At 39.0% G+C, this 140198-nt stretch overlaps 6 protein-coding genes and 1 long non-coding RNA gene across 16 annotated transcripts; 4 read left to right on the top strand and 3 right to left on the bottom strand.

The window, feature by feature from the left end:
* The first annotated feature begins 19266 nt into the window (after window positions 1-19266).
* Window positions 19267-33763, top strand: runx1 (RUNX family transcription factor 1). 3 transcript variants are annotated; one of them, XM_086067831.1, is made up of 9 exons: window positions 19267-19406; window positions 19520-19656; window positions 23680-23819; window positions 23902-24012; window positions 25970-26126; window positions 27109-27213; window positions 28909-29154; window positions 30638-30784; window positions 31572-33763. In XM_086067831.1, the coding sequence occupies exons 2-9, from the start codon at window positions 19569-19571 to the stop codon at window positions 32105-32107; spliced, it is 1530 nt and encodes a 509-aa protein (XP_085923957.1). In that variant the 5' UTR covers window positions 19267-19406; window positions 19520-19568; the 3' UTR covers window positions 32108-33763. The 3 variants fall into 3 exon arrangements, with proteins under 3 accessions (XP_085923957.1, XP_085923956.1, XP_085923958.1); XM_086067830.1 differs by having other exon boundaries at window positions 19346-19656; XM_086067832.1 differs by lacking the exons at window positions 19267-19406; window positions 19520-19656 and adding an exon at window positions 22442-22792.
* Window positions 33764-34594: 831 nt separating this feature from the next.
* On the top strand, window positions 34595-40998 carry donson (DNA replication fork stabilization factor DONSON). Of its 3 annotated transcripts, none has more exons than XM_086068255.1 (12): window positions 34595-35134; window positions 35416-35490; window positions 36413-36613; window positions 36680-36858; window positions 37520-37595; window positions 37843-37945; window positions 38008-38095; window positions 38701-38853; window positions 39309-39507; window positions 39886-39955; window positions 40036-40166; window positions 40250-40998. In XM_086068255.1, the coding sequence occupies exons 1-12, from the start codon at window positions 34724-34726 to the stop codon at window positions 40388-40390; spliced, it is 1827 nt and encodes a 608-aa protein (XP_085924381.1). In that variant the 5' UTR covers window positions 34595-34723; the 3' UTR covers window positions 40391-40998. The 3 variants fall into 3 exon arrangements, with proteins under 3 accessions (XP_085924381.1, XP_085924382.1, XP_085924380.1); XM_086068256.1 differs by having other exon boundaries at window positions 35413-35490; window positions 38704-38853; XM_086068254.1 differs by having other exon boundaries at window positions 35413-35490.
* A 14-nt stretch (window positions 40999-41012) lies between these two features.
* On the bottom strand, window positions 41013-50236 carry stk24b (serine/threonine kinase 24b (STE20 homolog, yeast)). The gene is made up of 11 exons (XM_086068257.1): window positions 49593-50236; window positions 48936-49166; window positions 48766-48822; window positions 48401-48509; window positions 47841-47998; window positions 45923-46108; window positions 45695-45843; window positions 44902-45025; window positions 44103-44171; window positions 43884-44020; window positions 41013-43814 (listed from the first exon to the last, which is right to left on the bottom strand). Exons 1-11 carry the CDS (start codon window positions 49626-49628, stop codon window positions 43781-43783), a joined length of 1290 nt encoding a protein of 429 aa, XP_085924383.1. The 5' UTR covers window positions 49629-50236; the 3' UTR covers window positions 41013-43780.
* A 525-nt stretch (window positions 50237-50761) lies between these two features.
* Window positions 50762-82662, top strand: LOC147179908 (sodium-driven chloride bicarbonate exchanger-like). 5 transcript variants are annotated; one of them, XM_086068253.1, is made up of 27 exons: window positions 50762-51199; window positions 55182-55211; window positions 65454-65535; window positions 67753-67896; window positions 67990-68131; window positions 68618-68778; window positions 69029-69217; window positions 69529-69617; window positions 70610-70767; window positions 70861-70948; window positions 71196-71342; window positions 72500-72600; window positions 73134-73308; window positions 74097-74230; window positions 74321-74566; window positions 74989-75094; window positions 75669-75830; window positions 75924-76037; window positions 76438-76599; window positions 76679-76823; window positions 76908-76930; window positions 77010-77078; window positions 77900-78073; window positions 78178-78300; window positions 78419-78483; window positions 78607-78711; window positions 81467-82662. In XM_086068253.1, exons 1-27 carry the CDS (start codon window positions 51152-51154, stop codon window positions 81540-81542), a joined length of 3258 nt encoding a protein of 1085 aa, XP_085924379.1. In that variant the 5' UTR covers window positions 50762-51151; the 3' UTR covers window positions 81543-82662. The 5 variants fall into 5 exon arrangements, with proteins under 5 accessions (XP_085924379.1, XP_085924374.1, XP_085924375.1 ...); XM_086068251.1 differs by adding an exon at window positions 79193-79230 and having other exon boundaries at window positions 50776-51199; window positions 76679-76930; XM_086068248.1 differs by having other exon boundaries at window positions 50772-51199; window positions 76679-76930.
* A 2243-nt stretch (window positions 82663-84905) lies between these two features.
* LOC147179906 (uncharacterized) lies at window positions 84906-91621 on the bottom strand. Its single transcript, XM_086068258.1, has 7 exons — window positions 91416-91621; window positions 87998-88177; window positions 87810-87907; window positions 87610-87738; window positions 85957-86073; window positions 85048-85195; window positions 84906-84983 (listed from the first exon to the last, which is right to left on the bottom strand). The coding sequence occupies exons 3-7, from the start codon at window positions 87896-87898 to the stop codon at window positions 84981-84983; spliced, it is 486 nt and encodes a 161-aa protein (XP_085924384.1). The 5' UTR covers window positions 87899-87907; window positions 87998-88177; window positions 91416-91621; the 3' UTR covers window positions 84906-84980.
* Window positions 85879-88117, top strand: LOC147179907 (uncharacterized). Its single transcript, XR_015094055.1, has 3 exons — window positions 85879-86018; window positions 87633-87939; window positions 88014-88117. It is a non-coding gene; the product is annotated as an uncharacterized LOC147179907 (long non-coding RNA).
* A 612-nt stretch (window positions 91622-92233) lies between the features above and the next one.
* LOC147179905 (dipeptidyl peptidase 4-like) lies at window positions 92234-102797 on the bottom strand. 2 transcript variants are annotated; one of them, XM_086068510.1, is made up of 27 exons: window positions 102678-102797; window positions 101969-102109; window positions 101148-101235; window positions 100093-100191; window positions 99890-99981; window positions 99550-99624; window positions 99406-99458; window positions 99260-99332; window positions 98993-99113; window positions 98573-98727; window positions 98396-98493; window positions 98188-98317; window positions 96818-96856; window positions 96636-96734; window positions 96475-96545; window positions 96041-96094; window positions 95854-95966; window positions 95722-95769; window positions 95544-95642; window positions 95358-95427; window positions 95071-95265; window positions 94943-94997; window positions 94764-94863; window positions 93779-93837; window positions 93635-93707; window positions 93184-93257; window positions 92234-93119 (listed from the first exon to the last, which is right to left on the bottom strand). In XM_086068510.1, exons 2-27 carry the CDS (start codon window positions 102074-102076, stop codon window positions 93027-93029), a joined length of 2334 nt encoding a protein of 777 aa, XP_085924636.1. In that variant the 5' UTR covers window positions 102077-102109; window positions 102678-102797; the 3' UTR covers window positions 92234-93026. The 2 variants fall into 2 exon arrangements, with proteins under 2 accessions (XP_085924636.1, XP_085924637.1); XM_086068511.1 differs by lacking the exons at window positions 101969-102109; window positions 102678-102797 and adding an exon at window positions 101319-101422.
* Window positions 102798-140198: the final 37401 nt, after the last annotated feature.

Raw genomic sequence — 140198 nt, 5'->3', positions numbered from 1 at the left:
TATATTATAGAAACCCCACAAAGCTTCTTATTTTGGAACAGAACATCTACAGACAGGTAGATAATGTATCACAGACAAGAAACAAAGTGCATCTATTTCTTATCGTCATGAATTGAAACCTTGGTGGCACCAAATGTGAGATCAATGGGCCGAGACCAATAAGGTGAGTCCATTCAGGAGTCGGCATGGGAGCATATAATGTTGCATATTGGAACCACTGGACAGAACCTCAGCCGACGCGCGTGTGTGTGTCTGGTCAATATATTTGATTGTTTCTGAAGCTATATCAGAGGGCAAAAAAAAAAAAAGACAAGGAGTTGTAACGGCAATTTTTGTTGACCTCCAAGGCTGTGTCATGAAATTGCTGTGCCTCACATTTACAATGGGGGAAAAAACTAGAGCTGCGAGCAGGTATAAAGGGCCCTCCAACCCTGGCCACATTGGGTTACTTGCACGTTGGGGAGGGATATTGTCACATAGGTCACACACCCTCTAAAATATGCCACGCCTTATGTGTGTGCAAAATTTCATTAGTAATCATTAAAATATGACCTCTGTAAAAGGCCAAAAACGCATTGCGCAATTCCTCACACACACACAAAAAAAGGCAAACTTCCTGTTAGGTTTAGCAAAATACAAAATACTTTTTTTTTGTAGGTCTTAGGCTGATAAACATGCCTCCCAATTTTCACAATTGTAAAGTTTTGATTTTGAAGATTGTCACACCCAAAGGTGAACCGTACAAACTTTGTGGATTAGTGGAGAGAAATCTGATTCTTTATGGAGGAGAAGAAGCAGAAGAAGTTCTACAAAAAAAAAAAAGAGATTCAACTCCTTTTTTTCAGTCTCTGAAATGTATTAAAGTTAAAAAGTACAAATAATGTTTCAATGTCAATCTGTTAGTAGCAATGATGGCACTGAAGGGTTAGCGCACGTCAACGCTAGCTAGCAATGGCTTTGATGATTATGCTATCAAAACAATTTAATGTGTTCCCAAAGCTTTGCTAACAACAAGAACCGGCTAATAAAAATGCTTAGAGCGCAGAACATTAAATGTTGTTCAGAGAACTAGCAAGCTGGCTTAGCTTTTATACTATCAAAATGTGTGCCTGTAGCTTCGCTAACAACTTCCAGAGCACAACATTTTGTGGCTAACTGTTTGAAGTTAGTTTGAATTACATGCTTTCAAAACAACGTGGTGCTGATAACTTTGCAAACTTTGTGAACTGACTGACAAAAAGATGCCAAATTAGTTAGTGGTAACACCGGAAGCTGGTAATTTTCTGGTAAGCACACGACACAAAAAAAAAAAAATCTCCAAAATAAGGCCATTGAAGGGGCATATCTTGATTTTTCTGAATCCGTTGCATCATTGTGAATGCTGCCTGGTTCATATTCATCCATGCCGCTGCTCACTCGCTTTGTGGATATCATTTGAAATCAGCACTTTTGGCTGCTCTGCCATTTTCCATTCAAATGAGCAGAAAGAATACATATTAACTCATTCACTGCCATTGACGGATATAGACGTCAAAAATTATTTTGAACTATTTTTTACTATTAGTTTAACATTTTTTAGTTTAACATTTTTTTCCACTTTTGTTAACAAGAGTATGAAAACCTAGAAAAAAATATTGCACATTTAGAACAGATATGAGTTAACTATTGAAGAATTGAAAAATTTAATCACCTGACGCGATAAAAAAAAAGAGAAAAGATTATTAAAAATTAGGGGTGTCAGGCGATTAATTTTTTTTATCGTAACTAATCGCATGACTTCACTAGTTAACTCACAATTAATCACAAATTTTATATCTGTTCTAAATGTACAATAAAAACAATTCTAGGTTTTTATACTCTTGTTAACAAAATTGGAGAAAAAAAATTATTGACGTCTATAGTTGTCAATGGCAGGGAATGAGTTAAAATTATGTATTTTTTTTTACATGGAAAACGGCACCTCGCTTTTTCAAAATCCATTTGAAATAAATAGAGACACATTCACAAGTCTGCTTTCCTCTGTTGTGTGCAATCAGAGCCATCCAAAAATATGATATCGCGGCCATCTGCCGCTCTGTTCAGCTTGCCTTACCTTTAATTACATACGCGCGCTGGCAATAATGGGGCCGTTCGAGGAGGCATAGCGATCTTGTGTCAGAAAACAGCCCACAATTTACACGCCGATTGCATAGTTTGCACGTGCGTGTGCACTTAATAATTAGTTGAAAGTGCGGCGAGTGGCAGATGCAAAGGGGCTGGTCCACGCTTAACTTGAAGCATTAAGCTGACCACAAATGTGCGCTGCTTTGTTGTTTCGAAAACAGGTGTGGGGGTCATTTGATCGGACTTTGCCGTTTAGAGTTCGCTAGTTAGTAAATGGACAGACATTTACAACCGGAACAACTCCAGCAAAGGTTACAAAAAAGACCAAACAAAATGGCTCTAGCATGTATTTTGGATCTCTCAGCAATGTTATTAATAGTTAGAGTACAAAAGGGTTTTGTTTTTTCTTCTTTTGTGACCGTGCATGATGAGTGTGTGTTTGCGTGAGTGCATGTTTTACCCGAGGCTATTTGTGACATTAACAACGTTACACTACACTTCAATCAGATCGCCATTTAGCCATAACATGGCTGAAGACCATAAAAAAAAAGTCATTACAATCTTACCACAGAGTGGCTCTGAGTGGACAATACAGTACATTGTGTTTTGTTGCTCTACACTAATTACCTGTGAAATTTCCAGGGGGCCATAAAACTGCGACAGACACGCTCGCTGAAAGTGTTTTATCACATCAAGATGTTCCTTTAAATTTAGTCTTTAGGTCATAATTATAGACGTCGTAACCCTAAACGCAGGATCGTCAGTAGCGTTAAGTCGTCGTTAGCTTCAGGAGGCGCACATGTGCCGGGGTAATAAAATTGGATTGTATCTCCATCATTGTGGGACAGTTGGGAGGAAGTTGTCACATATGTGCAAATATTGCACTTTTAAGCAAGTCACTCTGTGAAAAATGTCATGCAAGTTAAAGTCAAGTCATTACTTGGGTAAATTGCTATCGGTGAGTTAAATCATATTGCAGTGTTGTTGACCAATGTAGTTTGCATGTAACCATGAAAAAAAATTCTTGAATCCAAATATAATCATCTTTGGTATTCCTTCCATCATACTTTCATAACGAGGTGGTTCCTGTACTTTATATCAGTTACTTTATTTATATTATTTTTATATTTTTATTATAGTTACCGGTATTGCACAATTTACACCAAAAAATACTGTTTAATTTAATTTAATTTAATTTAATTATGTCCCAAAACAGGAATTATACTGATGAAAGGACTAATTCTTATCTTCAATTTAAATGAGATTATGATAAACCATTGTGGTATGACTTTTTATCGATTGCCACCCATGAGACAAACGTAAGCGTGAATTTTGTGACTGGCACACGGACGGGTTATCATCGTTTTGGAATTGTCATTTTAGTTTGTTTTTAAGTGTAGTTAGTTTTAATTAGTTTTCAGGGTGGTTGCAAGTTCGTTTTGATTAGTTTGAGTTATTAAACAAAGTCAAGTATCAGTTTTCGTTTTTTTTTTAAAGTGTATTACTTGTGCACAATATTTAATAAACACTATGATAAAATGAAAACCGTAACGCATTTCTTACCTAGCCTTGCATTTCGGCTGAGTTAAATGAATAAGCAGGCGAGGCGAACCATTGGAGCCAAAAGTCAAGCATGCAAGTTTGTCGCCGAGGAGCGACGTCATCTGAAAGTGATTTTCTATCAGCTGTTGCTGAATGACATCACTTCTGTGGGACACACTTTTAAACGTTCTTATTTCATTTAATACATAAAATCACATATAATATCATCCCCTAAGGCTCATTCATTAAATTAATATTGGTACCAAAGACTAAAACGAAGGACATTTAGTTTGTTTTGTAAACATAAAATGTAGTTTCAGTTAGTTTTCGTTTTTTTTAAAAGCAATTTCGTTTTTATTTTATTTCGTTAACGAAGTATTTTTTTTTTTTTTCATTTTAGTTTTAGTTTTTTTTCGTTAAGTCAAATAATCTTGCTGCTCGGTGTTAAAAACTGCTGCATCTTCTTCTCTACCGGAGCAAGTCTAGTTTACCGTGTTTGGGGATTTGACTGCGTTTTTACGTTTTTTTGCTAGATGAATAGCAACTTTCATGGACGACAGGAGGACTGCTATTTGAGGATTTGGCTTTATTTTAAAAATAATTTTGAAACTGGTTGAAAACCTTCTCACCACTTTACCATTTTTGTGCATACCAAGGTTGCATCTTTGTGTTCACCGGTGCCATCGGTCATCAACTGAAGTTCCTTGGACACTCTGAGAGGAGCAATTGAATGGGAAATGATGATTTGCTAATCAAAAGTGGCCTACTCCAAACAATTAGCCCTCTCGCTTTTGAAATGTTTGGATAGGCTCAGACTCCCACGCGTAAATGAGGATAAGTGCTAGGGGTGTGCCAAAAAATCGATTCTCATAAGAATCGCGATTCTCATTTAGTACGATTCAGAATCGATTTTAAATGTCCCCAAATCGATTTTATTTAAATTATTTCATACTGTCTTGCCATTGTCTGTGTGTGCCTTTATTTGGAGCGCTGTTCATTGTTCATGTTGTACCCGATTTGGCCACTGAGGGGCAGTGTGGTTCCACGCGGTCTTATACACTGTTAAGTTGTAGCCACATTAGAGAGTAGAAGGAAAAAGTCACGAGCAAGTTATTCCAATAAAAGTAGTTTTTTTTCAGTGTGGAGACATTCTTTTGAGTGATAAAAGTGTCGCGAGTAGCGCGCTAATTAGCATTAGCGAGTCAGACTGGAGTAGATCATTACAATTCCTTGCACATCTATAGATTGAAGCAAAAATCATTGTCAATCAAATCATTTGGAATCAAATATTGTTCCTAATCGAAAATCGATTCTGAATCAAATCGCAGGCCCAAAAATCGGAATTGAATCGAATCGAATCGTGAGACATTCAAAGATTCCCACCCCTAATAAGTGCTATGGAAAATTGATAGAAGGAAAAAACAACTGTAGGTAGGTAACTTTAGCATTCATGTTGATGTTTAAAATAAATGGCAATATCACACTGTAAGCTCATTAATTTTTTTTATTTCCTTATTAGATTGTAATTGTAAACCACACAGTCCTAATCACAAGCTCCACCTTGTTCAGACAAATGTCACTCATACGCCAAGATGACAAAAATGAGGTTTCTGGCCAGTAGCTTATTGCTAACACTAAATAGCATCGATATTGCGGAGTTATAAACAATTTGCATCATTCATAAGACATAAAAAATAATGTCATGGCAGGCTAATGAGGTGTGTTTACTGTATCTGTTCTTTGCTGTCTCTGTCAGTTAATTTGGGTTGTCAGTAAATGAAATAATTGGTCCCATGAGGTTTTCAAGAGTGTGGAATTCGTTGTGCAGTTGCTCTGTGTTGCCCTTGGCCTCGCTTGACTTTTTGTTACGGGCTGGTATGCCTTACAACTTCTTCAAATACTTCACATCCGTTGCTTTAAAACAACATGTTTAATTGTTTGCTATTAAGCAGAGGTAAACAATTGGGTTGTCGTTTTTATTTTTTCAGATTTTGAACTTTTTTAATGATGTTGATCAAAATGATATAACTGAGCAGAACTGGAAAAATAAATAAATAAATGGGGCGTCAGTAATCTTCAACTGGATGTGGCATCAAGCAGCTTGAAGGCTTGAGTTGAATTGAATTCCACTTAAAATATAAAACATAAAGTTAGCATGTGATTCATTGGTGACGCACGATGTCGAAATGACGAGATGAAGGCGAAAAAAGTTTTGTCACTCCTCGGTTGATCTCCTCGATACCTCGACGGGAGGTTGCAAGTAAAGAAATGAGACAACCTTTACGATGGGCTGCCCGGTCAAAGAAAGTCCGACGTTGCAGAACGTGACTCAGTTCTGATTTTACTGGAAAACTGCCCAAAGACAGCGTTAATGTTTTACTTTTGTTTGTTGATTCATTCTGTTGTATTTTAGCAGCTGCGAGGAACACACACAGAGTGACTTGGCACTCACAACTGTGAGCCGTATTGGGTCAGATTCGGTTTGATGTCGTGGGAGCTCAGTGGGGGGTGTTGGGGGGGGGGGCGATGGGCTGCCGAGGATGACGAGAGATGAGGGTGCTGGGTAAGAGTTGCTTTGCGAAATGTTCTTTTTCTTACCTACAGTATTACTTTGAAAACCGTCACGGCACGTTTTTATTAATTTGAAAGAAATGAAGTCAATTTCATTCATTCATTTCGAGGTAACTTTCTATGAATTATTATTGAATTCTTCTATAGTTGTTGTATGACCTCAGTTACCGTGACCGTGAAGTGATCTTGTGTCTCGAGCGGGCACTCCTTCGGCCTTGTATGTCTGACTCCATCCAGGAAGTTGCAGCTGGGGGTCATGTTTTGTCTGGGAGGGGTCAATACTCAGCCTTCTCCCACTGAGCGCTCCCAGAACACACGCAGTAGGAAGTCCACTGGGCCGAGTTCTTCCAGTGTCTCCACTTTCTATCCGCCGTCCGCCCAATCGAATCGATTCACTGCATTTAGAAATACCAATAGAGGTTTAATCATTTCCTTTTTAAGATTGTAAGTCAAAATGTGGACTTTTAAACATATCACTTTTTTTGCTGTCGACTGAAAATGACATCACAGGTGCTCAGAGCTCAGGTAATGACCAATCACAACTGTTTTCTAGGTTTAGTCATGTATTTGGTATTAATTGCACATGAAAAATAATGAAATTATCAAGTTACTTATAGACTAAATATTTTTTCCCCGCTGAAAATGGGTCAAGTGTCCCATGAAAAGTTCCCCTCTTGGCCACCTGGGGGCGGTATAAGAGACATGCAGGGGTGTATTTCACAAAGCAGGTTTAGTGAGAACCCTCGGTCAAGAAACTGCGTTTTCTGTTTCAAAAAGGAGGTAACTGAAACCAGAGAAAAATAATTAACTCTAGCCCGTTTCATAAAAAGATGTCATTTAAGCAACATGAATCAAACTTGGTCGGTGGCAGGTTTTTCACAATGAACCTCGAGGTTTTCTCTGTCCCCGCCTCCTTTTAACCACACACGACATTTCATTTCCTCATTCATGAATTCCGCTGCGGCGAGTTTTTGCGTAAATACGCCTATAGTCTATAACGTCCACTTTTGTCACGAACATGACGTCCTTTTTTACAACGACCCTAATGATGAAGGTGCCGCATGATTGCGCAGGGAATTAAATATTCGTCGCGAGATTGTTATCAGATCGCGCATAGATATGCTGGACAGTTATCTTTTTGGAGCGGTACCGTTTCACATCACAGTCCGTCATCTACATCATACACAGCTTAATCCGTCCTTACATTTGCAACATTACCGGCGCCGTAGTCATGCGCTCACATCACAGCATATATTTTTTCTTATAACCGTTTGAATAATGTTTTTATATTTCATCTTAAGTCAAGTGCGCTTCTCCCCCGCAGGATTGCACGTCAATGAAATGAATTAATGAGCTACAATTCAACAGGTTTCCCCTGTATTATTATTGTGATGGCAAAGGACTACATTTAAATGTACGCATTAACCCGAGCAGCAACCTTCTCCCACGCCGCCTCCCTCTACGAGATGCACTTTTTCCCCCCTAAATGTTCATGTTCAAATTCACCATATGATCGCATTTTCAGTTGAGAGGGGTAAAAAAAACTATAAAAAAAAAAAAACGGACGCAGCCTCCCCGTTGCCATGGTGACTCGACGAATCGGGGCTTCCGTGATGTGGACTTTTTAGTGTAGTGGCAATGCCAGGTGAACCTACTCTGATTGATATAACTACCTCCAATCAGCTGTTGGGTTAGGATAGTGGATCTTTTATACATCCATTGAGAAATGCATTATGGAAAATGAAATACAATAAGAGCACATATTTTGCACATATGCACACATTTGTCCATACATATGTAAAATGCCATTTTTGTCTTTTTTTTTTTGTCAATTATTTTTGTCACTATATTTCATTCCATATTTTAACTCACTGCCATTGACTGCTATAGATGTCAAAAATTCATTTGACCTATTTCTATTAGTTAAAAAAAAAAATCTACTTTTGCTAACAAGAGTATGAAAACCTGGGGGAAAAAAATTGTAAATTTAGAACAGATATAAAATTTGTGATTAATCGTTAGTTAACTAGTGAAGTCATGTGATTAATTACAATTAAAAATTTGAATCGCCTGACGGGCCTAATTTAAAAATATATATATATTAAAAATAAGGGGTGTTTAATCGTAATTAATAGGGGTGTGAATTGCCTAGTACCTGGCGATTCGATTCGTATCATGATTCATAGGTCACGATTCAATACCGATTAATCCCGATACAAATCTATAAATTAATTATTGTGATTTTTTTAAAACTAAAATTTAGAAAATACAAATCAGTAAACTTGTACATGTACACTATAAGATTTGTATGAAAATGTATTTATTGATCTGAAAATTCAGGCTTATAACTGAGCCACTGCATTTAACAAGCAGGTTGCAGTCTGTTTCATGTTTGAACAGCACTGAAATAAAATATTAAGGCTTAATGTTCCATTAATATAACGTTCTTCCATGCTTAATGTGTAAATCCTAACCCTAAGAAAGACGTTTTGTTGAATATTCCCATAAAAAAGAGATGTTTAAAAATCGATTCGGCCGCATATCGAATCGATTCGAAAATTGCGCGCTGTAATATCGCGATATATTGCCGAATCGATTTTTTCTAACACCCCTAGTAATTAAGCTCATGATAATTTTATATCTGTTATAAATGTGCAATAAAATAATTCTAGGTTTTCATAAAAAATGAAATGAAATGAATTTTTTTTTTAAACTAATAGAAATAGTTCACATGCATTTATGACGTCTATAGTCGTCAATGGCAGTGAATGAGTTAAAATTCCTCCTTTCTCTCTTTTCCTCAGTTCCCATTCCATCAATCTTAAATGTTTTGATGGGAACAAAACCACCAATGTGGCATGTTATTGTTTTGGATTTTGTATCTGCCCTCATATATCAAGCTACGTTCATTCTTGCTTTCTTACATTTCTGTCTTGAATTTACACCTCTTGCCACATCATGTGGAGTGCTGCAGCACAATCTGTTTCCACTGGCCGACATTGTTTGCCGTTCCCGACCTCGTCACACGCAGCTTATCGTGGTTATCTGGAGGCTGCACTTGTGTTGTTTGTGTGTGCGTGTTTGTCAGGTAACGACGAGAGAGGAAACTCAACAGGTCTGTTTGTGGCTGATTTTAAGACGAGGTGATGCAAACTTTGCAGTTTAGCACCCCATAATTCAACTTTAAGGCAGCCCTAAGTTGTTTTGCCCGCAGGCTCTGCCCACGGTCGTCAAGTGTTGCAGACTTTTCGACACTAAGGTATTTTCCCCCCCTGCTAGTCTTGCATTTCGTCAATTGCCTGCAATGTGACACATGTAACTGACCTATAGGACTTGATTGATTGATTTTGGATATTATTTGTTTGTTTTTGAGCAGATCAAATTAATATATTATGTTCCAAAAAGCCAAACATAGCACAATACATTATGGCAAACAATCAGAAAATGATCATGGCAAAAAAAAAAAAAAAAAAAACGGACACAAGTATCAAGTCAACATGACTTATTCAAGAAGAGAACTTATTACTTCTTGAAGAACATATATAAGCACCCAATGTATGTGCGTTAATAGAGAAAGCAAATAGTGATGGCAGAAGGAAATGAGTTGGATTTAGGAAAAAATATGTGGACGTGTATTGAAATATTATATGTACTCGACAAAAATATTAACACAACACTTTTGCTTTTGCTCCCATTTTTCATGAGATGAACTCAAAGATCTAAAACTTCTTCCACACAATATCACCATTTCTCTCAAATATTGTTCACAAACCAGTCTAAATTTGTAATAGTGAGCACTTCTCCTTTGCCGAGATAATCCAACCCACCTCACAGGTGTGCCATATCAAGATGCTTATCAGACACCATGATTAGTGCACAGGTGTGCCTTAGACTGCTCACAATAAAAGGCCACTCTGAAAGGTGCAGTTTTGTTACATTTTCTGGGTTTTCTGTACTGACTGCTTTTCTGAGTCTGATGACCATGTTTTTTTGTTTTGTTTTTTGTTTTTGTTTTGTTCACCTTTGCCTTGCCTTCTTTCTTTTTCTTCGTGTCTTAGTTCGGCTCCCTTCTTGTTTCTAGTCTTTCTTTAGATTCATTTGCCCCTCCCCCATATTCGATTTATTAATCCTTCAATCAGGATACACCATTTTTGACAGATTACAACAAATTAAATGAAGTAATGCAATAAACACTGAAAAAGGTTTAAGACTCATTTTATATTGTCCTTATGAGGATAAGTCAGACATCTTAAATACATTTCCTACAGTAAATTGTATCTATCTTTAATTGTGGTACTTAACAATGAACAGAAGTTTGTAAGACTCTGAACACACATTTTGGTGCCAAGAAAGTTTCAATGTTTTTAGAGTATTTTGATGTTGCTGAATCCAAAAAGGCCATTGTTTTTTCTGAACTGACTCTCTAGTTTTGGAGATATTTCATATTTTTGTTATAAAAAAAATAGCTGTGAAACTGGTATTGTCTTCATACCACAACTTTGATGAGGATGTCTTTTCAAGCATGTCCATACAATTTTTGTTTCTTTTTTGATACGATATTGTGAACGAAAGCAATTATTATCACAGAGGACTTTTTGTATGTAAATCATGTTCCATGTAAAAATGCAGGAAATTGGGCAATATTAGCTGCAAACAAACAGTGACACCAAAGCACAAACGCTACTTTTAGGAACGATCAAAGTACATTTTGTAAACTTTCAAAGCTGTCAACATTGTCAATCAATGAATTATCAAAAATATTGATATCAACAAAACTAGAGACAATCCAAAGAAACGGATTTCATTTTCAGACATAACAGCCTAAAATAACCTAGAAACCATTCAAATATGTTATAAAAAAAATACAAATATTGATGGGCAGTGTTGGCATTCTTAAAAGGAATCTTTCATAAAATGTCAAATGGGTGGCTTTGCATTCAAATTGCATTCAAATAAAAATATGGATCTGTATGCCAAGTTCCTATTCACATTGTTTTTCTGTCAATATGGAGGCTTAAAAACGTTTAAAGACGTAGCCAATGAATCATCACATTTATAAGCCCCGCCTCTGCAATTTTCATGGCGTCATCAAGTGACTGGACAAGACCGCATGAGTTGACTTTTGACCTGCTTAACCCAAGTAATGACTTAAATCAATTTGCTGAAAATTTAGTGGTAACCGCTTGACTTGCTTGATTTCTGCCACAGTAAGTTGGGACTTGCTTGGAACTTGAAAGTTAATACTTGAAACTTACTTATAATATGACTTTTCATTGGAGTATTACCCCCTTTATAATTATTATTATTATTTGTTTTATAGCGATAGTATATACTGGACAATGTGGAGCAAGGATTGTCGTGTACGTTAGCACTGTTTCTGAAAAAAAAAAGACACCGTTGACGTACACGTTTCGCTGCACTGGAACTTGCGTCAAAGTTTTGTAGCGCAGACAGAAGAAACCGCCAACAGCGAACAGCCATTTGACGATCGATGAAGTCTGCGAACATCCTAAGCGCTGTGGATGTTTCCAGCGTCTCCTAACCACACGGGGTCCCTTCGACCCTTAATGGGCGAGATGGCGGCTTTGTGTTTGTCAAAGTCTGGCTTGGACGGCTGTACCGTGCGAGGCGAGGCGAGGCGAGGTCCCATCAGTGTTGCGGTTAACAAAGAAGTCATGCAAAGAGTCGCCTCACCCTTTTCCACACCCACCCTGCCTGCCGTGCGCCCCATTTGTCCCCACTTTGTGGTTAAAAAAAAAATGGTTGTCTTGATGTGGATGCGTACGTATGTGGCCGCCACCCATTAGCATCCTTCTATTCTTGTAAATTCCACACATTGACTGCGCCTTCTGATTTATTCATTGGCTCGTTTGGGATTCGATGCGAACGCGTGTGTGGTGGCTTTCAAAGTGTCTGATTGGCTAATTTTGACGGGCTCTTCCACTTTAATGATTCACTTGTGTTGCAGGGAGTCTTCGGGGGTACTTAGCATGCAAACGACCAATCATATACTGCCAACATGCTGTAACTAATGCTAATGCTGTAACTAATGCTTGCGGGTATGAATTGATAATGTGATGTTAATGGTTATTGAATTAACACCTGAAAAAGCCTGCTTGCTACATATGGAGACTTTTCTTTTTTTTCTTTTTTTTATATGTGAGGGTAGAATTATGACAACTTTGGGAACGCCATGATTACAAGCCCCGAAAAGTTACAAGGTTTTACTTCAATGAGTAGAAAAGACCGTCAATTGGTTGGTCGGTTGGTTGGGCTATCAGTGACTTGGTGGGAGATTGGGTGGTACACTTGGTTGGATGTCTGAGTTGGATGGCTGGTTGGTCGATCAATCATTTGGAAGGTTGGTGGGTACTGGGTCTGTCTGTCTGTTGTCTGCATGGGTAGGACACTTGGTTGGTCAGATAGATGACTGGTCGGTTGGACGGATGGACAGCCATTATAAGCTACAAGACAAGATGGACGTTATCAACCAGTCAGTCAGTCAGTCAGTCAGTCAGTCAATCGTTCAGACAGATGAACGGCTGGCCTGTCTGTTGGTTAGTTGGCCAGTAAAGCAGACATGAATTACTAATAATATCAAACACAAGAAAAATATTAAACATAGCAGCTATACAAATCTGCGATCTCTAAGGTCAGGAATAAGTTGCATGGCGATCAGTAGGGCTGTGAACGAAAACAAATTGATTAGCAAGCCGGCTGTTAAAAACTAACTCGGAATCAGTATTGTCATATTTGAGTCAACATATGTCGGGTGAAAAGCCCCCTGCCTTTGAGCCCTGGTAACCAGGAATGGGTTTGTGCATGCACGGCCACATTTAGCCAGCTATTGATCGTTAAATTCGAGTGTGAAGCAGTCAATGAAGCCCAGCTAGGCAGTTTATCAACACCTTTGTTACTTCACTGCTGGCCCCGTCAGAGCAGCACATGAAGGGAGTTTGGCCGCTTGCATGAGACAAAAATATCTAAGTTAGCTTAGCGCTAGCTAGAAGCTATAGTTCGACACGAGCGTCTGGATTTAAAATGGGTCCAAAATGATAAGCGGTACAGAGAATGGATGGCTGGATGTCAGAAGGACACACTGCGTTCTGCTGCTCGACAGCTTACAGCGAGCGATCCTGCAACTTAACGTAAGTTATTGAAAACTAAAAAGGAAAACCTTTCAGTAGGTAACTTGACGTGGCTCTATTACCGTTCGTGCATCGGTGTTATGTTTTCAAATAAGTGAAGATGAAGCTTGGTAACAGTACTGATTTCGCACAACCCCCAAAAAAAAAATTCTGACAAAAACGAAACAAAAACTAAAATAGAAGCCATTCATTGAGACGATGACGATAACTAAAATTGCTTGACAGATTTGTCAATGACTGAAAGGAAAACAAAAGTGATGGAAATTCACAAAATCCAATCAGAAGAAGGAATGAAACGCACGCGGGTGGGAGAAAAGAACCATCTCTTCAAACATGTTTACATTCATTGTGCAGCTGCAAGATTAATCACAGGCAATAATGCACTTTTTTTTTTTTTTTTTTAGGTGAAAGCTAAGTTTTAATATGGCATAGTATTGTCAGGTCAACGTGTTTCATTGGAACAAAGATGAATAAAGACACCGTTGTGTTAAATGTGTCTTGCATGCTAAACTACAGTTACAAATATTTGTGTTATAACTTCCTGTATAAAAGTTGAAATATATGCTCAAGGAAAAGACTGACTAAATTGTCAATTTGGTCGACTAAAATTGGATTCAAACTAAAATACAATCACATGACTTAGTTATGACTGAAACTTTAATTAATAATTATGCCACTGCTTGGTAAAGCGCTTTGGACAATATACTGTATGCCTTAGATAAAGCACTAAAAAGGTGCCATTATAATCAAATTGGATTATTTATTTATTTTTTGGGGCCGATGACGTGTTTTACGGCAAAAGTAAAATGAGTAAACCATTTGAATGTATTCAGGATTTGGCGGATAAATGGTAAACAAATAGTGAGCCAATTTGGGATACGAGTCCGAGCCCTCGTGATCAGTGTCAAAATCCAAGGAAAAACAGCAAAGAAGTCTTTTGTGTTCACGATCATCATTGGTGACCTAAAAACGTAGCCACGCTTTCAGATGTTCCGTTCAAAATTGCTGATTTGAGCGCAAGGTGATTCCAACTTGGCTCCCTCAACTTTAGCTCGTCCGAATTGAGAGACAGCGAGCGAGAGCGTCCATGTGTGCACGCTGGAGACTTTCTCGGCCTAATGCACCCGCTCAGCTATTCAAACTGCACTAAAGACTGCCGGAGGCTCCTCAGTCTTCCCGCCTGCATCTCCGGGGCCTTTCTCGCTCTGGCCCGGCGTCACTCGACACGTGCGCTCTCGCTTTTGACTCCCCCTGTCCCTCCCCATCTTACTCCCACCTTCAAGCCTTCGAAGCCATGTCGGCTCTGTCCATGTGAAGCGGCACAGCCGCTGTTCACTCTTCTCTCTCCTTCATTTCTTGTGTCAGAAAATCAATCGTTAGTTTAGCAAGAATTAGCCGCTCGTCTGGCTAAATAATTCAATATGCGCACGACTCACAAAGGATGAAGACTGTTTTTGCATTTTTCAACGCTATAAACAGGCTGATATGATGAAGTGGGAGGGGAATGTATGATGCAGATCTTAGGCATTTTAAAAGAAGAAAATGTCTTGCTTTTGTGCATGTATTGCGTTTTTCTTGTGGTAAAACTAAAAAAAGGAATAACACAGGCGCAGTAGCCGTTTTCACACTGGCTTCCTTCTTATAGTCGTATCAGCAAACTGGGATTCCAGACCGACCGCACAAAAAGCACGACGTTCTTTTTCCAAACAATATGAGCTGCTGCATCTTGGCACATTGAGATAACGAGATGTGTGGCGTCAACACCAAGGGAATCTCCCGTGTTAAGCTTTACAATCTGCACATATTATTAGCAGAGGTGAGAGTAGATCAAATAAGTAGTCTCAAGTCTTAACCTTCGAGTTTCGAGCCAGTCTCAATGTCCTGTGGTGAAACTCAAGCACGCCGTGTCAAGCCATCTTGCTCTCTCTGCCACGTATACCCACACATCTCGACTTGCGTTAGTTAGCATTATTGACACGTTCATACAGTATTCACATCATCTTTCCATGGTCCCAAAACAGTTTCCGTACTATCTGTTACCTTGTCTTCTCATTTTTATCACATGACTGACATGAAGCTTAGTGAGCAACTATTAGTCAGCCAAACTGTCATGGGAATGTGGTTTACCCGTCTTTCTTAAAACGATAGATTTTGCAAGGACGGATGAAGTTGGATGTCATAGTTCTAATGTCTAAAATGTAAATATTGTCATAATCTAATAATTTTAATAATTAAATACCTGTTTTTAGTTCTTATGGGGGACATTTTGTCAATTGCTGTTGGTTGGCTCAGGTGACAACCAAACATGGCTCACCTGCTTTCTGAACGTGAGCCTTGAGCAACTGTGATGTCATTTTCAGTTAACAGCAATTGGCCAAATAACAATCCCCCACCCCTGCGATTGGCTGACAACCAGTTCAGGGTGTACCCCGTCTACTGCCCGAAGCCAGCTGGGATAGGCTCCAGCGCCCCCGCGACCCTTGTGAGGACCAGCGGTTAAGAAAATGGATGGATGGACAATCCCCCACCCACCATAAGATAGATAAAACCGGGTGGATTTTTCTGCTTAGACCTCAAGCCTGTGAATTTTTGCTTCAACCCTTTCAGACAACTTCCATGAAATCGGCTACCTATTAAGAATTAACCAGTGATTTAGCAAATTACTGGTTTAGTCCCATTAATTCCCACAGTTTCCAAATTTTAAAATTCCTGAAATTTTGCAACTGTAGCTATGAGTAAATTTGGTGTTAAGATAAGAAACACCCCCAAAATCATTTTTATGTTAGCTACAGTATCTTTAAAAGTAAAATTGTCATTTTCCTGCTACATTGGACAATCATTTTGCTTTAATTAAATAATATATTACTCATTTGTGACTTATTTCTTGTTTTTCAACTTCATTTGTTTGCTGTGTGTTTGTGAGTCACTTGCTAGTCCTGCTAAATGATATGTCAGAAAATCAATTAATTACTTTGAAGCGGCAGTTAACTGCATGCGCACAATACACCCCATGAATTATAGAAAAGATGTGTGAGTCTGTGTAGTTTACAGTTTGTGTGTGAACCGACTGGCCTGTTAATAAGCGACACCTTTGATGCTCATCTCTGATGAAAGCATTTGAAGGCTGCGTCGATCCAGTACACGAATCAACAGCAAACCACTTTGCTCCGCGCCTTCAAAATAAAAGTCCGCTTTTGGTTATTTGTCTTCACCGCCAACCTCACTAGCCACACCACAGCTTCCTGATCAATCCCTTGTTCGGGTGGCCAAGTTGTGTTGAGCTTTTTGTGACCGTCGCTCACCAATATTGATCCGGGACCCGCCATTGTCACTGCCCTCAGGCTGGTGCAGTTAAGGGGGACACATGGCTGATGGCTTTTTATGTGCATTCAAGAAAAATCCATTCATCCGTCTTCCATACAGCTTGTCCTCATTAAGGGTCAACTGGAGCTATCCCAGATGATAACAGGCGAAAGGTATACACTCTAAAAACAGTTGGGTCAAAATTAACCCAAATTGGATCAAAGAGGGACTGACCCAAGTTTTTAAAATTGATTTTGCTAACCCAAAAAGTTGGGTCAAATAAATAATCCACACAAAGCAACCCAAAAGATTGGTTTGATTTCTGGGTTATTAAATTAATTTAACCTAACTTTGGTGCTAAATACCTCAGAAAGTAGGGTGGGTTCATTTTTGACCTAATTCATTTGGGTTATTCAACTTAGCCAAAAGGTTGGGTCAAATGAATAACCCAAAATAGGGATTTGTTGGTTATTCATTTGACCCAACTTTATGGGCTAAATACCTAAAAAAGTCAGGTTGGTTCATTTTTTACCCTATTCAACTTTATGGGCTAAATAGCCCAGAAAGTTGGGTCAAATAAATAACACAACATCCAATTTTAGGGTGGTTTTGTGGGCTATTGATTTAATTTGACCCACCCAATAACTACAAAAAGGGTTGGGCCGGGTTGGTCCATTATTGACCCAATTTGGGTTATTTTTGACCCAACTGTTTTTAGAGTGTAGTGTACACCCTGGATTGGTCACAAGTCACCCAGAGGGCACCTAGAGACAAACAACCGACACTCAAATTCACACCATCACCAGGTGAGATATTGCCATATCGATTAACGTCCAAGTCATCAGGGCAAAGTGTTCCTTCAGCACCATGGACAGCACCGCATGAACACATAGCTGACATTCATGATTCGGTGCTGAGTTAATGTGGTCTCCCTGTGCTTGCATGAACTCATAAGTACCAATCCCAAAGCCCAAAACTCGTACAGTATGTTAGCTTTACTAAGAGTCTAAATTTTCAATCGGACACATCATCACTTCCACCACCACTTCTGCGTTCTGTTACATAACAACCAATCAAACACATTTTTGATACGGAAATGTTGGTTTTCTGAAAAGTATGTTCATCCAGAAGCAAGACTTCCACACCAGGAAGGAGCTTCGAGTGATTAGAGTGTCATACCAGCAGTTAACAGTATTGAATCATTTCACAATATGTTTTAAGATACAGATTTTTTTTCTCCACAAGCTGTAAGTCATAATCATTACAATTAAAATTATTCTCCAAAAAGTTTTTTTTTTTTTACACCAAGAGCCATCTAAAAAAAAAAAAAAATGTTTTTAATGTCTCTCTAAATACCACCATAAGTACCAACATTATAATACAGTGAACATATAGACTCACTCCACGTGAGTCTATATGTTCACCAAAAACAAGGCATAGGTTTCTTCCCATAAGAATAAATGTACTCAAACAGTGGTTCTCAACCTTTTTTATTGATGTAAATATTTACTGTGAAATATTTTTTTCAGCCAAGTACCCCCTGATGCAGCGCAATGGATTTTTTGTTGAAAAACAGAAAATACTTAAAATAAAGTGCCATCATTGTCTGATTTATTCAACTTTGAATCTTCTTTTTTTTTGGGGGGGGGGGGGGGGGGTGGTGATCTTCATTTGTTTAGTGGTCTCTCTTGAACTTTTTGGAAATAAAGAGATTTAACTAAGAAAAATAAAAATAAATGATAAATATTTGCATACATTAAATTTATCAACACAAACTGACCTCCTTTTGGGTCATAGCAAAGATCTGTTCTCAAAATGAAATCACTAACTTAATTTTAAATAAAGTTTTGAAATGATTGACAGGTTTTACTACGTGGCATATAACAGGTTTGGTATCGGGAGAATCAGATCTTTTAGGACAATGAAATTGAATAGCCTACTGAATATAACATTCGTTTTATGAACTTATATTTTTCTGAACTATTTACATAATTTAATAATTATTTAATATTATTTAGGGATTTTTGTATGGATACTATACTTTTGAAACTTATTTTAAAATCTCACATACCCCCATTTGAGAACCACTGTACTAAAACAAACATTAAACATTACGCATGCTGTAGTTAGAACATTTGATTCTGTGATTCTTTCACATACAACTAGAGGGAGTTTTTTAATTCAAAATTTAAATAATACATTAAAAAAAATTCCGCCATGTCCTATCATTTATTGAATGTAACTTTCTGTCATTGAATGGTTGGTGCAACAATGTTCTCGCTGTACTCTAGTTGTATCAAAATAGTGGACCAAAAACGTCAGCTGGACGCCAAACAAGAAATTAACAAAAACAACAACAACAAACACAAAAATAGTATTTCATACTGCTTCTTTAATATCAGATGTTTTTGCTGTTAGCGTTTGTCAGCATCCTCAGTTTGAAAGTGGAACGTCCAAATAGGATGTAAATGAAAGGGAAGGGCTTGGAGGATTTGGGAGTGACCCCAAAAAAATGAAGAATACGGCACTGAGTGGCAAGTAAAAATGAAATTAGCAGCTGCGAAAGCGCCTGAGGGCAAAGTGGACTCGCGTCCCCTGTGGCTACGAGCTTTAGAGGCGAGGATGAATTCAGCTTGACTGGCTGCTCTTCTTCCTTCACATTTTGATGTGTTTTTTTTTTTTAATGCTTGAGGGGGAAGGATGAAGATGTGAATGAGAGTATAAAAACTGCTGATGAAGGTGAGTGACTTCTTCTTCTTCGGGGTCTCCATAAGTTTTGATGAATCTGATCCTGTTTGTTTGATTTCAAATATTCGTTGCGGGGTTTGTCGTAATTTGTCGTTTTCATTGAGCTTGGGTTGGAAATTGGACGAGTAGCCGTCGCCCGCCGAGGATCCCAGCATGAACCCGGGAGCTTTTCCTGGTTCCGGTCCGCTGTCCTTGGCCATGTTCTTGATGAGGAAGGGCCGATCAGGCAGCGAACTCTTTGGTAAAGCCACAACTTCTCTCATTGTCATTCTTGTCATCTGATTTTCACATGCTCATGCTGACAATTTGCACTTTGACCTTTTCAAGTACTATAAAGCCTTCAATTATTTCATATTAGGTCATGCAAGCAGGCCAGTGCTTGTTTATGATGAATAAGTAAAATTATTTTTTTTGTGCCTATTTTAAGAATCAATGACAGATGTAAGGAAATCAGTTTGGGTGGGCGGGGGGTTGTTTAAGGAGCAGGAAATTTGTGTCTTGGACATAAATGAAACAACTTCAAATATGATATATACAGTATACATATACGTACCGAAAAGAGAATTTCAGAAAAATCCTGTAAGAAATGGGAAAAAAATTGTCATCATGGCAACTTTCAGCACCTTTCTAAATTGTGTTTTGTGTTGGATTAAAAGGTGATACAATTAGGATGGGACGAGAATGTATCTGATCAATCCGTTCAGAACTGCATTGCAGACTGTTTTCATAATCCTACAAGTCGGTGGACAAAATAGTCTTTGTGACAGTTTTGCAGACAAAATATGTTCATTCCATTTAACTAGTATCAGGAGTTATACTATTGATTTTTATGATTCATTTCAAAGATATATAAAGATGACGTTATCATTTTATTATTATCTTTTTATTTTTATTTGTTTAAAGTAAATTGTGCTGTTATCAAGACAGTGGAATATAAATATTTCCGAGGGCAAATCACATCCCGTTCAGCTCTGGGCCAGACAAGAAAAGAGGCATTTACATTTTTTATCATTCCCCTTTGGCCAGAGGGGCAGACTGGCGTTTTCTCAAAACTCTTCCGACAGCAGCTGTAAGGCAATAAAGTGTTGACTTCACTGAAATCATACACTCAAAAGTTTGCCGGCCCAAACATATAATATTAAGTACTGTCAGTAATCTTTTTTCTTTTTCTTTTTTCTTATTTTTTTAGATTATTTTCATTTTGCATTTGTGTATTTTATTAGGAACATCTTCCAGTTTAACTGAACATTTAATGTATAGTATATTACGGTGAGTTAGAATGATCTAATAACGATAATCATTTATTCATATTAATCAAATCAGCATATACCAGTCAATGTCTGTCTGTGCATCGCAACAAGAAACACATTAAAAGTTCGTGTCTGTTGAAAAGGATTTTCCGACTATATCCATCTTCACTGGCCACTAAAATGTAAGTCGAATGTGTCAGAATTGCCCAATATAAATGTGCAGATGAGGAAAACATCACAATCTGTAAATACATTTTGTACAAAATATTGACTTGAACACATCTATATGCTTTCAACCCCTCACTGTCCCCTATTGGCCGTAAACCGGTACTGACCTGCTTTACCTGCAGGTGAGAGGTGTTGGGTGAATATAAAAAGAAAGATTTACTCTCACCTTGCCTTGTGATATTCGAACTTTTCACCACACGTGTATCATTGCAGACCAATGACAGGATGTCTTTTTTGATCAACGTGAGCAGTAAGACAATGTCGGTCAGGGATCTTGTGTTGGTTCATCACAAGATGGCACGAGTTGACTTTTGGAAGATGTGAAATTTGAATATTTCTGTCGGTGCTTGCATGGACAGGCCAGATTTGTCACACTGTTCATATTGCTAGCTTTTTTTGCAAGCTTTATATGACACTTTATTGGGAGCACCACAAAAAGGTGATATGACATGAGGAAGTAATTTTGGTATAAAAAATACAGAAGTGCTGACGCTGAACAGAAAAAAAAAACATATTTTTAGCCTAAATGTAATGTTGAAAATATGTGACAAAAATACCGAATTATGCAGATTAGAGCAATACAATGACCATTGTTAAATCCAGTGAGATTGTTGAGGATTTTAACACATTTCCTGAAGGAACAATTGAAGTTGCAATGGTGAATTTTGGTTGAGTAATTTGGAAAATTTAGCTAAATATGTTACATGTCTCTTCATTTGGGAATTTTGGTATGAAAATGTTGTAGAATTCTGAAAAAGTTAAGTTATTGGAATGCAGAAATAGATGTAGATGTCCGTATACATGTCCTGATTGGGCTGATTATTGTAAAGTTTGAATGGCTTGAATTAGTTGAGGAATATGAAATAATTAGGTATATGGTGAAATGTCACCATTCATTTTGGATTTTTTTCTTGGAAAATTTGCAATATTTGGGAATTGGGGAAAAATAAAAACTGGCTCTGTAAATAACCGGAATACACTGAACCATTTGGAGATGGAACAGTTTGAATCGATGGAGAAATGTGAAAATGCCAGGGAAAATGTTTTACTCCTTAAAGTTTCTTTCCCCCTTTGGAAAATGTACAACACTGAAAATATTAGAATTTTGGGAAATGTGGGGAAATAACTGCAGATAAAATACTTTCCAATAAATCATGAATGACGATGATGATTTTGAAGTTTGGAAACACAGCAATGCAAAACGATGAGTTAGATGAAAAAAAAAAGAAGTTGCCCGGATGATCTCAATGAGCTTTTTCTTTCTTTTCTTTTCTTTATTTTTTTAAAGAAGGAAACAGTGTCGTTTCCTTGATGCTTTTCAGCATTTTACGCAATCATAATTGGAGTCTTTTGCCCCAAACCAAAGCCAGCCCCCCCACTCCCCATCTTTGCGGACGGACCGTAAGCTGATTGGCCCCTTCCACCAGTCGGCCAATCATCTTTGCTTTTAGCAGATCAGCAACCAATCAGCTGACAGCAGGGAGTAACCGCCGCACTTGCCCGGATGAGACACAAGCGTGGGGTGTTCCGGGTAAAAATTCTGTGGCTGCGAGCGTCAATGGTCACTTACGGAGAAGGCGCACACACACGCACGAGTGTGTCGGTTGCTAATATGACCACGTTTCCGCGTTGAAACAAGCTTGGCGTGCCTTGTTTGCGCTCCACTGCAGGAACCCTGACGTCGTTTCGAAGATTGTGGCAACTTTTTTTTTTTTTTTTTTTTAATCAAACGCGCAGCGGAGGGGGAACAAACTAAAGGAAGTTATTGTTGAAGACGACACCGGTTGTAACGGACTTCCATCATTCAGAAGACAGAAAAGGGGAAAAGAGGAGGCTTGTCTGGACGTTTATTGAGTGAAAGAGTCGCACAAATGGTCTTCCTTTGGGACGCCAAATACGGTACACCAGTCATTATCTTCATTGATTATTATTTCTATTATTAGATTAGGTCGAAGAAAAATTTACTCACTCTGAGACTGACCATTTTGCATTTCGAGTTGACCATTTTTGACAAATAGGTAAATTGGAGGACATGCATCAAATTTAACACAAAAGAAAACACGTCTAGTCCATACAAACTAATAATAAGACGAATAATTATTATTATTATTATTATAATGGGTAGTCAAAGCATTATTATTGGGGGTGGGGGGGCGTGTTACTAATTATTTGAGGGTTGAAGGGGTAAAAAATTTGCAAATTATACAAATTCTATTTTGACATATTATTTAACTCGGGATTACCTGTCTGATGACAGCAATGTTGGTACTAAATCTGAACTGTATTTGCTTTGCTAAACTGACGTACTATTTTTATGATAGATAGATAGATAGATAGAAGAAAGTATGTATTTATTATTTTAATAATAATAATAATAGTAATAATAATAATAATAAACATCAAATTACACCCACAATACTAAACCTATTGCAACTGTCAATCAAAATTTAGCATTATTAGCTTTGCATATGAAGGACGTTTTGATGCCGATAGCTTCTACTAGTTATCTTTAAACGGCCTGTGTGCCTAATATTGTGGTCGGGGAGTTTGTAATGTGTGCCAAGTTTGAACAAGCATGACACACAACAGTGAACAGTAATTTTAGGTCTGAAACACGAGCACCAACATGACTTTCTTTTAAATGTAAAATTGCTTCAAACGTTTTAATTCAAAAAAATCTCATTATTTATGTTTATGTTCTATTGTCTGTATGTTTCTTGTTTGTGTTTCCAGCTATTCCTAATTATTTAGGAGCATAAGTAGTGATTTATTAATATTTCTTCCAGACCCCTGCCCTGGCCGGCGCTACACTCCCCCGTCCACTACCCTCGCCTCGGGGGGAAAGATGGTCGAGGCCCTGGGTGCCCAGGAAGCGGGAGGCGGAGCATCCCTGGTGGGCAAGTTGCGCATGGCCGACCGTGACATGGTAGGCTGAATGCCAGTGGTTTGTTGTTAATGTTTTTGTTGTGTTTTAAAAAAAACTCAATAGTTGATCATTTATTTCGCAGGTGCTGTCAGATCATCCCGGTGAGCTGGTGAAGACAGATAGTCCCAACTTCCTGTGTTCGGTGCTGCCCACACACTGGAGGTGCAACAAAACACTGCCTATTGCTTTTAAGGTCAGAAATCCTAAGTCCTTTTTTTGTCCCATTTGAATGCTGCTTGTAAGAAGACCTTAGATAGAATTCATTTTAATTTTAAAAACAGGTTTGGTCACACAAAAAATGCTGATGTTATCTCTGTTATTAAAAGTGAAAACACTTGTGAATTTAAACCACTGTCCACTGACACAGCAGTGTGCTGCGACAAATCCTCAGATGTGAAATCATCCGATTTCACTTCATTGATTCCAAAAGTTTATTTACCACAAATACTGTAATGGATCTTTTGTTGTTTGTCTATGCCAGCGACATATAGTGACAGGCAGAACAATTATAATCTCTTCCAGTAGATGGCAGAAGACACAATTAACCTGTTTATCCACCTGTTTCCATTCTTACACCAAAATAAAAGATACATATATATATATATATATATATATATATATATATATATTCAGTAAAAAAAAATTATTTATATATATATTCTACAAAAACAACTGCCATGCTAACAAACACACATTTGTACGAGCTACATTTTAAGCAGTACAGTACAGCTGTATATTTTCATGCCTTAATGATCTCGTTACATCCTGTTGACGCTTTTGCGCGTCTTTCCTGCACTTTCAGGCAAAAATGCATTTGTGGCAAAAGTGGCTTTTAGCCGCAGACCCGACTCATTTAGTGGGTTTGTTGCATTAGCTCGCTCGCGGGCGCTCACGCTTGCGAACATGCTTGTGCCTGCTGTGTGATGCATTCTAATGAAGTGCCATTTAGCTCTTCCTGATAACAGATTATTTTTATGGTGCATGAATGTTTTTTTCTGACTGCTGCAAACAAATTGTATGTATGTGTATGTGTATGTAAAGCTATACTAAGTAATTATATATTGTTTTCATATGCTATATTTATTTTTGGAAAAACTGCTACAACATAGCTTTCTATTAAAGGTAATAATAATAAGGCAAAGACTTTAGGATTTGTCATGATTCTGGGTTGGCCCGCAGTCCTGTAACCCACTTGAAAAAAAATCCACCACTGCACTGAGCAGCCGCAGAGTTACATCTCCACATTCAGAGCCAAATCACGAGTAATCTGTATTTGACTGGTAGTCTTTGAAGGAGGGTTTACTTCATCAGGATGAATGTGTGATATTTTTCACAAATCGGACCTTGACAACAGAAAGTGAAACAAACATTCGTGATTTACCCGTTTTTTTCTTCAGAATATGAATTCTTTTTGCTTATCAAGGTGTGAAAAATTGAAATTGTGTTACAGTTTTAGGTTCCAGTATTTTTTTTCTCACATCTTTGCAATATAGAATATGAAATTTACATTTTTTATTCATTCATAGTATATATATATATATATTACGGGTGTCAGGCGATTAATTGTTTTAACCATAATTAATTACTTTATTTTTTAATTTTATATCTGTTCTAAATGTACAGTAAAATGTACAATACGTTTTCATACTCTTGTTAACATAAAAGTGGAAAAAATGTTAAATAGAAATACGGCTGCATATTTTAGTTATTGATTCAGTAATTTCATAATAAATCATAACATTTAGTTTAAATTAAAAAGATGTACTGTACTGTAAAATCAAGTGTGATATTGATTTTTTTCTAGGTCATTCATCTGCCAGTAGATGGCATAATTGCATTTGTAGGATGGTGATAGCTCAGTGCATTTTTCTTTTCATATTAAGAGCTATCTAATCTTTAACATGAAGTAACTTTTTTTAAATTGTTATGTATAACTTGACCTCAGTCTCCACAAATATATGCATTATTATTACATTTATTACTGCAAAATTTACTGTAACTCAGAATTAACGCACTCATTTTGCAGGTCTTATATGGCCCTCAAGCCGTAGATTGGACCCCCAATTTAAACACATTAAACAAGACTGATTTATCACATTCCCCAATCCTCTGTTATTAATTGATGATTTTTTGGGGGGGGTCATGATCAGGTGGTTGCCCTTGGCGAGGTCCCCGATGGCACCATGGTGACTGTGATGGCAGGCAACGACGAGAACTACTCGGCAGAGCTCCGGAACGCCACGGCTGCTATTAAAAACCAAGTAGCCCGATTCAATGACCTGCGCTTCGTGGGTCGCAGCGGCAGGGGTATGCTCTTGCTCACTTGTGCAAAACACCTCTTTTGTGCACAAATACACATCACACTGACATATCCATACACAGGGGAAAGTGCAAGTGAATAAAAATCAGGATTCAAAACAACTTCCTGGTACAACATTTACCTACCACAAGATGATGGAACATTTTGCCAATACATATATGGTATACATATCTATAGCCTACGGAGGACATACACTCTTGCCTATATACAGTCATAATGTAATATAAATTACCCAGCTAATATTAATTTATGTTTAAAATAGATGACATAAAGCAGTTGTTGCGGGGCTTCTTCTGGAGTTGAGAGATTTATTTGACTTTTACATTTACTACATATTTTTGCTTAAAGGAAGGCAACTGGCAATTAGTTTGAATGAACACACTTACAAATTTGTAAATGCCTCTGATGACGTTAGGATGATGAAAGAAAGATCAACTTGGTCATCGTTAGTCAGAGATTCCTGCTTTGCAGAAGTTGTTTCAGATATCCTGATTGGTAATAGTGTCAAGACCTTGCCTTGTTGAACGTAGAGACAATTACTATTTATTCTTTATTCGCTTAAATAATTTCTAACACTTTTCAGCTGCTCTTTTCATCAGCTAGTGAACGTTATCACTGTTCTACTGTAGCTAAATAAGATAACCAAAATACATAACTGTCGGTACGATGCAATGCACTAATAAAGTACAGCTATATCAATTCCAAATATATATTTTTGTATTATGATATATCTTTTTTTTTTAATCCATAAAAGGATGTTTTTATGTTGTACAAACATTTTGTTTGCATAAAACGAACTGATGTGATTTTTGCTGCGTGGTATAGCCCACTTTTTTTTTTAATCTTTTCTAGATGGATACAAATATTTTAGTAAAAGAGTTGTGTGGGTTTTAACAATCCTACAATACTTGAGAGGTTTTTCCAGTTTGCTTTATATATCATCTCTTGTTCTGTCTCCATTTGTCTCAGGCAAGAGTTTCACCCTGACCATCACAGTGTCCACAAACCCCTCTCAGGTGGCGACATACCAGAGAGCCATCAAAATCACAGTGGACGGTCCCAGAGAGCCACGTCGTGAGTAACAAATCAAATATCGTCAGGGCTCTTTGAATTATCCATTTCTTTTGGAACGCGCCATTTTCAAGCGCTCATTTGACCTTCGAATGACCGCATTTTGCAGCATCAATTCTAGTTGAATTCAGTTTAAGTTAAAACATTTTATTATTATTTTTAATTTTGTGTGTGTGGCTAAGTTATAAACTTTGAATCCTTGCTTCTGATTACGCATAAGTGAGTCACCAATGCAAAAGTCAACTTCCTCTATCACTTCAGCTCTGCTGGCCTCTCACACATAACAACATACAAGCTCACATGCATATGCAGCCAAGCCCTGCCGTTCAATACCAGTTCACTTTTTTTTTGCGCACTCAATAAAAAAAAATATTTTTAAGCTTTATGTTTGTTGCTAATATTTGAAATGATATTTAAGTGTTTCATGATGATCAATTGTGGAATATTTACAGTTTAAACTATTAACTCATTCACTGCCATTGACGGTTATAGAGGTCAAAAATTAATTTGAACTATTACTAAAAGTTTAAAAAAATTTCCACTTTTGTTACCAAGAGTATGGCAACCTAGAATTGTTTTTATTGTGCTATTAGAACAGATATACAATGTGTGATTAATCGTGAGTTAACTATTGAAGTCATGCAATTAATTACAATTTAAAAATGTAATCGCCTGACGCGACTTATAGATTATTAAAAATTTGGGGCGTCAGGCGGTCAAATTTAATTAATTAATTAATCGCATGGCATCACTAGTTAAGTCACAATTAATAGAACATTTTATATCTGTTCTAAATGTACAACAAAAAATATAGGTTTCATACTCTTGTTAACAAAAGTAGAAAAAATGTAAAACTAATAGAAATAGTTCAAATGAATTTTTGACGTCTATAGCCGTCAATGGCAGTGAATGAGTTAATATATGCAATTATAATCATTTTAGGGCCATCAATTACTCATGCTTTTTCGCTAATAGCTGGAGTATACTGTAATTGCAGTGTTAGCCCTCCTACTCACGACTCACAACCAATTAATTGACCAATTTGTTGATTTTTTTTGGCAGAACCCATTCTCTATTATTCACAGAAAAAAATGGTCTATTCGCTGTTTTGGGGCTCTTTCTGAAACACCCTAAGATGCCAGAAGATGGCGCCAAAGCACTGTCAAGTAGACAAGTAGTTTTTTAGGAGCCATGTTGAAATGAGGGCTTTGGCCTGTCTACTAGTAAAGTAGTGTTTTGGCGCCATCTTCTGGCATCTATGGACAGTTCTTGTCGGGAAGGAGATTAATTACGCCCTCTTTTTCACTATTCACGGTTGGCCAGTCGATTAAAAAAAGTAGTGATTCGGCGCTATCTTGTGGTATGCATAAGCAAATTTAAAACCTTTAACAGCACGGATTTGCATATAAGGAAACGACTTTGGCCTTTGTCTAATAAAAAAAAGTGCTTTGGCGCCATCTTGTGTCATCTATTTAGGCAATTATAAACCTTTATGGGGAGGGGCGTCAATTGCTCACACTTATTCACAATTTGTGGCAGGGCTATAGAATAGCGGGGGATTACTGTACACACACGCACAAACAGACCCATTAGGAGCTTTGAAGTGTAACCAACACCACAGACGCATGCATAACCACGCACGCACACACACAAAGCCAGATCCTGTATATTAAGCTCAGTAATGAAATCCTCTCTTAGGTCATCGGCAGAAGATGGATGACATCAAGCCCGGGTCGTTGGCCTTTTCCGAGAGACTCACAGAGCTGGAGCAGCTGAGGCGGAGCTCCATGAGAGTGACTCCCCCACACCACCACCATCCTCATACTCATCCTCACCACCACCATCATCATCATCATCATCAGTCATCCGGTTGTAACACGCGTCAGTCGACAGCGTTGCACTCGGCCACCTTCTCCAGCCCGGCGCACACCCAGATGGCAAATGGTAAGAACTACAACGACAGATTTGGAATGAGCTTGACTCAAAATAGGCATCAGTAATGTCCACGTTTTCTCTTTGTAAAGTTCTCTGTCACATCAAGAGATTTATGGATTTTGAAGGGCTTCTATTGCAAAAATCTAAAGTATAGCTGCTTTTGTCAGCAAAGTTAATGAAATAATTGTGTTAATCACAACAAAAACAGGTAGGGCTCAAATGCATGACACACACAAAAATGCATCTTTGTTGTAAGCTCGTTCCTCGTTACTGTTTGTGTTTGTGTGTCATCGCGGAACCTCACTGGGGCAATAAACGATGGTATCGTTTCCTCTTATTTGCCTGGTAGTGACGCTGAAAGCGTCAAAGCAAAAGTAAACGAACTTACGTATACAATATGCGTTGTCCAACAAAAAGGGAACACATTCATTGTTGTGTAAATCCAAGCCAGTCACAATTCAGCCTTCCCTGTTTGGAAGTCATCAATCAATTAAAGAGATTTCTCACAATAAATGAACTGCAAACATACAGTCAATATCAATATGAAACACTTCACATTTTCCAATATCAATTCCACATCATTCCCGGGAAATCGTCCCATCACTTTTTAGACCTGGCCAACGAGCTACTCATTTGGTTCTTGGGGGCTAACATGTGCCCGCAAAGCACCAAGACCCCCATCCCCCCCCAGACACACACACACACACACTATACAATATTAATAGTTAAATGTGTTCAGGTAAAAAAAGGACTGCCTTTATTTTAGATTATATTAAATAAAAATGTATTTATGTTGAAGTGAAGTCTAAAAAGATATTTTTTTTAATATATAAAAAAGTGACATTCAGAAAGACTTTTTATATAAAAACAATTATGTTAAGTCAAAAAAGCTGTCTTTATTATTGTTTGATAAAAAAAATAAAATAAAAAAAACATATATCCTAAAAATTACTATTAAAAATTCACTTCCAATAAATTATTGGAAAAAACTGTTGTCATTTTTATGCCAAACAGTTGTTGGCGTCTGTTAAAAGTAACAAATAAAGTAGCTTAACTCGTAATCTAACTTAGTTACTTTTCAAATCCGTTAATCAGTAAAGTAACTAAGTTACGTTTTAAATCAAGTAATCAGGAAGTAAGTTAGTTTTAAAAAAACGTAATCAGTTAAGTAACTAAGTTACTTTAAACAGGACATAATCAGTAAAGTAACTAAATAACTTTTAAAATCAAGCAATCAGTAATTTAGCTAGGTTACTTTTTCAAGGTAACCGTGGCAACACTGCATACATCAGAATGAGACGTGAGCGTTGACACCCAAACATTCCTCTGTGACAATACACGGGACGATAAGCTACGACCCGTCCGAAAATGATCATTCGGCGTTCAACTTCAACAGCCAGTTCGCATCTCAGTTCGCGTCACCACATATATGCGAACAGCCCTAGTGGCATGTAATTCATGATTATTTTTTTTCATTCTGTCCTTCTCTTAGAAGGGCGACAGATGCAGTCATCTCCATCATGGTCCTACGACCAATCCTATCCCTATCTTGGACAGATAACAACACCTAGCATCCACTCGACCAATCCCCTTTCACCAAGTCGCTCATCGCTAGGCGACCTGTCCTCACGTCTTACAGGTAACAAGCACGTTCTAGAGACATTCAGTGATGACTAGCGCCATCTACTGCTGAACTAATAAGTCATTCATAAAAAAAAAAAAAGACTATTTATGTCAATAGTATGCAAAAAAAATATGTCTTCTGTCTTTTTTAAATATAATCGTAGGTCTAGTAATCACTAATTATATGACATGGCTGTAGTCTCACCTTACTAGAGCTGCCATGTTTCGCCGCCATCTTCCTGCTATGGATGCCCAAAAGGACAACTTCGCGACTGTGGTTAGCCCGAGTGGTATTGCATCGAGTGTTGGACCCAATGGGTTGACCGCCGCTTACCTTCCACAGCTGGGGCCTGCAGGTGGTCGTCACTATGTCCCGTGATTTGGGCCCGTCACTTGTCACTTTGCTCTCGCGAGCTTTTCCTAGCTTTTTTTTTTTACTAGCTCCTCCCGCTAGCCCTCTTGTTAGCCACTCCATCTTATGGCTTTAACTAACTCCCGCTCTTGTTAGCTGCTCCGGCTAATTCCGGCTCGCTCGGTCTGTTGTCGTCGCTCGCCAGGCTTCACAACGGTTGCTAAGTCGCCGTCGCTCGCCGAGATGCTCGTTTGCTCACGCTAAATAAGACTTGCTGGTAGGCTTGCGAAATGTGGTCTCTCTGAGCCACCGTAGTGTGCGTGCTCCTGCGTACTTTTAATGCTATTCTTTGACCACTAGATGGTGCTAGGGATCCCTGAATGTCCCTTTTGAATATCATGCTAACATTAAAACAACAAAATTATAAGCTTTGAACTTTGTACTCATTCAGGTCCCGACCTGACCGCATTTGGTGACCCAAGGATGACCTTGGAACGATCTTTCACCTCCGTCCCCTCCCTGCCAGACACCCGCTTCTCAGACCCACGCGTGCATTACCCCCCCTCGGCCGCCGCCTTCACCTACACGCCCCCGCACAATCCCGTCTCCAACGGCACCCTCGGCATCACCATGGCGACGGCCATGGCCACCACACCTGCCGGGAGGTATCACACATACCTGCCGCCTCCATACCCGACAAATGCGTCGCACCAAGGCCAAAACAGGCCCTTCCAGTCCACCTCCTCGCCGTATCATGTGTACTACTCCACGGCTGCGGGTTCGTACCAGTTCTCCATGATGGCCGGGGGAGGCGGCGGTGACGCTCGTTCCCCGCCGAGAATCCTACCACCTTGCACGAACGCCTCGACAGGCTCCCCACTCCTGCACCCGTCTTTACCCAATCAGAATGAGGGGGTTGCTGTGGAGGTGGAATCCAGCCATAGTAGCTCCCCGGCAAATGCGGAGGCTGTCTGGCGACCTTACTGACGGGAATCAACATTTTTATCAAATTTGGTGTGACTGCACAATCATCATTAGATTTTGACGGTTGTGTGAGGAAAGGTCAACAGGTGTACTGATGTTCAGGACTGTCTGATCAAAGGTGTCTGAGGTCAAAGGTCAAATGTGTACATTTTTATTTGTCATCTGATCTTCAAGTGGATTATATTACTACAGTGGTACATTGACCACAGAGTGAACCAGGCTCATAAATCAGATCACTCAAGTCTCAAATCAAATATCCCCCTTAAAATGCATGGAAATGGCATTAATTCATTCCAAAGCATGTAACGCACGGTGGCTGGTCAGCCATGGACGGAGCTGCCGGATAGCAAAAAAAATTAAATAAAAATAGAGCAAAAAAATGGACTGGAAGTCCACAGGTAACTTACTTTATGAATAGGAGAAAAGGTAGGCTTCTTGGTGCTACCACGCATCACAATCAAGCATACAAGTCCACAGCATCAAACGATTTTTTTTTTATCAGATTAATTACATATTAAAATTGTGATTAATCATGATTAATCACTTAATTAAAAAGGCTTTTTAATCAACATTTTTTGCCCGCCAAATTTAAAAAACACCTGTTATGTGTTAATTCCTTCGGCATTTAATGTTATAAGGACGTCGTCAACATTTTTGGATCCACTGCACGCTCTCATCCTTCTCTTTTTCTAATCATTTAATTACTTGCTTACTTTAAAATGAAAAATAAATTACCCCAGTTGTTTGACATGAACAAATATTCTGAATGTCATACGCAAGCATTTATTAGATGCTTTACTTTAAATCATGTAGTTATGTTTATTGCTCAAACACAACCTGTGCTACCTTTAACATAACCATCTGCTGTCAAACTAAAGGATAATCTGCAGTCAAGATTAATAGTGTGATTCATCTGCGTTAATAAATAATTAATGCTGTATTTTTTTGTGATTAATCAATGCGTTAACACTTGGTGGTTCAAAGTTTTAAGTTATAATACAATGGACGTCATCTTTTCCTTTGCAGTCACTCACATTGTTATCCAAGGTTAGAAAATAGAAATTCGACGAAATACCTGCACAAACAGAGGGAAACGATCTCGTTCCCCTACCGGTTGAGTAGCACCTGCGGCCAAAGCCAAATTGTTGCAGCTTTTACTTTCTGCACTAAGATTTGATACTTCTGCAAAAAATGGCGAATGTGAACACAAAACACAAACTACCTGTATGTCGACATTCACAACTGGTGGCTAGATGTGAATTTAACTGCTGACATCTAGTTGGCCGTCAGTCACATTTTTCCTCGCGACACAAAAACGGACCAAGCAACAGCTCGGATCTCAGAAAACACGCAAGTTGGGGCACTTGTGGGACGGTCAAGGTACCACTGTATTATTATTTTGTGGAACATAGTTGGGCACAGCTGCCTCATAGTTCCGGGGTCGGGGTTCAAATCTCGTCTCAGGCCTTATTGTGTGAGTTTGCACGTTCTCCACATGCTTGTGTGGGTTTTCTCCAGATGTCCTCCCACATTCCAAAAACATCCATGTTGAGTTCATTTGAAACTCAAAATTGTGCATAGCTCACCTAAATAAATAAAAAAACAGATGTTTTCTTACCAATAATGCTATCTTGTAAGTTCTGTATCCAATTCACATGTAAATACCTGGAAATAAAAGCTGAAATGTTAATTTGTTGACTCATATCATCACATTCTTAAGAGTGTAATTGTTTTAATTAAAAATAATGACATATTTTGACCAAAAAAAAGTAGTTAGTTAAAAAGATCATGCCCTCAAATCAAATTGTTAATTGGTTCATTTTTTTCGTGTTATTTTAGAAATATTTTGGCGCCATATCTTGACGTCAAATCCAAACTTTTTCAGTCTATCGAAGAAAAAGAAAAAAGGAAACAGGCCCACTGTTCCAATACCTATACCAACGTATAGTGTAGCTGCATTGACTGATTTAAATATTACTTTATATCATGTACCGCGCATCAGTTGCTGATGTGATTTGTGGGAGGGGTTAAAGAGGATTCACCCATCATTTTATTCAAGAACAATGGCCCCAAAAGCATGAAAACTATCAATGTTACTAAAGTTTCCTGTTGAACATTTTTCACAGATGGCTCAAAAGACCCACAAACTACACATGGTTATCTTAGCAATCATGGATACATTAGAGATAATAGAGGAAAACATCTATCCATTTTCAATTATCCATATATCAATCAACTAGAAAATGCAATTTCTGTTAGAATTACAGATGGCTCTGGAGTAAAATGTTGGGAAATTAAAATGAAAGTGAATGAATGTTGAATGTGAGAAATAAAAACAGCATGAATTTGAATGCCAGATAAAGACAGTAAGTAAGTACATAAAATGCCTACATTCATTTAGGAACTCAATATACACTTCAGGCCGGTAAGTGGCGGTAATGCACATGAACGCGGGTTAATCCCCATTTTACTCAATGAAGAAGACGACGACGAAGAAAAAAATTACTACGTCACTCAGTGAGGCGCCAGCTTTTCAAATCATTATTTTCTCCGTAGCTTATGTTTACATGACTTCATCGTTACATTTTGGATTTACCGGACAAACAGTCTGTCTCCACAATGTCCGAAGAGTCGGGCTACTCTCCCAGCTTCAAACGTCCTTCGGAAATTATGAGAATGCGAAGGAAACGAGCCCGCAGCGAAGCTTTCTCTTCTAGCCCGAGTGGTGACACCAGCGGTACCGAGCAAAGTGCCTCATCTCCGTCGTCTTGTGTCCGACCCTTCTCGCCCGGGCCTCTTTTTTTCAACAACCACACGCGCTCGGGTGGTGGGGTGAAACGCAGGAACCCGTTCGCAAACATTGAGAACAGACACGGCCCGAGGAAGAAATGTCTCTTATTTGACGACGACGGCCAAAAGGCAGAAAGTTCGACAACAAGGGAGGGAGATTTTCACAACAGGGACGACTTGGCTTTCTCAGAATTAATGAGCAAAGTAGAATATATGGGACGACAAGAAAACCACAAACAGGTTCGGTTCGATTTGAAAACATAATTTACATTTGAAAAATATACACCAGTACCACGGCACAAAATGATCCATGCATGCCATCTCGTCTTAATTTACTCGTATATTAAAGCACTCGTATCTCAAGTCACGTGTCTGCATTAAAATTAATGGAAATGCCATTAACGTGTGATGATCTCTCAGCACACTAGTGTGCTGGGCACCACATTTTGAGAAGTAAACATGTGGTATGTGTCTGTATGTTGTATGTTGAATGTCTTCTTCATATTTCTTTCCCATAGCAGAAAGTTTTTTCTCTCTCTGAAGATGACTCTCTCTTTGAGGAAACCGAGGAAGATGTTAAAGCACCACTGCTAAAGGTAAATGGCGGGGTGGGGTAAGGTCCCACCCATCCACTATGTTTTATTAAACACTGCAAAATCATGACATGAAATTTCATCACCCCTGGGCATGGGCCGATATTAGATTCTGATGGTAACTGTGAGCAAAAATATTGCGGTATCACAGTTTTAAAATTACAGCTCTAAACTTTTATATTTGTAAATGTATGAATACTGTATTTGGGTAAATAAAAACAGTCCTTTCCCCATTTCTTCTCCAGTTTTTAGTCTTCTTAGTAAGTGTTTGTTTGTATGTGTTACATGGTGCCCCTCATGTTCAGACTGAGACACAACAGTCAGGTGTTCAGAACAAGCTGACAATTTTAAGTTCCTAATACAAAACCTCTAAAACTGTTCATTTACAGTATTAGCACTCTAATTCATCTTGTAATTATTTGAGTTCTTGTCACTTTGATGCATTCCTTGTAGGGGTGCACCAATCTCAATTTTCTGGCCGATCTCCGATCTTTTAAAAAGTCTGACCTTCCAATCCCGATGTTTCCGATCAAATTTTTTTTCATAACTAGCTGCATACACCTTCAGAGTTCCAATCTTATTTTATTGGAAAACATTGAACAATATATGTGAAAAAATACAAACGGGTTGTTTTAACTGCAAATTAAGTAATTCTCTGATAAAAGCCTAAAATAAAAATGAAAAGCCTATTAGTCATTTCAATAGAAGAAGACAGTGGCTGACTTTTTTAGACCTGGCCGATCGCCGATCCCCCAAAACTAAGGAAATCGGGGGCCGATCGATATGTGCACCCCTAATTCCTTGATATGTAGTTATATTATCAGATATTTTCATTGGTATTGATTACTGTTAAAATTTCTCAAGCAGCATCAAGAGTTTAGACTGGGTTCCGGTGCATTTATGTTTCTCTTGTCTCTCCTTCCAGAGCCCACAGGCCATTTCCCGTCTCTCCATAGCGGCCCCTCTGTGCACAGAGTATCCAGCTGACTGGAGCTTGAAGACGCGTCTCCTTTTTACGTCCTCGCTGTCGCTGTCTTGGTCTGAGCAGCCCAAAGCTCAGGAGGAAGCCTCTGGCCTGAGCCAGCACTGCAGAGCGCAGTTTAGCACATGGCCGCACAATCTACAGGTACAGCGACCTCATCGTCGTGTCTTAAAATGGCGTTTGTATTTATTTCCGTTGTTCCTCCGACAGGATCCAAAGTCTTGCACAGAGCTTCGCTGTGCCTTCCAGCAGAGTTTGATCTATTGGCAGCATCCCAGCCTGTCATGGGTGCCGCTGTTCCCCAGGATCAACGCTGAGCGCAGGTTTACTGGAAAGAGCGCCCCCTGGGCACAAGACGCAGAACTGCAGCAGGGTTTAATGAGTGAATGGTAAGAATGCACGCAACACTACACCAAACAAAAAAACTGTCCCCAAAGTTTTACCTTGACTTATAAGTGCCCTGAGGTATGACTTTTTTTGTGTTATGAGTTTTTATGCTTTGTGGTACATTTGAGTTATGAGTGAGAAAATTAGGGCCCAACGGATGTGGATTTTTTTAGGCTCATGCCGATTCCCTTATTTGGCACAATATAATTGAAATAGTTGATTAATTGGATAATTAATTACAAAATATATTATGAACAAAATATCTTCTTTTTGGGTCCCTTAGTGTTTATATATTTGAATCACAGGCAGAACATTTGTTTTACAATACATACAATGTCCTTTAGTATTTGTTTAACTTTACAGCATAGGGAAAAATTGGACAATTAATTTTTTGTGGGGTAATGTTTGAACGGCATGTTGTCTTAAGTGGTAATGTGTACAAAAAAATCTGCCAAGCTAATATCGGCTTATTAGTCGGTGGGGCTGTATTTTTTTGTAGTAATTCTACAAAGTAATTATTTTCTGACTTATTAAATGAAAATGGTTTATTTACGATGGCATACGTGATGATCTCTCAGGACACAGTGGTTGGAAATCATTGTTAGGTTCATGGAGTGTTTCACTAATTGACATGGTTCAAATAATTAATGTATATTTGTGCAGGTCAGCCAGTCTTTCATCACTCTACAGTCTACTTAAGACAAGACTGTGTCCTTACTTCTATGTCTGCTCCTATCAGGTAAGGATCGTCTTTCATAGTTTGAGCAAATGGCAATTAAAATACAGGAAATGTACTGATTAGAATATCTGGATGGAAAGAAATAAGATGTGCTGTTCTACAATCTTGTGGCCTGCCAGAACATTAGAAAACAACCCAGTCATGTGCTACCTTGACTTACAAGTTTAATTGATCCTAAATTAAAAAATAAAAACATGACATTGTTTCAAATTGACAATGGAAATAATGTGTGTGTTTGTACGTTCAGTTCACAGTGTTGTTCCGGGCCGCTGGACTCACAGGCTCAGGCAGCATTAATGCTCTGGTTTCTCCCACGACCAGAGGTCTCCGGGAGGCCATGAAGGCTGAAGGTGAGTCGTTTCCGGCCATTTGGGTGTTCATGTGATTAATTCTTGTCATTATTGATGGTCAGGTATCAAGTTCAGTCTGCCTCTAATGGAGGAAAGGACAACGAGCAGAGAGCAACAGAATCATTGCGATGAGGAACGGCAACAGAAAAAGTGAGACGTGATATTGTACATTCAGTTTAATTTCTTGGAAAATGTATTGTCGCTATCCTAAATTCAATAAAGTGTTTTTCTTTAATTCATAAAAAAATTAAAATTTGATTCATTGGACGTGCAATAAACCCCTGACGTGAATAGTGATAAATGACAAGTAATTGAAGCACAAAAACTGTGGAGCTCTTACGTTTTTTGACGAATAGCTCAAGCTAGATTCCACAAAGGGGAAAATGCAAATGCCGAACCATGAATAGGGGCGGGACTTCACTGTATTGGTTAGTAATCCCTTTGGGATAACTGAGACTGATTAGTGGAAGGTCGTCAGGAGCTCAAGACAAATAATTGAGTCTTGATCTTGAGATATATATATAAACATAAAACATACTAGCAAAGGTCATTTTTTTAACACAGAAATATATATATATATATTGCTTATACGTTTTGTGTTTTTCCTACATGGTTAATATTAGTAATTGCCATCTTTGCTCTGTGCATTTTAGATGCGACTGGAACAAGGAATCTTGCTAGTGATCAAATCTATTGTATCTGCTATATTTATCCATCTGCGTTTATATATATCTATGAAAATATTTCTATCACAGTAGCTGTGATCACAAAGACGATGAGTACTGCTCGGATGACCGTGAAGCTGATGACGACGACGACGACGCGGATGGAGGCGGCAGCCTCTCATGGCTGAAGGAGATGGGAGTCCAGGACAAGATCAAGAAGCCCGACAGCATCAGCATCCAACTGTATCCTCTTGGTGTCAAAATTAATCATCATCTAATCGATTATCAAGCTAATCAACAACTATTTTAATAATCGAGTAATTGTTTAGAGCCATATTTAATTGAAAATTGTCCAAATTCTCTGGTTTCTGTAGTCTTTCATGAAAGCACATTGATTATCTTCGGGTTTAAAACAATGACTGGACCAGTAACTGAATCAGCTTCACAAGGTGTTATGAATACATCAATTCATCTTGTGTGATATTGCTTAATTGTTGTTTAGCTGATTGTTTTCAATCACTGAAACTAAACAATAACAAAGAAACAATAGTTTGTAATTGAGAAAAAAATGGTTTTGCAATACTCTTGAACACAAAATCTAATTCTGATTATTCAATAGAATAATCCATTGTAAAGCTTTTCATTGTGGCACCCCGTTTCCCTGTTACGTGTTCTTGTCCTTAATAGTTTATGCGCAGTTGCAAGGATGGCCGAGCGGTGAACGTGGACCGCAAGCCGGAGTCAGTGGTGTACGTGGAGGGGCCACACACGTTCACGCTCATCAACTTTCTCATCAACTGTAAGAGTGTGGTGGCGGCGGCCGGGTCTCAGGCGGGGCTACCGCCGACAATACTGGCCCCCGTTGCTTTTAGAGGCGCTGCAATGCATTCGCTAAAGGTAACCACAAAGTGCAAAATACATCACTTGTACTTAAATACGTGGAATAGAAGTAAAGATACTTAATATACTCTGTGTTGAAACAATATAATTAAGAAGCCAGTTCTGAGTATTGTGTGTAGTTTTATTTCTAAATACAGTCAGATACATAATTGCCAGAAACGTAAATAGTCTACTTAAAAGTAGATGTCTAGATAATTGTTTAAAAACAAACAACTGGTAAATGTACAATCAGTGATTCAACTCAAGTAGATTTTTCAGTCCATACTAAAGGTACAGTTGCAAAGTACAGCTCCCACCAGTAAATGTAAAACACTTCAAATGATACGATGACCTGATACTCCGGCTGATGACCTGAGTGTGTTGTGATCCTTTCAGGCCCGCTGTGTGAATGTGAAGAGTCAGGTTGGTTCTGACTACCAGAACATTAGCAGTATGGAGATAACAGGTGCGTAGCAGACATGGGAGAAGCCCCAAGCAAGGAGGTTAATTAAGACTGTAGTAATTATGTATTTTTTTGTTCTCAAGGGCCCATCCTGCCATCCTCTCTGCATGCCATCACAACCCTGCTCCGGCCCGCACAGAAAGGAAACTTCTCGACCACTCTTTATACACACGCGCCCACAGCTATCCTGAACATTCACGGGACCAAGCAACAGGTAAAGTGCCCGGGGGAAACTCCCTCCCCAAAAACCTGAAATGCGCAGTTTCGTAATGTCTTTCACATTTTTATTTGGTATAGGGTGCGAGTGGGTCAGTGGACGTCTCTACATTTGGCCTCAATCCGGCCTCCATCCAGCAGCTGATGCAACCATCCTGCCTGGGGAAGACGGCGCTCACACAGATCACCATGAACAACTACAGCTACACCTGGAAGAAGTGATTTGGTTCTGGTTCTTGATTCAACGTAGACACAGGGGTGCGTGCTATCATCTTCTGATTTTGTTACTCAAATTAAATTGCTTAATGCCCTCCCTACTCAAAACATTGACTTGCTGGAAAATTGCTTAAACGTGTTTTATCAAAAAAAGAGGAAGTGGAGTTAAAAAGTGTATTTAATATAAGCCACTGTAACATTATGCACAGGTTTAACACTGTGCCTAAATAATTGGAGTAAAAAAACTACCGGTAGTTAGATGATTAAATGCAAAAGTATTCTAGTAACAGTTTTCTGAATATTTCATGTACCACGAGAGGGAGCTCGTGTGCAATTTTGTGCAACTTGAGGTGCATGTGCCACACTTGGGAGTACATCCGTACAACTGCTTAAAATTTTCCATTGGTGTGAATGTGAATGCTTGTTCGGCTATACGCCATTCAATTAACTGGCGACCAGTCTAGGGTGCGTCCAGCCTTTTGCCCAGTTGGCTGGCATTAGGCTGCATCTCATCCTGCTGGTTCCATCAGAATAAACAGTATATATTAGAAAATGGTTGATGTATGATATAAATTATAGACAAATAAATGTTGTACTGTGTTCTGCACAAATTACCAGTGGAGTCGTATAATCTGCAGTAGCATCTTTATTTCTTATGCCACTTTGAAAGCTTACATTTAACTTCTCAAATGACCCGAGCAAATACTATATACAGTACTATAAACTGCCAGCTATGATAAACAAATGTACACATTTCCTTAGTGATTTTTTTTGTGTGTAACTTTTTTTTCTTTTTCTGCTAAGCATTCCATAATTCCATAACTGCAGTTATAAAAATACCATATATTTCTTAATTTGCTTCTTAGCTGTGCTAACAAGTGATACAACTTATCAACATTATTGCTGCATTAGCACAGTAGATTCTGGAGCTCTTAAGTAAACATAGCAACACATGGCTATTAGCAATTGTAAAAATGTTTGCTTTCAGTTCTCTTTCAGTAAGTGCCACACTTTCATGGAGTAAAAAAAAAAGGCAAAACATGGATGTCACTTGCCGTGTGAGGAGGACATGATGAGTGGCATTGTTTGGCTGTGGTGTCCCATAAATCCCCTCCATCCTTTAACATAGTTGCACTATGCAGGCCATTGAAATGGAAGAATCGGAACTTAGAACATAGACAGGGAAAACACTGAAGATGTACAGTCGTGACCCAAAAGTTTTGAGAATGACACAAATATAAATTTTCACAAAATCTACTGCCTAATTTTTGAGGATGGGTGATCAGATGAATTGAAATTATTTTCTAAGACCCTAGTTGCCATTTATCGGATCATCAAGAATTTTAAGGAGAGAGGTTCAATTGCTGTGAAGAAGGCTTCAGGGCACCCAAGAAAGTCCAGCAAACGCCAGGACCGTTTCCTAAAGTGGATTCAGTTGCAGGATCGGGGCACCACCAGTGCTTGCTTAGGAATGGCAGCAGGCAGGTGTGAGTGAATCTGCACGCACTGTGAGGCAAATACTTTTAGTGGATGGCCTGGTGTCAAAAAGGGCAGCAAAGAAGTCACTTCTCTCCAAGAAAAACATCAGGGACAGACTGATTTTCTGCAAAAGGTACAGGGATTGGACTGCTGAGGACTGGGGTAAAGTCATTTTCTCTGATGAATCCCCTTTCCGATTGTTTGAGGCATCTGGGAAAAAAAAGCTTGTCCGGAGAAGAAAAAGCGAGCGCTGCTATCCATCCTGTGTCATGCCAACAGTAAAGTTTCCTGAAACCATTCATGTGTTGGGTTGCTTCACAGCCAAGGGTTATGGGCTCACTCACAATTTTGTCTAAAAACACAGCCATGAATAAAGACTGGTACCAAAACATCCTCCGAGGGCAACTTCTCCCAATTATCCATAAACAGTTTTGTGACGAACAATTCCTTTTCCAGCATGATGGAGCACCATGCCATAAGGCAAAAGTGATAACTATGTAGTTCAGAGAGAACAACATCAACATTTTGGGTCCATGGCCAGGAAACTCCCCAAACCTTAATCCCATTGAGAACTTGTGGTCAATCGTCAAGAGGCGGGTGGACAAACAAAAACGGACAAATTCTGACGAACTCCAAGCATTGATTATGCAAGAATGGGCTGCCATCAGTCAGGATGTGGCCCAGAAGTTAATTGACAGCATGCCAGGGCGAATTGCAGAGGTATTGAGAAAAAGGGTCGACACTGCAAATATTGAGAATTAAATTTAATTCATCAAAAAGCCTTTGACACTTGTGAAATTATTGCAATTATACTTCAGTATATCATAGTAACATCTAACAAAAAGATCTAAAAACACTGAAGCAGCAATCCTTGTGAAAACCAATACTTTGTGTCAGTCTCAAAACTTTTGGCCACGACTGTACTCTGGTTATGACATTTTGGTCATAATGTAGAAATTCTGTGCGCATAAAAGTCTTAGTTGTGAACTCGTGACCACTGAAAAGAGGACCTAAAAATGTTGGAATTGCAAGGCATCATTATCAACGAGACATAAAAAAAAAATATATATATATTTTTTTAAAGCAAACACTTAAGCACGTGTGTATTGCAGTTTCTAGTTAAGGTGTGCTGCATTTGCTTACCCAGATGTCCAAGTTGTTCTTGGGAATAATATTTAATCCACTAAATTAGTATTTTGTGTGCATGTGATACCTATTTTGTGACCACAAATAAGTATTTTGAGGTCAGAAATTAGATTTTTGTGTGCGGGTTAAACCTATTTATTGGTCACAAATGAATATTCCAAGGTCATAATTTGAGGTCACATTCATGCACACGTTATCTATTTCATGGCTAGAAATTTGAATTTCATGCACATATTAATTTGCTTGCCATAACTATGTCTGGGGTGCCGTATGAGACTGATGAAACAAAACTCAAATGATAAGGACGTGATGCGCATCTTTAAAAGCAAACAAACTCAAAAAAAAAAAATACTACAAAATGTGTGTGGGCATTTTGTACACAGTGATTCAGCTCCTGCACACTGACAACCCCACCCACTTGACAGTCAACTTAAAGCACTTTACCTGAGTTTTCCCATGAAGAACACTGTTGTTTACCTTTAGGCATATTGGTGCAAAGAGACGTTGACACCAAGCATGCTTTGTCAAAAGGTTCTGGTGGGATATGCCTCTAGCTTGGGAGGGGGTGGATTTAAGTCTTCCCTTGGGGTTTTTAAGAGCCTCGGCTCTTGGCCGAGCAAAATGCCACATAGCGACAAGGTCGGCACAAGTCCCGGCAGAATAGATGTTGATGGAGATCAGCTGCTACTGAGTGAACGGGTCAATGGCAGAGGGGGTGCTTGTGGGAGGGGAGAGAGATAGTTCCGGGGATGGTTAGCAGAGATCCACTCACTATGGGAAAGAGGACGACCTGCTTGTGGAGAAACTGCAAAAAAGATAAATAATTACTTAAGACATGTCAATCAAAAATCTGAACAACAGGAGGTAGTGGTACCTCTGAAGCCTGTGGATCATGTGCGTCACCAGCGAATCCGTAATACCAGGGTAGGCTTCTTCAGCCAGCAGGATGGCCTCTTTCAAGTCATCCAGGACCACGGGGTTCCGGTTCACTTGCTCGTGCCTGGCCTTGAGCTGGGAATGTTGACAATTCTTCTCATACCGATGCAAAGCGCTCTTGATATTTCTGTTGTGGATTTTGGGTCTGAATTGTTACCTCGGCTAATGCAGGAGTGATGACCGTGGACAGGCTCTGTGAGTAAGGCCTCTTTGGAATGTCTTTAGTCTGCATGGAATTATAGAAGGTGAGAGGAGATCAGTAAAAGCAGGCAATAAAAAAACAGCAACGTCAGCATCTGCATTTTCAAGTTGGGAAAATGTACTCTGCATCAACTGTTCAGATCAACAGGGTGGTGAAAGAGTACAGTTGAACCCCCACTATAATCACACTTTTTATTTTTGTATGTTTTGTATTACTTGAAGGTTTATCAAAGATGCTAATTTACATTAGCCCGTCTATGACTTTTCACACTACGGTACACCCCCGCTATTTACGAGAGATAGGGACCAGGCCGGCCTGCGAATAGCGAAAATACACTAATACGAACAAACGGCCATGCAACTAATTGTGTTAAAAATTAATGAATGTAATTTTATAAAATAGTAAGTTGTATTGTTTTAATAAGGTGCACAGTACAGTACAGTTAATATGTTGCAATGTACAGCTCTAGTTTGTCGTAACTAGGAAAAGTGAAAAATTAATTTTTAAAAAACTGTGTGTGTGGGGGGGGGGGGTATTTTGTTATACTATAATGCCAGCTTATCAGCAAGCTCTTTAGAAGCCTGATAACTATCCTAATCATTTTAATCAGGTGTGTTGGATGAGGGAGACAACAAGCAGGACAGTGGCTCTTGAGGACCGACCGTAGTTCCCTAACCCTGCTTTACAATAGAAAAATAAATAAAGAAGTGTTGCATGCAATTCATTTGGCAAGTGTAACTAATTGGTATGGCACCTGCTCAGTTGCCCCCGACTGTCCCTCGCCGTTTTGTAGCTTCTTAGGGTCCTTCTCCCTGATGGTAAAGATCCAGTTATCACTGCCAAAGTCGTTTCCGCCCGATGCCTGTCCATCTTGCTCCCTAACGTACATGTAAAACAACTTGTCAGCTTTATGCGACACAACGCTGCACAGTCACATAGAAGTAAAAAAGAAAAGAGTTGAAATGAAACGTAGGTACAAAAATACATTTGAAAAAAAATATATATATATAAAAACATTTTTTTACTGCCAATTATATACAATATACATTGTGATAACTTGCCACATTACAAAAAAAATATTTGCACATAAAGTAATTCCTCCTTTTTGTGGTTCCTATAGCCTTGCTAAAGTTGTGAACTACAATAAGTAACAAAAAATGCTAAATTATCTAATATCAATGGCGAGAAAAAAAAACACATTGTGTTTTTCGGATAAGATGGGAAATGTTTTAATGCCCAGAAGCTTGTGGTTTTTAGGTTGGGACAAGATGACACATTTACCCAAAAATAATTTTTGTAGCCGACAACATTTAACAATTCTTTTAAAAAGCTCATGGATGGGGGAAATAACTTTTTGCTGTCATTGTTAATTTGCCCTGGTTGACTATTGCTATTTTTTTCTGCCTTTACAAGTCCCTGATATCTCGATCAATTAAAACCTCAACCATGGCTGACTTTACCTCTCTTCCTTTTTTCTTCTTTGTTACTTTCCTCCTTTGCAAAAAAAAAGAAGAATGTATAGTATAGTATATAGAATAAACGCTTACGAGTCTGACTCATCAGAACTGGACTCTGTAGTTCTTGATTGCTCTGCCTTCCACCGTTTGAACTTGTCCACCAGCTCGGTCAAGTAGGATGTCTTTTTAGCGTGGCGTACAATCAGCTTATGCTTCAGCAGCTCCTTGGCAGTCGGTCTCTACAGAAATGAAGCACGCAAAACCCCTTTTAAATGTAAGGCTGGAAAAAAACCATAATGACCGGATGGAAATACCTACAAAACTGGGTTCCTTGTTGAGACAAGCCTCAATAAACTCCTTGAGCGGCTTGCTGTAGTTTCCCTCTAGAGTCGGAGGATTGTTCTTTGGGATCAGAAATAAAACTTTCATGGGATGGAGCTCCGAGTGTGGTGGTTCCCCTTTCGTCAGTTCAATGGCTGTGATGCCCAGAGACCAGATATCTGCCTGAAATGCACACAGAGATGTTGCCCCATGTTCTCCTTGAATTCGCTCAAAATACATGGAATCGCACAATTGGAACATCCCAAAGGTAAAAAAAAAAGACTCGAGACAAAATGGGCCTCAGAAGTTGTACAATAAATGTACAGTATGTGTCATGTTGCTGGCTGGAGATCAGTACACTTGAATTTTTATACATGTTTTAATTATCGGTCTATATGATAAGTTTAGTGATTAAGAAGTGCCGTCGACGTTTACATATCATAGGTTGTCATATAAACTATAGATAAACTTTCTTAATTAATGCTTCATCTGACTCTTATCATACTATAAAGCATACTAACTAGATCTGACATTGATTGTTGTAATAAAGTTTAATTAATTGCTTGTTTGTTGAAATATACATTATTTATTTATTTATCTTTTTATTTGATGGGGGGAGGGGGGGGAATTCATAATGATTTCAAACTAATCTTACAACAACAACCTTAAATATAAATGGCTAACAGATGAATGATGGCAACAAAAAAAAAGATGCATCACAAGTCTGAGGACTCTGATGTTTATGTATTGGCTTTGCAACATGTTAAAGTACCAATTACGACTGTCCTTTTAGCTAGTGGTGCAACGGATCACAAAAGTCACGGATCGGATCATGGATTTGAGTCACGGATCGGATCGTTTTTCATATCAGCAAAAATTTGTAGAAAAAAAAGAAATAGTAGTACTTTGTCTTCATGTATTTTGTAAAGCAGCCAGACACTCAACATTAGTCATGCTAACAGCTAGCCGCTAGCCACTTACGTCGGAGACTTCTGCCGTATCATACAATGACGGCGTAATTAATTAGCAGTTTCTTAGCGTCCTAAATTAGCGATTGAACATGAGTTCGGGATAGTGTTGTGTTGATCTTGGTCGTAACTACAGTGTTAATCAAAGAAACGTCTAAAATGGAAGTCAAGCTAGCCATCACGCTACGACGTGGGCGGACTTCAAAGTAAAAGTGTACTAAGGCTTATTTGCATTGCCGTCAATGTAATACTGTATTTGGTCAACTTTTTTTTTTTAAGCCAACCAACCAATCCGCGGATCAAGCCCAATTCGAACCGTGGGGCCTGATCCAAACCGACCACGGATCAATGATGATCCGTTGCACCACTATGCCACTTTAATACATTTTTGTTTCAGCGATACTGTCCATTTAAAGCTTCTGCCACTGCCAAATGAGATTTGGATCTTTCTCTGCATCATCAGGAGAAGTTTACCGTCCTGCCCCATCCAGTATCAAACACACAAGGACTCTCGACTGCCTGTAGGAACGCAACTGGAATTTTCCATCACGCTGCTTTTCGCTGTCAAGCAGACCATTATCACCTGGTGGTCAATGGTAGCTACTCCTCCGCTAACATGGCACATTAGAAGGACCCAGGACGTTACATAAAGACCAAAAACACACCGGTAAAAAAAAAAAAGGAAAGCACCCAAATGGTGATTTACTGTAATGGTTAACTTATGTTTTTACACTTGTTTACCATTAAGAATGATAACATGTTGCTTATAATTTTGCCTTTTCAGTTAAGACTGGTTTTAGAACCGTTTCGGTTTGACCCTGTAATGGGTTCCCTCAATTTCATATGAACAAAATGGTTTTGAAATATAGGTTGACCAGGGTCTCGTAAAAAAGATTGTGTTCAACCTCGAAGGTTCCAATGTGACACCTCCTTTGTGTTTCGCTTACCTTAGAATCATACGCAGACTGTTTTATCACCTCAGGAGCCATCCAGAAAGGTGTACCCACAAAAGTGTTGCGCTTGATCTGGGTGTCGGTGAGCTGGCCGGCCACACCGAAATCTGCCAGCTTCACCTCGCCTTGCTCAGAAAGCAGCACGTTGGCAGCTGGGGGTGAGCGGAGTTCAAACAGAATTGACATGCAAGATTGAAATGACCACAATTATCACCATTATAATTAGCACAAATAATTTAAACAAAAAAAGCACTGAAAAATGTCTTATTTGGATTACAACAATAACGTCTGACATCTTGTGAAATTTTGGATATTAGAAATTAAAAATAGCAATAACCAAAGTATGATAAAAATAATAAAGTAACAAAAAAAGTGCCTGTAATTTCTAATAGAAGCATACAGTGCAGATGAAATGTACAAAGCTGTGCAAAATCATTGGCGTAAATACACCAGCTGTTATTTAGGATGTATTTCTGCCACTAATTTGAGTCTCTTCCTATGCATGCATACGGAGACACTGTAAATAGCTTGACAAAAACTGTGTGAAAATATACCTTTGATATCTCGGTGGATCTTCTTCTCAGAGTGCAGATACTCCAGCCCCTTAAGAATCTCTCTCAAAATGGTGGCAATTTGGGTCTCATCCAGAGCACCTGGCTCCATCTTATAAAGAGAAAACAACAATTAGTCTGGAATGGAATTATTCATTTTCTACCACCAGGAGTGCCCCTGGAGTGAATATGAACATGTAGGCTAGAGCTTGGGCATCTATTCATGCTCGATTTGTCTCCTTTGATTTCAAGTCTGACCACAGCTTTGACTGAAAGTGTTACTATCTCACATGATGTATTGTTTTATGTAGTTTTTTTTCACCACTAAAAGAATAAATTAAGAGCAGTCGTCAGAGAGACTCACTCACCAAATCTAATGCTGAGCCGCCTCCTAAATACTCCATTATGATCCATAACTTGGCGTCCTATACAGTTCAGGCACATCACAGGAATCAATCACAAATTAGAGAAATGTGGGTGACGAAGACGTTCTGTCAATCCTCAATAACAGGAAACTAATTGGCTGGTGAAACATCACCTTCAGGTAGGAGCCATAGTACTTGGTGACAAACGGGCTGTCACATTGGCTCAACACGGTGATCTCCTGCTGAATGTCTTCAATCTCATCCTCGGCTTCCTCCAGGTCAATGATCTTGATGGCCACCACTTTCTGAGTTCGATTGTCAATGCCTTTGAATACCTCGCCAAACGAACCCTTGCCAATGCGCTCCAGCTTGGTGAAGTGCTCCTCTGGGTCCACTTTGATATTCTGACCAGGACAGACGCATATGCACCGTGGGTAGGTTTGCGGGGGTGGGGAGGGGGTGACAAACCAAGGAAAAAAGACAAGGAATGGTTTTAAAAGAACGACAGTGTTGTGGAATACATTTCTGTGTTTAGCAAGCTTTCTAATTGTATTAGCATTTTTAAAACAGAATAAAAATGCATAAACAATATAGTTGGAACTCGGATTCAACAAAAGAAGGTCACACGTAAAATCTTGACTCCCATTGTTTTTGTATTGAGACTAACAGAAACTAGTGGATTATCATCATTTTTAAAGATTCATAACTTTCTTGATATTTGTCTCACTATTAATTAGACTTATGACTGGGTTCATCTTTAAAAGATACATGATCAAGAAGGAATTTTAAACACATACCTAGTATTAGGGACCAAAAATTGTTGGTCTTACCTGCATACCTGGCAGGTTCCCAGGGGGGTGGGCCATGGTGGGACTGGTTCAGAGCTCCTTGGCTAAACTAATGTCCACCACTCGCTACCACGGGACTATAAGGACCGGGTACTGTACGACAGCTATTGTGGAGCTAAATCAATGTTAGAATCTCCCCCAAAAATAAAATGCATCATAAAAGGCTGGACAAGCTAACATACGTTTGCTAACAGTAAATCAGTAGATAAGCTTAACTCGTCCCCTTAATTCGACACTCGTAAGATGTGATGAGATGGCAGCAAGTTCTCATGTTTTTCAACAACCAAATGAAACTCTTTGCACAGTCCTTAGCCCGCTGTCACTTTGTAAACGTGAAGTCTTTCGGTACCAGTATTTATTAGCTCGCTGGACTGATAGCATTGTTAGCTCGCTACCTAGCTAGCCAATCATAGCAGACAACCGAACGTTGTCTGCTAGAAGCGGCTTCAAATAACAACGACCCCGGCATGGCACATATGGAACTCAAAGGAGCGGAGTCTTCAAGCAATTGTATTCGCACTAAATCTTCGTTATGAGCTCGAAGCAGCCAGTGTTTTGGTTTCCTTCCTCACTTTTGCCCCGAAATCCCGGCCATCTTGTCAGTTATGACGTCTGACTGTAGGGCGGTTCTGATCCGGACGACTCCATCCGAGTAGCCCTGGACGCAGGGCAGATTTGTTTTTGAATTACTTTTATGTGCAGTACATTTTAATTGAGCCATTAAGTACCTTTTTAAAATGTTCCTATATTTAGGAACAGTGTCAATGTTCAAACTGTGCATGTTACAGTGGCTAACAATATTAAATATAATTTTAGGAGTAAAACCTCTCGCGTTTCTAATAAACAATTAGGTCCACTTGGCGAGACGAGTTATTATTATTTTTATTTATATGTTTATTTATTTTTATTTATAACAGTCACTGCGGTTGTTGCCGGCAGCAATGAACATTTCCCAGTTCTGACCAGACAAAGGCGCCAGAGTACAAGAGTGTCGTGCCGCAGCATCCTTCGTCATGATGCGCGATGGTTGCACTTGATCGCGTGCCGCATAGACTGAAATGTGGACACGAACGATCACATTCGGTTGTGACTTTGTTTCCTTCATATTACCGCATGTACGCTCTATATATATATATAAATGAATTTGCTACATACCGCCGCCGAAGCAGGAAACCTTCTCGTGTAGGCGGGCATGAATTAAAAACACAAGGTCAATGCACCAGTCACTGTTTTTTTGCTGTATTTATCACATATTATGAAAATACGCGCTGATCAGTGTTACAATGGTTTCGCACGGAGGCTGTCTAGCACGACCCCCCCTCCCCATGTTTGTGTGGGCAGGCGCAACCTCCCTCCTCCATGCGTAAAATATGTAGGGCATGCTTTGCCACCTCCATTTGAGAAAGCCCGAACCGGGAAATATACTGCACTGTGAGTGAAGGGCTGAGAAAGCCATATTAGCCACTCTCCTCACCGCCAACCTTAATCAGCGTCTCAACTGAAGAAGAGCAACACATTTGGAAGAGCAGGAGGAGGAAAAGATGGACATTACCGACCAGGGTGCTCAAATGGAGCCTCTGTTGCCAGCGGTGAGTCAAATGAGTTTTGTCTTCATTCACGTGTGAAATGTCTGTTTGGCTATTTGTCTTTAGAATAAATCATAAGAAGCTTCCTTGACTATTATCACAATGCTTGCACGGCATAATTAACATAGTGATATAATGGGTCATTGGAATTTACAGTTACAGGCCAATTCATGAGTCACAAACCAAATTCAATGTCATTAAAGGCAAAAGATGCTTTGTTTGGACTGATCAACAATATTTTAATTGTGGTTGTACTGTACAGGTGAGAACTGTCTCTTTATTTTGCCTCTTCGGTAGACAAAATAGAGGCACCCATCCCAAGATGTAGTTCACTTCTACACTAGTACACCACAATAATTAATATATTGTTAAATGGATGTTAGTGTCAGTCTAAACAGAGCAGTTTTTAGAAATACAAATATATGTGTGCATTTGGACTCTATGCCCAGTGAGTGTACTTCATGCGCCCTCTACTACCTGCAGCTGCTTATGCAACCTGTGAGCTAGGATGAGGCATCTTTCACTTGATTTTACCACGCATACTTCTAACTACCAAGAAGGCCGATGCTAAATTGTCTGCGACCCATCATCATTTTGGGATTCATCTTCATGTGATGCAGAGTCAGATTGAGCATCTGCCCACTAAATCAGAGGCCCAATCCATAAAGCGAACTGAAGAATCCAAACAAGAATGTCTGATTTAACTGTAAACCCTGGGGAAAGCATCATCTCATCAGTATTCAGGTGCTCGGGAGATAGAGGAAAAAATATCCTCCCCACTTGAGAGAGAGAAAGAGCGATAGGAGATGTTGACTAGATTGAAAAAAAAATAATACATGCCGTGCTTGTTCTCCGTGTTCTTCCATGTGTTGTCATAGCGTCAGCAGGATGTCATGTTTCTATGTGGAGCAGGAGTAGAACGATAATCTCCGGGAAGAGAGTATTGATGTGATGGAAAGCAGCATTTCCCAACCACTGTGAGCAAAGCCACGTATTATACAGAATAGTCTACAGTTTAGTACCAAACAAAAATCATGGATACGTAGGTTAATTGTGTACCTTCTGCCTGCCACAATACGTCGCTATCAAAGATAAATGAACATAGATGTGTTACTTTCAGACCAGTCAAGTGAATCACTACTTGAAAGGTTCAGGATTGAGATTAAAAGAATGTTTACATTAACAGTTCTCGAGGGTGCATGGGAGTTCGCCCAACCAGTCCACATGTGTTTTGTGGACTTGGAGAAGGTGTTCGACCGTGTCCTCCGGGGGGTTATGTGGGGGGGTGCTTCGGGAGTACGGGGTACCGAGCCCCCTGATACGAGCTGTTCGGTCCCTTTACGACCGGTGTCAGAGTTTTGGTTTGCATTGCCGGCAGTAAGTCAGATTCGTTTCCAGTGAGGGTTGGACTCGGGCAAGGTTGCCCTTTGTCACCGATTCTGTTCATAACTTTAATGGACAGAATTTCTCGGTGCAGCCGAGGTGTTGAGGGGATCCGGTTTGGTGGCCTCAACATTGCATCTCTGCTTTTTGCAGATGATGTGGTGCTGTTGGCTTCTTCAAGCCGTGATCTTCAACTGTCGCTTTAGCGATTTGCAGCTGAGTGTGAAGCGGTTGGGATGAAAATCAGCACCTCCTAATCCGAGACCATGGTCCTCAGTCGGAAATGGGTGGAGTGCCCTCTCCGGGTCTGGGATGATCCTGCCCCAAGTGGAGGAGTTTAAGTATCTTGGGGTCTTATTCACGAATGAGGGCAGGATGGCGCGGGAGATCGACAGGCGGATCGGTGCAGCGTCTGCAGTGATGTGGACTCTTTATTTGTCCGTTGTGGTGAAGGAGGACCTGAGTCAAAAGGCAGAGCTCTCGATTTACCGGTCGATCTTCGTTCCTACCCTCACCTATGAAAAAACAAGATCCCGGATACTGGCGGCCGAAATGAGTTTCCTCCGCATCGTGCCACTGCTCCTCCGCATTGAGAGAAACCAGTTGAGGTGGCTCGGGCATCTGGTTCGGATACCTCCTGGACGCCTCCCTGGAGAGGTGTTCCGGGCATGTCCTACTGGCGGCAGGCCCCGGGGATGACCCAGGACATGCAATGTTTCTCGGTTGGCCTGGGAACGCCTTGGGGTCCCGCCAGAAGAGCTGGTGGAAGTGGCTGGGGAGAGGAAAGTTTGGGCTTCCCTGCTAAAGCTGCTGACCTGCAACCCGACTCCGGATAAAGTAGAAGATAATGGATGGATTGGATGGATGGACATTAACAGTGGAAAGTTTATGATTGCACCAATGTCGACTATTCAGTGCTTAAAAGATTTATTCGACCACCACGCAATTTAAGGTTCATGCCACAGCTGACCTAAATTGCACCACTGATAATTACCAAGCACACTTAGTACAAGCACCTCGAATCTTTCAAATCCCGCTCATCTCGAGTCACTTCCGGGGTTCCACTGGGTTCTGTTTTTGGCCCCTTCTGTTCATTTAACTTTTTCCCCCTTGGCAATATCTTTCGTAAATATAACAGTTTCTGTTGTTAGGCAGATGACACCCTCCCAGCTCTCAGAAAGGCACCTACAGTAACATTAAATGCTACTAAAGTAAAAGTAATTATTGTCCACAGCTTTAATTTAGTTGTTTTAGTGGTTAAATGTGTAAAGCATCGAAATGTGGAAAGTTGACTTTTGAATTCACTATGAAGTGTAGTTTCCACTTTTGCAGTTTTTTGGAGGCGGTGACTTTGTTTTTCCACATTCTGATCTTCCACAAGTAATAGCTGCTTGCCTCTGCTTAATCCACCCCCAGTCATCAGGGTAACAAAAACCGTACCCGGGTGCACTGTCGATCATTTTCACGAGATAGGACAGCCCTCTTAGAACAGGCTAAGTTTCGGTTGTTGTTAACAATTGTCTTTTTCCGGGAGACTGCATGAGACACTTCATGAACCTTAATGTGGGCTTCTTTATTTTCCTTAACCTTTTAATGTGTTACAGTTTTTAACAGGAAGGAGGAATTTCAAGATAGTTTCACCCTTTTACATTATACTCAAATTCAAGCTTGGCTACTCCGACAAGTCAGAAATTAATCAAGCATCCCATTTAACCGCTAAAACTATTTTTGTCTGTTGAGGAATACAAGTAAATGACGGTAATTAATTGCACATCTTAATCAGGAAATTAATCAATTCAGATGATTATATTAAAAAAAAAGGCCTCATTGTGATTGTGTGCCTTTTCTGTCAATTAGGTTTGAAACCACAAATGATCGTAATTACCACTGAATTGTGTTACCAATGATCTCTGCCACAATGATTGGTTCTCAACTGGGACTTAATGTTTTTTGCCGAACATGACTTGATATTTCACGCAAGACTGTTGTGAGGGCTCTTCATCGTGTTGGACTTAGTTTTTATCATTCAACACAAACCACACGTTTTGGACGTTTCTTTGCTGTGATGAATCCAAATTTGAATAGTTATTTGGAGAAGGAATTGTGCAGCTTTCAACCTTCAAAATGCTGTTCCCACATTAGAGCGAGATGGCGGGAGTATAATGCCGTGGGGACTTCAGGCACAGGAACTTTATTCAGGTGCACAGAACCATGAAAAGTCATGATTATGTTGATATTTTAGGACGATAGTAATGGTACCTGAACACACAGGCCAATATGTAAAACCTTTGTTATTTGTCATTAGTAATTTCTCAACTCAGTTTGCTATATGTTAACATAACAAATGTTTTGCTACAGTCAATTTGTTCAAATGACTCATACAGTATATAGGACTATATTTCAGCTTTATTTTTCGTTAGGGGGGAATCATAAATGACATTTTCCAATTCTCACGTTTTTTTACATTTCATGCCATTTACTAATAGCCGTCTGTGGCACACATTTTTCACAGGGTGCTGATCTAATGCATCGGTTAAGCACTGCGTATGTGTAAAACGTGGGGTTTCTATTTGCCGTGCTGACTGATTTCCTTTGCTTGCAGGAACAAAGCACACAAGAAACTAAAAATGTGGTAAGTACACTATTATTCTCTCAGTCAATTTAAGGAACATCCTTTGCATTTAGCACACAGTGGCTTGGATTCCTTAGTAAGTTTAATGATCAGGAGCTAAACAAAATACAGTTTCATGACGATGATTAGGCAGGACACCAAAAATATGTATATTTGTGTGGATACTGTGAGATACGTTGATGCTAAAATATTGTTGCATTTTACGTTTACCCATTTTTCAAAACTGTAAATAAGTTTGATCTTGTATAGCATTTGTCACAAAGAGGAAGGACTCACAAAGTTGCAAATATTTGTTTGTGGTCAAAAACATACTGTTAATACAAGTAAAAAAACAAAAACATAAAAATAATCAATTCTTTACTGAAATTCCTATTTTAACAAATCTGTATTAACTCTATTAACTTAAAGAGCCATCTATTAGTGTAAATGGAAATGCATTGCCCCCACAATTTGGTTTCAAAGTACTGCATGGCACTTTCCCCTTTAGTTTTTCCTTTATGTGCGAGACAGTACGTAAAAGGTGGCCAGCAGACCGCAGTAACTTAACAGGCCAATAAAAAGACACCAGATGCACAAAGTGGAGGAGCCAGACCTTTGAGGGCTGATTACGTGACTGTTAAAATGTTGTATTAGACCGAGAAACAGGGATGTCTCAGATTCAATTTCAAACACAAAAAAATCAAGCTGTTGCCTTTTTGTTTTGTCATATTATGCAATGATGAAAAGCTATAAACAATTCTGACCATTTGCCATTGCATGTTAGCATTAGCACCTGCATACATACGCAACATTTGCCTACTTGTTTCGACTTTAGACTAGTCAGAACATGTTTTCATGTGAACGAGGATAATGTTTACATATTGTAGTCATCAACAAACTCCGGTTTTGTTACATTTTGTGCTGTTTTATTCGCTCTTGAACTAGCAAACAAATAGCTTCATCGTGTTAGCTGACAATCCTGTCGCTAATGTTCTAATGCTATCACAAAATGCAAGGTAGGCAGGCAGTATCAACATTATTTTAACCACTAAAATAAGAGATTTAGGCTCACAATGGCATTGACAGATGTGTGTGAAGGTGGCAACAGTGAAACACTGAAGTAGTTATTTTTGGGTGAAACTAGTTTATTTATGGTTCGGCATGTTCCGAGTATTGACTGGTGCTGGTTGTGATCTTTGCGTGTCTTGAATTTAGAGACATTTAGCCTGAACCGACTGATGTGAGTCTGACATCATTGCCCCGTTGTTATTCTTTTCCTTAAACTGTAAACTTTGGGACGCCAACTGTGACGCCGTCCCTGACCCAAGACTCGAGGTAACAAATCTACCAGGCTCGGTCGGAGAGAAACAAGATGTGCTCAAATCATGGTAGCATCGGTGATGTCACAGCGCTAATCCCTGTTGAAGGGTGGGGGGTGCTGGGCGGATTGGCGGATGGATGCGAGTCAGAAACATTTGACCCCGGATGAGAGCAGACACGACTGAATAAGAGCTGAGCTCCATTTCTTCACTGGGCGTTTTTGGGTGCGAGCTCGCCACCTTGTATTCTCGGGCTGGCATCGAAGTGAACTACGTCCTCTTTCCGAGTGGGACACATAACCCTTCTGACCCTCTCATCCTGCCACTGCCTGCAGAGCAAAGGGGGGGTTAGCAACCATCCCTTCGCATCGCAAGGGTCCCAAAATGCTCTCGGTGGACTACAGCAAGGGATTTAGTTACCAGGTAGGCAAATCACTGTAATGCATTTTATTTGGAAAGTTCTTGCCGAGGGTACGGGATGTGTTGTTGTGCTTGTGAGAGGTCCCGCGGAAGCTTGGCTTGACAGATGGGACTGTTCTCCTCCCAGATTGGGGCTTATACCTGCTGCACTGATCCTGGTTACTTCATGGGGATGAAAAAAAGAAAATAAATATTCATGTGTTGGCACAGTTTTGACGAGCCTTTTTCAGAGAAGGAATATTTCTGTTTTTTAAGTAGTGACGCTCTCAGCAGTTATCATTGCCACGGTAACCATCTGTAGGGATGAAAAACCATGACAACTAAAACCACTCACCAATAGCAGCGGCCTTTACAGTCGGCCATAATCCATATCTGTCTGTAAACTACAAGCCACAGATTCATTCTGTATGTATTATTTACTTTAATTCTGCTTGAAAGTAATTCGATTTACATTCCTTTGTCTGTCAAGCGATTTTTCTCAAGCTTACGTAACGTCACCAGCTTTTTTAACACGTATGCCTAATGCTGTGGATTATTATTATTTTTTTTAGATAACTATACTGTATACTTCCAAAGTAGCTCCCACAATAGTAATTTAACCTTTATTATGTTGCTCCCCAGGGTAGACCCATGAATAGCGTTTTGCAGAAATTAGGTCGCACATTGTACCTGTGTCCCGGAGAGTTACATGATATTGGGAAATGATTACTCGTAAGGAGCATGTGTGAAATATATGACTTGAACTAAGCTGCTCAGGGGCTTTAGAGGGGAAGAAATATGGAAAATAGATTTTTGAACTGCTTGTATATAAATAGCTGGCTCTCTGGAGTGCATGGAATGAAACAACCAAGTTAATAGTTTGGGAACGAGTGAGCCGTACTTGTACTGATTGTGATGTAACAGTGTGTCTAATGCACATAATACCGTCTCCAGCTGCTCATGACTTGGTAGCTAGCGTGGGTGAAGATCTGCCATTGTCATGACATGGGTCCAGCTGACGGAACATGGAAGCAATATTGTGTCAAAGCCAAAAGGTAACTATGGTAGAGTTTTATTACATTAGTTTGCGGTAACCGAGAAATACTTGAATACTCAGTGAAGTTGTTGAGTTTGACGATGGGTTCACTGAATGAGCAACAATCCTCTCACCCTCACATTAATTGTATGGAGTGCTGCATCCATGAGTGAAATTTTTTTATTTTCTTCATGGGTACTGCCCTTTTTCTTTCTTTTTTTGGACAATCTCTGCCTAGAGAAGCTGCTTGTCATTTTCAACCCCATCCACCCCCGCTATGGTAATGAAAGTCATAGTCGCCATTAGCTCAGCGGTTGTGTGGGCAGCATGAACAGTAGGTCATTTTAATGAGACAGGACCGCCCCCTCAAAACAGGCTAAGTTCTTGAAAGGATTAAAAAAAAAAAAGCGATGTAAAGCGTGCTATAATTCTTGCGCCTTTGAGGATTTTGCTTAAAGCATGTTACAGACATGTTTTTATAATCACTGGGAACAGTTTTAAATTGTGGAAAAAAACAAACTGCTTTTAAGAGAAAGTAACTGTAGCTAAATATTTTTCTTCTTTTTGTTTTAGAGATAAATTCAAAATATTTTTTGTTTTTATGTTACAGGCTTTAATCGTTTGGATGCTATATGACCTACTAAAGATTAGTATAATATTTTGTTGTTGTCACAGCAACCTATTTTAACCAACAAAAGGACTAAGCAAATATTTTTATTATATTACAGTATTTCAGTTAGCACTTACTGAACATGTTCAATATAAGTATATTTTATCCCTGTAGCACATTTCACAAAGTGATTCACATAGTTACAGATCTAAAAAAATTCACTTCGCTTCATATAACTTAAAAAAATAATAATAATATGGATTGGGAGTGTGGATCGTGAATTGATTCTTGGTCTCTAGCCTTGTGTGCTTGTATATGTGCAAGTATCATGACCTTCAGGGGAGGAACATGACATTGGGCATATTCTGGAATCATTCCTACCAGGGAAAAGCGACATTATTTTCTTTGTGAAGGCAGGAAATTTGCTTCAGCTCTTGCAATAGATGATATTATATTGTGCCAGTGGTCATAATGCTGTGGCCGATTGTCACGTAATAATTCTTCTGGAGTGCTGATGGACTGTACATACAGAAACACGTGAGCACGTCTCTTTATCACGCTTGGTCGCATGTCCACCCCTCCTCCACCTCATCCATGCCGACGACCCCTGCAGTCTTGGTTGCATGCTCCCTGTTCTTCCCTGAAGCCTGCGTCACACAGCACAACTTGTGAAATTCATGATTTCGTCTCCTCTACTTTTCCATACTACTTCTTTTAATCATTTAAAGTCTGTCAGATTTTACTCCGGTATCATTGACGGCTATAAATAGAAACAGAGGCCTGCTGGGTGGATATTTTGGCTCATCGTTGCATAATCGTGGTAATGAAATGTTTATTTATATTTGGATTTTTGGGTAGGAAACAGAGGTACACACGGAACATATTAGATCACGGATGAGAAGTGTAACTGCATCACGCTTGAGGCGTATGCTGCTCTGGCAACATTTGATTGAACGCCTTCAGATATTTTGTAGTTCATTTAAGCTCTTGCAGAACTCTGAACACGATTCATGTATCTTAACTACATGATTGCTACTCGCTACAATTGGAAGGATTACTTTGCAATTATGTATTGTAGCAAACCTGCATTTGTGTAATGTGGATTGTTGTTTGATTGTTTTGTTTTTTGTGTAAAATTGCCACACACTAGAGGCACCACTGCTAATTTGTTGAGTGATGCGTCTGTGGTGTTCAAGCTATAATTGTCATTGCAGAGTGGTAAAATCTGTAAACTAGTCCATTAGTTGGATCCTAATATACATATACGTAGTGTAGCTGTTTTGGAGAAACTCTTCGAAGAACTCCATTTACGACATCTATTTACATTCAGACAGTATTCCACATGAACATGGTTTTCACAAATCATACTTTCCATAAGCTTCCCCTTAAATCGTCACCTAAAGCCGTAGTCTTTGACTCAACATGGTTTGTATATGAACTGAATCAGGTATACGGACAACCGGTTAACCTCTGTGTGTCTGTTTGCAGCTTGAACTCTTGAGCCTGGACCATATTATCAAATATATATTTTTTTGTTGTATTTGGCCTGCTTTTAGCCTTCTCCATAAGACAATTTTGCCCCCAAAACGTACCCCTTTTTAATCAACATTTGATGAATAGCTTTTACTTGCTAAGCGCTGCTTTGCGCATTAAGCATGTTAGCATCAATGGCGCCACGTTTATACAGTGATAATTGACAATGATACAGAGCAGGGCAAAAATTGAACAATAACTAATGGGGGATAATAAGATGAGATCAGAAAATGTTGTACATCACAGTAGTGTGTTTTCTAGTTTGGTGCTGATCTGGTTAAAGATTCATAAGCGCATTTTTTTTTCATGGTGCTAACTGCTAAGCTAGCTATTTGGATGTTAATATTAGTTGCACATGCATTTGTTATGAATGTCAGCACCACTTATCACATAGCTGTCAGGTTTCTAATTAAATTTGCAGGTCACCATCAGAGTTGTTTATAAATGTTTAATGTCTACTTTCCTTACTTAGCTACATAAAAGGAAAAGGAAAAACAGACGCAGTACAGTTCAACATTCGCTACACATTTTACAGGTCTTTACCAATGTTGTAGTCATGTGATGTAAATGTGAGGCAAGCCTTTGTGTATTTTTTTGGACAAACGTCATCATGCCAGTGTCATCCTAGTTGAGTGGCTGAGTCATGAGCATTAAGCTTAATTGAGGCGTGTGAGGGCTGCAGCTCTTCGGTTGGCGTTCCGTGTTCTTCTGCAACTTCCGGAATGAGTCGTCGTCGCACTCTAGGAGTCATTTTGGTTGTCCCACCAATTCTGGGAAGGTTCACCACTGTTCCCAGTTTTCTCCATTTGCGATTGTGGTTCACTGCTGTCCCATAGCCTTGGAAATAATTGTGTCACTTTTTCAAGGCTGGTAGATTTCAATCACGATGTCTTTTATTTGTTTTTGAATTTATTTACAGTCGAGGATGCGTTTCTTCATCAGATTTTGTAGCCTAGTTCATGTTGTGTGACAGGTATTTTTAAATGACTTCTTGAGTAAACAAATCTTGTAGGAATCTTGCTTTGGTGTGACCAAGGAAATTGAGCTCTGCTTTTCCAAAAATTGGGGTTAGTCAACCCATGATTTAAGAAGGGGGAGAATTTTTTTCCCACCTTCATAGAGATACGAGATTTATTTTCCTGTAATAAATAAATCATCATTTAGAAACTGCACTTGTATTTACTTAGTGTATTTTCTGTGTGATATTAAAATTGGCCTCATGAGCTAAAACATTTAAGTGTAATACATATGGAGAAAAAACCCTGAAATCAAATCAATAATTTTTACAGTTCTATAAGATTCTGTCTAATTGGAATTTGTAAGGAATCACCATCTGTGTGCATGTCTACGATTTGTTTACTTGCACTGATAAGGTCTCATTGAACATTGAACGGCAGTGAATCAGCTTGAGCTTGCCGCGTCTGTTCGCTAAACCCTTTTGATCTCATTGCTCATCATCCACGCGCTCGTCCGTGTGTGAGAGAGTGACGTTGCACCATTTCACTTGGCCGTTAATCTTTGCGGATGAACGTCAGATGCTCAGAAAGTGCCACCCTAAGGTTGTCACGATGTACTGCATGTGTACTTATTTTGTTTTCATCAAGCTGAAGTACAATGTTGATTGGTGTTTGACCTTTGACCCCAACACTTTGCATTAGATGAACATTTAAAGTTTAGTCCCTATGTCCTAGATATACAATATTATGCATTTTATCACAAGTTGAAATAGTTCCCATGTGTCTTAACTCATTAACTCCCAGCCATTTTCACAGAAGCAATCCCCTTCACTCCCGGCTGTTTTACTGGATTTTGACTGATTTTGCAAGGCCCACAGAATATTATTTTATTGCTATAAAAACATGGAACCTACCAAAAGAAAGATTCAAGCCTCTTCTTTCATCAGGAAAAAAGTATATTTTTATCTGTTTGCGTTTTGCAGAAGTTAGCATTACAATATAGCTAAGTTTCATCATTATTCACAAATCTATTTAGAATTGTGAGTAATTGAGTTTTTTTTTTCAACATGGCCCTGGTTCATCTTCATTGCTCTGCTACCACCTGCTGGCCGTTTGTGTAATAACTACCATTTCGTCAACAGTTCTTTGTAGTTGAGCGTCTGCATCAAAGCCTTCTCCTTCTGTATGCTCTAGCATAAAAATCAACATTAAAAAAGATATAAATACGTCTTTGGGACACTTAAAACATTTAAAATATGTTTTGGGGAGCAAATGAGTAACATGCTTTCATCAAAATACTGCAAAAGTAAAGAACTGTAGATGCAGTATTCATGCTTTGCATTTCTTGCCTTGCTGGAATTAGCTTGTATTTGGGGCAGATCTGTCTCATTCAGTGAGCTCGGCCTCATCCTGCCCTTGCTCGGCCAACGGCGAGGCTGGGTTTCGTTAAATGGTCAAGCGGGCTGGATCTCGCCATTGTGTCCCTGCCGGCGTTTTGCCGTCTCTTCTTCCGCCTCGCTCGACAGCGAGAGTTCGCGGCGGTCGGCTGCTTGCGTCTATTATTGTATAGCCCAAAGTGTGGGAAAAAAATGAGCGCCAAGACAATAAAAGCATTTTTGGCGCACATGGAACAACGCCAAACATAAAACATAACATGAAAAAAGATGTCATAGCTTGTCACAAGTTGCTGCTGGCTCTTGAAAAGGCGTGAAGTGAGGAGGCAGGGGGCATTTTTGAGGCATCTGATGTGACTCTGAAATGAGGATTTTTGGGGGTGGGGGGTGGTATTGCTTGCAGACAGTCTCATCCATCCAGTAGGGTTTGGAAATTCATCCAAATGTACTCGTGATTTTGACTTCTCATGATCTTACAAACGTCATTCATTCATTCATTTTCCGAACTGCTTATCCTCACTCGGCAAGCTTTATCTTAAAACATCTCCAGTCGTGATGCTAAAGTCAATGTAAAATCCCATTGGCATGCTAAAGGTAAATTAGCATCGCCTACATATACCATGACATGTAGGAACACATACAGACAAGTAATACAACAATACTCAAAGGTACATATTATATTATATCTTAATCTGTGAAAAACAAGTTACCTGTATATTAACAATATTTAAGCGCAACTTTGTTTTTCTGTTCTGTGTCGCAATCGGAATCCGCCAAGCACATGGCTTTCCAAATAGAAGCATTTGTTAATCAGCGTTTAAAAATATATATATTACGTTTAACTCTTTGATCGCCAAAAACGTTTAATAACGTTTAGTAAAATCCAAATGAGTGCTGCCAAAGACGTTAAAAGACGTTCACTATGGTTTTTTTGTTTGTTTTTTAAACGGGTGGAGGAAAGCCTTGGCAAGCTGCGCGGAAAGTATCAAGCAGGTCGAGTTAGTATAATGACTATTTTTGGGCACTAGATGGCAGCGATGACTCTCTTTGGACAAGATCGGGTAGGCGTCAGTAGAAGACGTGAGGCGGAGCTAGAGCGTTGAGGGGAGAATGACTGAGGAGGCGAAAATGGCGACCGGTTGCAAGCAGCTCACGCTTGAGCATTTTTTTCAAAGACGAAAAGCATCGACCAATGCTAAAGAGCACATTGATGATGATGATGGTGACTCCGAGGTTGACGCCGAAGTTGGAAGCGTTGACGCGGCGGCTTCGATCGCGTCGTAAAGCCTCACCGGCTAGCGATGCTAACGGCGGAAAACGAGCACTTCTGCACAGGCGGACGTTCAATCGGACGATGAAGTGTACCCCGAGTCCAATGCATATTCATCGGAGGAGTGGGTACAGTCTGATCACGGAGAAGACACTGGTTCTGGACTACGATGCCACCATGAATGGAGTGGATAAGATGGATCAGAACATCTACCACCCGGTATAGGAACCAAAGGACATGAGGAAGCCAGACGTAACACCAGGTCACCGTATCATGATCCTGAGAGTAGACTTGATGACAACATGGCCAAACACACACTGCAGTATATACCTGCTACTTCCCGGAGAAAAAGGCCGGCAAGAAAGTGAACGCGAAGGGGCAATCGCAGTGAAACTAATCTGTGGTGCAAATCCTGCTGCGTCCCCTTGCACGCAGGGGAGTTTTACACAATATACCTCACAAAAAGAAAAACTGTGTGAACACATCCACACAATTGTAAATAGTACCACGGTTGCACACATTTGTAAATAGTTTGCCAAATTGTTTTTGTCAAATTGTTACGCTGTTGAATGTAAATAAACATATTTTGCTATCAAAAAACACTTTTTCATTGTTGGTGGTAGTGTTTTACAGAAGTAAAGCACTGTTTAGATGTTTGTGGCATCATTCATGGAAAAAAAAGGTGTCAAAATCCCTAGAGTGCATGAAATAATATCGTTTCACTAAAAGCTTGATTTCTCCGTATTTTGTTTCAAAACAGAGCATTTGGATGAAACTAACCTATTTTCTATTGTTGATTACTGAAGAACGGAATAAGGTAGAAACAAAGTTTTTTTTTCTGATGAAAGATGAGAGTTCAATCTTTCATTCGGTAGTATCTGTGTCTCCATAGTACAAACACAACATTTTCTGTGGACCTTGAAAGATCAGTCAAAATGCTTAAATCAGCTGGCACCCACACATCCTCTTTTCTGAAAATGCTTGGCAGTCAAAGAGTTAAGGGACATGAATATATTTTCAATAGCGTTTATCCCATCCATGGTCGCAGGGGGCTGGAGCCTATCCCAGCTGGCTTCAGGCAAAAGGTGGACTACAACCTGAACTGGTTGCCATTCAGTCGCAGGGCACATATCGAGATGGACAACCTTTTGTCGTTTCGAAGTTAGGTGGGCTAGCACAGTACATGGCTGGCTTGTTTCAAAGCCCAAAAACGATTTATTCGCCACTTCCAGAGCAGCAACGACTAGCTAGGTCTGACTATGCTAAACACAAAGCTATCTAACTGTGGTGCATATCTGAATGTTTCAGTGAACAGGCCTCATCCTGCCATCATTCAAATTCGATCAGATTTTGGATATTGTTTTGCTATAGTTGTATTTCAATTTAAATATCTAACATTTGATGGCTGTGTTGCCTACTTTGCTTAATTTTCTGTCCTTGTACAACACACATGCTAACAATCAGACCGATGGCTTTTTTCAGAGGTGATGAAGAGCAATGCTTTTCAAAGCATAACTAAACGTGTAGGATGACCTTGAGCAGGAGAAAGCAGCTTTCAAATACTGTATTCTAATTGGCTGGCTTTGTTGTTATGTCTACAGCTAGTGGTGCAGAGTTTCACTCTTTGGGTGCAGTTTCGGACATATCTTCGCACATTCTAAGAAGAGTGTAAGGTTGAAAAATGGTGGATTTTTGATTATGTACAATTCCAATTGAGCCCTGAACGTCTGTGCCTGTTTGTGTCAGAGAACTGATGAGGAAGCAGTGGTGGACCGCGGCGGAACCCGCTCCATGCTGAACACCAACTTTGAGAAGGAAGAACTAGAAGGTAACAATTCTGTCACTGTTCTTCATTCGTTGAAGCACATGCTAAGTTTGTGAGTCAAGGTTTTGTACACTGTTTGCCTTTGTACTGCATGTTTGAAGTAAATGTGTCAGTCGATCGATCAATCAATCAAAAATGCTAGCATGAACAAAACATGTGCCTTGGACATGTATGGGGTATTGAACTGATGGCCGTGACAAATGGTGCTACACGTTTTGCAGCACCAACCATTCGTGTTCAAATATCTGTTGCTGAAAGGGTAACGAGACTGCCACCGACTGTAGTTGCTAATGGTTAGCCTATGGAGTTTCCCATTGTATGTTAGCATTCAGGTAGCGGTGGCTACGTGAGTGATTTCCATAAACAATGTGTAATTCTCTTTGTTTTATGTTCATTTTGAAAATAAAATTTAGCTGAGAGTGTCAATAAGCAGCTTGAAGCCTCTCTTTTGAAGAATATATATTAATCTTATCTGCCAAACTGCCACTTGTTGTGAAGTGATTTAGTCACTTGTTAACATACAACACTCGTATCTCAAATTTGCGTTGGCAAGTCAAAGCAAAAAAATTAAAATCAGCCGATCGACAGCTCGTATCTCGAAAAACTCATGAATTGGGTTACTCGTATCTCAAGGTACACTGTACACTTTATCAGTACCGCCACATTCTGGGATAAAATTGGGTATGTTTGAAATCTATGATGCAGATCGATTTGATTTTACTGGAAACTGTGACACCTCATATGGTGCAGGAGGCAAGAACAGGGCATTCACAGTTCTCTGATCACTCAGCTGAGGACCAGGGAAGGGTGGAGGGTTGGGGGTGTGCAGCGCTGGCCGGTCAGCTCGAATGCAGTAAAAAAGAGGAGACAGTCAGCTCGGATTATCTTCACTCCAACCTTGTGCATGCATGCTCAAGTTCTGCACGCACAAGTGTGGCAGCTAAAATGTGGGGAAAGCTTTCTGGAGGTGCCATTGTTTGGTCTGCAGGCAGGGTAAAAAGCAGAATGTCCGACAAGACCAAACAGTCCTATTTTGATCAGCTCCAAATGGGATATGTTCATAGGCAACCACATCTTCTATTGACTTATTAACATGTAATGGATGTTCAGTGAGAAATTACAAAAGAAAGAAAGAAAGAAAAAGGACTAAATATAAATAGAGTTTGCTTGGTCTGTGCCTCAACTGCCAACAAAGTTTAGTGGAGATTGTTTAGGCACTTGATGCGTAATTCCAGGCTTCTAAAAATGTTTGATAAAAAAAAAAAAAGTTCAGATAGTTTAGATCATTTATAGATGAGGTAAAATAAATAAATGAATAAATACATAAATAAATAAAACGTGTATGTAAATATTTACTAAATTTTATTTTAATGTTGAAATAATCTCACTTTAAATGTTATTTTTATACCAAATTCAATCTAACTTAACGAGTTAACATTTTTTTAAATAGAGGTAAACATTGTTTTAAAGGGTTATGTGATTTTTGTATTTTATTACTGTAATGCTATTTACAATACATCAAATATCAAATTATTTAGAATAAATTAATATAAATCAATACAAATTAATAAATACATTTTAATTGTCTAGTTTTAGTAAAATATAATAATGCAACCAATGAAGTAGTTTATTTTCATGCTTATTTTTTAATTATTTATTATTAACTTGATTTGATTTTTTTGTTTTTATTTTAATCATTTTACTGTATTATCCACAACAAATCAACTATTTAAGCAATGGATAGTTCAACAAAAATGCTGCCATTTATGTAGATATACAACAAAATGACACTCACAGGCATGTATATTTTCTATCTTCTACAAAAAACGAATAATATTACTTCAGGTACTGATACACTTACAGTAGTTGTGAAAGTCTTCTTCATTTTTGTCTGCATGACTGTATTATACTGCACCCCAGTGGCCAAGTTGTGCAAACCAGCAGGAATGTAGTGAATTAATCATGATGCACAAATTGTTGAATTCTTAACATTATATTACCATATCTTTATATAAATGACAGTATAGTCCTGTTTTCATATTAAATACACATTTTTAACGATGATTTAAACTTTTTTGGGGGGGTGCACTTGAACAGAGTAATGACATATTAAAATTCCAGTGAATGTTCCAGTGCAAGAGAACTCCATTACTAAAATACTTCTCCTCAAACGTCTGCAGTTGGTATATGAATTTTTCCCCCCTCTTTTTTTGACTCCAGGTCACCGTACTCTGTACATTGGAGTACATGTTCCTCTGGGTCGGAGATCACATCGCCGCCACCGTCACCACGGCCACAGACATAGGAAGCGGTCCAAGGAGAGGGACTCCACGGCCGACGACGGACGAGAATCTCCCTCACATAGTCAGTGTTCTTCCATCCGTTGCATTTGCATGTGGCCGCTGACACACTGTAGCTGCAGTTTAAGCAGAAATCAAAGTTTGTCCTTTGCTGCAGCAGACACGCCAGCCCAGAGGGTGCAGTTCCTGTTGGGGACAGAGGATGGCGATGAGGAGCACATCCCGCATGCCCTGTTCACCGAGCTGGACGAAATCTGCCTCAGGGAGGGGGAGGATGCAGAATGGAAGGAGACTGCCAGGTGGGTCTGTTTTTGTTGCACCACATCACCATACTTTTGTCATCCCAAGAGACCTTTTTCATAATGTTTGTAAACAATGGGCGCCGGGGTACTTCTGGATGGCAGAAAAGCTGACTTTAACTTGGAAAACTATGACAAACGTGTTGTCTGGGGTTGCATCAGATGGACATTCAACATTTTGATTAATTAAAAAATCAAATCAAATCTAAATCAATTAGGGATGGGTGAGTACAGATACCAGGTATTTGTAATGGGCCTTACAGTATTTCAACATATTGAAGGCTGCTGATACCAGCCACCAATACTTCAGGAGCTCTCTTGTGGCTGTTCTACTATCATTAGTCAATGACATGCATGGCTGACAATGTGTGAAGTGCATCCGTCTCCATCTTCTCATATGCTAATTAAGATGCAATGTCTAAGTATGCAGTACTGTATTGGTTTATAATGTTTACATTGATGAGTCCATTTTTGCTATGTGTGTAGGTGGCTGAAGTTTGAGGAGGACGTCGAGGATGGTGGCGAGCGTTGGAGTAAGCCCTACGTGGCCACACTGTCTCTACACAGTCTTTTTGAGCTGCGCAGCTGCATTATGAATGGCACGGTGATGCTGGACATGAGGGCAAATTCGCTGGAGGAGATTGCAGGTAAAACAGTTTTTCAAAACCAATCGATGTGATTCTCCGAATCATTTTCTTCTAGCCACTTGATCATTTGATTTCTAATTTACAAACTCATTTTTTAACTGTTTCTTGTCCGCGTATAACCCCTACATATTCGCTATTTATATAGACAATTGTTTCATCAATTTGTCATCAATCTGCCCTACATTACGAATTGACAATACCTTAAGAATACAGGAAAGCAAAACCAAGCCCAGCTTGCTCTGCTTTTCAGATATGGTCCTGGATCAGCACGAAGCGTCCGGCGCACTGGGTCAGGATGCCAGGAGGAGGATCCGCGAGGCCCTGCTCAAGCAGCATCACCACCAGAACCACAAGAAGCTTGCCAACCGCATCCCGATTGTCCGCTCCTTTGCAGACATTGGCAAGAAGCAATCCGAGCCTCATTCCATGGATAAGAATGGTGAGTATGTGTTAGCCAAACTAACTAATGAGATCCAGTGCACTGTAACAATTAGTCCGACTTAGTGACTTAGCTTGTCTGATAATTTTTTTTTTTATAATAATAATCACAGCAACACTGTGTCACCCCCCCCCCCCCACCCCCACATTGGCTATTACAATGCCATTAAAAGTGTTGTGCCAAAAACGCTTAGCTCTACTATTTTCATTTTCATTACACAAACAACTTAAGAATCTTTTTTTCCCCATTCTTTCCATCATGATCTTTTTCTCATCATTTTGGTCGACCTGACATCAGTGTTTTGTTGACAGGCCAAACAGTTTCATCTCAGTCCCAGTCGGCCAGCACCGAGGGCAAACAGGACGTCAGCAGAGAAAACAGCGCTGTCGACTTCAGCAAGGTGAGCCACCGCTGGTTTTGCTGTTTATCTGCGGAACGTGAGACCGGGTCAAATTATTGATTTAAGATTGGGTACCGTGTGGAATGGGGAACTTTTTCAGCTTATCCTGGGAAACTGGACAGCATGTAACTGTAGGACTAACTTATTTACATAAGAGCCTAATCGGTGACGTGGTTATAGTTCTCTGTTGTAGTTTTTAAGTACTGGGATTTTAGCATTTGATTAGGATTTTCATAAGCATGGCCAAGACCATACTTATTTAGTTAGCTACGTTATATATTTTAAGTTTATATTCTACTGTTCTACATTAAACTATACACACTGTTGCCAAAGGGAATTTATAAATAACATTGTTCTCAGTATAGACCCTTGTGGGACCCCATTGCTAACTTAAGTTTCCACAGAACATTTCCCTGTTAATATTCATAAATGTTTCACAATGTTTTAAGTTGGACTTGTATAAATACAGAAACTTTGTCCAGTACTTTCACAAGTGTCTTGTCAGTGATTATAATAAATTCCAAATTGTGGCTCCAAATGCCACAAATAAGTTACTTTTGTAGCTTTTTCTCAAAAATGGTGAGGATAAAAAGACTAGGGAAATACTAAATAGACTACAGCCATCCAGTAAGCCATCCATTTTATCTATCATGTATTCTATTACAGCTAGAGGTGCCAGATGGTTAGCAGCAGGCAGGTATGTGATCCACTATGTTATTCTGCGACCCCCCAAAAAAACCTGCTGAAAGGTCAGCGCTTCAACAGTTTATGATATCAGTATCATTGCTTGGTGATCAAAAGGAAAATTGTAGAAATGAAAACAATAATATGGTAAACCATACCATGGTGTTTCTGGAAGATCAGTTGCCAAGCATCTCATCTGTTTCCCGACATCACAACACCAAAGCCCCATAGGCACATATTCCCATAACATCAAAGTCCTTAATTCAGTTTTGCCTTATTCATTCCCTCTGCTGTTTTCTGTTTGTTAGATTGACCTTCACTTCATGAAGAAGATCCCACCCGGCGCAGAGGCCTCCAATGTCCTGGTTGGGGAGTTGGAGTTTCTCGACCGTCCCCTGGTGGCCTTCGTCCGCCTGGCACCCGCCGTGCTGCTCAGCGGCCTGGCCGAGGTTCCCATCACCACCAGGTTACTCCCGCTGACCTTTATGTTTCTTCTTGGAAAGATGATCTAGCACACTCCCTGACTGTGTCCTCCATGTACTCCATGTGCATTTCACAGGTTTCTTTTCATCCTGCTTGGGCCACTAGGAAAAGGTCCGCAGTACCATGAAATTGGACGGTCTATTGCAACCCTGATGACCGACGAGGTGAGGTTTTGTTCCAGGCAATATGGAAGCAGCAATAATGACAGATTCTGTTGCTTCCTTGAGCTCAAGCTGTCCTTTGAAATCTGCCAAAAAAGTAAGCTCCAGAGGGATGAACGCACGCACGCTATGATGAGCATCAGGATTTCCCACAGTGCATCTATTATTAATGCCAGATGTTGCTTTTCCACCCCCGGGATGAACTTAAATAGAAGCTTTTGGATACCAACCAAATTTTTTACCTCTCCAGGTTTTCCACGATGTGGCCTATAAAGCCAAAGACAGAAATGACCTTGTGGCTGGTATTGATGAGTTTTTGGACCAGGTGACAGTCTTACCCCCTGGAGAGTGGGATCCCTCCATCAGAATAGAACCTCCCAAAAATGTGCCCTCTCAGGTAAACTCACACTCTCGCAAAAATGATGCCAGAACTTTTGCTTTTACCCATAAGGAGTTTGGTTTGTGTGTTAGTTAGTAGGATTGCATACAGTTTGAAGTACACCAGCATTTCCTAACCTTTATTGGGCCAAGGCACATGTTTTACATGAGAGAAAAAAATCTCGCCGCGCACAATCAAATGTAGAATGTCCATAAAATTGGATACACAGGCCATCAAGAGAAAGAGCATTTACTTGTTCTGCCTGTCACTATATGTTGCTGGCCTAGATAAATGTAAAAAGATGCATTCTTTCTAGTAAATGAATAATAATTTTCAGAACAAATAAGTGCAATTCGATAATTTACTGTGCACACATTATGGCACACAACTAATATGTCACGGCACACTTGTTGGGAATCACTGAACCACACCATTGATGACCGCCGCTAAACGTTTTTTCATAATGAATGCACCTCAAGCGGCATTTAAGACTAAAGATCACTGATCTGTATATATATTACTGGATAGCCGATAGCCCATAAACGCCCGTGCAAGCCGTTGAAGCCACAGGGCGGCCATCTTACTCCTCCCATCTCGCGAGCAGACTAATGTATAAACTGTAAGCATACAAGTACGTACGTAACAAATTTAAAGCATCACAAATCATGCTGTTTCTGCTAAATACTGTCACAAATGTTTTCCAATTTCGATACTGTAAATGTATAGGACTGTATGCCGAGAAACGTTCCTTGGGACTAGTAATATGCCGGCTTCGCGGCTTCCAAAGTCTTGGCCTATCGGCTATCCAGTAATATATATACAGATCAGTGCTACAGATGCAAACTAGGCATCTTTTTAATGTTACTGCACATTGTCCTTGAATTAAACTAAACTAAAATTTCCACTAAACTGATTATGAAGTGTATTGAGTGTAAATTGATCGCTTGGCAGCTGCACGAAAATCAGCAAAATGTACTACTTCACAAACAATATCTCTGTGTAATAATAGACAATTTGAAAATGGGAAAAACTAGGATACACAATTATTGTGCACTACAATGTCACTCTTTAATATGAATGCCTTGGGGTGAGAGTGTAACACAACACTGTTGTAATTTTGCACTTCTCGAAAGTGTGGAGGTTAGATTCAACAAAAACATGTTTTAATCGCACAGGAAAAGCGGAAGCTTCCTCCCCTTCCAAATGGAGTCACAGATCTTGTTGAATCAGAGGAACACGGAGGCCATGGTGGCCCTGAGCTTCAACGTACTGGAAAGTAGGTAGAAAAGAGATAGACCGTAATTGCTTTCACACTGGCTTTGCCTTCAAGTGTTGCATCAGCTGTGCACTAATGGATTAATTTTCCCCTTCTGTGAAGACAGAACTCACCTACGCGGGGGATGCTGCTTTGTACAAAGTGCACCTTCACACAGCCACTGCGGCTTTGCGCAATGAGATAATTAAATCTGTGGCCATGTCAGCATGACAGAAACAATTGCTTTCAATGCAAAAAGGTCTCTTAAATGCAAGTCTCAGGTGTTAAATTTCACAATACGCTTACACACTGGCAGCTTATGTTGCTACCTCAGAAGATGACACGTTTAACACCCTATTCTTACTATCCTAACCTTACCTATTGTAAAAAAAAGATTGGTGACAATTTGACAAAGTCAGTGTGTAAGCGTCTCATCACAAATTGCCTTGAGCAGTGCTGGCAAGTAGTTTCTTTGCTTTTGCCGAGCTCCAGATTTTATATTTACCCACAGGTAGCAAAGCTATGCGCCTAAAATGTGTCCTTCCCCCCTTAAGGTTGTTTGGTGGTTTAATCTTTGACATCAAGCGGAAGGCCCCTCACTACCTTTCTGACTACACTGATGCCCTTAGCCTGCAGTGTCTGGCCTCCTTCCTCTTCCTTTACTGCGCTTGCATGTCACCTGTCATCACCTTTGGAGGTCTTCTCGGCGAGGCTACCGAAGGACGTGTGGTAAGAGGATTCAAATGAATAATAATAACAATACAGTGAACCCGTTTATCGCGATTTATATGTTCCAGACCCACCCACAATAGATGAAAAGCAATGCAAAATCAACTCCCAGTTGACATTTACTGTAAATCTCACACATAAAACAAAATAGAATTAAACAATGTATATTTCAACACCAAAATGTTTGCCCAAACCATCATTTAGTTTAATGCTAGCAGATAATACTTTCCAGACTCATAAAACAATTTAAGATGAATGGATACCGTATTTAAAGGGGAAGTCAACCTTAAACATTTTTGAAAATAATATGTTATATGTGACCTCAAAACTGATTAATATGACATTTGTGGAATTATATGCAGCAAAATCCAGCCGTTTTTACCCATCTCAGGGGGCGAACATTTCGCAACTTGCTGTCGACTGAAAATGACGTCACAGTTGGTCAGGCTCAGGCAACGGCCAATCACAGCTCACCTGTTTTCTGAAGCTGAGCTGTGATTGGTTGTTACGAGAGACCTGAGCAACTGTGATGTCATTTTCACTCGACAGCAAGTGCCAAAATGGCTGCCTTCTAATATTGATAAAAACTGCTGTATTTTGCTGCCTAACTCATATTCCACGAACGCAATATTAACCAGATAGATTAGATTTAGATTAGTGGGGCTGCATAGAACATATTATTGTTAATCATTTTTGGAGGGTTGACTTCCCCTTCAAGCATTTGGATCAGTATTACTTCCTATGATAATCTAGTATTTGGCCCATAATGATCGCTCCTATGTTTTCAGAGTGCTATCGAGTCCTTGTTTGGGGCTTCCATGACTGGAATTGCCTACTCACTTTTTGCTGGACAGCCACTTACAATCCTTGGCAGCACCGGTCCAGTCCTTGTGTTTGAAAAGATCCTCTTCAAGTTCTGCAAGTGTGTCCTTAACTTTGATTTTACAGTTCTCGCAGTTGAATCGTTTTGCAAAGAGATGTCATTTCTGAAGAACTTCATATCCTCTTGCAGGGATTATGGCCTCTCCTACCTCTCCTTGAGGGCCTGTATAGGACTTTGGACGTCCTTCTTCTGTCTCCTGCTTGTGGCCACGGACGCCAGCTCGCTTGTTTGTTACATCACACGGTTCACAGAGGAAGCCTTCGCTGCCCTAATCTGCATCATATTCATCTACGAGGCCCTGGAGAAGCTCATCCACCTGGGCGTGCACTACCCCATCAATAAAAACAACAACCTTCAGAAATTAACACAGTATTCGTAAGTGCCTCATAAAGGTTTTGCCTTAAAAGCTGTTCACAATGGGTATTCCTGCAAGCCTCTGGCCAATAGTTTTCAATAGACTGGATTTGGGTTCGAATTTCCCGCCCTGTGTCTGTGGATGTGACGTCATGTGCGCATAGTGTATGTCAAGATGGGTGTGAGCAGTTTCATTTTCTGTCAATAGTCGGTAGTAGCAATTCAAAATAAAATGTTCTGTGTTCAGTAGCTTTAAAAGTAATGACGAACCCTGTTCTCTAGAATGGTTGAATGAACTGAGAAAAAAAACGTATCCTCCGTTTTCCCAATGTCCTAAATAAGTTAATGATTAATTAATATTTTTTTCCTTCTAAATATGAAACCTACTCATTCTGAATTATCTAGAGGTACAGTAACTAGATGGTCTACATTGTATTCCATAGATGCACTTGTGCGGAGCCCAGAGATCCCAGCAATGAGACTCGGCTGTTCTGGGAGGAGAAGAACATCACAGCCTCAGAGGTCAACTGGACCATGTTGGAAGTTAAGGTAAAAAAAATTTGAACTCACTGGCCGGGTTTTTCAGCACAATCCAATTATATCCGGTTAATAATTCTGCCTGTGTTTTTTCATAAGCAAGTTTATTAGCAAAAGTGACATAAAAATGCTGAGATTTCTTTTTACACTTGGCCCATTTCAGCCAAATTAACTCATAGTGCATTTAAACCCAGACTTATAATTTACAGTAAATTAATACATAAGATGATTATTATTATTTAAATAGCACCTCTCATACATTAAAATGCAACTAAAAGTGCTTAGCAATTAAAACATCCATAATACAATAAAAAAAGAAAAACATGGCGGCAGAGAAACCATGTTAGGAAAGGCACCCACGAAACACTGAAGATAAAAACTAAAAGACAACTAAATAAAAACAGTTCAAGGCTTAAATAAAACAGAATAAAAGGCAAATACCAAACTAAAAGACAATAAAGTAACTGGGAACTAAGAAAAAAAATAAAAGGGGTTAAAAAGATCATTTAAATGGCAAACTAAAAAATTAATAGTCTCTCGGTCATCATCCCACTATCATCCTGATTGTGTCGTCTGGTGCCAGTAGGAGTGCGAAGATCTGCACGGGGATTTCATCGGCACCGCCTGTGGTCCCCACGGCCCTTACATACCTGATGTCCTATTCTGGTGTGTGGTCCTCTTCTTCTCTACCGTCTTCATGTCTGCCTTTCTCAAAGAGTTCAAGACGAGGCGCTACTTTCCGACCAAGGTCATTACGAGCGTAGCTACTGAGGGGTGTAGTTTTACATCAAAGTCGATGCCGTTTTATCTAAAAGAGCATCTTGTCCATGTTTGCCTTCAGGTGCGGGCCATCATCAGTGATTTTGCAGTCTTCATCACCATCCTCACCATGGTTCTGGTTGACTACGCTCTGGGCATTCCTTCACCAAAGCTACAAGTGCCCAATAAGTTTAAAGTGAGTCTTATCCAATCCACCCAATCTGTTTTTATGAATTAGTCAAAACAATGCAAAATTGCCCCATTTTCATAACTTTTTGCCTCCTGTCTTTTTTTTTGTATCAACAATTTTTAAGTCCTTTGGTGTTGAAAAATGGTCCAAACCCAGAAAGGACAACAAACCTGCACAGTAAATTTTGTGGAGTAACTTTTATTCTAAACAGAGTCTATTTGGACCCACTATATAGAAAGTAAAATGTACACTTGGAAGAGAGTAAAATATTCAGAGTAAATTTGACTTTTTTTTAGTATGTACGAGAGAATTTGCCTATCCCGTGAAAAAAAACCTCTTAAAGATTTTTTAAAGAAATAATAATAATAATAATAACCTCTTTCTGTCTATACTGTGCTGTTTTTAGCCAACCAGAGATGATCGCAGCTGGATTATAAACCCAGTGGGCCCCAACCCCTGGTGGACCACCATCATCACCTTCCTCCCTGCTCTGCTGTGCACAATCCTCATCTTCATGGACCAACAGATCACAGCTGTTATTATCAACAGGAAGGAACACAAACTGAAGGTACGCCGGTCCACATGGCTTCAGAAGAAGTTCTTGAACTTGCAGCTCAAATGCCCTGGTGTCGTTTGCGGCCTTTCAGAAAGGCTGCGGCTACCACCTCGACTTGTTCGTGGTCGGGGTGATGCTGGGCGTGTGCTCTGTGATGGGCTTGCCGTGGTTCGTGGCCGCCACCGTGCTTTCGATCTCTCACGTGAACAGCTTGAAGCTGGAGTCCGAATGCTCTGCGCCGGGAGAGCAGCCCAAGTTCCTGGGCATCCATGAGCAGCGCTTTACTGGCCTCATGATCTTCACCCTAATGGGCTGCTCTGTTTTTATGACCTCTGTGTTGAAGGTCAGTGAAATAGACACATAAATACATGCTGTGCTGATATGAAGAGCTCACAAATTCCTTGTCTGGGTTTTAATTCTAGTTCATCCCGATGCCTGTGCTGTATGGAGTGTTTCTCTACATGGGGGCGTCTTCACTTAGAGGCATCCAGGTGAGCTGTGGGAGTCTTTCAGCCATGTTTTTGTTATGTTTGTTTGTTGTTGGGGGGTTTTACAGCCAAAATATCATCTCAGTGTGGCATGTGGGCTCCCTCTTGTGGCATTTGAAAGTATCATGACATAAGTACAGTTCAGTCTTATTTAACTTTTAAGTTCAATAACTTTGCATTTGACCTGTAAGAGTTTTTTTTTTTTAGTTTTTTTTTGCAGTCCAAATTAGCCAAATCATTGTGTTGATGTTAAAGTGTGCATAATATTACAGCGGCTGATGTACAATAATATTGAATATACTTTTTTCTTTTCTTTAAATGGATGGGTGAATGGATGGATGGATGGATGGATGGATGGATGGATGGGTTGGAGGGTCGGTGGATGGATGGATTGATGGATGGTGGATGGATGGGTCAGCGGTTGGTTGGTTGGGTTGGATGGTTGATGGGATGGATGGATGGGTCAGCGGGTTGGAGGGTCGGTGGATAGATGGATGGATGGTGGATGGACGGTTGGGCGGGTTGGCTGGAGGATCGATGGATAGATGGATGGATGGGTCGGCGGGTTGGAGGGTCGGTGGATAGATGGATGGATGGATGGGTTGGTGGGACGATGGATGGATGGTGAATGGATGGGTCGGCAGTTGGTTGGTTGGGTTGAATGGTTGATGGATGGATGGGTCAGCGGGTTGGAGGGTCGGTGGATGGATGGATGGTGAATGGATGGATGGATGGTGAATGGATGGATGGATATAAATAAATAAATGGATACATGATGTTTTTGAGAAAATGTGACTTTCTGTATCCGACCTCTCTGTTTACAGTTCTTTGACCGTCTCAGATTGTTTGGGATGCCGGCCAAACATCAGCCTGACTTCATTTACCTTCGCCACGTTCCACTGAGGAAGGCGCACCTCTTCACCATCATCCAGCTCAGCTGTTTGGTGTTGCTGTGGGTCATCAAGACCTCCAGGGCCGCCATCGTTTTCCCAATGATGGTAAAAAATAAATAAATAAATCATATATCCTAAGAGCGTCATTGAACCTTTGGTGGCTATTGAATATTACATCCAGTGTGTTTTGTGTATTTATGTTGTACAAGGTCTTGGCACTCGTCTTCATCCGTAAGCTTCTGGACTTCATCTTCACGAAGAGAGAACTGAGCTGGTTGGATGACTTGATGCCGGAGTGGAAGAAAAAGAAGCTCGAAGATGCTGCACAAGAGGTGCGGCATTACATAAAGCTGATAAAGGACAATGTGACGTCATTTGTAGTTGAAAGTCCGATTCCATCTGTATCGTGAAGAGGACACGAGGATTCCTTTATGTTCTGTCTTTCCTCAGGAGGAACACAGTATTATTGTCGAAGAAGAAGGCATTGTGCAGGTTCCACTTGAGGCGCACTACAAGTAAGTTTAGAAGTCATTTTGTAACTATAACACATTTTCTTCAAACACTGAACCTCCCTCCTCTACGGTTATCTTTATTATTTCAAATCTGATTTTTTAAATCATTTTTTTATGCACTTCAAGGGGCGACCCAGCTACAGTGAACATCACTGATGAGATGTCTAAAGGTTCCTTTGGGAACGTTTGGAAGAGTGTGAACCCCGTAGAAAAGGATCCAGTTGCTAAAAGGTATGCCCTCAAAAACAACAGCAAAAAAAGAGAGAATATTGTTTTTGGGTGAATCTCACGTTTATTATTTAAAATCTAATTTTCTCATTGTTGTGTGGGGACGGTATGTTTAGGTTCAAGTGGTTCGTGTCCGTACTGTTTTCGGCCACTGAAAATGAGTTTTTTTGAAACGCTTTTGTCTTGTCTCTTTTTGTATGTTACCGTTACATCCATACGTCAGCTGGTTTCGTTTTTGTTTGTTAACTTATACTGAAATATGATTTGGCTCCTCACTTCACAACACACATAGGTGCCTCCCCCAGCACCCCCTTTTACTCGAGTCACTATAAACTGTTCCACATGATTACATTTAGTTAAATGAACTTTTTATGACTGTGCGTGAAGATGACTTATGAGAAGCCCTGTCCTAATGGTTGTCCAGCCAGTAGACTAACATAGAATCTCCTGCATTGCCTCCCTCTGCCTCATTCCACCCATCAAGCTCCCCTTCCTAACCTCTCAGAAGCTGAGAAGCCAAAGGTGAGTCTTGTCCTCTTGCTTGTTTAGGGTTAGCAAGTTTTGACCCAGTCATCTCCAATGAATGTTTCTTTTTTGGTTTGAAAGAGGACACACTTGGCCTGGGCACGCATGCTTTTGTGCTGGCCGTGCATGTTTGCCCTTTGCGTACTTGGAAGAATACAGTAGGAGCTCCATTTACCAGTTAAGCCGTACGATGGGTTTTTGAGATACAAGTTGTCGCTCAACCGACTTTTCTTTTTTCTTTTTTTGCAATACGAGTGTTGTATGGTCGCAGTGAACTCAACTCACGTCACAACATGCAGCAGTTGTTCAAAAAACGAGCATCTAGCTGATTATTGGTTCTTTTTAAACCGCCACATAACTGCCTAAGAAAGTCCATTAGCTAACACATGATGCAAAAATGCATTTGATTGGCTAACGAATAGCATTGGTGTCAATGTGTTATGACCAGTTTTGGGTACGTTACTTTAAAAAAGTAATTAGTTATAGTTGCTCATTACTTGCTTAAAAAAGTAACTGAGTTAGTAATTGAATTACTTCATAATAAAAGTAACTCATTACCAGGCAAAGTAACTATTTTCACTACTTAAAAAAAGTTTTATATCAAACAATTTGGATATATTTTTAAAAATATATATTATCATTATTATTATATTTTTATACAAGGAATTCAAATTACGTCCAGGCTATATAGGGTTTCATTTATTTTTTTGTGAGAATTTATGACTCACTCCATAATATGACACATCATACAATAATAATAATAACTCAGTAAATTTAGAGTGGTAATGTTTGTTCTACCGCTGCCAGTTACTACAGCAATCAGAATAATAATAGAAATCAAATAAATGCTGGATAGATGGTGATTTGCGGCTCATCTATAGGTAGTTTGTAGACAGTCCTAGCCAGCCCCTTCATGATTTCCCGGACATTTTTTTTTTATTGTTGCGGGCTAAAATAATTAATAATACATAAAATAAATTGACAATGCTATTAAAATATATAGTGCTTAATGCTATCATGGCCAAAATAATAGCCATAACTACTACTATATTTACTCCTCAGAATCATCAGCTTCCACTTGCTCTCTCTGAAAAACATAATTTTGTACATTTTCAAATATGAGAGTATGGTGATATATCTTCAGTTTATAATTCTACACATATAAAGGCGTGTTTAATCATTGATTTACGTCAGAAAACTGCCCAACTCTAGGTTTAACATGCATCATTCGCACACAAATGTGCCTCCAAGCGTGTGAGCATATTTCTTTCGACACTTTTCACGTTTACCACTCGTGAAATAAGAGAAATACAATTGTTGGTGCTATTAATTACACTAGGCGAACGTGTCGCTATGATTTACCGGTATCTTTATCGCTGTTGTGGTGCTTGTGTAGTCTCAATATGGCTCTTGGTGGATTATGATTGTCAACAAATCGCTCCTCACGGCGGCCGTTTTTCGGCAAATCTCGACTGTTATTTTTGATTAATGTCACTCTTGTCAAAGATGTCAAACCAGTTCCAGGCGAGGACGTGGACTCTTTGCTAAAATGCTCAAATATGCTAAGCCTTAAGGTCCAGAAGGAAGAAGGACGACCCGTCCGTCACGTCGTGACACGCTTCCTGCGGCACCTGCAAAATAAAAGTCACTATACATTTCAGCTGTCAAGACACTTTTATTGTGACGAGGTCCGACAACAACAGTGCATCTAGTTTACTTCGAATTTAAGCTTACTTTGAGCCTTGAATCTAATAAATACATTGTAACACATTTCTCATACAATAACGATAACGGCGTTTCAAATATGGGGAGAATAATTAGTTAGATTAGTCCGTTTATGGAAAAAAAAAACTGAGTTGCCTAACGCCGTTATTCCCAACACTGGTTATGACGCTCCTAATAATCTGACCATCTAGTTTATCATCCCTTTCTCTATCTATGTAGCTAGCTAGCTATCCGTCCATCCACTGTTCTGACTGTCATCTATCTAGCTATCCAATCCGATTCCTCCATTGTCACACATATGCTGCTCACAGCCAATAGGGGGCATGTTTGCATGATATTTTGCGACTGCGGCGATAGCGCTGCTCAATTATCCAGTGATATAGTCATCAATGCATTTGCTCCTTTCCTCAGCCTCCTTTTATATTTACAAAATATATATATATATATATTCTGGTATTTCAATATGTTATCCTTCCGCATCCCCCCATCCCGCTCCCCACCTGTTTAGTTTACCCAAGAAAGTTGAGAAGCGCCACAAGCGTCGGAGGCACGGCAAGAGCTTGGACCGGGAGACAAGTTTGTGATGACACACACTGGCAGACAATGCCATCGTTCTGTCTGTTTTGTTCATTGACGAAGAAAAAAAAAAACTGTGCCACACTCCACCATCTTTGTACTGTGTAATACACTACTTTTTTTTTTTGTTATGTGTGTTGTGTGCAACTTGTGAATAAAACATGAAATTAGAAACAACATAGGTGACTATATTAAAGATTCAGTGCACATTTGTGTGAAACCAGCAACAAAACGGGCCAATAAAGGACACCTTTTGAAAAATGTTGAATTGTATTTTGTATGTTTCGCAAAACCTGCAACATTTTTAAAATCCTGCCTCAGCTAAATTGTGAAAATACTTAAATATGTGATGGACATTATTGTAGAATTTAGGATTTCTGTGAGAAGTGTGTCTAAAGCAAATCTTTTTTTGGGGAACATATTATATTCAATCTCACATACTATATATTCTGTATATTTAATTTTTTTTGTGATGTTACAGCTGTTTTTATTCTTCATGTTGTTCAAGGTATAGCACATGATTTTAGCATCCTTTGGCAAATTGCTACTTGGTCTTTTTCTCTTTGTTCATCATTGCTGATCTTTGGAGTGGCTTGTACAAAAATCTTTACCGCTGTCAGTACGTGTCATCCACGGGCCTACGCTGTCTTCTGTGCTGTGTTCAAAATAATTCTTTTTAAAGACACCATTAGTACGTCTAGAGATGCAATAAGACTTTTTTTCTGCAAAGGGCCACCTGTAATATGAGCTGAACAGTCTTAACAATGTATAATACATACTATATTTTATTCAGTGTTACTAATATATTCCTAAAAATGATGTCCAAGTAGGCATTTTTTCTGATGTAGATGTTTCTTTCCCAATGTCTGATGCTTAGACAAACAAATAAGAGGTCAAAATTATATCAATATCACATATTTTGACTGCATCTGTGTGTATTTTATTTATATATTTTTTTGCCTTAAAACTTTGATAGATGATAGCCATGTGTGTTTGGTTAGCAATTTGGCTGGAGATTGTGAAGTAATCAGTTCCAATTTGTTGTTGAATTGTTGTTTTTGTTCAGCAGAATGCGAAGGATTCTATCAAGGGTGTCTATATGCATTTCAATAAACATACACAAAATTATGTTGTTGTTTTGCCCCGCATATGTCTATCTTTGCCCTTGAACATCAAAAGGTCACCCATCAGGAGGAAAAAAACAGCACATTGTCTTAAAAATATTAGTTTATTTTTTTAAAAGCAGGAGAGCATTCAAAATCACTCAATAATTTTTTGGAGCAGTAGTTAGAAGATGAACCAAAGAGAGTGTTGTTTCTATATACAGAGTGGTGCTTTGAGATACAAATGACCTGTTATAAGTTTTTCAAAATATGAGCAGTCGTTCTGCAGGTTTATCCTCAAAAAAGAGTCACAGGCCTGGTCCCAATACTCACACTTCCACTCTTGTGCCCATCAGTTGCACGTTCCGGTTGGTGTCCAGTTCTCCAAAGCCCACTTTGCACCCCTGTTGCAGGCCTCAAAGTGTATTACCCACAATTCTTTTCAGATTTGACCAGAATAGTGGGAAAATGGTGGCGTTTGATGGTAATTTCTGTGCCTTTGCTAAAAAAAAATATTTTCAAGTATCCAAGTACTATTATTATATTACTAGTATTATTCATTGCTTCATTTGTATATGTGGAATTTTAATCAAGGTTTGTACATATTTAGTGTAGTTGCCGTACACTTACAAAGATATTCCAAGCCTAAATTTAAGAATTACTGTGTTTTTTTTTACATGACAAATATTAATTTACAATTTTTTAGATACTTTTAACACAAGCCGACCAAATAAACTTTACATGATACTTATTCATTAGTCTGATATAGCCCATTTATTTAAAATGTATAATCTTCAGGTTTATGTATTTAGTATTAATAAAGTATAATTACTCTAAATAATAATGAGAATATTTATTTCAAATACATAAAGTATATTGTTTGAATTGCATAATAATCAGGTTACCTATACATGATAAATATACTGCTACGTGAAAAAACACTTATGTCCACTTTCCCTCCCATTTTAATTTTTTTTAAAACATTTTTATGTTTTTGGGATGACATTGAATGCAGACATCCCTAAAATGTAAAAATATATTTTTTTAAAAACGTATTACACTTTATTAATACTAAATACATAAACCTGAGGATTATGCATTTCAAATAAATAGGCTTTATTAGACTTATGAGTATGTATCATATAAGGTTTATTTGGTAGGTTTGTTAAAATTATCTTTAAAAAAGGAAGTAGAAATTTGTCACGTTAAAAAATTTACATAAATCTTAAGTTAGGCTCAGGGCTGGACTGGCCATCTGGCATTCAGGGCAGATGCCCGGTGGGCCGATGTCTTTTGGGGCCGATGTGGTGCTATTCAATTGTTTTTTCCCTCCATTTTACCCAATGAGACCGGCACCCAATTTAGAGAGAGCAGCCCATTAATCCATTTAAAAAGAGAGAGCAAACTGAACCAATAAACATCAGCGGTAGAGCTACGTGGTAGCTAAGGTTGGTCAGGAATTGGGCTGGCGGCGGGCCTAAGTTAAAATGCCAGGGCCGAATATTTATGCCAGTCCAGTCCTGGTTCGTCTTGAAATATTTCTGCAAGTGTACTTAGCGAGCTCCTGCGCATGTGCCGCAGCTCGTTCCGGGGCGGAAATCAAGCGTGGAGCCACATCTGCCGCCGACTGTGGTTTTTACTTTACGACTACTTTACTGCAGTTTTGATATCATTTTAAACAGTAAAATTGCCAAAACAACCGCTGCCGCAATGTTTAAAGATGCAGATCAACCACAGTGGCGCAAGTCGATGACATCACACGCACTGTCCCACAATTTTTGCACGTTTGTAACCTTGCGCTCTCGAACACTTTGTGCACAGGGCCATAGTAATTCCTCTGCGTCTTCATGACGGTGCTATACTGCCCCACAGTGGCCGAGCCATGCACACCAGAAGGAGTCACAATGAATTAAACATGCTGCCTAAATTGTTCCATTCTTAGCATTCTATTCTATTAATAATCTTATTACGTTTGTTTTATAAAGTAACATTGTATCTTATCTACTGTATCATTCTATGCTCATGTTGGGATTTCTTTGAATTGGCTGCGATTGTTCGAGTTGTGTAGTGAGTACCGTCAGTCTTGCACAACAGCAACAAAATTGTTGTCATCGACTATATATGCAATCGTAATGTCAAATAATGCGGACGCTCAATGAAAAAACATTTATTTTGCGGAGCATGCTTTTTTTTGTACTTTTTATAAATAGAAAATAATTTAAATAAGTAGAAAAAATAATGGAAGAATCTGCTTTTTTTTTTGGGTATGGCTTTCTGTTCCTTATATTTGTTTTCTTGCGTCGTCCTCACAGAGCGCTCGTCCTCAGTGGTAGGTTTGTCTTCTCACTGGAATAAACAGAGCAATCACGCTAGGATCGTGCTAGGCAACTACTGAGTCATTCATCTTTACCTCTCCCCCTGAAGACTTGGAGTTCATGACCCAGAGTAAGTACTCCTTGGCCGCCATGGAGTCCAGGACTTTGTTCACGTCGCTGGTGAAGCTTCCGTCCACGTGCCTTCTCCGGTTGAACCCCCGAGCCCGCAGATTGACGTCCCATCTGGGTACATGTACACCATGGAAACCGTTACGGGTTCATTACTGGCCCATAAGGTGTCCGGATTTTTAAAAAAAAAGAAAAAAAGAAAAGAAAAAAAAGGTGTCCGGATTTGAGTTTTTTCTTCTTCTTTTTTTAATGTCAATTGTGTAACTAAAATCGATGATTTAAATGCACATTTTCAGATCAATATAACACCATAGGAAACACATTTTAGTTCCATTTTAGGAAAATATGCAGTCAACAGTAATTATTTTTTGTTATCCATACAAATGCTTTCTGAGAGTTGTTTGTGCTGTTGGATTGGGGGGTGGGTGAGGGGGGCACATTTTATGCTGATTCTGATTTACAAAGCATCAACTTTCTATACCACTGAGCCGATCCCATATAGAGACAGACAAGCTTTTACGCTCTGATTCAGTGAAAACTGAAACCACGCTACCTGCCCGGTGAGGCAAATGAATGAATGAATGGATACTAATTTCATAATAGTTATGAAAGCTATATGACTTTGAAGCTGCCATATTTCAATGTGAATATGTCGTCAGTATGTATTTGAAGCGACTTATGTGATGCTAAAGAAGAAGCTAATCCTTGTAAAATGCAACTTCTCTTCACTCCACTCAACGCGTTCATGTGATTTATTGTTGCAGGAAAAAGGGACATTAAGGTCAAACGTGAAGGGAGCAGGACAATGCAGCCGAGGTGTTGTCCCAGGGGAATCAGGCACTGGAGGAACGCAAAGAAGCAGGAAGTTCCCCTACTCTCTTCGGGTCTGTGCAGACATGAGCCCGGCGACGAAGTCTTTCATGGCCTGGTCCTGGAGGTACGAGCTCACGTCGCTGGTGTAAGTGCCCTCGGCGTGGCGCTTTTCCATGGAGCTGGGAACAAGACAGCAATGTTCTGTCAGTGCATCTCAAACTGCAGTCGTATTTAGCTATATATCAGATTAATAATTTTTTTTGTATCATAAATCATAATGTGCATTATGGCCTACTTTCTACTAAGCGTGAAGCAAGCCAGAAAATGTACACATTTTGTACGACGACGTATTAGGGCCACATATAAAAAACGTTTTTTTTAGAGCGGGGTAATATTCCGAGGAAAAATTCTCAGAAATTTACGAGAAATACACATAGCGTGATACTCGGATTTTTGTGCCAATAATTTTCGGTCGGGTTTTCATGAGGAGATAGTAATGGCTTTAACCGTATCATGTTAAGCGTTCACACTTTGAAGCGTTGCCAGCGAGAAAGACGCCTCACTTTGCGAAGGTCCACACCCTATTTACTTGCATTTACCTAAAGTATGCTAGCTTCTGATTGGTTCGTGTTAGTCAGCTGACAGGGGATCAGGAAGCGTGTTGTCGCTCTCGCTGCCGAGTACGACGAGTAAAGTTTAAATGAAGAAAAAAATCTGTCTCCATCCACACCGTCACTCTATGCACCGTGGCTAATTCTAAAAGCAGTTAACAGCCGGCCAACTGGACATTCTCATTGGCTCACTTTGCACGTTACAAGAATGGTACACATCCACCGTCACAGATTCAACAGTGAAGAATGTGAGTATAATGACCCCAAGTGGACAAAAATACTTTACATGCATATACTGTATGTTGATATTACAGTACAGTATATGCATGACGCTTTCGAAATAATACAATAAACATAATCCGCCTTAATACCTGATGCAAACCATCAATACGATGAAGAAACGCAAAATAACTGCATCAAATTGTGCCATGTAGACAATCTAGATAAGTTATAAATCATTATACTGTATATCTAATAATGTGACAATACTGCTAGGTTACATTGGCCATCACAATTGATTCTGAAAGTCCTGAGCAGATTAGCTTGACATGGCAACACAAAGAGACTGAAATCTGATTGGCCCCCCCAAAAATGATTCATCCACATTTTGGAGTATATAATTTTTGTCTAAAAATATGTACTTGTTATTTAACTTTTTAATTCCTATGGCATTTGGCATTTAGGGGTAGAAGGAGGTCCTGTAAGGAGTTCCTGGATATTAAAATTTAAGAACCCCACGACAGTCGTCGATATGCGGTCCCTGTGCTAACAAGGAAGCTAATTTCTTTATTTCAACTTACTTCTGATGGTTGGAGAAGCTGCTGGAGCGAAGTTCAAGCAATTTATTCAGGTTAGCATGCGAGTTTGAAACTCACACTCTAAAAAGAGAATTGTTGAACCAATTTAAGATTATGACCAACTTAAAAAAAATCGCTTCAAGTGGTGAGACACGATTGAATTAAGTGACTCCAATCCAAAGTATTACGGTTTTTTTTTTAATACTCATATTTGATACTTGGTAGCTCTTACATTCAGCAAATATAACCCAACGTGATGAATTGTCACATGAGAACAAGCCATCATTTGCATAAAGATACCACTAACCCGCTCTGCTTGTTGTTCATCAGCCACCGAACAAAGTCCTGAGCTTTCCGGTCTTCAAGATATCTGCTGTAGTCGTTGGAGAAGGTTCCCTCCGAATGTCTCCTCGCTAAATCATCGTCTGTCTCTGAGCTTGAGGAGGAAGAACATGTCTTTTACAAAGACACCGAGACAAATGTATTCTCACCCTGTTGGGCTTGTACCTTGAGATGTCTTGAAGAGGAGCCTGCCAGCTACTCTGGACAAAGCTGAGGATGACAAGGAGGCCAGCCAGAGAGCGGATGTTTGTCATTGCTACGACCTGTCCCATAGAACCAGAACCACACATATACAGTAAGTACTCTAAAGCTCGCACCATCTGTGTAGACGAGTTGACTAAAATGCAGCTCACCTTTTTCCTCTTTCAGAATAACGACGATAGTTCCTGGACTACTTCGCGTCTTTGCCTGTAGCGCGTGAATACCTCAAGGTGGATCTGCTCGGGTGGGATGGCTTCAACCCTATTTACGGCCCGTCAATTACTCTCGACCCATTAATCAGGAAAGCCATTGGCGCGTGATGCCAGTTGGCGCTAGGGTGCGAAGTTTAAACAAATAAACTCAACACTCATGGCAAACAGATAGCAGGATGTGCTCCTTAAATGGGCTACCGTGATAACCCGTGTAAAATGCGCGTGGGTTTGATTGTGGGCACAGTAAGTCAATATTTGATGATTTGATCCTGGTCAGTTCATGTTTAAAAAGATGGGGAGGAGTGGGGGGGGGGGGGGGGGGGGGGGTTGTGTGGCATTTAACATCTGTGTGTCGGAAACATTGAGGATTCTTTTTATTAGGAATGTCAGTGATCTGTCTCATCGGCTTTGTGTCCGTCCTCTTAGGCGCTAGCTTGTCACTTTGTCCGACCCAAAGATGGGCCATCTCCGACCCTCCTGGGTTTGCTCCCTGGCCGGTGGCGGTTCTCATGCATGCCAGGTCCACCGCACCAGCTTCTACCGAAAATCAAACAGAATTTGCTTCTCCCTCTGGTCGTTGAATCAGTGGAGGCTGGTATTTGTGGATCTCACTCTGCTTTCTCTATCCTTCCTTCCTCTCTTCAGTCTTCCCTTTGGTCTCTTGAGGTCTCCCTAATTTGTTGGAATTTTGATGGTTCTGGGGTTGGTGAAAGATTCTGGCTTGTAACTCTGTGGGTAGTAGGTGGTGTCTGGTCGGTGCTGAAATTTCACTTTGTTTCATCTTTCTTTTCTTTGATCCTTCCTCTGGTCTCCTGGCAACTTTACGACTGGTTTCAGGTGAATTAATGAGCACAAACTTTCGCGCACACACACACACACAATATATATATATATATATATATATATATATATATATATATATATATATATATATATATATATATATATATATATATATATATATATATATATATGTATATATATATATATATATATATGTATATATATATGTATATATATATATATATATATATATATATATATATATATATGTATATATATATATATATATATATATATATATATATATATATATATATATATGTATTAAAAAAAGAGAGAGAGCAATGATAATGATGACCATGTTGAATCGGTAAAATTACCGAATATACAATTCTTCTTCTTCTTCTCCTTTCAGCTTTTCCCTTCAGGGGTCGCCACAGCGAATCAGTTGCCTCCATCTAACCCTGTCCTCTGCATCCTCTGCTCTCACACCAACTACCTTCATGTCCTCTTTAACTATATCCATAAACCTCATCTTTGGTCTTCCTCTAGACCTCCTGCCTGGCATTTGGAAACTCAGCATCCTTCTGCCAATATACTTACTATCTCTCCTCTGGACATGTCCAAACCATCTCAGTCTGGCCTCTCTGACTTGATCTCCAAAGCCTCTAACATGTACTATCCCTCTGATGTACTCAATCCTGATTCTATCCATCCTGGTCACTCCTAAAGAGAACCTCAGCATCTTCATCTCTGCCGCCTGTCTTTTCCTCAGTGGCACTGTCTCCAGACCAAACAACATTGCTGGTCTCACCACAGTTTTATAAACCTTTCCTTTCATTTTAGCTGAAACTCTTCCATGACACTTTTCTCCACCCGTTCCTGCCTGCCTGCACACGCTTCATCACTTCTTTTCCACACTCTCCATTGCTCTGGACTGTTGACCCTAAATACTTAAACTCCTCCACCTTCTTGGTCTCTTCTCTCTGTAACCTCACTCTTCCACTTGGGTCCCTCCTATTCACACACAGATACTCCGTCTTGCGACAAACCTCCACGTCTCTAGCTTCTCCTCCACCTGTTCCCTGCTCTCACTACAGATCACAATGTCATCTGCAAACATCATAGTCCATGGAGATTCCTGTCTAACCTCATCTGTCATCCTGTCCATTACCATAGCAAACAAGAAGGGGCTCAGAGCTGATCCCTGATGTAGTCCCACCTCCACTTTGAAGTCCTCTGTCACTCCTACAGCACACCTCACCACTGTCTTACAGTCCTCATACATGTCCTGCACCACTTGAACATACTTCTCTGCCACTCCAGACTTCCTCATACAAAACCACAGTTCCTCTCTGTGCACCCTGTCATAAGCTTTCTCCAGATCTAGAAAGACACAATGCAGCTCCTTCTGACCTTCTCTGTACTTCTCTATCAACATCCGCAAAGCAAATACTGCATCTTTGGTACTCTTTTTTTGGCATGAAACCATACTGCTGCTCACAAATGTTCACCTCTGCCCTCAGTCGAGCTTCAACTACTCTTTCCCATAGCTTAATTGTGTGGCTCATTAGCTTTATTCCTCTGTAGTTACCACAACTCTGCACGTCTCCCTTGTTCTTAAAATTGGGCACCAGCACACTTCTCCTCCATTCCTCAGGGATCTTCTCACTATCTAAGATCCTGTTGAACAATCCAGTCAGAAATTCTACTGCTACCTCTCCTAGACACTTCCATACCTCCACAGGTATATCATCAGTACCAAGTGCCTTTCCACACTTCACCCTCTTCAATGCCCTCCTCACTTCATTCTTACTAATCTTTGCTACTTCCTGGTCCACAACAGTCCCCTCTTCTACTATTCGTTCTCTCTCATTTTCCTCATTCATCAACTCAAAATACTCTTTCCATCTTCCCATCACAGTACTGGCATCTGTCAACACACTTCCATCCCTATCCTTTATTACACTAACCTGTTGCACGTCCTTCCCATCTCTGTCTCTTTGCCCTGCCAACCTGTATAGATCAGTCTCTCCCTCCTTACTGTCCAACCTAGCACACAAGTCATCGTAAGCCCCTTGTTTGGCCTTTGCCACTTCTACTTTCACCTTACGCTGCATTCCATTGTACTCCTTCCTACTTTCTTCAGTCCTCTCAGTGTCCCACTTCTTCTTAGCTAACCTTTTTTTTTTCTGGATCCACTTCTGCACCTCCTCATTCCACCAACAAGTCTCCTTATCTGATGTCCTTCCAGATGACACACCAAGGACTGTCCTACCTGTCTCCCTGATCACATGTGCTGTAGTTGTCCAGTTATCTGGAAGCACCTCTTGACCATCAAGTGCCTGTCTCAATTCCTTCCTGAAAGTCATACAACACTCTTCCTTTTTCAGCTTTCACCATTTTGTCTTCCGCTCTGCCTTTGCCGTCTTTGTTTTCCTCACTACCAGAGTCATCCTACACACTACCATCCTATGCTGTCTGGCTACACTCTCACCTACCGCTACTTTGCAGTCGCTGATCTCCTTCAGATGGTATCGTCTACACAAGATGTAGTCGACATGTGTACTCATACCTCCACTCTTGTAGGAGGTAGGTTGCTGCCTCTTCTGGAAGAAAGAATTCACGACAGCCATTTCCATTCTTTTTGCAAAGTCAACCACCATCTGTCCTTCTGCGTTCCTCTACTGGATACCAGACTTGCCCATCACCTCCTCATCACCTCTGTTTCCTGTACCCACTAACAACATTCATCATCACACCTTTGATTCCTAGTTTCAGGCTCATCATTCTATCTGACACTCTTTTTACCTCAAGGACGTTCCTAACAAACTCCTCCTTTACAATAATTCCTACTCCATTTCTCTTCCTATCTACACCATGATAGAACAACTTAAACCCTGCTCCTAAATTTCTAGCTTTGCTCCCTTTCCACCTGGTCTCCTGAACACACAGTATGTCCACCTTCCTCCTCTGCATCATGTCAATCAGCTCTCTACCTTTTCCTGGCATAGTTCCAACATTCAAAGTCCCTACTCTCAGTCCTAGACTCTTGGTGTTCCTCTTCTCTTTCTTCCTACAAACACACCTTCCTCCTCTCGTTCGACCAACAATAGTCCAGTTTCCACCGGCACCCTGTCGGTCAACATCACCGATGGCGGTCGTTGTTAACCCGGGTCTCGACCGCTCCGGTATGGAAGTTATATATCTAATTCGCATGTTTGATTTGGCCAAAGTTTTACATCGGATTCCCTTCCTGACACAACCCTCTGTATTTATCCGGGCATGGGACCAGCACAAGAAGACACTGGCTTGTGCTCCCTTGCGGCTACATTTAACAATACTGAGCTCTCTCAAAAACAAAACAAAAAATACTCAGCTCTAAAAAAAAAATTAAAAAAAAGACAAAAAAACTTTATTTTGTTACACATCACATAATCTCATTTGCTCCCAAAACATATAAATATGTTCTATTTTAAATATTACCATGCTCCCAAAGACGTAGCCTATTTATATGTTTTTTTTTTATTATGCTAGAGCATACAGGCTTTGATGCAGCTTCTGAACTGAAGAGATTGGTTGAAGCAATGGTAGTTATTACAAAAATGGCCAGCCAGTGGCAGAGATCAACCAGGGCCACGTTGCAAAAATCTCTTTTCCCAACAGTTTTCAACGGATTTGTGAATAATGATGAAACTTAGATATACCCTAATGCTAATTGCTGCAAAACGTAAACAGATAGAAATATAATTTATATAATTTATATTTTTTTCCTGATGAAAGAAGAGACTCTAATCTTTCTTTTGGTAGGTTCCATGTTTTTATAGCAATAGAACACAATATTCTGTAAAACTGCCGGGAGTGAAGGGGGTTGCTTAATGAAAATGGCTGGTGAATGAGTTATAATGCCTACCGATCGTGTAGCATACTTAAGTAGAAATCTGAGCAACCAGAGTTCATATACACAAGCTAACGTAACATCCAAATAATTTAACAGTCACTTAAATAGTCATTGCTTCTGATAGCAGTTCTGAGTTGTGGAGTGCTCTTCTTAACATTTTTGTCACTAATGTTACAATGTTGGCTTGCATTTAAATTACAGTAATCGTTTCAACAACCAAACTGGTAAACATTTGATATACAGTCTGCTTCGTGCAGGGCTTCTGAAGTGCTAATCCAGTAGACTTTATGCAAAGCACCTCTGCAGGAAGTGGCTCATGTGGGTATAGACGTGCTGATAGGCGGAACCGGGAAGGCCGTGGTTCTTGTCCGTGTACCACTGGAGGACAACATCAACACGTTCGTAATTGAATTTTGACATCCTGCATGGTTCGTTCGCTTACCATTGCTTCAAAGTCCACCTGCTCGTTCACCAGAGCTTCCGAGATCTCAGCTGCCTGCTGGAAATGCACGTTGTCTAGAAAGTGGAACCGCACAAGGATGGGTTATATAAAACTGTCTTTATTATGTTAAGTCAACCGGGGCGGGGTGGTCACTACGGACAATTTAGATTTGCCTTGGCTTGCTCGCGTTACACACTCAAAAACAATCAAATGGATTGGTCTCTTGGATTTAGAATAGAACTTTTGTTTGAAAAAAATGAGCACAAGAATGTAGCTGGTAGCTAGTTTAAAAACAACAGTAAGCATTTTGATCTTTCGAATTTAAGTACTCTGGTCCAGGGTTAAAATAGTTGTCATTATAGACCATTTTTATTTTGTTTTGACTTTTGCTTTTATAAATGTAGCTAGTTTCAATGCATCTAAAAATAAGCTTTCAAATAAAATGACTCGCCATCAGCTGTTCCGTGAACCAGAAGATACTGCACTGAATGGAAGTTCTTGGCTCGTGCAGTAACTGTTGAGTTCTGTGCAGAATGGGATTGGATGTGAACACGCACTGTAGCTACTCAACTGAAAGGTGCGCTTGCAGACTTACACTGTAGGCTACTGGATTGTCCATTGGCTTTGTCATGTACCGCTCCGTGTAGATGGAATCTAGAAAGAAAGAAAGGAAGAAAGAAAAAGTGGAGCAACTGTTGAAATTTGATGTACAGTATTGTGATATAGTAAACCCTGCCTCCATCTTGGATTTTAGGTTTGCGGTCTTGCTGTTTTGCAGATAAAAAATTTTTTTTTGTGCAATTAATTTTATTTTGGTCTCTCATACATTGTGTGAAATTCCACTGTGTACCACTAGATGGTGGTACACTTTTTAGTTTGAGATAGTGTACAGTTTGAAAGAAGAAAAATGAAAACAGGAAGTATTTCAGCACAGCCTAATTTTTGATGAGATGATAAATTTGTTAGTTTGGAAAAGCGGGATCAGTTTACTGTAAACAGTGTGATCGTTGCACTGTTTTTACAATGTTTTTGTGTTATCAAGTGCTCTTTTTCTTTCAATATATCATATGTGTTTAAAGCGACACTTTGTAGCAATTTGCCCCAAAATATCTTTATTTGACCATTTATTACCATTTTTTAATCAGTAGATTAACATTTTAAATGTTCATAATGGGAACTCCTGCAAGCCTCTGGCCAATAGATCAGACTGGATTCGGGTTCAAATTACCCGCCATCTGTTTGCGGATGTGACGTCATGTGCGCGTTGTGTATTTGAAGAAGGGAAAATGCAGTTTCATTTTCCGGCCACAGGTGGCAGTAGCAATTCCAAATTCAATTTTCTGCGTTCAGTAGCTTTAAATGCATTTGTATTATTTTGAAATTATGCTTAAGGACCTTAAAACAAATGAAGTGCTGTATATGCGATAAAAACATGCTTAGGGAGTATTTAAACAGGGTATTTCTTTATCACGGATTTCACTGGTTGTGGGGGTAATCTGGAACAGAACCTCGCAATGGAGAGGGTGACTACTATAATGTCAAAGCTGTAAATAGAAAATAAATAGAAAAATACAAAATACCATAATATTCCCATTTGGAGACCGGAGCGACTGCCATTCCACATTTAAAGACCCCACTTCCAGATCCCAGGGCCATGGAAGCCACATATCCACCATAAGACTGACAAAAAAATAATAATAATAATAAGAGTCTTATGAGGTGCAAAGTGGCTTAAACGTGAGCTAGTTGGACTACTCACCCATCCCCATATAGCAACTCTATCTTTGTCAATAAATCCCATTTTGATGAATTCCCTAAAAGAGAAATTTAGTTAAGGCCTTGTCGTGGAATTAGGAGAAATGATTGTTGACCCTTTAGCCTCCTTACCTGGCTGCTGTTATCTGATCTTCCACCTCATAGGACCCGAGACGTTTATAGATTTCGTGCATTAGCTTGTCGCCCTGGTAACCGCTGCCTCTCCCATCAAAGCTGGCCACGATGATGTTCTCTGTGCTGGCCAGGTATGTGGACCAGCTCACGCTGTAGGCAAAGTCAACCTTCTGGCTGCAGGGGCCGGCATACCTGTAAGGTTGATTAGGGGCTTTTATCTATGAGGCAAAGTTTCCTTCTTGCATTATTTATTTATTTTTTTTGGGGGGGTGATGCACTCTTACACATCGAGCAATAAGGGGTACTTCTTGGACTCATCAAAGCCTGGTGGCAAAAACATCTTGTACCAGAGATCTGTCGCAAACAAGAACAAAAAAGCGCACTCACAATCACATTTAGGAGCAAATTAGTCTTCACTGAAATGACTGAAGCGTAAAATATTTCAGTCTTTAAATAAATTCTAAACTCACTGTATCCAGCAATCTTGACAGTTCCTCGACGCATGGTGGGCATTTGGATGTCAGATATCAGTTGGATGAATTGGCTGTTGTCCTCCAAACGCATCAACTCTAATGATTAAAGAGATGGAAGATTATTGAATAAAAGTTTTTTTTTTTGTCCTCTCTTGATTTAGCTAGCAGCTCTCACCTTTGCCTTCTTTGCTATCCATAAGGGAACTGTAAGGAATGCCAGGCCCTTTGATAAAAACGATAATAATAATAATGAGAAATCAAATTTGACAATATTTGAACAAATTTCACACAAAAAAGACAAACTGACCACGGCAGCTCATGACGTAGAATCTCGCATTCTGGCTGAAATAAGCAGAATTATACTGGCAGTTTTCACCGCTCAAGTTGCAAGTTAGACACGTGACCTCTTCCTTGGTCCATCTACAACAAACACATGCTTTATAAGTTGCAAAAAAAGTTTGTAAATAAATCACAATAGTGTATAAAGGCCTTACTTATAAATATTCCTTCCTCCGGGTTTGCCTCCCTCTTGGTTGCTTGAGTAATATCTGTGGAATATTATGAGTGTTCAAACATCAGTACCCTTATTGGATGTTTACAAATTATGGAAAAATATAGTATCGCTATTTTCGATCAATCTACCCAAAGAACCATTCCAACTCACATTCACACTACCGGGCAATTTAGAGACTTCAATTAACCGAACGTGTATGTTTGGGAGATGTGGAGGAAACGGGAGTTGACGCAGAAAACACGTAGGAAGTCGAGAGTCGAACACCAAACCTCCGAATTGTGAGACATACTACGCACTAAATAGTAGCAACTGACTAACGTCAATCACCTTTTAAAAGATGAACAAATGTCAAATATGTGTTTTATTCCCCAAGGGATCCCCGCCAACCAAATGAATAGCAAATAAATAACTCACACACTATCTGCTGTTACTTTCTTAATGGCAATGACTTCCCATTCTCCTGTAGTCATTGCTGTGGTGTTGCCCTGCAAAGGACAAGTTAGCATAAAGTTAACCAAAATATCATTCTAATACTTAAATACATTCTTTCATATTAGTTTGTCTGCTTAGCCAACCTCCACAACATGATGTATGTGCTTGTAGCCTTTGGGGTCACTCATCAGCAAGTAAAAACTCTTCTTATCTTCGGCGAAAACTGGAGCTGATGGAGAAAACTAGCCAGGAAAATATGTTAGCATAATATGTTTGTTAGCATGACATCATTCTCTCTGTTTCATAGCAGTTGTGTTATTTTTACCCGTCCAATCCAACCAGTGGAGCTTTCCACGTTCAGAGGCTACAAAAAAAGCAAGACAGGGAAGACATGTTTTAATTCTGACATAAATATTTGTTCATCTACAGTATAGCTAGCTTAACTCATTCACTGCCATTGACAGCTATAGACGTCAAAAATTAATTTTAACAATTTTTATTAGTTTAGGTTTGTTTTTTTGTTTTTTACATTTTTGTTAACAAGAGTATGAAAACCTAGATTTTTTTGTTCATCTCGAAGATATAAAATTTGTGATTGATCGTGAGTTAACCAGTGATCTCATGCGATTAATTACGATTACAAATTTTAATGCCCCTAATTTATTTTCTTTAAAAAAAAAACGTTAAATTTTTAATAATGTTTTTTTTTTTTAAGAAAAAAATATAAAAAATTAGGGGCGTCGGGGATTACAATTTTTTTAAACGCAATTAATCGCAGGACTTCACTAGTTAACTCACGATTAATCACAAATTTTATCTCTGGTTTAATACAAAAAAATCATAATAATTCTAGGTTTGCATACTTTTGTTGACAAAAGTTGGAAAAAATGTAAAACTAATAGAAATAGTTAGTGAATTTTTTACGTCTGTAGCCTTCAATGGCAGTGAATGAGTTAATGCTAACACATATTTTTGGGCAAAATGATGCAAAATAGTTTAGTCAACTTCAACTGGTAGTAGCATTAAACTGCTTTTTATTTGTAATTATTAGGGATTTCAAAAGTTAGTGTGTTAATCTTGAGTTATTTTAAAGTTCCTTTAATGTCACTAATTGTATTTATTTTTTTACGCACGATTAATAATCGCCCCTTACTTGGAAAGCCTGTACTGGGGGAATTCCAGTCGCAATGTAGCAGACACGTCCAATGTCAAAATTCTGCAGTAATAAATTTCATAATAATACATATATTTGTAGAGACTGTGGTCAAGTTGTATTTAAAAGTTTAAAGTTTTAAAAATGTACATAATTTAACAAGTTACTTCATGGTAAAGATTAGATAGCTCTTAATATGAAAAGAAAAATGCACCGAGCTGTCACCAACGTCTTACAATAACAATTTAGTGGCAGAAAAATGACTTCAACACAAATCAATATCACACTCGTTTTTTACACTACAGTACATCTTTTTAAATTTTACCTGAATTTTATGAATTATTATAAAATTACTGTATCAATGACTAAAAGATGCCGCCATATTTCTATTAGTTTAACTTTTTTCCCCCACTTTTATGTTAACAAGAGTAGAAAAAATATCTTATTGCAAATTTTAAACAGATATAAAATTTGTGATTAATTGTGAGTTAACTATTGAAGACTCGCAATTACGTGGAAACATCACACCGCTCATTTCGTACCTCAACTGGGACCCAGGTGGGGCCCTGCAGGTCGTAGATCTGAAGAATGAGGTGGTTTTGGAGCCTTTTTAGCCACTGTACGGCAAGACGTTGGTCAGTCCCCCAAGTCACTGTGGCCAAGTAGTGCTCCCTATTTGGCCAGAGATGGCAAAATGTCACTTTCAGCCGACACGTATTGTAACTTTAATAGCCAGAAGGGTTCTCTTACTGTGAGCTGAATGTGTCTGGAACAAGGACCTCAGTGATCATTGTTGTGTTGTCTGTGTCCACAACAAACAGCTTCACATCTGCATTTGGGGAACCTGCCTGAAGACGGCAATACAAAACACTTGACATTGAGACTAGGGTACCCATCTTTAGATATGTACTAAGGGTCTCCACCCACCTTTGGATACGGGATCGAAACAGTACTAGAATACTGACCATCCCCGTACCATGAGAACTCCACAATGGGGACCTCTGTATCATTAAACTCAACGTAGGCCACATATTTTCCTCCTGGGGACCACCAGAGGCCCTGATTGGATGAAAACATCTCCTCTAGTTGGGGGAACAAAAAACATGTGCTTTAAATGATGTCAGCAAAAGCCGGTTCCATGCTACAGCATAATTGTTAGCAGTCTTCAGTAAAAGAAAATAACTGGAAACTGGCAAACAATAATTAGGGATAAAAGACAATTCCAATCACTATTGTCAGTTTCAAGTTACTTTTGTGATCTTTGTGGTTTATTCTAATGGAAGGGTACCAAGAGTTACTGTATGTACTGTATATGTGCATATTTATTTCTAACCACATCTTACTTACCCTCATACACCCAATCTGGAATTCCATTCAAAATCAGATTCTCCTTGCCATTGAACGTCACTTGCTGAGGCATTGAATCTGGGCTGGCCTTTATGTACACGTTGTTCTTCCAAACGTAGGCCTGGAAATCCCAACGAGAACAAATGTATGGCAGCTCAATCATCCTTATAGTTGAGAGTTGGCATAAGTGTTTGGAAAAGGCAGATCAAGGTTTCACTAATCCATCACGCAGCCCAAAGCTGACATTGCGAGTTCAATCGCACTCACCAGTTTGTTCCCTGCCGGCGCCCAAGCCACATATTGGATTTCTTCAGGTAGGTTGGAAGGTTCGATAAACTTTCTGAGAGGATGTGTGAGAATACAGTAAAAAAAAAAAAAAAAATCTAAAATACAACCTCTCTCTACGTACTTACTTCAAAGTTCGATCATAAAGTGAGTACGAAGCTGTGAATGAATGCCTCCACACCTATCAAGACAGAAAAAGTTCCGTTGTCATGACATGTTATCATACAGAAGGCACTTTATAGTGACAATGACGCATATAGCAAAAGTCTTACCATTGTGTAGTTACTCATAAATGCCACATATCTGCGATCAGCAGACAGCTGATAGTCGGAGGCGCCTTTTTCATTCTGTTTGAATGAGAAAAAAATTTTATAGCACCAAATGTTCTAATCTGATACAAATAAGTATAGTGTTTTTTTTAATGAGCCCAATTACGAAAAAATAAAACAATAATTGTACTATGGCTTGTAAAACATCATTAAAGGATCAAAGATGGATAAATTAGCTACAGGAAAATGTCAAATAAAACTACCAGTCATCATTGATGCTTTTTACTTTCTAAAACCTTCATTGGTTGATGGAGCGGATCTTAAAGCAAAATGGCTGACTTACAAACATGTCTGCGCTTAAGAAGATGGAGGACTGCCCCGTTGTCGCACTATGAAGATAGATTGAGCCTTCCTGGCTATGCAGGTACTCGTCATCTGCAAAGAAAATTAGCTTAGAATTACAAACAAAAAACAAGCTTGAAAAAATTAGATAATCACATTTGATTGGCAATGAAATTCAAAATGGCAAATGTCTCGGATACGCACCAGAGAGCCACCAGATGTTGTAAGATTTGGGTTTGAGGGAGCTGTTGAACATGTCCTCCAGTGTGAACAACCTCCTGTCCGTGATTTCATGCTGCTTCTCTGGAAAACACAAGAAAATTGGATATAGTATACACTGAGCATTGATTATTCTCTGTGTATACTCAAGCTGCTTCTTAATCTAAAGCTCAAACTTTTTGTCTTCTTTACAAGGGAGAATTTTTTCCAAGGGATGGCATGGAAATGAAAAAAAAAACATTGAACACCATGCTTGTCTAAATGCTACAAGAAATATATAATGTCACCTATTGTCAAGAAAATAAATGTTCCCATTATAAATTAATATAATATATAAATATATAATGTCTCTAACATTATTTAAGACAAAAAGTTATGTTATTAGAATAAAGTTGTGTTTTTCAATTCAAAAGTTATATTTTAATTGAGTTTTACAAATAAAACGATATCACATCTTTTATTCTGGAAAAGCATGCCTGTTGAGCTAAAAAAATCGGATCGTGTGCTTAAAAAAAACATTTGTTTCTGTGGGGGGTGGGCGGGGGTGGGCGGGGCCCGGGCCCGGTGGGCGGGACCCTGCAATCATGCAGGGGTGGCACATTTATGTAATGAAACATAGCAATCATATCAGCACTTTTAGTTGGCCAAAAGCTAGGAAGGTTTCTCATTCCATTGTCCAAAGGGACCAGAAAAAGGGTATGTTAAGTATCCCGTCAGATAGTTTGCTGTTGTCATCTCTAGGAGGCGCTAGAGAGCCCTATCAAATCTTAAGCAGTGTGTGTCTACCAATGGTCTACTAATAGATTGTTTTGTAGTCATTTTACTATCCTTAAGATAACGGCCATAAACAAAGGGAGGGACAGGGTAGATGCATCAGAAGGTTGTAAACAACTTACAACTGCTAGTTGTACCTAAATGTTAACTATTAACTTTAACTTCTGTTCTGTGTGTAAAAGATAAATGTACGAGCACGCCAACATTGCCAAAGATCAATCATCTGCACTCATTCCCCCCTAAAAAACAATTGGAAAATGACTTACCCTTTAAATAAATCACAGTTGGTACTGTAATCAGAACAACAACAACAACCAGTCCAAGAACTCCGAGGATCACTTTGGCAATGGAGACCTGAATAGATGAAGCAAAAATGTGTGAATATTCACGTAAAACCCAAACTAAAAGTAGAACAGTTGCCGTCTCAGTCAACTAACCATAATTTAACAAATATTAAAAATCAGCAATATGGGTCCAAAAAAAGTCACAACAGCACCCATACAGCGCCAATTGTGCTCGCGAGTATAGTTGTTGTGCGTCTACACAACTTTGCTGTTAAATATTAACTTAGGTTTCAAAGGTAAGTCAATAAATGTGTAAACAGCAGAGCAAAGTTTGATCATTTCAATCAACTTTGGAGAAACTGAACGTTTTCTTTCTTTAAAGTCATTTACAATTACAAAATAATAATAATAATTTGTGGTCTAGAGTTTGATTGTGGCATTGGTTCATTTTGAATAGCATCCAATCCTAAGGGAAATAATTTTTGTTTAGTTCTTCAAATCTGTTTTGATTGATTTATTTCATCATGCTTTTCAAAAAATAAAATCATGCTCTTGGTAAATAGTTTCTTGAAATCATTTTCTTTGGTTGGATACGAACACATTTGTAGAAGCCACCTTCTGTCAGATCTTTTTGCTTTCGCTACTACGATTAAAAGCAACAGCGACATCTAGTGGTGATTAGTGTACCTACTCTCCCTCTCCCCTCTATCTATCTATCCATCCATCTCGTACTCACAGGCCTGTGAGTGAGCACTACGCCAAGTCAGCATGACAGCAAACTAGCAACCAGTTACCAAACTTACTTTTAAAATTGTGCGGTGTTGCCATGGAATGTAAACCTTAGAATAAGCAAATGGCGATTCCAGCAGACAGCCACTGCCAGTAAACGTTTCCGTGTTTGCCTCATCCATGAAGTTGACATGCCAATACTGAATGTGGAGATGCTGCATGGATAGAGACAGAGCAGAGATATAATTTAGACATCCATAACCAGTCGGTTGTGACAACATAGCCAGCTTGGTCCTATCTGTTTGCATTGAAAAACAGTCAAGAGTCAATGGGTAAAGATTTTTTTTTAAACAACTTAACTCATCATTAACAACAATACACTATCCTGCTATGGCATCGCAGTTGTTGCTCTAGGTTCAGGAAACAACCAATCACAGCTCAGTTTCAGAAAACATGTGAACTGTGATCGGTCGTTACCTGAGCCCTGAGCAACTGTGATGTCATTTATAGTCAAGAGAAAATGGCAAAATGGCTGCCCCATGAGATGTATAAAAACGTGTGAATTTTGCTGCTTAACTCATAATTCCACAAACACAAAATTAATCACAACACCGTGTTGGCTTCCCAGAAATGAAGAGAGAGAGAGAGAGAGAGATAAGCAGAAATGGGAAGTGCAGCTGGCTGTGCTTTCTGCTTCACATCCCTGAAAAAGCACCCAAAAAAAAACCTCAAGCATAAATGTAGGGATGCTAAAGTTACATGTAGCTTCCCCACACATCTTACCTTTCAAATTTCATCCACAAATCTGGTAAAACTTAGTAATCCAAAGGCAGATGGACATTTTAGTTCCCTGACTGCTTTGAGTCTTACTTCCCCTTTTCGAAATGTTCCATGCGCTGAAAACCAGAAAAGCAGGTTCTGTGACAGAGCTGCGCTACGTAATCATGTGTAAGCTAAACATTGTGGAGAAACTTTGATTTGGGATGATGATGCGCACATTGGAACACAACAATGTTCATGCTATTTGTGTGGTACTTTTTTTTTTTCCTTCTATTTACTCGAGACCACTATGATCACACGGGCGTTATATTGCACAAAGCCGTAAAAAGGGTTAACCGTATTATCTGCAACAGATATGAGGGCGTTATGTGCAAAGAGACGATTGTAATGTTTCTTTGGGTCGCTGAATACGGTTCTCACTCAAAAATCCAACTCGTACTGATTGACTTTTGGTTCGCCCATCTGCAGCCGTTGCTGGACTTCAACGTTCTCAGGAGCCGCAAAATATGATTTTTGTAAAATAGGAGTCAACGCACACCTGCTACCATTTACAGTGCCTCTGATTAAGCCCAATCAAAATGGATTTTGTGCCAACACTGACTCCTATTTTCAACTAAGCGGTTCAGAAAATGGATGGATGGATGTTTAGTTTTGAACACAGCCTATTAGGGTGTGCACAGTTGTGCAACCACATAGTTGTTTATTTTCACTTATAGTCTCTAAAAGAGTAAATAAAAATAAAAAAATCAATTGTAAAAGTTATAGGTCAAATAAATGGTGGAAAATGTTTTAAAATGCTTATCTTTGTCATTTTTTTAAAATAACACCAAACCTGGCAATTTGAACAGGGGGTGCAAGTGAGTGAGTCTATTTCCGTGCCGCCGGAAGGTGTGAGGCAATGATTAGGCACAGTAAACAGTAAAAGCATGTTGAAAGCTTAACAAATAAAAAAAGCTCTGCATTTATGGGGAATAAATACCATTTTCAACACTTGTTCCACTCACAGCGGACATCCTCTGCAAACAAATCTTCCCTAATGCAGCTTGCCTTGTTTGACGAGTCCAGCCTTTTCCATTTACATGCCATGAAACCGAATCGTTTATAGGTGACATTTTGAACACATTTACTCTTAGTGTGACAATAAAATGTTCGTAAAGTGCATAAACTATGACTCAACGATTTTTTTTCCTCTTTCACAATGAACCAACAGTCTAACTGAAGGACGTTTGCACAGCAGGAGCTAAGAACTAAGCTAAGGTTTAAAACCTTACTTTGAAACCCGAACACCTTGTTAGGGTTTCAAAGTAAGGTTTTAAACTAGGGTTAGGGTTACAAAGTAGGGTTTTAAACTAGGGTTAGGGTTACAAAGTAGGATTTTAAACCAGGGTTAGGGTTTCAAAGTAGGTTTTTAAACTACGGTTAGGGTAACAAAGTAGGGTTTTAAACTAGGGTTAGGGTAACAAAGTTGGGTTTTAAACCAGGGTTACGGTTTCAAAGTAGGGTTTAAAACTAGGGTTAGGGTTACAAAGTAGTGTTTTAAACTAGGGTTAGGGTTTCAAAGTAGGGTTTAAAACTAGGGTTAGGGTTTCAAAGTAGGGTTTTAAACTAGGGTTAGGGTTTCAAAGTAGGGTTTTAAACAAGGGTTAGGGTTTCAAAATAGGGTTTTAAACTAGGGTTAGGGTTACAAAGTAGGTTTTTAAACTACGGTTAGGGTAACAAAGTAGGGTTATAAACTAGGGTTAGGGTTACAAAGTTGGGTTTTAAACCAGGGTTACGGTTTCAAAGTAGGGTTTAAAACTAGGGTTAGGGTTACAAAGTAGTGTTTTAAACTAGGGTTAGGGTTTCAAAGTAGGGTTTGAAACTAGGGTTAGGGTTTCAAAGTAGGGTTTTAAACTAGGGTTAGGGTTTCAAAGTAGGGTTACAAAGAAGGGTTTAAAACTAGGGTTAGGGTTTCAAAGTAGGGGTTTAAACTAGGGTTAGGGTTTCAAAGTAGGGGGTTAAACTAGGGTTAGGGTTACAAAGTAGGGTTTTAAACTAGGGTTAGGGTTTCAAAGTAGGGGTTTAACCTCGGGTTAGGGTTTCAAAGTAGGGGTTTAAACTAGTGTTAGGGTTACAAAGTAGGGTTTACAACTAGGGTAAGGGTTTCAAAGTAGGGGTTTAAACATGGGTGAGGGTTTCAAAGTAGGGGTTTAAACTAGGGTTAGGGTTACAAAGTAGGGTTTTAAACTAGGGTTAGGGTTTTAAAGTAAGGTTTTAAACTAGGGTTAGGGTTACAAAGTAGGGGTTTAAACTAGGGTTAGGGTTTCAAAGTATGGGTTTAAACTGGGGTTAGGGTTACAAAGTAGGGTTTTAAACTAGGGTTATGGTTTCAAAGTAGGGTTTAAAACTAGGGTAAGGTTACAAAGTAGGGGTTTAAACTAGGGTTAGGGTTTCAAAGTGGGGGTTTAAACAAGGGTTAGGGTTTCAAAGTAGGGTTTAAACTAGGGTTAGGGTTACAAAGTAGGGTTTAAAACTAGGGTTAGGGTTTCAAAGTAGGGGTTTAAACTAGGGTTAAGGTTTCAAATTAGGGGTTTAAACTAGGGTTAGGGTTTCAAAGTAGGGTTTTAAACTAGGGTTAGGGTTTCAAAGTAGGGTTTTAAACTAGGGTTAGGGTTTCAAAGTAGGGTAACAAAGAAGGGTTTAAAACTAGGGTTAGGGTTACAAAGTAGGTTTTTAAACTACGGTTAGGGTAACAAAGTAGGGTTATAAACTAGGGTTAGGGTTACAAAGTTGGGTTTTAAACCAGGGTTACGGTTTCAAAGTAGGGTTTAAAACTAGGGTTAGGGTTACAAAGTAGTGTTTTAAACTAGGGTTAGGGTTTCAAAGTAGGGTTTAAAACTAGGGTTAGGGTTTCAAAGTAGGGTTTTAAACTAGGGTTAGGGTTTCAAAGTAGGGTTACAAAGAAGGGTTTAAAACTAGGGTTAGGGTTTCAAAGTAGGGGTTTAAATTAGGGTTAGGGTTTCAAAGTAGGGGGTTAAACTAGGGTTAGGGTTACAAAGTAGGGTTTTAAACTAGGGTTAGGGTTTCAAAGTAGGGGTTTAACCTCGGGTTAGGGTTTCAAAGTAGGGGTTTAAACTAGTGTTAGGGTTACAAAGTAGGGTTTAAAACTAGGGTAAGGGTTTCAAAGTAGGGGTTTAAACATGGGTGAGGGTTTCAAAGTAGGGGTTTAAACTAGGGTTAGGGTTTCAAAGTATGGGTTTAAACTGGGGTTAGGGTTACAAAGTAGGGTTTTAAACTAGGGTTATGGTTTCAAAGTAGGGTTTAAAACTAGGGTAAGGTTACAAAGTAGGGGTTTAAACTAGGGTTAGGGTTTCAAAGTGGGGGTTTAAACAAGGGTTAGGGTTTCAAAGTAGGGTTTAAACTAGGGTTAGGGTTACAAAGTAGGGTTTAAAACTAGGGTTAGGGTTTCAAAGTAGGGGTTTAAACTAGGGTTAAGGTTTCAAATTAGGGGTTTAAACTAGGGTTAGGGTTTCAAAGTAGGGTTTTAAACTAGGGTTAGGGTTTCAAAGTAGGGTTTTAAACTAGGGTTAGGGTTTCAAAGTAGGGTTACAAAGAAGGGTTTAAAACTAGGGTTAGGGTTTCAAAGTAGGGGTTTATACTAGGGTTAGGGTTTCAAAGTAGGGGTTTAAACTAGGGTTAGGGTTACAAAGTAGGGTTTTAAACTAGGGTTAGGTTTTCAAAGTAGGGGTTTAACCTCGGGTTAGGGTTTCAAAGTAGGGGTTTGAACTAGTGTTAGGGTTACAAAGTAGGGTTTAAAACTAGGGTTAGGGTTTCAAAGTAGGGGTTTAAACATGGGTGAGGGTTTCAAAGTAGGGGTTTAAACTAGGGTTAGGGTTACAAAGTAGGGTTTTAAACTAGGGTTAGGGTTTTAAAGTAGGGTTTTAAACTAGGGTTAGGGTTACAAAGTAGGGGTTTAAACTAGGGTTAGGGTTTTAAAGTAGGGGTTTAAATTAGGGTTAGGGTTACAAAGTAGGGTTTTAAACTAGGGTTATGGTTTCAAAGTAGGGTTTAAAACTAGGGTAAGGTTACAAAGTAGGGGTTTAAACTAGGGTTAGGGTTTCAAAGTGGGGGTTTAAACAAGGGTTAGGGTTTCAAAGTAGGGTTTAAACTAGGGTTAAGGTTTCAAAGTAGGGTTTAAACTAGGGTTAGGGTTACAAAGTAGGGTTTAAAACTAGGGTTAGGGTTTCAAAGTAGGTGTTTAAACTAGGGTTAGGGTTTCAAAGTAGGGGTTTAACCAAGGGTTAGGGTTTCAAAGTGGGGGTTTAAACAAGGGTTAGGGTTTCAAAGTAGGGTTTAAACTAGGGTTAGGGTTACAAAGTAGGGTTTAAAACTAGGGTTAGGGTTTCAAAGTAGGGGTTTAAACTAGGGTTAGGGTTACAAAGAAGGGTTTAAAACTAGGGTTAGGGTTTCAAAGTAGGGGTTTAAACTAGGGTTAGGGTTTCAAAGTAGGGTATTAAACTAGGGTTAGGGTTTCAAAGTAGGGTTTTAAACTAGGGTTAGGGTTTCAAAGTAGGGTTTAAAACTAGGGTTAGGGTTTCAAAGTAGGGGTTTAAACTTGGGTGAGGGTTTCAAAGTAGGGGTTTAAACTAGGGTTAGGGTTACAAAGTAGGGTTTCAAAGTAGGGTTAGGGTTTCAAAGTAGGGGTTTAACCAAGGGTTAGGGTTTCAAAGTAGGGGTTTAAACTAGGGTTAGGGTTACAAAGTAGGGTTTAAAACTAGGGTTAGGGTTTTAAAGTAGGGTTTAAAACTAGGGTTAGGGTTTCAAAGTAGAGGTTTAAACTAGGGTTAGGGTTTCAAAGTAGGGGTTTAAACTAGGGTTAGGGTTACAAAGAAGGGTTTAAAACTAGGGTTAGGGTTTCAAAGTAGGGGTTTAAACTAGTGTTAGGGTTACAAAGTAGGGTTTAAAACTAGGGTTAGGGTTTCAAAGTAGGGTTTTAAACTAGGATTAGGGTTTCAAAGTAGGGTTTAAAACTAGGGTTAAGGTTTCATAGTAGGTTTTAAACTAGGGTTAGGGTTTAAAACTAGGGTTTTAAACTAGGGTTAGGGTTACAAAGAAGGTTTTAAAACTAGGGTTAAGGGATCATAGTAGGGTTTTAAACAAGGGTTAGGGTTTCAAAGTAGGGGTTTAAACTAGGGTTAGGGTTTCAAAGTAGGGGTTTAAACTAGGGTTAGGGTTTCAAAGTAGGGGTTTAAACTAGGGTTAGGGTTACAAAGTAGGGGTTTAAACTAGGGTTAGGGTTTCAAAGTAGGGTTTAAACTAGGTTTAGGGTTTCAAAGTAGGGGTTTAAACTAGGGTTAGGGTTTAAAAGTAGGGGTTTAAACTAGGGTTAGGGTTACAAAGAAGGGTTTAAAACTAGGGTTAGGGTTTCAAAGTAGGGGTTTAAACTAGTGTTAGGGTTTCAAAGTAGGGGTTTAAACTAGGGTTAGGGTTAAAAAGAATGGTTTAAAACTAGGGTTAGGGTTTCAAAGTAGGGGTTTAAACTAGTGTTAGGGTTACAAAGTAGGGTTTTAAACTAGGGTTAGGGTTTCAAAGTAGGGGTTTAAACTAGGGTTAGGGTTTCAAAGTAGGGTTTTAAACTAGGGTTAGGGTTTCAAAGTAGGGTTTAAAACTAGGGTTAAGGGATCATAGTAGGGTTTTAAAAAAGGGTTAGGGTTTCAAAGTAGGGGTTTAAACTAGGGTTAGGGTTTCAAATTAAGGTTTTAAACTAGGGTTAAGGTTTCAAAGTAGGGGTTTAAACTAGGTTTAGGGTTTCAAAGTAGGGGTTTAAACTAGGGTTAGGGTTTCAAAGTAGGGTTTTAAACTAGGTTTAGGGTTACAAAGTAGGGTTTTAAACTAGGGTTAGGTTTTTTTTAAAGTAGGGGTTTAACCTAGGGTTAGGGTTTCAAAGTAGGGTTTTAAACTAGGTTTAGGGTTTCAAAGTAGGGGTTTAAACTAGTGTTAGGGTTTCAAAGTAGGGGTTTAAACTAGGGTTAGGGTTAAAAAGAATGGTTTAAAACTAGGGTTAGGGTTTCAAAGTAGGGGTTTAAACTAGTGTTAGGGTTACAAAGTAGGGTTTTAAACTAGGGTTAGGGTTTCAAAGTAGGGGTTTAAACTAGGGTTAGGGTTTCAAAGTAGGGTTTTAAACTAGGGTTAGGGTTTCAAAGTAGGGTTTAAAACTAGGGTTAAGGGATCATAGTAGGGTTTTAAAAAAGGGTTAGGGTTTCAAAGTAGGGGTTTAAACTAGGGTTAGGGTTTCAAATTAAGGTTTTAAACTAGGGTTAAGGTTTCAAAGTAGGGGTTTAAACTAGGTTTAGGGTTTCAAAGTAGGGGTTTAAACTAGGGTTAGGGTTTCAAAGTAGGGTTTTAAACTAGGTTTAGGGTTACAAAGTAGGGTTTTAAACTAGGGTTAGGTTTTTTTTAAAGTAGGGGTTTAACCTAGGGTTAGGGTTTCAAAGTAGGGTTTTAAACTAGGTTTAGGGTTTTAAAGTAGGGGTTTAAACTAGGGTTAGGGTTACAAAAAAGGGTTTAAAACTAGGGTTAGGGTTTCAAAGTAGGTGTTTAAACTAGGGTTAGGGTTTCAAAGTAGGGGTTTAAACTAGGGTTAGGGTTCTAAAGTAGGGTTTTAAACTCGGTTTAGGGTTTCAAAGTAGGGGTTTAAACTAGGGTTAGGGTTTCAAAGTAGGGTTTTAAACTAGGGTTAGGGTTTCAAAGTAGGGTTTTAAACTAGGGTTAGGGTTTCAAAGAAGGTTTTTAAACTAGGGTTAGGGTTTCAAAGTAGGAGTTTAAACTAGGGTTAGGGTTTCAAATTAGGGGTTTAAACTAGGGTTAGGGTTTAAAAGTAGGGTTTTAAACTAGGGTTAGGGTTTCAAAGTAGGGTTTTAAACTAGGGTTAGGGTTTCAAAGTAGGGTTTTAAACTAGGGTTAGGGTTTAAAAGTAGGGGTTTAAACTAGGGTTAGGGTTACAAAGAAGGGTTTAAAACTAGGGTTAGGGTTTCAAAGTAGGGGTTTAAACTAGGGTTAGGGTTTCAAAGAAGGTTTTTAAACTAGGGTTAGGGTTTCAAAGTAGGAGTTTAAACTAGGGTTAGGGTTTTAAATTAGGGGTTTAAACTAGGGTTAGGGTTTAAAAGTAGGGTTTTAAACTAGGGTTAGGGTTTCAAAGTAGGGTTTTAAACTAGGGTTAGGGTTTCAAAGTAGGGTTTTAAACTAGGGTTAGGGTTTAAAAGTAGGGGTTTAAACTAGGGTTAGGGTTACAAAGAAGGGTTTAAAACTAGGGTTAGGGTTTCAAAGTAGGGGTTTAAACTAGTGTTAGGGTTTCAAAGTAGGGGTTTAAACTAGGGTTAGGGTTACAAAGAAGGGTTTAAAACTAGGGTTAGGGTTTCAAAGTAGGGGTTTAAACTAGTGTTAGGGTTACAAAGTAGGGTTTTAAACTAGGGTTAGGGTTTCAAAGTAGGGGTTTAAACTAGGGTTAGGGTTTCAAAGTAGGGTTTTAAACTAGGGTTAGGGTTTCAAAGTAGGGTTTAAAACTAGGGTTAAGGGATCATAGTAGGGTTTTAAAAAAGGGTTAGGGTTTCAAAGTAGGGGTTTAAACTAGGGTTAGGGTTTCAAATTAAGGTTTTAAACTAGGGTTAAGGTTTCAAAGTAGGGGTTTAAACTAGGTTTAGGGTTTCAAAGTAGGGGTTTAAACTAGGGTTAGGGTTTCAAAGTAGGGTTTTAAACTAGGTTAAGGGTTACAAAGTAGGGTTTTAAACTAGGGTTAGGGTTTTTTTAAAGTAGGGGTTTAACCTAGGGTTAGGGTTTCAAAGTAGGGTTTTAAACTAGGTTTAGGGTTTTAAAGTAGGGGTTTAAACTAGGGTTAGGGTTACAAAAAAGGGTTTAAAACTAGGGTTAGGGTTTCAAAGTAGGGGTTTAAACTAGGGTTAGGGTTTCAAAGTAGGGGTTTAAACTAGGGTTAGGGTTCTAAAGTAGGGTTTTAAACTCGGTTTAGGGTTTCAAAGTAGGGGTTTAAACTAGGGTTAGGGTTTCAAAGTAGGGTTTTAAACTAGGGTAAGGGTTTCAAAGTAGGGTTTTAAACTAGGGTTAGGGTTTCAAAGAAGGTTTTTAAACTAGGGTTAGGGTTTCAAAGTAGGAGTTTAAACTAGGGTTAGGGTTTCAAATTAGGGGTTTAAACTAGGGTTAGGGTTTCAAAGTAGGGTTTTAAACTAGGGTTAGGGTTTCAAACTAGGGGTGTAAACTAGGGTTAGGGTTTCAAAGTAGGGGTTTAAACTAGTGTTAGGGTTACAAAGAAGGGTTTAAAACTAGGGTTAGGGTTTAAAAGCAGGGGTTTAAACTAGGGTTAGGGTTTCATAGTAGGGTTTTAAACTAGGGTTAGGTTTAAAAGTAGGGTTTTAAACTAGGGTTAGGGTTTAAAAGCAGGGGTTTAAACTAGGGTTAGGGTTTCAAATTAGGGGTTTAAACTAGGGTTATGGTTTCAAAGTAGGGGTTTAAACTAGGGTTAGGGTTTAAAAGTAGGGGTTTAAACTAGGGTTAGGGTTACAAAGAAGGGTTTAAAACTTGGGTTAGGGTTTCAAATTAGGGTTTTAAACTAGGGTTAGGGTTTCATAGTAGGGTTTTAAACTAGGGTTAGGTTTAAAAGTAGGGTTTTAAACTAGGGTTAGGGTTTAAAAGCAGGGGTTTAAACTAGGGTTAGGGTTTCAAATTAGGGGTTTAAACTAGGGTTATGGTTTCAAAGTAGGGGTTTAAACTATGGTTAGGGTTTAAAAGTAGGGGTTTAAACTAGGGCTAGGGTTACAAAGTAGGGTTTAAAACTAGGGTTAGGGTTTAAAAGCAGGGGTTTAAACTAGTGTTAGGGTTTCAAATTAGGGGTTTAAACTGGGGTTAGGGTTTCAAAGTAGGGGTTTAAACTAGGGTTAGGGTTTCAAAGTAGGGGTTTAAACTAGGGTTAGGGTTACAAAGTAGGGTTTAAAACTAGGGTTAGGGTTACAAAAAAGGGTTTTAATCTAGGGTTAGGGTTTCAAAGTAGGGTTTTAAACTAGGGTTAGGGTTTCAAAGTAGGGGTTTAAACTTGGGTTAGGGTTTCAAATTAGGGGTTTAAACTAGGGTTAGGGTTTCAAAGTAGGGGTTTAAACTAGGGTTAGGGTTTCAAATTAGGGGTTTAAACTAGGGTTAGGGTTTCAAAGTAGGGTTTTAAACTAGGGTTAAAGTTTCAAAGTAGGGGTGTAAACTAGGGTTAAGGGATCATAGTAGGGTTTTAAAAAAGGGTTAGGGTTTCAAAGTAGGGGTTTAAACTAGGGTTAGGGTTTCAAATTAAGGTTTTAAACTAGGGTTAAGGTTTCAAAGTAGGGGTTTAAACTAGGTTTAGGGTTTCAAAGTAGGGGTTTAAACTAGGGTTAGGGTTTCAAAGTAGGGTTTTAAACTAGGTTTAGGGTTACAAAGTAGGGTTTTAAACTAGGGTTAGGGTTTTTTTAAAGTAGGGGTTTAACCTAGGGTTAGGGTTTCAAAGTAGGGTTTTAAACTAGGTTTAGGGTTTTAAAGTAGGGGTTTAAACTAGGGTTAGGGTTCTAAAGTAGGGTTTTAAACTCGGTTTAGGGTTTCAAAGTAGGGTTTAAACTAGGGTTAGGGTTTCAAAGTAGGGTTTTAAACTAGGGTTAGGGGTTTCAAAGTAGGGTTTTAATTTAGGGTTAGGGTTTCAAAGAAGGTTTTTAAACTAGGGTTAGGGTTTCAAAGTAGGAGTTTAAACTAGGGTTAGGGTTTCAAATTAGGGGTTTAAACTAGGGTTAGGGTTTAAAAGTAGGGTTTTAAACTAGGGTTAGGGTTTCAAAGTAGGGGTTTAAACTAGGGTTAGGGTTTCAAAGTAGGGTTTTAAACTAGGGTTAGGGGTTTTCAAAGTAGGGTTTAAAACTAGGGTTAAGGGATCATAGTAGGGTTTTAAAAAGGGTTAGGGTTTCAAAGTAGGGGTTTAAACTAGGGTTAGGGTTTCAAATTAAGGTTTTAAACTAGGGTTAAGGTTTCAAAGTAGGGGTTTAAACTAGGTTTAGGGTTTCAAAGTAGGGTTTTAAACTAGGTTTAGGGTTACAAAGTAGGGTTTTAAACTAGGGTTAGGGTTTCAAAGTAGGGGTTTAAACTAGGGTTAGGGTTTCAAATTAGGGGTTTAAACTAGGGTTAGGGTTACAAAGAAGGATTAAAACTAGGGTTAGGGTTTAAAAGTAGGGTTTTAAACTAGGGTTAGGGTTCATAGTAGGGTTTTAAACTAGGGTTAGGTTTAAAAGTAGGGTTTTAAACTAGGGTTAGGGTTTAAAAGCAGGGTTTAAACTAGGGTTAGGGTTTCAAATTAGGGGTTTAAACTAGGGTTATGGTTTCAAAGTAGGGGTTTAAAACTAGGGTTAGGGTTTAAAAGTAGGGGTTAAAACTAGGGTAAGGGTTACAAAGAAGGGTTTAAAACTTGGGTTAGGGTTTCAAATTAGGGTTTTAAACTAGGGTTAGGGTTTCATAGTACGGTTTTAAACTAGGGTTAGGTTTAAAAGTAGGGTTTTAAACTAGGGTTAGGGTTTAAAAGCAGGGGTTTAAACTAGGGTTAGGGTTTCAAATTAGGGGGTTTAAACTAGGGTTATGGTTTCAAAGTAGGGGTTTAAACTAGGGTTAGGGTTTAAAAGTAGGGTTTAAACTAGGGCTAGGTTACAAAGTAGGTTTAAAACTAGGGTTAGGGTTTAAAAGCAGGGGTTTAAACTAGTGTTAGGGTTTCAAATTAGGGGTTTAAACTGGGGTTAGGGTTTCAAAGTAGGGGTTTAAACTAGGGTTAGGGTTTCAAAGTAGGGGTTTAAACTAGGTTAGGGTTACAAAGTAGGGTTTAAAACTAGGGTTAGGGTTACAAAAAAGGGTTTTAATCTAGGGTTAGGGTTTCAAAGTAGGGTTTTAAACTAGGGTTAGGGTTTCAAAGTAGGGGTTTAAACTTGGGTTAGGGTTTCAAATTAGGGGTTTAAACTAGGGTTAGGGTTTCAAAGTAGGGGTTTAAACTAGGGTTAGGGTTTCAAATTAGGGGTTTAAACTAGGGTTAGGGTTTCAAAGTAGGGTTTTAAACTAGGGTTAAAGTTTCAAAGTAGGGGTGTAAACTAGGGTTAAGGGATCATAGTAGGGTTTTAAAAAAGGGTTAGGGTTTCAAAGTAGGGGTTTAAACTAGGGTTAGGGTTTCAAATTAAGGTTTTAAACTAGGGTTAAGGTTTCAAAGTAGGGGTTTAAACTAGGTTTAGGGTTTCAAAGTAGGGGTTTAAACTAGGGTTAGGGTTTCAAAGTAGGGTTTTGAACAAGGTTTAGGGTTACAAAGTAGGGTTTTAAACTAGGGTTAGGGTTTTTTTAAAGTAGGGTTTAACCCTAGGGTTAGGGTTTCAAAGTAGGGTTTTAAAACTAGGTTTAGGGTTTTAAAGTAGGGGTTTAAACTAGGGTTAGGGTTCTAAAGTAGGGTTTTAAACTCGGTTTAGGGTTTCAAAGTAGGGGTTTAAACTAGGGTTAGGGTTTCAAAGTAGGGTTTTAAACTAGGGTTAGGGTTTCAAAGTAGGGTTTTAAACTAGGGTTAGGGTTTCAAGGAAGGTTTTTAAACTAGGGTTAGGGTTTCAAAGTAGGAGTTTAAACTAGGGTTAGGGTTTCAAATTAGGGGTTTAAACTAGGGTTAGGGTTTAAAAGTAGGGTTTTAAACTAGGGTTAGGGTTTCAAAGTAGGGTTTAAACTAGGGTTAGGGTTTCAAAGTAGGGTTTTAAACTAGGGTTAGGGTTTCAAAGTAGGGGTTTAAACTAGGGTTAGGGTTTCAAATTAGGGGTTTAAACTAGGGTTAGGGTTTCAAAGTAGGGTTTTAAACTAGGGTTAGGGTTTCAAACTAGGGGTGTAAACTAGGGTTAGGGTTTCAAAGTAGGGGTTTAAACTAGTGTTAGGGTTACAAAGAAGGGTTTAAAACTAGGGTTAGGGTTAAAAGTAGGGTTTTAAACTAGGGTTAGGTTTCATAGTAGGGTTTTAAACTAGGGTTAGGTTTAAAAGTAGGGTTTTAAACTAGGGTTAGGGTTTAAAAGCAGGGGTTTAAACTAGGGTAAGGGTTTCAAATTAGGGGTTTAAACTAGGGTTATGGTTTCAAAGTAGGGGTTTAAACTAGGGTTAGGGTTTAAAAGTAGGGGTTTAAACTAGGGTTAGGGTTACAAAGAAGGGTTTAAAACTTGGGTTAGGGTTTCAAATTAGGGTTTTAAACTAGGGTTAGGGTTTCATAGTAGGGTTTTAAACTAGGGTTAGGTTTAAAAGTAGGGTTTTAAACTAGGGTTAGGGTTTAAAAGCAGGGGTTTAAACTAGGGTTAGGGTTTCAAATTAGGGGTTTAAACTAGGGTTATGGTTTCAAAGTAGGGGTTTAAACTAGGGTTAGGGTTAAAAGTAGGGGTTTAAACTAGGGCTAGGGTTACAAAGTAGGGTTTAAAACTAGGGTTAGGGTTTAAAAGCAGGGGTTTAAACTAGTGTTAGGGTTTCAAATTAGGGGTTTAAACTGGGGTTAGGGTTTCAAAGTAGGGGTTTAAACTAGGGTTAGGGTTTCAAAGTAGGGGTTTAAACTAGGGTTAGGGTTACAAAGTAGGGTTTAAAACTAGGGTTAGGGTTACAAAAAAGGGTTTTAATCTAGGGTTAGGGTTTCAAAGTAGGGTTTTAAACTAGGGTTAGGGTTTCAAAGTAGGGGTTTAAACTTGGGTTAGGGTTTCAAATTAGGGGTTTAAACTAGGGTTAGGGTTTCAAATTAGGGGTTAAAACTAGGGTTAGGGTTTCAAAGTAGGGTTTTAAACTAGGGTTAGGGTTTCAAAGTAGGGGTTTAAACTAGGGTTAGGGTTTCAAATTAGGGGTTAAAACTAGGGTTAGGGTTTCAAAGTAGGGTTATAAACTAGGGTTAGGGTTTCAAAGTAGGGTTTTAAACTAGGGTTAGTGTTTCAAAGTAGGGGTTTAAACTAGGGTTAGAGTTTCAAATTAGGGGTTTAAACTAGGGTTAGGGTTTCAAAGTAGGGTTTTAAACTAGGGTTAAGGTTTCAAAGTAGGGGTTTAAACTAGCGTTAGGGTTTCAAATTAGGGGTTTAAACTAGGGTTAGGGTTTCAAAGTAGGTGTTTAAACTAGGGTTAGGGTTACAAAGAAGGGTTTAAAACTAGGGTTAGGGTTTCAAAGTAGGGGTTTAAACTAGTGTTAGGGTTTCAAATTAGGGGTTTAAACTGGGGTTAGGGTTTCAAAGTAGGGGTTTAAACTAGGGTTAGGGTTTCAAAGTAGGGGTTTAAACTAGGGTTAGGGTTACAAAGTAGGGTTTAAAACTAGGGTTAGGGTTACAAAAAAGGGTTTTAATCTAGGGTTAGGGTTTCAAAGTAGGGTTTTAAACTAGGGTTAGGGTTTCAAAGTAGGGGTTTAAACTTGGGTTAGGGTTTCAAATTAGGGGTTTAAACTAGGGTTAGGGTTTCAAAGTAGGGGTTTAAACTAGGGTTAGGGTTTCAAATTAGGGGTTTAAACTAGGGTTAGGGTTTCAAAGTAGGGTTTTAAACTAGGGTTAAAGTTTCAAAGTAGGGGTGTAAACTAGGGTTAAGGGATCATAGTAGGGTTTTAAAAAGGGTTAGGGTTTCAAAGTAGGGGTTTAAACTAGGGTTAGGGTTTCAAATTAAGGTTTTAAACTAGGGTTAAGGTTTCAAAGTAGGGGTTTAAACTAGGTTTAGGGTTTCAAAGTAGGGGTTTAAACTAGGGTTAGGGTTTCAAAGTAGGGTTTTAAACTAGGTTTAGGGTTACAAAGTAGGGTTTTAAACTAGGGTTAGGGTTTTTTTAAAGTAGGGGTTTAACCTAGGGTTAGGGTTTCAAAGTAGGGTTTTAAACTAGGTTTAGGGTTTTAAAGTAGGGGTTTAAACTAGGGTTAGGGTTCTAAAGTAGGGTTTTAAACTCGGTTTAGGGTTTCAAAGTAGGGGTTTAAACTAGGGTTAGGGTTTCAAAGTAGGGTTTTAAACTAGGGTTAGGGTTTCAAAGTAGGGTTTTAATTTAGGGTTAGGGTTTCAAAGAAGGTTTTTAAACTAGGGTTAGGGTTTCAAAGTAGGAGTTTAAACTAGGGTTAGGGTTTCAAATTAGGGGTTTAAACTAGGGTTAGGGTTTAAAAGTAGGGTTTTAAACTAGGGTTAGGGTTTCAAAGTAGGGGTTTAAACTAGGGTTAGGGTTTCAAAGTAGGGTTTTAAACTAGGGTTAGGGTTTCAAAGTAGGGTTTAAAACTAGGGTTAAGGGATCATAGTAGGGTTTTAAAAAAGGGTTAGGGTTTCAAAGTAGGGGTTTAAACTAGGGTTAGGGTTTCAAATTAAGGTTTTAAACTAGGGTTAAGGTTTCAAAGTAGGGGTTTAAACTAGGTTTAGGGTTTCAAAGTAGGGTTTTAAACTAGGTTTAGGGTTACAAAGTAGGGTTTTAAACTAGGGTTAGGGTTTCAAAGTAGGGGTTTAAACTAGGGTTAGGGTTTCAAATTAGGGGTTTAAACTAGGGTTAGGGTTACAAAGAAGGATTTAAAACTAGGGTTAGGGTTTAAAAGTAGGGTTTTAAACTAGGGTTAGGGTTTCATAGTAGGGTTTTAAACTAGGGTTAGGTTTAAAAGTAGGGTTTTAAACTAGGGTTAGGGTTTAAAAGCAGGGGTTTAAACTAGGGTTAGGGTTTCAAATTAGGGGTTTAAACTAGGGTTATGGTTTCAAAGTAGGGGTTTAAACTAGGGTTAGGGTTTAAAAGTAGGGGTTAAAACTAGGGTAAGGGTTACAAAGAAGGGTTTAAAACTTGGGTTAGGGTTTCAAATTAGGGTTTTAAACTAGGGTTAGGGTTTCATAGTAGGGTTTTAAACTAGGGTTAGGTTTAAAAGTAGGGTTTTAAACTAGGGTTAGGGTTTAAAAGCAGGGGTTTAAACTAGGGTTAGGGTTTCAAATTAGGGGTTTAAACTAGGGTTATGGTTTCAAAGTAGGGGTTTAAACTAGGGTTAGGGTTTAAAAGTAGGGGTTTAAACTAGGGCTAGGGTTACAAAGTAGGGTTTAAAACTAGGGTTAGGGTTTAAAAGCAGGGGTTTAAACTAGTGTTAGGGTTTCAAATTAGGGGTTTAAACTGGGGTTAGGGTTTCAAAGTAGGGGTTTAAACTAGGGTTAGGGTTTCAAAGTAGGGGTTTAAACTAGGGTTAGGGTTACAAAGTAGGGTTTAAAACTAGGGTTAGGGTTACAAAAAAGGGTTTTAATCTAGGGTTAGGGTTTCAAAGTAGGGTTTTAAACTAGGGTTAGGGTTTCAAAGTAGGGGTTTAAACTTGGGTTAGGGTTTCAAATTAGGGGTTTAAACTAGGGTTAGGGTTTCAAAGTAGGGGTTTAAACTAGGGTTAGGGTTTCAAATTAGGGGTTTAAACTAGGGTTAGGGTTTCAAAGTAGGGTTTTAAACTAGGGTTAAAGTTTCAAAGTAGGGGTGTAAACTAGGGTTAAGGGATCATAGTAGGGTTTTAAAAAAGGGTTAGGGTTTCAAAGTAGGGGTTTAAACTAGGGTTAGGGTTTCAAATTAAGGTTTTAAACTAGGGTTAAGGTTTCAAAGTAGGGGTTTAAACTAGGTTTAGGGTTTCAAAGTAGGGGTTTAAACTAGGGTTAGGGTTTCAAAGTAGGGTTTTGAACTAGGTTTAGGGTTACAAAGTAGGGTTTTAAACTAGGGTTAGGGTTTTTTTAAAGTAGGGGTTTAACCTAGGGTTAGGGTTTCAAAGTAGGGTTTTAAACTAGGTTTAGGGTTTTAAAGTAGGGGTTTAAACTAGGGTTAGGGTTCTAAAGTAGGGTTTTAAACTCGGTTTAGGGTTTCAAAGTAGGGGTTTAAACTAGGGTTAGGGTTTCAAAGTAGGGTTTTAAACTAGGGTTAGGGTTTCAAAGTAGGGTTTTAAACTAGGGTTAGGGTTTCAAGGAAGGTTTTTAAACTAGGGTTAGGGTTTCAAAGTAGGAGTTTAAACTAGGGTTAGGGTTTCAAATTAGGGGTTTAAACTAGGGTTAGGGTTTAAAAGTAGGGTTTTAAACTAGGGTTAGGGTTTCAAAGTAGGGTTTTAAACTAGGGTTAGGGTTTCAAAGTAGGGTTTTAAACTAGGGTTAGGGTTTCAAAGTAGGGGTTTAAACTAGGGTTAGGGTTTCAAATTAGGGGTTTAAACTAGGGTTAGGGTTTCAAAGTAGGGTTTTAAACTAGGGTTAGGGTTTCAAACTAGGGGTGTAAACTAGGGTTAGGGTTTCAAAGTAGGGGTTTAAACTAGTGTTAGGGTTACAAAGAAGGGTTTAAAACTAGGGTTAGGGTTTAAAAGTAGGGTTTTAAACTAGGGTTAGGTTTCATAGTAGGGTTTTAAACTAGGGTTAGGTTTAAAAGTAGGGTTTTAAACTAGGGTTAGGGTTTAAAAGCAGGGGTTTAAACTAGGGTAAGGGTTTCAAATTAGGGGTTTAAACTAGGGTTATGGTTTCAAAGTAGGGGTTTAAACTAGGGTTAGGGTTTAAAAGTAGGGGTTTAAACTAGGGTTAGGGTTACAAAGAAGGGTTTAAAACTTGGGTTAGGGTTTCAAATTAGGGTTTTAAACTAGGGTTAGGGTTTCATAGTAGGGTTTTAAACTAGGGTTAGGTTTAAAAGTAGGGTTTTAAACTAGGGTTAGGGTTTAAAAGCAGGGGTTTAAACTAGGGTTAGGGTTTCAAATTAGGGGTTTAAACTAGGGTTATGGTTTCAAAGTAGGGGTTTAAACTAGGGTTAGGGTTTAAAAGTAGGGGTTTAAACTAGGGCTAGGGTTACAAAGTAGGGTTTAAAACTAGGGTTAGGGTTTAAAAGCAGGGGTTTAAACTAGTGTTAGGGTTTCAAATTAGGGGTTTAAACTGGGGTTAGGGTTTCAAAGTAGGGGTTTAAACTAGGGTTAGGGTTTCAAAGTAGGGGTTTAAACTAGGGTTAGGGTTACAAAGTAGGGTTTAAAACTAGGGTTAGGGTTACAAAAAAGGGTTTTAATCTAGGGTTAGGGTTTCAAAGTAGGGTTTTAAACTAGGGTTAGGGTTTCAAAGTAGGGGTTTAAACTTGGGTTAGGGTTTCAAATTAGGGGTTTAAACTAGGGTTAGGGTTTCAAATTAGGGGTTAAAACTAGGGTTAGGGTTTCAAAGTAGGGTTTTAAACTAGGGTTAGGGTTTCAAAGTAGGGGTTTAAACTAGGGTTAGGGTTTCAAATTAGGGGTTAAAACTAGGGTTAGGGTTTCAAAGTAGGGTTATAAACTAGGGTTAGGGTTTCAAAGTAGGGTTTTAAACTAGGGTTAGTGTTTCAAAGTAGGGGTTTAAACTAGGGTTAGAGTTTCAAATTAGGGGTTTAAACTAGGGTTAGGGTTTCAAAGTAGGGTTTTAAACTAGGGTTAAGGTTTCAAAGTAGGGGTTTAAACTAGCGTTAGGGTTTCAAATTAGGGGTTTAAACTAGGGTTAGGGTTTCAAAGTAGGTGTTTAAACTAGGGTTAGGGTTACAAAGAAGGGTTTAAAACTAGGGTTAGGGTTTCAAAGTAGGGGTTTAAACTTGTGTTAGGGTTACAAAATAGGGTTTAAAACTAGTGTTAGTGTTACAAAGTAGGTTTTAAAACTAGGGTTAGGGTTTAAAAGTAGGGGTTTAAACTAGGGTTAGGGTTTCATAGTAGGGTTTTAAACTAGGGTTAGGGTTTAAAAGTAGGGGTTTAAACTAGGGTTAGGGTTTCAAAGTAGGGGTTTAAACTAGGATTAGGGTTACAAAGAAGGGTTTAAAACTTGGGTTAGGGTTTCAAATTAGGGTTTTAAACTAGGGTTAGGGTTTCAAACTAGGGGTGTAAACTAGGGTTAGGGTTTAAAAGTAGGGTTTTAAACTAGGGTTAGGGTTTCATAGTAGGGTTTTAAACTAGGGTTAGGTTTAAAAGTAGGGTTTTAAACTAGGGTTAGGGTTTAAAAGCAGGGGTTTAAACTAGGGTTAGGGTTTCAAATTAGGGGTTTAAACTAGGGTTATGGTTTCAAAGTAGGGGTTTAAACTAGGGTTAGGGTTTAAAAGTAGGGGTTTAAACTAGGGCTAGGGTTACAAAGTAGGGTTTAAAACTAGGGTTAGGATTTAAAAGCAGGGGTTTAAACTAGTGTTAGGGTTTCAAATTAGGGGTTTAAACTGGGGTTAGGGTTTCAAAGTAGGGGTTTAAACTAGGGTTAGGGTTTCAAAGTAGGGGTTTAAACTAGGGTTAGGGTTACAAAGTAGGGTTTAAAACTAGGGTTAGGGTTACAAAAAAGGGTTTTAATCTAGGGTTAGGGTTTCAAAGTAGGGTTTTAAACTAGGGTTAGGGTTTCAAAGTAGGGGTTTAAACTTGGGTTAGGGTTTCAAATTAGGGGTTTAAACTAGGGTTAGGGTTTCAAAGTAGGGTTTTAAACTAGGGTTAGGGTTTCAAAGTAGGGGTTTAAACTAGGGTTAGGGTTTCAAATTAGGGGTTAAAACTAGGGTTAGGGTTTCAAAGTAGGGTTATAAACTAGGGTTAGGTATTCAAAGTAGGGTTTTAAACTAGGGTTAGTGTTTCAAAGTAGGGGTTTAAACTAGGGTTAGAGTTTCAAATTAGGGGTTTAAACTAGGGTTAGGGTTTCAAAGTAGGGTTTTAAACTAGGGTTAAGGTTTCAAAGTAGGGGTTTAAACTAGCGTTAGGGTTTCAAATTAGGGGTTTAAACTAGGGTTAGGGTTTCAAAGTAGGTGTTTAAACTAGGGTTAGGGTTACAAAGAAGGGTTTAAAACTAGGGTTAGGGTTTCAAAGTAGGGGTTTAAACTTGTGTTAGGGTTACAAAATAGGGTTTAAAACTAGTGTTAGTGTTACAAAGTAGGTTTTAAAACTAGGGTTAGGGTTTAAAAGTAGGGGTTTAAACTAGGGTTAGGGTTTCATAGTAGGGTTTTAAACTAGGGTTAGGGTTTAAAAGTAGGGGTTTAAACTAGGGTTAGGGTTTCAAAGTAGGGGTTTAAACTAGGATTAGGGTTACAAAGAAGGGTTTAAAACTTGGGTTAGGGTTTCAAATTAGGGTTTTAAACTAGGGTTAGGGTTTCAAACTAGGGGTGTAAACTAGGGTTAGGGTTTAAAAGTAGGGTTTTAAACTAGGGTTAGGGTTTCATAGTAGGGTTTTAAACTAGGGTTAGGTTTAAAAGTAGGGTTTTAAACTAGGGTTAGGGTTTAAAAGCAGGGGTTTAAACTAGGGTTAGGGTTTCAAATTAGGGGTTTAAACTAGGGTTATGGTTTCAAAGTAGGGGTTTAAACTAGGGTTAGGGTTTAAAAGTAGGGGTTTAAACTAGGGCTAGGGTTACAAAGTAGGGTTTAAAACTAGGGTGAGGGTTTAAAAGCAGGGGTTTAAACTAGTGTTAGGGTTTCAAATTAGGGGTTTAAACTGGGGTTAGGGTTTCAAAGTAGGGTTATAAACTAGGGTTAGGGTTTCAAAGTAGGGTTTTAAACTAGGGTTAGTGTTTCAAAGTAGGGGTTTAAACTAGGGTTAGGGTTTCAAATTAGGGGTTTAAACTAGGGTTAGGGTTTCAAAGTAGGGTTTTAAACTAGGGTTAAGGTTTCAAAGTAGGGGTTTAAACTAGGGTTAGGGTTACAAACAAGGGTTTAAAACTAGGGTTAGGGTTTCAAAGTAGGGGTTTAAACTTGTGTTAGGGTTACAAAATAGGGTTTAAAACTAGCGTTAGGGTTACAAAGAAGGTTTTAAAACTAGGGTTAGGGTTTAAAAGTAGGGGTTTAAACTAGGGTTAGGGTTTCAAATTAGGGGTTTAAACTAGGGTTAGGGTTTCAAAGTAGGGGTTTAAACTAGGGTTAGGGTTACAAAGAAGGATTTAAAACTAGGGTTAGGGTTTAAAAGTAGGGTTTTAAACTAGGGTTAGGGTTTCATAATAGGGTTTTAAACTAGGGTTAGGGTTTAAAAGTAGGGTTTTAAACTAGGGTTAGGGTTTCAAAGTAGGGGTTTAAACTAGGGTTAGGGTTTCAAAGTAGGGGTTTAAACTAGGGTTAGGGTTTCAAATTAGGGGTTAAAACTAGGGTTAGGGTTTCAAAGTAGGGTTTTAAACTAGGGTTAAGGTTTCAAAGTATGGTTTTAAACTAGGGTTAGGGTTTCAAAGTAGGGGTTTAAACTAGGGTTAGGGTTTCAAATTAGGGGTTTAAACTAGGGTTAGGGTTTCAAAGTAGGGTTTTAAACTAGGGTTAAAGTTTCAAAGTAGGGGTGTAAACTAGGGTTAGGGTTTCAAATTAGGGGTTTAAACTAGGGTTTGGGTTTCAAAGTAGGGGTTTAAACTAGGGTTAGGGTTACAAAGAAGTGTTTAAAACTAGGGTTAGGGTTTCAAAGTAGGGGTTTAAACTTATGTTAGGGTTACAAAGTAGGGTTTAAAACTAGGGTAAGGGTTACAAAGTAGGTTTTAAAACTAGGGTTAGGGTTTAAAAGTAGGGGTTTAAACTAGGGTTAGGGTTTCAAATTAGGGGTTTAAACTAGGGTTATGGTTTCAAAGTAGGGGTTTAAACTAGGGTTAGGGTTTCAAAGTAGGGGTTTAAACTAGGGTTAGGGTTACAAAGAAGGGTTTAAAACTAGGGTTAGGGTTTCAAAGTAGGGGTTTAAACTAGTGTTAGGGTTACAAAGTAGGGTTTAAAACTAGGGTTAGGGTTTCAAAGTAGGGTTTAAAACTAGGGTTAAGGTTTCATAGTAGGGTTTTAAACTAGGGTTAGGGTTTAAAAATATGGTTTTAAACTAGGGTTAGGGTTTCAAAGTAGGGTTTAAAACTAGGGTTAAGGGATCATAGTAGGGTTTTAAACTAGGGTAAAGTTTTCAAAGTAGGGTTTTAAACTAGGGTTAGGGTTTCAAAGTAGGGGTTTAAACTAGGGTTAGGTTTTCAAAGTAGGGGTTTAAACTAGGGTTAGGGTTACAAAGTAGGGTTTTAAACTAGCGTTAGGGTTTCAAATTAGGGGTTTAAACTAGGTTTAGGGTTTTAAAGTAGGGGTTTAAACTAGGGTTAGGGTTACAAAAAAGGGTTTAAAACTAGGGTTAGGGTTTTAAAGTAGGGGTTTAAACTAGGGTTAGGGTTTCAAAGTAGGGGTTTAAACTAGGGTTAGGGTTACAAAGTAGGGTTTTAAACTAGTGTTAGGGTTTCAAATTAGGGGTTTAAACTAGATTTAGGGTTTTAAAGTAGGGGTTTAAACTAGGGTTAGGGTTACAAAAAAGGGTTTAAAACTAGGGTTAGGGTTTTAAAGTAGGGGTTTAAACTAGGGTTAGGGTTTCAAAGTAGGGGTTTAAACTAGGGTTAGGGTTCTAAAGTAGGGTTTTAAACTAGGGTTAGGGTTTCAACGTAGGGGTTTAACCTTGGGTTAGGGTTTCAAAGTAGGGGTTTAAACTGGGGTTAGGGTTTCAAAGTAGGGTTTAAAACTAGGGTTAGGGTTTCAAAGAAGGGGTTTAACCTAGGGTTAGGGTTTCAAAGTAGGGGTTTAAATTAGGGTTAGGGTTTCAAAGTATGGGTTTAAACTAGGGTTAGGGTTTCAAATTAAGGTTTTAAACTAGGGTTAGTGTTTCAAAGTAAGGGTTTAAACTAGGTATAGGGTTACAAAGTAGGGTTTTAAACTAGGGTTAGGGTTTCAAAGTAGGGGTGTAACCTTGGGTTAGGGTTTCAAAGTATGGTTTTAAACTAGGGTTAGGGTTTCAAAGTAGGGGTTTAAACTAGGGTTAGTGTTTCAAATTAGGGGTTTAAACTAGGGTTAGGGTTTCAAAGTAGGGTTTTAAACTAGGGTTAAAGTTTCAAAGTAGGGGTGTAAACTAGGGTTAGGGTTTCAAATTAGGGGTTTAAACTAGGGTTTGGGTTTCAAAGTAGGGGTTTAAACTAGGGTTAGGGTTACAAAGAAGGGTTTAAAACTAGGGTTAGGGTTTCAAAGTAGGGGTTTAAACTTGTGTTAGGGTTACAAAGTAGGGTTTAAAACTAGGGTAAGGGTTACAAAGTAGGTTTTAAAACTAGGGTTAGGGTTTAAAAGTAGGGGTTTAAACTAGGGTTAGGGTTTCAAATTAGGGGTTTAAACTAGGGTTATGGTTTTAAAGTAGGGTTTAAAACTAGGGTTAGGGTTTCAAAGTAGGGGTTTAAACTAGGGTTAGGGTTACAAAGAAGGGTTTAAAACTAGGGTTAGGGTTTCAAAGTAGGGGTTTAAACTAGTGTTAGGGTTACAAAGTAGGGTTCAAAACTAGGGTTAGGGTTTCAAAGTAGGGTTATAAACTAGGGTTAGGGTTTCAAAGTAGGGTTTAAAACTAGGGTTAAGGTTTCATAGTAGGGTTTTAAACTAGGGTTAGGGGTTTAAAAATATGGTTTTAAACTAGGGTTAGGGTTTCAAAGTAGGGTTTAAAACTAGGGTTAAGGGATCATAGTAGGGTTTTAAACTAGGGTTAAGTTTTCAAAGTAGGGTTTTAAACTAGGGTTAGGGTTTCAAAGTAGGGGTTTAAACTAGGGTTAGGGTTTCAAAGTAGGGGTTTAAACTAGGGTTAGGGTTACAAATTAGGGTTTTAAACTAGTGTTAGGGTTTCAAATTAGGGGTTTAAACTAGGTTTAGGGTTTTAAAGTAGGGGTTTAAACTAGGGTTAGGGTTACAAAAAAGGGTTTAAAACTAGGGTTAGGGTTTTAAAGTAGGGGTTTAAACTAGGGTTAGGGTTTCAAAGTAGGGGTTTAAACTAGGGTTAGGGTTCTAAAGTAGGGTTTTAAACTAGGGTTTGGGTTACAAAGTAGGGTTTAAAACTAGGGTTAGGGTTTCAAAGTAGGGTTATAAACTAGGGTTAGGGTTTCAAAGTAGGGTTTAAAACTAGGGTTAAGGTTTCATAGTAGGGTTTTAAACTAGGGTTAAGGTTTAAAAATAGGGTTTTAAACTAGGGTTAGGGTTTCAAAGTAGGGTTTAAAACTAGGGTTAAGGGATCATAGTAGGGTTTTAAACAAGGGTTAGGGTTTCAAAGTAGGGGTTTAAACTAGGGTTAGGGTTTCAAATTAGGGGTTAAAACTAGGGTTAGGGTTTCAAAGTAGGGTTTTAAACTAGGGTTAAGTTTTCAAAGTAGGGTTTTAAACTAGTGTTAGGGTTTCAAATTAGGGGTTTAAACTAGATTTAGGGTTTTAAAGTAGGGGTTTAAACTAGGGTTAGGGTTACAAAAAAGGGTTTAAAACTAGGGTTAGGGTTTTAAAGTAGGGGTTTAAAACTAGGGTTAGGGTTTCAAAGTAGGGGTTTAAACTAGGGTTAGGGTTCTAAAGTAGGGTTTTAAACTAGGGTTAGGGTTTCAAAGTAGGGGTTTAACCTTGGGTTAGGGTTTCAAAGTAGGGGTTTAAACTGGGGTTAGGGTTTCAAAGTAGGGTTTAAAACTAGGGTTAGGGTTTCAAAGTAGGGGTTTAACCTAGGGTTAGGGTTTCAAAGTAGGGGTTTAAATTAGGGTTAGGGTTTCAAAGTAGGGGTTTAAACTAGGGTTAGGGTTTAAAAGTAGGGATTTAAACTAGGGTTAGGGTTACAAAGTAGGGTTTAAAACTAGGGTTAGGGTTTCAAAGTATGGGTTTAAACTAGGGTTAGGGTTTCAAAGTAAGGGTTTAAACTAGGTATAGGGTTACAAAGTAGGGTTTTAAACTAGGGTTAGGGTTTCAAAGTAGGGGTGTAACCTTGGGTTAGGGTTTCAAAGTAGGGTTTTAAACTAGGGTTAGGGTTTCAATTTAGGGGTTTAAACTAGGGTTAGGGTTACAAAAAAGGGTTTAAAACTAGGGTTAGGGTTTCAAAGTAGGGGTTTAAACTAGGGTTAGGGTTTCAAAATAGGGGTTTAAACTAGGGTTAGGGTCCTAAAGTAGGGTTTTAAACTCGGGTTATGGTTTCAAAGTAGGGTTTTAAACTAGGGTTAGGGTTTCAAAGTAGGGTTTTAAACTAGGGTTAGGGTTTCCAAGTAGGGTTTTAAAATAGGGTTAGGGTTTCAAAGTAGGGGTTTAAACTAGGGTTAGGGTTTCAAATTAGGGGTTAAAACTAGGGTTAGGGTTTCAAATTAGGGTTTTAAACTAGGGTTAGAGTTACAAAGAAGGTTTTAAAACTAGGGTTAGGGTTTCAAAGTAGGGTTTTAAACTAGTGTTAGGGTTACAAAGTAGGGTTTAAAACTAGGTTTAGGGTTTCAAAGTAGGGTTTTAAACTAGGGTTAGGGTTTAAAAGTAGGGGTTTAAACTTGGGTTAGGGTTTCAAAGTAGGGGTTTAAACTAGGGTTAGGGTTTCAAAGTAGGGGTTTAAACTAGGGTTAGGGTTAAAAAGTAATGGTTTAAACTAGGGTTAGGGTTTCAAAGTAGGGGTTTAAACTAGGGTTAGGGTTACAAAGAAGGGTTTAAAACTAGGGTAAGGGTTTCAAAGTAGGGGTTTAAACTTGTGTTAGGGTTACAAAGTAGGGTTTAAAACTAGGGTTAGGGTTTCAAAGTAAGGTTTTAAACTAGGGTTAGGGTTTTAAAGTAGGGTTTAAAACTAGGGTTAAGGTTTCATAGTAGGGTTTTAAACTAGGGTTAGGGTTTAAAAGTAGGGTTTTAAACTAGGGTTAGGGTTTCAAAGTAGGGTTTAAAACTAGGGTTAGGGTTTCAAAGTAGGGGTTTAAACTAGGGTTAAGGTTTCAAATTAGGGGTTTAAACAAGGGTTAGGGTTTCAAAGTAGGGTTTTAAACTAGGGTTAGGGTTTCAAAGTAGGTTTTTAAACTAGGGTTAGGGTTTCAAAGTAGGGTTTTAAATTAGGGTTAGGGTTTCAAAGTAGGGTTTAAAACTAGGGTTAGGGTTTCAAAGTAGGGTTTTAAACTAGGGTTAGGGTTTCAAAGTAGGGTTACAAAGAAGGGTTTAAAACTAGGGTTAGGGTTACAAAGTAGGCGTTTAAACTAGGGTTAGGGTTTCAAAGTAGGGGTTTAAACTAGGGTTAGGGTTACAAAGTAGGGTTTTAAACTAGGGTTATGGTTTAAAAGTAGGGTTTAAAACTAGGGTAAGGTTACAAAGTAGGGGTTTAAACTAGGGTTAGGGTTTCAAAGTGGGGGTTTAAACAAGGGTTAGGGTTTCAAAGTAGGGTTTAAATGAGGGTTAGGGTTACAAAGTAGGGTTTAAATCTAGGGTTAGGGTTTTAAAGTAGGGGTTTAAACTAGGGTTAGGGTTTCAAAGTAGGGGTTTAACAAGGGTTAGGGTTTCAAAGTAGGGGTTTAAACTAGGGTTAGGGTTACAAAGAAGGGTTTAAAACTAGGGTTAGGGTTTCAATGTAGGGGTTTAAACTAGGGTTAGGGTTTCAAAGTAGGGTTTTAAACTAGGGTTAGGGTTTCAAAGTAGGGTTTTAAACTAGAGTTAGGGTTTTAAGTAGGGTTTAAAACTAGGGTTAAGGTTTCATAGTAGGGTTTTAAACTAGGGTTAGGGTTTCAAAGTAGGGGTTTAAACTAGGGTTAGGGTTTCAAAGTAGGGGTTTAACCAAGGGTTAGGGTTTCAAAGTAGGGGTTTAAACTAGGGTTAGGGTTACAAAGAAGGGTTTAAAACTAGGTTTAGGGTTTCAAAGTAGGGGTTTAAACTTGTGTTAGGGTTACAAAGTAGGGTTTAAAACTAGGGTTAGGGTTTCAAAGTAGGGGTTTAAACTAGGGTTAGGGTTACAAAGTAGGGTTTTAATTTAGGGTTATGGTTTCAAAGTAGGGTTTTAAACTAGGGTAAGGTTACAAAGTAGGGGTTTAAACTAGGGTTAGGGTTTCAAAGTAGGGTTTAAACGAGGGTTAGGGTTACAAAGTAGGGTTTAAAACTAGGGTTAGGGTTTCAAAGTAGGGGTTTAAACTAGGGTTAGGGTTTCAAAGTAGGGGTTTAACCAAGGGTTAGGGTTTCAAAGTAGGGGTTTAAACTAGGGTTAGGGTTACAAAGAAGGGTTTAAAACTAGGGTTAGGGTTTCAAAGTAGGGGTTTAAACTAGGGTTAGGGTTTCACATTAGGGTATTAAACTAGGGTTAGGGTTTCAAAGTAGGGTTTTAAACTAGGGTTAGGGTTTCAAAGTAGGGTTTTAAACTAGGGTTAGGGTTTCAAAGTAGGGGTTTAAACTTGGGTGAGGGTTTCAAAGTAGGGGTTTAAACTAGGGTTAGGGTTACAAAGTAGTGTTTTAAACTAGGGTTAGGGTTTCAAAGTAGGGGTTTAACCAAGGGTTAGGGTTTCAAAGTAGGGGTTTAAACTAGGGTTAGGGTTTTAAAGTAGGGTTTAAAACTAGGGTTAGGGTTTCAAAGTAGAGGTTTAAACTAGGGTTAGGGTTTCAAAGTGGGGTTTTAAACTAGGGTTAGGGTTTCAAAGTAGGGGTTTAAACTAGGGTTAGGGTTTCAAATTAGGGGTTTAAACTAGGGTTAGGGTTTCAAAGTAGTGTTTTAAACTAGGGTTAGGGTTTTAAAGTAGGGTTTAAAACTAGGGTTAAGGTTTCATAGTAGGGTTTTAAACTAGGGTTAGGTTTAAAAGTAGGGTTTTAAACTAGGGTTAGGGTTTCAAAGTAGGGTTTAAAACTAGGGTTAGGGTTTCAAAGTAGGGGTTTAAACTAGGGTTAAGGTTTCAAATTAGGGGTTTAAACTAGGGTTAGGGTTTCAAAGTAGGGTCTTAAACTAGGGTTAGGGTTTCAAAGTAGAGTTTTAAAATAGGGTTAGGGTTTCAAAGTAGGGTTTTAAATTAGGGTTAGGGTTTCAAAGTAGGGTTTAAAACTAGGGTTAGGGTTTCAAAGTAGGGTTTTAAACTAGGGTTAGGGTTTCAAAGTAGGGTTACAAAGAAGGGTTTAAAACTAGGGTTAGGGTTACAAAGTAGGGGTTTAAATTAGGGTTAGGGTTTCAAAGTAGGGGTTTAAACTAGGGTTAGGGTTACAAAGTAGGGTTTTAAACTAGGGTTATGGTTTCAAAGTAGGGTTTAAAACTAGGGTAAGGTTACAAAGTAGGTGTTTAAACTAGGGTTAGGGTTTCAAAGTGGGGGTTTAAACAAGGGTTAGGGTTTCAAAGTAGGGTTTAAAAGAGGGTTAGGGTTACAAAGTAGGGTTTAAAACTAGGGTTAGGGTTTCAAAGTAGGGGTTTAAACTAGGGTTAGGGTTTCAAAGTAGGGGTTTAACAAGGGTTAGGGTTTCAAAGTAGGGGTTTAAACTAGGGTTAGGGTTACAAAGAAGGGTTTAAAACTAGGGTTAAGGTTTCAAAGTAGGGGTTTAAACTAGGGTTAAGGTTTCAAATTAGGGGTTTAAACTAGGGTTAGGGTTTCAAAGTAGGGTTTTAAACTAGGGTTAGGGTTTCAAAGTAGGGTTTTAAACTAGGGTTAGGGTTTCAAAGTAGGGTTTTAAATTAGGGTTAGGGTTTCAAAGTAGGGTTTAAAACTAGGGTTAGGGTTTCAAAGTAGGGTTTTAAACTAGGGTTAGGGTTTCAAAGTAGGGTTACAAAGAAGGGTTTAAAACTAGGGTTAGGGTTACAAAGTAGGGGTTTAAACTAGGGTTAGGGTTTCAAAGTAGGGGTTTAAACTAGGGTTAGGGTTACAAAGTAGGGTTTAAAACTAGGGTAAGGTTACAAAGTAGGGGTTTAAACTAGGGTTAGGGTTTCAAAATGGGGGTTTAAACAAGGGTAAGGGTTTCAAAGTAGGGTTTAAACGAGGGTTAGGGTTACAAAATAGGGTTTAAAACTAGGGTTAGGGTTTCAAAGTAGGGGTTTAAACTAGGGTTAGGGTTTCAAAGTAGGGGTTTAACCAAGGGTTAGGGTTTCAAAGTAGGGGTTTAAACTAGGGTTAGGGTTACAAAGAAGGGTTTAAAACTAGGGTTAGGGTTTCAAAGAAGGGGTTTAAACTAGGGTTAGGGTTTCAAAGTAGGGTATTAAACTAGGGTTAGGGTTTCAAAGTAGGGTTTTAAACTAGGGTTAGGGTTCTAAAGTAGGGTTTTAAACTCGGTTTAGGGTTTCAAAGTAGGGGTTTAAACTAGGGTTAGGGTTTCAAAGTAGGGTTTTAAACTAGGGTTAGGGTTTCAAAGTAGGGTTTTAAACTAGGGTTAGGGTTTCAAAGAACGTTTTTAAACTAGGGTTAGGGTTTCAAAGTAGGAGTTTAAACTAGGGTTAGGGTTTCAAATTAGGGGTTTAAACTAGGGTTAGGGTTTAAAAGTAGGGTTTTAAACTAAGGTTAGGGTTTCAAAGTAGGGTTTTAAACTAGGGTTAGGGTTTCAAAGTGGGGTTTTAAACTAGGGTTAGGGTTTCAAAGTAGGGGTTTAAACTAGGGTTAGGGTTTCAAATTAGGGGTTTAAACTAGGGTTAGGGTTTCAAAGTAGGGTTTTAAACTAGGGTTAGGGTTTCAAACTAGGGGTGTAAACTAGGGTTAGGGTTTCAAAGTAGGGGTTTAAACTAGTGTTAGGGTTACAAAGAAGGGTTTAAAACTAGGGTTAGGGTTTAAAAGTAGGGTTTTAAACTAGGGTTAGGGTTTCATAGTAGGGTTTTAAACTAGGGTTAGGTTTAAAAGTAGGGTTTTAAACTAGGGTTAGGGTTTAAAAGCAGGGGTTTAAACTAGGGTTAGGGTTTCAAATTAGGGGTTTAAACTAGGGTTATGTTTTCAAAGTAGGGGTTTAAACTAGGGTTAGGGTTACAAAGTAGGGTTTAAAACTAGGGTTAGGGTTTCAAAGTAGGGGTTTAAACTAGGGTTAAGGTTTCAAATTAGGGGTTTAAACTAGGGTTAGGGTTTCAAAGTAGGGTCTTAAACTAGGGTTAGGGTTTCAAAGTAGAGTTTTAAAATAGGGTTAGGGTTTCAAAGTAGGGTTTTAAATTAGGGTTAGGGTTTCAAAGTAGGGTTTAAAACTAGGGTTAGGGTTTCAAAGTAGGGTTTTAAACTAGGGTTAGGGTTTCAAAGTAGGGTTACAAAGAAGGGTTTAAAACTAGGGTTAGGGTTACAAAGTAGGGGTTTAAATTAGGGTTAGGGTTTCAAAGTAGGGGTTTAAACTAGGGTTAGGGTTACAAAGTAGGGTTTTAAACTAGGGTTATGGTTTCAAAGTAGGGTTTAAAACTAGGGTAAGGTTACAAAGTAGGTGTTTAAACTAGGGTTAGGGTTTCAAAGTGGGGGTTTAAACAAGGGTTAGGGTTTCAAAGTAGGGTTTAAAAGAGGGTTAGGGTTACAAAGTAGGGTTTAAAACTAGGGTTAGGGTTTCAAAGTAGGGGTTTAAACTAGGGTTAGGGTTTCAAAGTAGGGGTTTAACAAGGGTTAGGGTTTCAAAGTAGGGGTTTAAACTAGGGTTAGGGTTACAAAGAAGGGTTTAAAACTAGGGTTAAGGTTTCAAAGTAGGGGTTTAAACTAGGGTTAAGGTTTCAAATTAGGGGTTTAAACTAGGGTTAGGGTTTCAAAGTAGGGTTTTAAACTAGGGTTAGGGTTTCAAAGTAGGGTTTTAAACTAGGGTTAGGGTTTCAAAGTAGGGTTTTAAATTAGGGTTAGGGTTTCAAAGTAGGGTTTAAAACTAGGGTTAGGGTTTCAAAGTAGGGTTTTAAACTAGGGTTAGGGTTTCAAAGTAGGGTTACAAAGAAGGGTTTAAAACTAGGGTTAGGGTTACAAAGTAGGGGTTTAAACTAGGGTTAGGGTTTCAAAGTAGGGGTTTAAACTAGGGTTAGGGTTACAAAGTAGGGTTTAAAACTAGGGTAAGGTTACAAAGTAGGGGTTTAAACTAGGGTTAGGGTTTCAAAATGGGGGTTTAAACAAGGGTAAGGGTTTCAAAGTAGGGTTTAAACGAGGGTTAGGGTTACAAAATAGGGTTTAAAACTAGGGTTAGGGTTTCAAAGTAGGGGTTTAAACTAGGGTTAGGGTTTCAAAGTAGGGGTTTAACCAAGGGTTAGGGTTTCAAAGTAGGGGTTTAAACTAGGGTTAGGGTTACAAAGAAGGGTTTAAAACTAGGGTTAGGGTTTCAAAGAAGGGGTTTAAACTAGGGTTAGGGTTTCAAAGTAGGGTATTAAACTAGGGTTAGGGTTTCAAAGTAGGGTTTTAAACTAGGGTTAGGGTTCTAAAGTAGGGTTTTAAACTCGGTTTAGGGTTTCAAAGTAGGGGTTTAAACTAGGGTTAGGGTTTCAAAGTAGGGTTTTAAACTAGGGTTAGGGTTTCAAAGTAGGGTTTTAAACTAGGGTTAGGGTTTCAAAGAACGTTTTTAAACTAGGGTTAGGGTTTCAAAGTAGGAGTTTAAACTAGGGTTAGGGTTTCAAATTAGGGGTTTAAACTAGGGTTAGGGTTTAAAAGTAGGGTTTTAAACTAAGGTTAGGGTTTCAAAGTAGGGTTTTAAACTAGGGTTAGGGTTTCAAAGTGGGGTTTTAAACTAGGGTTAGGGTTTCAAAGTAGGGGTTTAAACTAGGGTTAGGGTTTCAAATTAGGGGTTTAAACTAGGGTTAGGGTTTCAAAGTAGGGTTTTAAACTAGGGTTAGGGTTTCAAACTAGGGGTGTAAACTAGGGTTAGGGTTTCAAAGTAGGGGTTTAAACTAGTGTTAGGGTTACAAAGAAGGGTTTAAAACTAGGGTTAGGGTTTAAAAGTAGGGTTTTAAACTAGGGTTAGGGTTTCATAGTAGGGTTTTAAACTAGGGTTAGGTTTAAAAGTAGGGTTTTAAACTAGGGTTAGGGTTTAAAAGCAGGGGTTTAAACTAGGGTTAGGGTTTCAAATTAGGGGTTTAAACTAGGGTTATGTTTTCAAAGTAGGGGTTTAAACTAGGGTTAGGGTTACAAAGTAGGGTTTAAAACTAGGGTTAGGGTTTAAAAGCAGGGGTTTAAACTAGTGTTAGGGTTTCAAATTAGGGGTTTAAACTGGGGTTAGGGTTTCAAAGTAGGGGTTTAAACTAGGGTTAGGGTTTCAAAGTAGGGGTTTAAACTAGGGTTAGGGTTACAAAGTAGGGTTTAAAACTAGGGTTAGGGTTACAAAAAAGGGTTTTAATCTAGGGTTAGGGTTTCAAAGTCGGGTTTTAAGCTAGGGTTAGGGTTTCAAAGTAGGGGTTTAAACTTGGGTTAGGGTTTCAAATTAGGGGTTTAAACTAGGGTTAGGGTTTCAAATTAGGGGTTAAAACTAGGGTTAGGGTTTCAAAGTAGGGTTTTAAACTAGGGTTAGGGTTTCAAAGTAGGGGTTTAAACTAGGGTTAGGGTTTCAAAGTAGGGGTTTAAACTAGGGTTAGGGTTACAAAGTAGGGTTTAAAACTAGGGTTAGGGTTACAAAAAAGGGTTTTAATCTAGGGTTAGGGTTTCAAAGTCGGGTTTTAAGCTAGGGTTAGGGTTTCAAAGTAGGGGTTTAAACTTGGGTTAGGGTTTCAAATTAGGGGTTTAAACTAGGGTTAGGGTTTCAAATTAGGGGCTAAAACTAGGGTTAGGGTTTCAAAGTAGGGTTTTAAACTAGGGTTAGGGTTTCAAAGTAGGGGTTTAAACTAGGTTTAGGGTTTCAAAGTAGGGGTTTAAACTAGGGTTAGGGTTTCAAATTAGGGGTTAAAACTAGGGTTAGGGTTTCAAAAAAGGGTTATAAACTAGGGTTAGGGTTTTAAAGTAGGGGTTTAAACTTGTGTTAGGGTTACAAAATAGGGTTTAAAACTAGCGTTAGGGTTAAAAAAGTAGGTTTTAAAACTAGCGTTAGGGTTTAAAAGTAGGGGTTTAAACTAGGGTTAGGGTTTCATAGTAGGGTTTTAAACTAGGGTTAGGGTTTAAAAGTAGGGGTTTAAACTAGGGTTAGGGTTTCAAAGTAGGGGTTTAAACTAGGGTTAGGGTTTCAAATTAGGGGTTAAAACTAGGGTTAGGGTTTCAAAGTAGGGTTTTAAACTAGGGTTAGGGTTTCAAAGTATGGTTTTAAACTAGGGTTAGGGTTTCAAAGTAGGGGTTTAAACTAGGGTTAGGGTTTCAAATTAGGGGTTTAAACTAGGGTTAGGGTTTCAAAGTAGGGTTTTAAACTAGGGTTAAAGTTTCAAAGTAGGGGTGTAAACTAGGGTTAGGGTTTCAAATTAGGGGTTTAAACTAGGGTTAGGGTTTCAAAGTAGGGTTTTAAACTAGGGTTAAAGTTTCAAAGTAGGGGTGTAAACTAGGGTTAGGGTTTCAAATTAGGGGTTTAAACTAGGGTTAGGGTTTCAAAGTAGGGGTTTAAACTAGGGTTAGGGTTACAAAGAAGGGTTTAAAACTTGGGTTAGGGTTTCAAATTAGGGTTTTAAACTAGGGTTAGGGTTTCAAACTAGGGGTGTAAACTAGGGTTAGGGTTTCAAAGTAGGGGTTTAAACTAGTGTTAGGGTTACAAAGAAGGGTTTAAAACTAGGGTTAGGGTTTAAAAGTAGGGTTTTAAACTAGGGTTAGGGTTTCATAGTAGGGTTTTAAACTAGGGTTAGGTTTAAAAGTAGGGTTTTAAACTAGGGTTAGGGTTTAAAAGCAGGGGTTTAATCTAGGGTTAGGGTTTCAAATTAGGGGTTTAAACTAGGGTTAGGTTTAAAAGTAGGGTTTTAAACTAGGGTTAGGGTTTAAAAGCAGGGGTTTAATCTAGGGTTAGGGTTTCAAATTAGGGGTTTAAACTAGAGTTATGGTTTCAAAGTAGGGGTTTAAACTAGGGTTAGGGTTTAAAAGTAGGGGTTTAAACTAGGGCTAGGGTTACAAAGTAGGGTTTAAAACTAGGGTTAGGGTTACAAAAAAGGGTTTTAATCTAGGGTTAGGGTTTCAAAGTAGGGTTTTAAACTAGGGTTAGGGTTTCAAAGTAGGGGTTTAAACTTGGGTTAGGGTTTCAAATTAGGGGTTTAAACTAGGGTTAGGGTTTCAAATTAGGGGTTAAAACTAGGGTTAGGGTTTCAAAGTAGGGTTTTAAACTAGGGTTAGGGTTTCAAAGTAGGGGTTTAAACTAGGGTTAGGGTTTCAAATTAGGGGTTAAAACTAGGGTTAGGGTTTCAAAGTAGGGTTATAAACTAGGGTTAGGGTTTCAAAGTAGGGTTTTAAACTAGGGTTAGTGTTTCAAAGTAGGGGTTTAAACTAGGGTTAGGGTTTCAAATTAGGGGTTTAAACTAGGGTTAGGGTTTCAAAGTAGGGTTTTAAACTAGGGTTAAGGTTTCAAAGTAGGGGTTTAAACTAGGGTTAGGGTTACAAAGAAGGGTTTAAAACTAGGGTTAGGGTTTCAAAGTAGGGGTTTAAACTTGTGTTAGGGTTACAAAATAGGGTTTAAAACTAGCGTTAGGGTTACAAAGAAGGTTTTAAAACTAGGGTTAGGGTTTAAAAGTAGGGGTTTAAACTAGGGTTAGGGTTTCAAATTAGGGGTTTAAACTAGGGTTAGGGTTTCAAAGTAGGGGTTTAAACTAGGGTTAGGGTTACAAAAAAGGGTTTAAAACTAGGGTTAGGGTTTAAAAGTAGGGTTTTAAACTAGGGTTAGGGTTTCATAGTAGGGTTTTAAACTAGGGTTAGGGTTTAAAAGTAGGGTTTTAAACTAGGGTTAGGGTTTCAACGTAGGGGTTTAAACTAGGGTTAGGGTTTCAAAGTAGGGGTTTAAACTAGGGTTAGGGTTTCAAATTAGGGGTTAAAACTAGAGTTAGGGTTTCAAAGTAGGGTTTTAAACTAGGGTTAGGGTTTCAAAGTATGGTTTTAAACTAGGGTTAGGGTTTCAAAGTAGGGGTTTAAACTAGGGTTAGGGTTTCAAATTAGGGGTTTAAACTAGGGTTAGGGTTTCAAAGTAGGGTTTTAAACTAGGGTTAAAATTTCAAAGTAGGGGTGTAAACTAGGGTTAGGGTTTCAAATTAGGGGTTTAAACTAGGGTTTGGGTTTCAAAGTAGGGGTTTAATTTAGGGTTAGGGTTACAAGGAAGGGTTTAAAACTAGGGTTAGGGTTTCAAAGTAGGGGTTTAAACTTGTGTTAGGGTTACAAAGTAGGGTTTAAAACTAGGGTTAGGGTTACAAAGAAGGGTTTAAAACTAGGGTTAGGGTTTCAAAGTAGGGGTTTAAACTAGGGTTAGGGTTAAAAAGTAATGGTTTAAACTAGGGTTAGGGTTTCAAAGTAGGGGTTTAAACTAGGGTTAGGGTTACAAAGAAGGGTTTAAAACTAGGGTTAGGGTTTCAAAGTAGGGGTTTAAACTAGGGTTAGGGTTACAAAGTAGGGTTTAAAACTAGGGTTAGGGTTACAAAAAAGGGTTTTAATCTAGGGTTAGGGTTTCAAAGTCGGGTTTAAAACTAGGGTAAGGTTACAAAGTAGGTGTTTAAACTAGGGTTAGGGTTTCAAAGTGGGGGTTTAAACAAGGGTTAGGGTTTCAAAGTAGGGTTTAAAAGAGGGTTAGGGTTACAAAGTAGGGTTTAAAACTAGGGTTAGGGTTTCAAAGTAGGGGTTTAAACTAGGGTTAGGGTTTCAAAGTAGGGGTTTAACAAGGGTTAGGGTTTCAAAGTAGGGGTTTAAACTAGGGTTAGGGTTACAAAGAAGGGTTTAAAACTAGGGTTAAGGTTTCAAAGTAGGGGTTTAAACTAGGGTTAAGGTTTCAAATTAGGGGTTTAAACTAGGGTTAGGGTTTCAAAGTAGGGTTTTAAACTAGGGTTAGGGTTTCAAAGTAGGGTTTTAAACTAGGGTTAGGGTTTCAAAGTAGGGTTTTAAATTAGGGTTAGGGTTTTAAAGTAGGGTTTAAAACTAGGGTTAGGGTTTCAAAGTAGGGTTTTAAACTAGGGTTAGGGTTTCAAAGTAGGGTTACAAAGAAGGGTTTAAAACTAGGGTTAGGGTTACAAAGTAGGGGTTTAAACTAGGGTTAGGGTTTCAAAGTAGGGGTTTAAACTAGGGTTAGGGTTACAAAGTAGGGTTTAAAACTAGGGTAAGGTTACAAAGTAGGGGTTTAAACTAGGGTTAGGGTTTCAAAATGGGGGTTTAAACAAGGGTAAGGGTTTCAAAGTAGGGTTTAAACGAGGGTTAGGGTTACAAAATAGGGTTTAAAACTAGGGTTAGGGTTTCAAAGTAGGGGTTTAAACTAGGGTTAGGGTTTCAAAGTAGGGGTTTAACCAAGGGTTAGGGTTTCAAAGTAGGGGTTTAAACTAGGGTTAGGGTTACAAAGAAGGGTTTAAAACTAGGGTTAGGGTTTCAAAGAAGGGGTTTAAACTAGGGTTAGGGTTTCAAAGTAGGGTATTAAACTAGGGTTAGGGTTTCAAAGTAGGGTTTTAAACTAGGGTTAGGGTTCTAAAGTAGGGTTTTAAACTCGGTTTAGGGTTTCAAAGTAGGGGTTTAAACTAGGGTTAGGGTTTAAAAGTAGGGGTTTAAACTAGGGCTAGGGTTACAAAGTAGGGTTTAAAACTAGGGTTAGGGTTACAAAAAAGGGTTTTAATCTAGGGTTAGGGTTTCAAAGTAGGGTTTTAAACTAGGGTTAGGGTTTCAAAGTAGGGGTTTAAACTTGGGTTAGGGTTTCAAATTAGGGGTTTAAACTAGGGTTAGGGTTTCAAATTAGGGGTTAAAACTAGGGTTAGGGTTTCAAAGTAGGGTTTTAAACTAGGGTTAGGGTTTCAAAGTAGGGGTTTAAACTAGGGTTAGGGTTTCAAATTAGGGGTTAAAACTAGGGTTAGGGTTTCAAAGTAGGGTTATAAACTAGGGTTAGGGTTTCAAAGTAGGGTTTTAAACTAGGGTTAGTGTTTCAAAGTAGGGGTTTAAACTAGGGTTAGGGTTTCAAATTAGGGGTTTAAACTAGGGTTAGGGTTTCAAAGTAGGGTTTTAAACTAGGGTTAAGGTTTCAAAGTAGGGGTTTAAACTAGGGTTAGGGTTACAAAGAAGGGTTTAAAACTAGGGTTAGGGTTTCAAAGTAGGGGTTTAAACTTGTGTTAGGGTTACAAAATAGGGTTTAAAACTAGCGTTAGGGTTACAAAGAAGGTTTTAAAACTAGGGTTAGGGTTTAAAAGTAGGGGTTTAAACTAGGGTTAGGGTTTCAAATTAGGGGTTTAAACTAGGGTTAGGGTTTCAAAGTAGGGGTTTAAACTAGGGTTAGGGTTACAAAAAAGGGTTTAAAACTAGGGTTAGGGTTTAAAAGTAGGGTTTTAAACTAGGGTTAGGGTTTCATAGTAGGGTTTTAAACTAGGGTTAGGGTTTAAAAGTAGGGTTTTAAACTAGGGTTAGGGTTTCAACGTAGGGGTTTAAACTAGGGTTAGGGTTTCAAAGTAGGGGTTTAAACTAGGGTTAGGGTTTCAAATTAGGGGTTAAAACTAGAGTTAGGGTTTCAAAGTAGGGTTTTAAACTAGGGTTAGGGTTTCAAAGTATGGTTTTAAACTAGGGTTAGGGTTTCAAAGTAGGGGTTTAAACTAGGGTTAGGGTTTCAAATTAGGGGTTTAAACTAGGGTTAGGGTTTCAAAGTAGGGTTTTAAACTAGGGTTAAAATTTCAAAGTAGGGGTGTAAACTAGGGTTAGGGTTTCAAATTAGGGGTTTAATCTAGGGTTAGGGTTTCAAATTAGGGGTTTAAACTAGGGTTATGGTTTCAAAGTAGGGGTTTAAACTAGGGTTAGGGTTTAAAAGTAGGGGTTTAAACTAGGGCTAGGGTTACAAAGTAGGGTTTAAAACTAGGGTTAGGGTTACAAAAAAGGGTTTTAATCTAGGGTTAGGGTTTCAAAGTAGGGTTTTAAACTAGGGTTAGGGTTTCAAAGTAGGGGTTTAAACTTGGGTTAGGGTTTCAAATTAGGGGTTTAAACTAGGGTTAGGGTTTCAAATTAGGGGTTTAAACTAGGGTTAGGGTTTCAAAGTAGGGTTTTAAACTAGGGTTAGGGTTTCAAAGTAGGGGTTTAAACTAGGGTTAGGGTTTCAAATTAGGGGTTAAAACTAGGGTTAGGGTTTCAAAGTAGGGTTATAAACTAGGGTTAGGGTTTCAAAGTAGGGTTTTAAACTAGGGTTAGTGTTTCAAAGTAGGGGTTTAAACTAGGGTTAGGGTTTCAAATTAGGGGTTTAAACTAGGGTTAGGGTTTCAAAGTAGGGTTTTAAACTAGGGTTAAGGTTTCAAAGTAGGGGTTTAAACTAGGGTTAGGGTTACAAAGAAGGGTTTAAAACTAGGGTTAGGGTTTCAAAGTAGGGGTTTAAACTTGTGTTAGGGTTACAAAATAGGGTTTAAAACTAGCGTTAGGGTTACAAAGAAGGTTTTAAAACTAGGGTTAGGGTTTAAAAGTAGGGGTTTAAACTAGGGTTAGGGTTTCAAATTAGGGGTTTAAACTAGGGTTAGGGTTTCAAAGTAGGGGTTTAAACTAGGGTTAGGGTTACAAAAAAGGGTTTAAAACTAGGGTTAGGGTTTAAAAGTAGGGTTTTAAACTAGGGTTAGGGTTTCATAGTAGGGTTTTAAACTAGGGTTAGGGTTTAAAAGTAGGGTTTTAAACTAGGGTTAGGGTTTCAACGTAGGGGTTTAAACTAGGGTTAGGGTTTCAAAGTAGGGGTTTAAACTAGGGTTAGGGTTTCAAATTAGGGGTTAAAACTAGAGTTAGGGTTTCAAAGTAGGGTTTTAAACTAGGGTTAGGGTTTCAAAGTATGGTTTTAAACTAGGGTTAGGGTTTCAAAGTAGGGGTTTAAACTAGGGTTAGGGTTTCAAATTAGGGGTTTAAACTAGGGTTAGGGTT

This window comes from Leptonotus elevatus, chromosome 2, assembly GCF_054856555.1.
Source record: "Leptonotus elevatus isolate MCC_2025b chromosome 2, RoL_Lele_1.0, whole genome shotgun sequence".
Classification (NCBI taxonomy): domain Eukaryota; kingdom Metazoa; phylum Chordata; class Actinopteri; order Syngnathiformes; family Syngnathidae; genus Leptonotus; species Leptonotus elevatus.
This window is presented reverse-complemented; position numbering and strand designations above follow the sequence as displayed.

Bases quoted from the DNA above. Each gene is read 5' to 3' on its own strand.
- runx1 (XM_086067831.1), top strand. From the start codon at position 19,569: ATGAACCCGGGAGCTTTTCCTGGTTCCGGTCCGCTGTCCTTGGCCATG. The intron at 23,820-23,901 runs GTAGGCTGAATG...TTTATTTCGCAG, and splicing joins GCATGGCCGACCGTGACATG to GTGCTGTCAGATCATCCCGG. The intron at 27,214-28,908 runs GTGAGTAACAAA...ATCCTCTCTTAG, and splicing joins CGGTCCCAGAGAGCCACGTC to GTCATCGGCAGAAGATGGAT.
- donson (XM_086068254.1), top strand. From the start codon at position 34,724: ATGTCCGAAGAGTCGGGCTACTCTCCCAGCTTCAAACGTCCTTCGGAA. The intron at 35,135-35,412 runs GTTCGGTTCGAT...TCTTTCCCATAG, and splicing joins GACAAGAAAACCACAAACAG to CAGAAAGTTTTTTCTCTCTC. The intron at 36,859-37,519 runs GTAAGAATGCAC...ATATTTGTGCAG, and splicing joins CAGGGTTTAATGAGTGAATG to GTCAGCCAGTCTTTCATCAC.
- stk24b (XM_086068257.1), bottom strand. From the start codon at position 49,628: ATGGCCCACCCCCCTGGGAACCTGCCAGGTATGCAG. The intron at 47,999-48,400 runs GTATATTTTCAC...GCTCACCCCCAG, and splicing joins GATCCACCGAGATATCAAAG to CTGCCAACGTGCTGCTTTCT. The intron at 46,109-47,840 runs GTAAGCGAAACA...TGTGCATTTCAG, and splicing joins AGTCTGCGTATGATTCTAAG to GCAGATATCTGGTCTCTGGG.
- LOC147179908 (XM_086068248.1), top strand. From the start codon at position 51,152: ATGGACATTACCGACCAGGGTGCTCAAATGGAGCCTCTGTTGCCAGCG. The intron at 65,536-67,752 runs GTAACAATTCTG...TTTTGACTCCAG, and splicing joins TGAGAAGGAAGAACTAGAAG to GTCACCGTACTCTGTACATT. The intron at 69,618-70,609 runs GTGAGCCACCGC...TCTGTTTGTTAG, and splicing joins GCGCTGTCGACTTCAGCAAG to ATTGACCTTCACTTCATGAA.
- LOC147179906 (XM_086068258.1), bottom strand. From the start codon at position 87,898: ATGACAAACATCCGCTCTCTGGCTGGCCTCCTTGTCATCCTCAGCTTT. The intron at 86,074-87,609 runs GTTAGTGGTATC...TCTTGTTCCCAG, and splicing joins ATGAACAACAAGCAGAGCGG to CTCCATGGAAAAGCGCCACG. The intron at 85,196-85,956 runs GTAGGGGAACTT...ACATGTACCCAG, and splicing joins TCTGCACAGACCCGAAGAGA to ATGGGACGTCAATCTGCGGG.
- LOC147179905 (XM_086068510.1), bottom strand. From the start codon at position 102,076: ATGGATGAGGCAAACACGGAAACGTTTACTGGCAGTGGCTGTCTGCTG. The intron at 99,625-99,889 runs GTAAGTCAGCCA...TCATTCAAACAG, and splicing joins TCTTAAGCGCAGACATGTTT to AATGAAAAAGGCGCCTCCGA. The intron at 96,095-96,474 runs GTGAGTTATTTA...AATATTCCACAG, and splicing joins AAAGTAACAGCAGATAGTGT to ATATTACTCAAGCAACCAAG.